The sequence below is a fragment of the Emydura macquarii genome, unplaced genomic scaffold (assembly GCF_026122565.2).
Source record: "Emydura macquarii macquarii isolate MOO-44397 ecotype Brisbane River unplaced genomic scaffold, CSIRO-AGI_Emac_v2 contig_2834, whole genome shotgun sequence".
NCBI classification, from domain to species: Eukaryota; Metazoa; Chordata; order Testudines; family Chelidae; genus Emydura; species Emydura macquarii.
Genome location: NW_027132971.1, coordinates 971,067 through 1,115,245, shown reverse-complemented (window position 1 = coordinate 1,115,245; position 144,179 = coordinate 971,067). Strand labels below are relative to the sequence as shown.

At 38.9% G+C, this 144,179-nt stretch overlaps 1 long non-coding RNA gene across 3 annotated transcripts; it reads right to left on the bottom strand.

Moving 5' to 3' along the window:
- Positions 1-40,537: 40,537 nt before the first annotated feature.
- LOC137166317 (uncharacterized) lies at positions 40,538-121,103 on the bottom strand. 3 transcript variants are annotated; one of them, XR_010923642.1, is made up of 3 exons: positions 120,969-121,103; positions 42,082-42,174; positions 40,538-40,640 (listed from the first exon to the last, which is right to left on the bottom strand). It is a non-coding gene; the product is annotated as an uncharacterized lncRNA (long non-coding RNA). The 3 variants fall into 3 exon arrangements; XR_010923641.1 differs by lacking the exon at positions 120,969-121,103 and adding an exon at positions 42,731-42,842; XR_010923643.1 differs by lacking the exon at positions 120,969-121,103 and adding an exon at positions 42,465-42,611.
- Between the last annotated feature and the right edge of the window lie 23,076 nt (positions 121,104-144,179).

Below are 144,179 nucleotides of genomic sequence, written 5' to 3'. Positions count from 1 at the left end.
ATTTAACTGCCACTTTAGGCACCTAAGTAGAAAATTTAGTTCCTCCAAACTCCTGCTCACCTACAGCAAAAGGTCCCTAGGTGCCTAGATTTTTTCTGGTGGTGGGCATAACCACAGCTGCACAAATCCTGATAGTGCTGAGTAGCTCAGAATTTACAGCTAGGTGGGAGTCTCTATTTAGGTGTTTCCCATCTGATTTTGGGGCATGTTGTGGTTGCGATGCTCTCTTTGAAGGGCAGGGCTCAGGCCACACCCTTCTACTTGGCATGTACTGCTGGCTAACTTAGAGGTCTCCCAGCTCAGTTTTCTGGCCTTTATGAATCCCATTCTTAGGCACCCAACTGTCTCCCATACAGGGAGTCTGGGTTTCTAACTCAGGTCTGAGGATTCCACTGGGTGGTAGAACATGTAAGTCACCTATGTGGATCCACTTTCAAGTTGGTAAACTTAGTTTTGGCAAGTATACAGTTAACCTGGATTTCTTACATTTATATAATATATTACCTTCTTCTCCTTTCATCTTCTTTTACTTTGTGCTTTCAGTTGTAAATTGATAGCACTTCTTCCTCTACTTTTTTTTCCTCCCCTTTGAATCTATGCCTTTTGGATGTCCCTGTAACATCTGTAATAAAGCCTATGAGTTTAGAATTCCATTTTAATAATCAGTGCCTGAAATAAAAGCTTTATAAAGCAATGTTTCTGAAAGTGAAAGACTGATTTTTCTAATATAGAGATCGCTACTAAATTCTACTGCAATGAGATTTTTCCTCCATCAGCAAAATTGATGATTCGATAGCTAAAGTTGTGATCAACGATAATAAATTGTATCTAGGATTTATATAGTACTTTTTCAGCCAGAGATCTGTAGCAGGTTTACAACGGTGGGTGCTTATGAGTCTTTGAACAATGTTGGTAAAGTTGTTTTCTCAAATTTCAGTGATCAAATAAAAAATCATGGTTCAGAACATTAAGGTCCCAGTTTAGGAAGCTTCTTAAGCATGTGCTAATGCCCATTGATTTACCTTCTCTAAGCCATTTAATATTATACATACACCTCTACCATGCCTTTTCTTCTAACTAAGTGATCCCAACCTTTTCCATAGCTCATCCCATGGAAATTTTTCCAAGCTTCATTTTTTTCTGGACCCTTTCTATTTTTGCTATTCTTTTTGTGAGATAGGATAACCAGAACTGAACTCAGAATTCCAGGTGAAGCATACCATTGACTTTTATAAATACATTATATTTTCAGTATTGTTTTACCCTGTTCTTTGTTCTTCCTAACATATTTGCTTGACCGCTGATCCACATTGAACAGATGTTCTTGATGAGCAGTCTACAGTGAGGCCCAGTTCTTTGCTGAGTAGTTAGATAATTTAGAATCCCAAAGAGTAGTTCAGCTTATTCCTTCCAGTGTCTATTAACAATGAATTGCAGCTGCCATTGTGCTGTGCTACTCCTTCCCTCATTTCTAAGGTTTCCCTGGCATTCCTTATTGTCTCCTCTAGCCAGTTCAGGGAAATCTGTGGTAAGCCCTTGGTTTTATGTGGTTTTCCTAATTTAAATTTAGCTTCCACTTGTTACACTTCTGTGTCATTGGTACCAACGTATACTCATGCAAGTTAGTTAACCTGAAGTTCATTTTTCCCCTCTTTAAATCAGAGAAGGAATGCCTAGATGTCTTCTGAAATCTACCATCTTACAGCAGGTAGGCAAGTCAAATGGTTCTCATTCTCTACATTCACAGATAACTATCTTGAGTCTTAACTAATTCTTTATACACAAACATACTGCAGTGAATGGAATAAATGATTTCATGAATGTTGCTGAAGAGTAAGCTCAAAATTTCCTGAGTGCAGTTATAATAGAGATCCATATTTTCTTTTACAATTTAAAATAATTTGTCTGATCATAGCTGTGTTTGGATATGTCATCCTATTACACACTGACATGTGACACTGCTCATAGATGCAATTAGGAACACGACACTCCATTTTAAATGATTTGGTCATTTAAGGTTTATTCAACAAGGGGCTGAACGTTTTCAATCTTCTCCAACAATGTATTTAACCATATGTGTAACTTTAAGCATGTGACCAAGTGGACTAACAGCATGTTTAATCTTCTGCACATACTTAAGTACTTTGCTGAATCATTTAAGCAAACCCAGAAAGCGTAATAAAAAGGAACAGCCCCTACTTTAATAGAAAGCATAATAGAAAAAGCTCTTTTTAATTGAGATTAATCTTTAAGAATTTCAAGAGTTAATTTTTACTAATTTATTTGTAAGATTCCCCCCCCCCCCACCACCACCACACAATACCTTTTTAGATTGTGTAGTCCTCCAATGCAAAGGTTGTTTTGTTTTGTTTTTTAATAAATAAACTTCCTGAGGTATCAGCTTACTTTAATGAAACAAACATAAAATATTAGTGTTTTTCCCCCCCAAAAGATCGACTAATGAACTCTGAGTGATTTAGAGTTTACTTGATAAGAGTTCAACCTTAGAGAATAAGTTGTGCCTAAATAAAAACTGTATCTAATTAAATATACATAATTTCATTCTTTCATTTTCTTTGGCAAAGTCTTGTAAGCCTTAATATTACTTTAATCAGTATATTCAAAATGAAGCAATAAAAATTGAAATTAGCTTTGAAAAATGGAAATTAAGCAAACACTTGCAAAGAATTGTGTTTTTTTGTCAGGTTGCCAAAGTAGAATTAGAAGTCCACTTTATGAAATTTATTAGAAAATTAGTAATTTACATGAAAGAGAAAATATGATTTTTTGCTGTTTTAATTATATGCCCAATTTGGTGCTATGACAGTAGTTTTTCTTGATTAAAATATTTAATGGGTACATTACACAGAAATATCTGGCATATTGACAACTTGAATAGTTGGCTGAACCAGCTACTGAGGCCACTATAGAACTCTGTCATGTTAATCCTGACTATTGGTTCTTCCTATTTGTACTGCATGTGAGAGAGCCGGTCATAATATATATACCACTTAAGACGTGATCACATTATATAAACATACAGTAATAAGGATTTATTATAGATATTAATAAACAATAAGGACCTTCATGAAGACATTTTATTTTAAAGAATTATTTGTTGGCATGAAATATTTTTGAACTCAGGCTGATTAGATTTTAAAAATTGTGGTTTCAGAGTTTTCTTTGACATAATGGCCTGAATTTTCAGAACAGTGTACCTGCAAAGACACTGTACACAGTTGCCAAGATTGCATGTAAAATCATGATAAATTGACACAAATTAGGCAGGCAATTGCAAGAACACTTCTGTGCACATGCTGTTCTGAAAAATCAAATGCCTTAGACTCCCTTTCAGCTTTTTGTACAAGTAGAACACTGACAATGTGTTTTTAGCCAGGATTCACTCTCATCTTCCTAGCTATTGGGCAGAAGTCCATATACCATTTAGCTGTCACCCTCTGATCCAGAAGTGAATGTGTTTTACTAAAATCTGTTCTGCTTTAGTGTCTCTGATTCACTTTTTAGGTCCAGCTGTTACCTACACAATATAACCATGTACACCAACAGAATACTAGATGTCAAAACGTTACATTTGGATATACCGTAGTTCTCTTTTTATTTAATGTGGAACTCTAAAGGCAAGCTAACAAGAAATCCTACCCAGTGAACCTTGGGACATATCTTGGGTGCTGGAATAAATAAAGTATAATTTAGTTCTAAGAGGATGTTCTGGATAACCCACTTCCCTAAAGACTTCATATTATAAATTAGAAGGGAAGTTCACCTATTTGCTAGGCTAGCTGAAGAGTCCCGAATGGGTGTTAACAGGAAGGCATAAAAGGCCGCTCAATATAATTTGATAAAAGACAAGCCTATTATATTCTGGTTAAAAAAAAAACCCTCAACTTCAAAACTATACAGAATAATATCTAGGTTGAAATCATCAGTTAAAAATGTATAAATAGACCTTTCACACTAAGGTTATTGTGTTATAATTTGAAATACATCTTATGGCCATCCCATACCATAGCCACCAACCAAAATTTAGTAATGATCCATCACGGTGGTGTCTTACCCAGCAGGTAAGAGTTGAGGGGTGTTACATCATGATAAAAAGATTATTTAACTATAGTCATGATAATACAACTGGTTTGGGTTTTTAAAAAAAGGGGAGGGGAGGGATTTTATTTAAACCAGAACAAACCAAACTGGATTTCACCTACCTACAATAACATTAAATAGATGAGGCATATATATATAATTTTTAAAAAGTTACAATAGTTTGAATATATACCCACATTAGTTACTTACACTTAGTAGTAAGTTAAATATAACCCTCTAAATAAATAAATAAAAATCTCTCTTTGTATGCAGAGGATATTGTCTTATAGGTTACTGAGTTCCTTCCCTCCCCCTCACCCCAAGTTCAAGGTTCCCTTTTCCCAAAGTAGCTCCCTGGGTAGTGTCTAGTGCCCAAGTAAGCATTTGAGACTCAAGCATCTCTCCGGCCTTCCTGAAGTGCTGGACTTGACTCCACTAATGCTTGCTTGCAGGAGTGCACACTAGACCAAGGCTCACAATCTGAAGGACCTTGAATATTCCTGTTCTGGATATCTGGAACAACATGAATCGATGACAGGAGACGACTGGCTCTGATGATAAGGAACAAACAGGCACAGATGCTCAGGAACACACCATCAAACATGAACTGACTTTTTGAGCCAGCTTTAAACTACCGGGACCCTCTTCTGCATGTCTTTTGATTCTGCTCAATCTATCTCTTCACATAATCTTCGTTTCTCTCAGTTCCAGTTTCCTTCCAGCTGCCCTCTTTCTCTCTCCATCTCTCTCAGGCTCCACACGTCTCTATTCTGCCCCCTTTTTTCCCCTCCAACTGTCACTTCCCCCTCACTCTGAGGGGAGAGGCCAGCTCCTCACTTTCTCAGAAGGAGGGACTACATCCTCTTCATAAAAAAATGGCCGTGCATTAATCCTGAACACACCCTACATCTTATCTCAATAGGTCAAATACCTTTATCATATTTATATTTGTATCACTACAACATATTTCATTGTTAAGAAGTGGATAGGACAAGATACACAATAAAAGAAATATGGAACAAATTGCTTCCTGAATCCAACAATCCCAGGATCAGTTTGCAGAAAGATGGGGCATTACTCAACATACCTTCTGTGCTCTTTGAATCATAAATAAATGGTTGATTGTAAAATGTATTGGCTGAGGCTGCTTGCCTATTGGCTATCCTCTTCCGCCCCCCCCCCCCCCCAACTAGTTAAGCAGGTGTTATGAGGATTCCACCTCCGTTTCCCTGTTGTTTGGCCAATCACTGTTTACTCTAGTGTCTAGTAGTACCTGGCTATGATTTCAGCTGTATTGTTAATAGTCTTTCCCCTCTCAGGGTGGTAAAGAACCTAGTGATGCTAGAGGCTAGCAACAGGTTGACAGTCTCTAGACTGTTGGAGTTGAGACTTCTTTTCTCTATAGGCTTCAATAACCTCTCTGCTGGTGTTGGTAGGGGAACTCAGGCCCATCAACTCTTATTTTCTAATGCAAGCACTCTTTACATAGCAGTTGGAACCAGTTTCTCACAATCACTACTTTTCCCTGGACTGTTTCCTACAACACTTTTGTAAGCTATTTTCCAGACTCTCACTATGATTCTCTTCTTCTATAGGACCAGCTACCAAAGCAGCTTTTCACCAGACTGTTGCTGAAGAATTCCAGCAATGGTTCCTCAGCCTTTCTGGAATTCACGCCTCCCTTTTGACTTGCAGCCTTTTTATCTCCCCAGCTGCTGCCAGGCTGACAATCATCCACAGCTGAGGGGGGCAAAAAGTCTCTCTCATAACCCTATAGCAATTGGTACAGCATGGGGTCAGACACCCTATGATGTATTTTACACACACACACACACACACACACACACACACACACACACACACACACACACACACACGCGTGCGCTTTCCAAATACATCTAAGAGTATATAATGAAGAGGTAGTCAGTCTAGAGTTGGTGCTTCTTGTAGGAATATAGCTAAGGCCAGATGAAGAAAGAAAGCCTCTTAAGGGTGGAACTGAGTTTTGATTAATCTCATGTAGCGGGAAGAGCAGTGGGATGGTTGACCAGGTGGGAATTTATCAGACATCTGGGGCATTGATTTCTAAGCTGGGGATCTTTTTTCCTTGAGGGTTCCCCTTCTGTGCTTTCTTGCTTGGGTTAGGAGAGAAAATATCAGAGTGCTAGTCCAGTGCTGTTGATGCTAAAATCATGTATGTTACAGTACCAACTGGATTCAGAGGAAAGATGCCTGGGAAGTCTTGTTCCTCTCTCACTTCCTTGTTCCATGATGTGATAACTCCACATGTACAAAGATTCTATTGGCCTTTTGGTTGTGGTAGTGCTTTGCAAATGCTTATGCAATTTGTTCTCTTAGATCACCCCTGTGGCCATGTCTACATTACAGATTTCTGCCAGAATATCTATGTCAGGAAAGGGCATGAACAGGTGATCTCTGGCTGACAGCTGTGCCCGCAAAGTTCCTTAGTGTAGATACAGTTAAATGAGCAAAATTGCACTTTGACTGGTACAGCTTGATTCACTTGTAGGGGATGGTTTTATTATAACAGTAGAAAGAGCAGGTTTGTAGTTGTTAGTATCTGATAGTAAATATTATCCCTTTTAGTTTTTTTCTTTCTGTGTATTTGATTCATTTGTATATTAACTATTCATTAGAACCTTTATAATCTTAACAAAGAGTATGTTCAATTCTAAGGAAAGAACCCCAGTCCTTGACAATTAAGTAACCCTAGTCAGGAATTCTATGTACAAGACTGTATTTAATAATCCTTGGCGTCTTTATGTCTATAAAACTCCAGATACTCTTGGATGTTCCCCTTAACATGCACTCACCCATTACATGCTTACATAAGCGTATACAAACCTGGGAAACTGATTCGGGATGGTTGTTACAACAGGGAAGAATGATTTAGGTGGAGGGGAGACCCACTGAAAGATTATCTTGAAGAATTTTTGATCTTCTCAGCTGTAAATAAATTTTGCCTTTACCCATAAATCAAGTAATCTGAGAATGTATAGAAAGGACATCAGAACATAGGTTTCTTTTGACAAAGATGGAAAAAAAACCCGTATATGATGACTGGTGCTGGAAGGGAATTAAAGTGCAGCATCCCCCACCAGATACAGTGAAGAAGAGACGCAGAGCCAGCAGTTTATCACATTAACGGGGTAATGTATCTATTCCTTCTGTGTTCTGTATAGTTCTTACTAATCTCTGACTGATAATCTTTGATTAAATAATACACTCAGGCTACAGATTCTAAAGTCAGAAGGGACGAACGTGATCATCTAGTCTGACCTCCTGCACAATGCAAGCCACAGAACCTAACCCACCAACTCCTGTAATAAACCTCTAACCTATGACTGAGTTATTAAAGTCCTCAAATCATGGTTTAAAGACTTTAAGGTACAGAGAATCCACCAGCAAGTGATCCATGCCCCAAGCTATAGAAGAAGGCAAAAAAGAGACTTTGCCAGTCTGTCCTGGGGGAAAATTCCTTCCTGACCCCAAATATGGCGATCAGTTAAACCCTGAACATGTGGGCAAGACTCACCAGCCAGACACCCAAGAAAGAATTATCTGTAGTAACTCAGAACCCACCCTATAAAACATCCCATCACAGGCCATTGGCATATCTACCATCAATAGTCAAAGATCAGTGAATTGCCAAACTAGACTGTCCCATTATACCATCCCCTTCATAAATTTAGCAAGCTCAGTTTTGAAGCCAGCTAGGTTTTTTGCCCCTACTGCTCCTCTTGGAAGGCTATTCCAGAACTTCACTCCCCTGATAGTTAGAAATCTGTGTCTAATTTCAAGTCTAAACTTCCTGAAGGCCAGTTAATATCCATTTGTTCTTGTGTCCACATTGGCGCTGAACTTAAATAATTCCTCTCCCTCCCTGGTATTTATCCTGTTGATGTATTTATAAAGCGAAATCATATCTTCCCTCAACCTTCTTTTGGTTAGGCTAAACAAGCCAAGCTCTTTTAATCTCCTCTCATAAGGCAAATTTTCCATTCCACGGATCATCCTAGTAGCACTTCTTCGCACCTGTTCCAATTTGAATTCATCTCTCTTAAACATGGGGGACCAGAACAGCACATATTATTCCAGATGACATATCACCAGCGCTTTGTATAATGGTACTACCACAGCCCTATCTCTACTGAAAATACCTCATCTGATGCATCCAAGAACTACATTAGCATTTTTCATGGCCACACCACATTGGCGTCTCATAGTCATCCTGTGATCAACCAATACGCACATATCCTTCTCCTCCTCTGTTTCTTCCAACTGATGTGTCCCCAGTTTATAGCAGAAATCATTAGTCCCTAAATGTATGACCTTGAACTTAACACTGTTAAATTTCATCCTATTTCTAGTATTCCAGTTTACAAGGTCATCCAGATCTTAGAATCATACAATCATAGAATATTAGAGTTGGAATGGACCTCAGGAGGTCATCCTGTTTGAGTCCATTGACCCCCAACTGCTCAAAGCAGGACTAACCTCAGCTTCCTGTTTGAAATGCCGATCCTTCTCTGTATTGACAATATCTCCCAACTTTGTGTCATCCACAAACTTTATTAGTAGATTCCACAATCTTTTTAAAGTGTTGTCCAAGGTCAAGTAATAAAATTTTTTTCAAGGTTAAATAAGTTATACCAGGATAACTTTTTTCCCCTTTCTTAAAAATGGGAACTATGTTAGCAATTCTCTAGTCATACAGCACAACAGAATCTGAGTTTACAGATTCATTAAAAATCCTTGCTAATAGACTTGCAATTTCATGTGCTAGTTCCTTTAATATTCTTGGATGGAGATTATCCGTCCCCCCCAATTTAATCCCATTAAACTGTTTGAGTTTGACTTTCACCTTGGATGTGGTAATTTCTACCTCATTCCCATTAGCCACACTATCACTATCCCCAAGTTCATCAGCCTCATTAAAAACAGCGGCAAAGTATTTGCTTAGATATTGGGCCATGCCTAGATTATCCTTAACCTCCATCCATCCTCAGTGCTTAGCAGTCCCCTTCTTCTTTCTTTGTTTTCTTCCTATTTATATTGCTATAGAACCTTTGACTATTGGTTTTAATTCCATTTGCAAGGTCCAACTCTACTTGGTTTTTGGCCTCTCTCACTTTCTCTCATTGGGTCAGTAACTATTTGGTGAAGGAATCCGTCAACTATCACACCCAGAAAGATCTGGGCTCTATTATTACTACTAGCACTTCCCAGTCTATATCTGGGAAGTTAAAGTCTCCCATAATCACACAGTTCCCAGTAGTATTTACTTTATTAAAAGCATTAAAGAGGTCTCTCTCCATGTCCAAATCAGATCCCAGTGGTCTGTAGTACACCCCAAGCACTATCCCAGGGGAAGTTCTAGCAGTTTTCTTCCCCAATTTGATTTTTATCCACACAGACTGTCTTATCAATTCCATTACTTCTAATTTCTTTACAATCTGCCTCATCATTGATATACAGTGCTACTCCACCTTCGCCTTTATTTCTGTCTTTCCTAAACAGCACAAACCCTTCAATACCTGTACACCAGTCATGACTACTATTCTACCATGTTTCTGTTATCCCTATAATATCTGGTTTCACTTCCTCTACCAGTAGCTCTAGTTCCTCCTTTCTGTTACCTAAGCTCCTCACACTGAAATACAAACATAATAATTTTTGCTGTTTGGCTTCGCTTATGTTACTTACCTGATTTGGCATAGTCATTCTACTGCCAGTGTCGTCTATTAGACTGGTATCTACACTACCCTTTCTCTTAATGTTCATTCTCCTACCCATTGCTGTGTCCTTCCTTACTTCATTTTCCTCCCTTAATGTTAAAATCAGGCATGGAGATTACCTGTGCATCTCCCAACCATCTCCACCCAACTCCCTAGTTTAAAGCTCTCTTAATCCATTATTCCAGCCTCCATCCTAGAAGTCCATTTCCCTCCATACTCTCAGGTGAAGTCCATCCCAAAAGAACAGTCTTCTGTCCATGAATGCCTACCAGTGACCATTTATCTGAAAGCCTTTCTTATAGCACCACTGCCTGAGCCATCTGTTGATCATCAGAATCTTGTCAAGCTTTTGTTGTCCTCCTCTAGAGACAGGCAGAATCCCATTGAAGATCACCTGAGCCTCGATTTCCTTAACAGTCTTCCCCAGCCTGGCATAGTCTCGTCTGATACTTCCAGCAAGAATCTAGCTATATCATTTGTACCCACATGAAGGACAATCAGTGGATTCTTTCCCACTCCCATTAGGATCCTCTTCAGCCTCAGATCCACATCCCTTACCATAGGCCTGTAACGGGAGCTGATCCGGAGAATAAAAGGGTGAACTGTCTTCTGGGTATTATCTGTTTTTCGCAGGAGGGAGTCCCCAATCACATAGACCTACCTTTTCCTGGTAACAATGCGATTCTCCATCTTATCCTCTTTTCTTTCTGGCCGCAAGTCATCTCGTCTACTATTCTCCTTACAATCCTCTGCAACCGTTCCTGTATCCTCCCAGGGCTCTTCTTTGCTGGTATCCCCATTAGCTCATCCACTCTATGTATAGCTGCTCTTCTCTTCTTCCTTGCCCTCCCACCTTCAGTAATCACCTGCTGTACCCCTTCTTCATTTTCCAACTCTGCAAAACTGTTTCTGAGCTCTATTTCTCCTTCACTATCTCGTCTTTTCCTCTGCCAGGTTCTTGCAGTCACGTGCTGGTCAATTTCCTGACTCAGCATTCTCCCCTCAGAGTTCTTTGGTCCTGCTTCCATCTGCAAGTCTGGGGTTTTCCCTTCAGCCTCCTCAATCCTTTGCTCCATCATCTGCTCAAACCCTCTTCTAAACTCAATCAGAGTTTCCACCTGCATCTCCAACCCTTGAATCTTCTCTTCCATCAACTCTATGAGGCGGCACTTCATACAAATGAAACTTTTTTGAGGTACCCCCTCCAGGATCATGTACATCCTGCAGCTTCTACCTCCAGTCATCTTCATTGTCTCTTCCATTGCTTGAATGACTACCACTGCTGCCTCTGTATCTGTCATAGCCTTTCCCCCTACTTCCTGTCAGTGAGAGACCCAAAACCAAAGAAGCCTACCAAAACACTTATTGAGCCTATTATTAGATGATCTTGAATCATCTTTAACTTCAGACATGCAACACAGTGTAGCTCCTCCTTGCTAGGAGCGCTTTACCAGTATAGTAAGCACGTCTAGAGTAGCCATAGCCTTGGTTTATCTCAGTGTTGCTCTTTTCCAGGTTTCTCTCTCCATGTATGATCTGTGTTTCAGATTATTTTTTCCAGATGTGCTGTCCTGCAGTTCTTCAAACTGAATATCGTTTGGGTATTCCCTTCCTACATTTCTAATCTCTCTAGGTTCCTTTGTATTATTTATCTATCTTCACTGGTGTCTGTAACTTTTCCCCTAAGTAAAGTAAGACTGGACTTAGCAATGATTCCTACAACACCCAACTAGCTACCAGTCATTGGTATCATTATCCTTTGTACACTGTAGCCTTTAGCTAGTTTTCTTTCCTCATGAAAGTGCTTACGTCCAAGCTAATATTTGAATCATTTCTGTATGTAGGAAACACTGCATCAAATAGCATATAAAAATCAATTTATATTACATCCACCACATTCCCTTCAGCAACTACTGTTATAATTCCATTTGATAAGAACAGGAGTTATATATATATATTCCAGCCGCATTTGGCTCTGAATGTGTTAGGATTTGCTGCGTTAGGATCAGGAAGGTGACATAGATCACTGACCTCGTCATGTGGAGCAGCAGTTAAATAGAACTGAGCTGATGCAGAAACCACTCCATTCAGATACTTTAGGCCTACTCCAGTGCTCTGACCCAAATAACCTGATCTGCAAATAGCAAATAACTTCTCCTGTGTTCTGAATCAAAAGCAGAAAATAAGCTATTTGGGTCAGAGCATGCAAAAAGCCTACCCAAGTGACTAGTCACTTCCAGACACTAGGGCTTGCATATCTTGTGGTTCCATTTAATTTGCAGTTTTCCCATAGCTCCAGCCCAATGTGTCAAACAGAGCTGAACATTACCTAAAGCCCCATTTGATTTTTAATATCCTACATTAATTTAAAAATATAAAATTGTATACAGCATTCTGTAAAATTAGCACACTCTTCTTTTACGGGTCAATGCATTGGGATAAAAGATAAAAATAAAATCAAGGGAGTCTCAGATTTATGCTGCAATTTCCACCCCCTGGATTTCTTTGATGTGTATTTCACTTAGGTTAATGACATTGTCTGCTTTCCCTTCCAAAGTTATCAAAAACAAACTAACTTTTCACTAAATCTACGACGCTTCTATTCTTTCCCGTATGTGACTTATCATCCCCAAATACAGAGGATTTTTGAAGCTATGCACATGGAATAGTATTTAGAATAAAGATCTCATGGGCATATTGCTACATTAGAATACAATTATTTATGAATTTCTTATTCATTAAGTTTCAAATTCTCAAGAAATATCAATATTAAATTTACATCCAGTGCCAAATATACAACTAGATGTATGCACTATTCCATAGTGAGGGGAATCAAAGTCAGGGGCAGGAAGAATGAAGTGTGTGTGTGTGTGGGGGGGGGTATATTCTGGTTCCACAGAAACTCAAAGATGAATACGGTAGTAAACTACATATATACATATAAACTACGTATATAAGCTAAACAGCCCTATTTGTATCTGTTTGTTTTAAATGGGAATTATTTACAGGACTAAAATTAGTGCTGATTTTCTCAAAGTATTTCAGTTCCTGAATGACGAAATTTGAACTTTCTACAATATTTCCGTTATTTTAGTTCTATAAATGGATTCATTATAAGAAGCAGTGAAAAATATAAATATTACTACTACTACAAATATAAATACATGGCTAATGCGAATGTGGCAAAGAGTGTAGCTTGTACAGCTTTTGAATTTTTTTTTTAACTGTAATTCAGAGTCTGTGCGAGGCCCTCCATGATACTTTAGTACATTGGAGCTGCAGGCTCTGTAAAGAGGGTCCCTGCACATCAGAAGAAGAGTGTTTAAATAACCTAACTTTGCTCAGAGGAAAGATCAGTTTGGAGTGGGAGTGGGGCATTGGAAAGAGGGTCACAGAATCTCTATATAAGCACATGGTGTGGAGGGGAAGAACAGCTTCACATGTGAAATGTGATGTACCCTGTTGAATAAATAGATTGCACTTCCTATATCCAACCACACTTTGCTGACATTACTATGGCCTTATGCAGATAAGATGGTTTATATCCTATAACTGACTAGATCTTGATCCCCATCATTACAGAATGTCATCTTCAAAACCCAGGAAACTTCATTTGTGCATCTGTTGGTTCCAAATAATTCAGTAGGGCAAGGTGAGGCTAAGACCAAAGCCCTTCTCATTCAAAGATGCTATTGGTTCCAGAGGACTGGGCTTCAAATGCATTGTTGATAAAATATACCTGAGGACTCTCCAGCAGGTGTAAGTGGATCTAAAGAATTTTGTTTGTTAGATCCCCGATCTCTCTCTTTTACAATAAAGGGTCAGCAATCCAAGAAATCTTCCTGCAAGAGGGTAATATAAAACCTCTTCCTATGTTCAGATGATGGCCAAAGGATAAAGTCTACACAGGCTTAATGGATCTGTATAGAATGACTTTGTCCAAAATATTTCAAGCAACTAACCTGCTGATCAGTGGCATATGTCTTATCACAAGAGGTGCAATACTTGAATGGATTTTTTCTCTAGATCTGCCATCTGGGGACAAAAACTAAAACTAAAAAGAGTTTAAGTTATGAATGGGTGCAAACATACTAACTACATAATTACCTTACATTTAATAAACATGTTTCAAGCAAGACCAAAAATACAGGTTGAGTGCTACCACAACCTACCACAATTATAGAGGAACTGAGAGTTGTTGTGTACACAGGCCTCCAAGCTGGTGTTTGTATTTGCTAACCTACATAAAATATTTAATTGTTTGGGATGCACTGCACAAGATTGCTTTAAAAGCTATTTGATATGTCACAACGAACTTCCATAGATCTCTTCTACCACTGATTTGATACAGCTGACATTTCATTATTTGCCTCTAATTAGTGACTCCGTGATACATTTGTGTAAGATGCCAATAAATCAATAGGAGCTGAAGATTATCAAGTATCTTTGGATTCTGAACTACAGTGTCCAGCTGGTGGGTCTTATATTGCCATATTTGGGGTCAGGAAGGAATTTTCCCCCAGATCAGATTGTCTGAGACCGTGGAGGTCACTTGCAGGTTTGAACTAGAGTAAATGGTGGATTATCTGGAACTTGAAGTATTTAAATCAAAATTTGAGGACTTCAGTAAATCAGCCAGAGGTTATAGGTCTATTAAAAGAAGTGAGTAGGTGAGTTCTGGTGCCTGTGACCTGTAGGAGGTCACACTAGGTGATCATGATGATCCCTTCTGGCCTTAAAGTCTATGTGTTATGTAAGGAAATTATATCCAGCTGTATTGTCTGAAGATGACTGCTGGAAATACAAGCGATGTCAGCAGATCATATGGGTGTACCAGCAAGCAAATGTGAATCTAGCAATAGAAGTTAATCAATACCATTAACAATTCTATTAAGTATCAAGCAGAGTTACCATTAAATGTGACAGATACTGAAATCACATGCAATCTTTGGGGACCATATTGTATTACACTTATTGATTGTTTATGTATGATTGTGTTCTACTCCAGGGCCGGGGTGGGGATCATAGTTTATACAGAATTACAAACAGTGGGAGCTAATTAAGGTGAATAACTTAGGGTATAAACACCTCCAGAGAGGTACCACTCCTTAGGGAAGCTAATATATACTGGTTTAACCGCCCCCCCTCCACCCAGAAACTAACAGAGCACTTTTTCTATAAAATGGACAGGCACTTCTGTCCAATTGGGGTGTGGCAGGGTGACACTTGCATAAGGGTTGGAAGGAATTTGATCCACTAAGGTCCCATAAGACTGATGTGTACCCTCAGATAAGCTTTTATCATGCATACAGTAACTTTCTTTTAAAAAAAGCTTTTGCTGTAATGTTTTTACCTTAAAAATAAATGTGCTTGCTTAGAAAGAGTAATGTGGTAACTTCCAGCTGCTGCTAATACACAGTTCATAACCCTCAGAGAGAAAGCAGACTGGCTTACAAGGGCTATAACATTAGAAGGCCAGTAAGTGAGCGGCCTTAATCTCCACCCCGGGTGAGAAAGGGGGTGACAAGGATTCCTACCCAGAGATAGGTGACAGCATGATATCTGACTGGGAATACCAGCAGTGCATCTTGAGGGGGATACAGGTACAGTTAACCTGACACTGGTACACTAAACATAATGCATTTTTCATTTTACTTAGAAAAAAGTCAATATTTAATAATGCTTAAATACTAATTAGGCAGGAAAGTATATACATTAATATTTTTCAATATGTGCCATGTGAGGGAATTAAGAGCAGTATGATTATCAGGTCTCGGTTCCAATTTGCATCTTCAACATTGTATTACCTTAGTTGTTTACATTTATATGTGTGTATGCATATGCATACATCTGTATTGATAAGAGGAGAAGATAATCATAGAAATGTAGGGACGGAAGGATTTGATGACCGCTCAATGTACCAGCCCCATGCACTAAGACAGGACAAAATGAACTGAGACCACCTTGACAGGTGATTGTCCAACCTCTTCTTAAAAACCATCAACCTTTCTTGGAAGCCTATTCCAAAACTTAAACTACCCTTATAGTTAGACATTTTCCTTAACTTAAAACTCTCTTATTGCATATTAAGCAGATTGCTTCTTGTCATACTTTCAGTGGACAATTGATCACCGTTCTCTTTATAACAGCCCCTAACATATATGAAGATTTATCAGCTCCCCTACTCCTCCCCCCCTCCCCATTCTTCTTTTCCCAGGACTAAAGATGGCCAATTTTTTCAATCTTTCCTCAGATGTCAGTTTTTCCTAAACCTCTTATTTTCGTTGCACTCCTCTGGGCTCATTCCAATTTATCCACATCTATCCTGACATATGGCACTCAGAAGTGGACAGAAGACCCCATCTGAGACCTCATCAGTGCCAAGAGTGGGACAGTTGCCTCCTGTGGCTTACGTATGACTAACCTGCTAATATCATTATACTGTGTACAAATTTTCACAAATGAATTACATCGCTGAGTCATTCAATTTGTGATCTACTATAACTCCCCCGATTCTTTTTAGCACTATTATCACTTAGCCAGTTATTCCCCATTTTGTAGTAGTGCATTTGAATTTTCCTTCCTAAGCAGGGTGCATAATGAACTTTATTTAATTTCATGTGGTCGATTTCAGACCAATTCTCTGAATTGTCAAAATCAGTTTGAATTCTAATCCTGTCCCCCAAAGTGCTTATAGCCCTTCCCAGTTTGGTGTTGTCTACAAATAGACACTCTCTGCTCCGTTATCCAAGTCATTAATGAAAATATTAAGTAATATTGGATCCAGGACTGACCCTGTAGGATCCCACTGGATGTGTCCTCCCAGTTTGACAGCAAGCCATTGGTAACTGAATACAGTCTTTTAACCAGTTTCACACACAAACACATAGTAATTTCATTTAGACCACATCTCTCTAGATTGCTTATGAGAATGTCATGTGGGACAGAGTCAAAAGCCTCACTAAAAATCAAAATATCACATCTACTGCTTCCCCCAATCCACTAGGCCAGTAACCCTGTCAAAGAAGGAAATTAGGTTCGCTTGGCATGATTTGTTCTTGACAAATCCATACTGGCTATGTTTTATAATCCTATTATCCTTTAAGTGCTTATAAATGGATTGTTTAATTTGTTCCAGTATCTTTCGAGGCATCTAAATTAGGCTGACTGGTATACAATTCCCCAGGTCTTCTTTGTTTGCCTTTGTCCTTCTCCAATCCTCTAGGACCTCACACATCATAGCAATTATCTTTGATAACTCATGTAACAGTTCCAAAATTAATTCTTTAAGTACCCAAGGATGAATCCTGCTGACCTGAATACATGTAACTTACCTAAATAGTTTTTAACCTGTTCTTTCCCTATGGTGGTTTGCATTCCTTCCCCTGGTTATTAATATTGTGTTGTATCTAGTCACAATTAATGTTTTTAGGGACGATTGAAGCAAAAGAGGCATGAATCCTACCTCAGTGCAGCTGACCAATTGAGGTCCCTCCCAGGTCTACGTTTCTATGATTTAAACACCTCAACCTTCTTGATGTTATTAGCATTCCTTCTCCCCATAAGTAGATGAACTGTACTTTTCTTCATTTTTCTCTTGCTTTTAATATATTTAAAGAATCTCTTTTTGTCTTATGTCCCCTGCTAGGTGTAACTCATTTTATGGCTTAGCCTTTCTGATGTTGGCCCTATGTCTCACACTATTCTTTTGTACTTTTCCTTAACTATTTGTCCATATTTCAACTTTTTGTATTTTCAGGTCATTAAAGAATTTCTGACAGAGCCATATTCACCTCTTCCTGTCTTTCCTTTTCATGGGGATAGCCTGCAGTTGTACCCTTAATATTATCTCCTCGAGCAACTGCCTGTTCTCCTGCACACCTTTATCCCTTACATTTTCTTCCCAGGGGACCTTACCTGATAGTTATGAGTTGGTTAAAATCTGCTTTTGTGAAGTCCACTGTCCTTATTATGCTGCTTTCACTCCTTTCTTCTCTTAGAATCATGAAATGATATAGTTCATAATTACTTTTACCCAAATTGCCTTTTATGTTCATATTTACAACAAATGATTCTGGTGGCCACAATCCAGTTTAAAATTGCTATATCCTGGTTTTGTTTTAAAAAATTGGAGAAAGAAAATGTTGCCCCCACCTGACTGTTGAAGTTAAGATTGTATAACAGGTTTTACAATAACCCCTTGTTTTCATTTACATACAATGTCCTGAAGTGTTCACTAAGATTTTGCTTCAGGAAAAGCATCACTATTCAAAACCGCATGTAAATATGTGCTTAATTTTAAGCATGTTTTGACATCCCATTAAAGTCATAATTATGTGCTATCCCTAACAGGAATGGACTTAAACATGTGTTAAGTGTTTTCATGACTAGAAGCCTTAACTGAATGCTTAACTGAAAATATCTGTTTAACTCCATTCCTGTTCAGCAACACTTACCCACAGCCTGTACATATGTGCTTGAGTGCTTTGCTAAATTGGCGCTGAAAGCTCTCTGCTTTGCCATCTAAGACCTTCCCCATTTCTGTTTATAACGTTCACCTCATCAACAAAATTGGGGTCATTATCTGTATTATTTGTAGTAGGACAGCACTCAGAGGCCACATCTGATCATTCTAGACACCGTGCAAAGAAGGACCAAGAGAGAATCTTCCTTGAAGAACTTTGGGCTGATTACACAAAGGTACCTTAGAGCCTACATCTACCAATTAGGTGCAAATGACATTCTCAAAGCCGCCTTTTGCCTAAACCTTTAGGTACCTACATTGCTTCAGAGGGCACATGCAAAGCCATCTAAGTCTGAGGTGGAGACCTCACTCAAGCCAAAGCCAAAGCCCCAGCGGAATTCTTGTATTTGGTATTCTACCACCTGTGTCCCCTAAAAAAGACAGCCAGGGGCAAGCAGGCTAGGAAGTGTAAGGGCAGCTTGAGTGCATGTCTCAAGAACACTCAATGGATGCCCTACCCTGCACTATCTAGGATGTGGAAGAGTTAGATTCAAATCTTTCTTTTGTCTGCTTTAGAATAGAGTGAGTTCCCTAACTCCCACGTTATTGGATATTCTGAGTGGATCTCACTCTTTCTTCTGAAGTTGTTTCAATTTGTATACATAAATGTTATTGAAGCAGGGACTTGAACCTGACTCTTCATCCCAAGAGGGTGTGCAAACAGTGAGGCTAGAGTCATTCTCCCTCTGGCCCCATAAATAGCGATTGGGCTATTGTCTATAATGGGATATGGGGCTCTGTAAGAAAGGACTGACTCAGGTCTGGCATCTATCTTGAGCAGATGAGTCACACCTACAAATCTTAAGCAGAAATAGAAATCTCTCTCTGTCCTGTTAGTCAGGTATCTAAAGCCCAGATCAATAACAGTTAGGGACATAAAGTACCTTTGTGAATCTAGGCCCTAAGCCTTGCCACTGCATATCAACTCTGGGGTAGGCAGCTTTCTGATCAGCTTGCTGGCTTCTGTGAATCCCATTCTTCGATATCTTCCTATCCCCAAATATTGTATGGAGATCCCAAGTACCTGTCTTGGGCCTGTGAATAACACTGGGTGACAGGTGTTAGGCTTTTGAAAAGCATCTAATTCCCATTGAGGCACTTAAGCATTGCAATGTTTAAAGTCCCTTTGTGAATCTAGGCCTATCTGCATCTTTAGCTGCCTAAATACCCTTGGAAGTTTGGCCCAGACAATTTAAGGGGAGGTTTTCAAAAGTATCAGATTCAACAGGACTTGAGCTCCTAACTCCATTAGGCACATCTAAAAAATTCTCAAATAATTTGCCCAAACTCACAGAGGATGTTCATGAAATAGGCGGGTACTGGAGACTCTATCCATTGCCTCTAAATTAGACTTCTGTACTTTATCAAACCCACGTTCACCCCGGCACTCCTGAAAAACACACACATTCTGCTAAATTTAAAACCAAAGAAAGATTTTCCAAAAGTTCATCCGATTTCAGAAATTTATCATCCTTTGGTTTGGGACTTTTGCCTAAATAAAAAGCTGTATAGGGACTGCAGGATTTGGCCTCACATCTGTTGCCATTTTTTCCAGTTTTTCTTGTCATGTAGAACATTTGCACAGATCTGATAATTATTCTCTTTCATGTTATGATTCAGTGAAATAACTTAATAGGCAAAATGGAAATGAACAAAAGTTAGATGAAGACTTAATTATCTGAGCAAATCTTCAATTTTTTGGGAAGACATTAATTAGCATTCAGTTTCAATAACCATTTAAGAGCTAAATATATTTGTAAAGAGTTTGCTCACTCTTTTTAATTGCTATGTGTACAACTACTATTAATTAGTTCTCCTTGTAGAGATAATGAAACCCCCAAATCAGCCACCTTTATCTAGACTGAGACGAAGACTAACTAGAGAGAAAAGAAAAGAAAAGAAAAATAATATCTGTTCGGCAGTTTTACAAAGAAATCACAATAAATTAGTTTCAAAGACAGACTTAGCATTTTTGGATGGGTCTGCAAAGTTTTTCTTCCTCCTCAGCATGAAACTGATTTATCACACTACTGTGACAGTCAGTTTGAGGATTTTATTGAGGATTAGCAGATCAGATATTGGTTGGATTACAAACAAGTTTACATAACAAGTTATTTGAAAAATTTTTGACCAGCTGTAATATTTTTAACTTGTGTTTCCCAAATCTATTTGTCAATTAAAAAATAGGTTTTCAACTAAATTTCCACAAAAAGTAAAGTGTCTAGTTTCAATAGAAAACCCTGAAAACCAAAATAGTTCAGTTTTTGGCACAAGTATTTGGATTCTGAAATGCCACCACACGCCTCATGAAAATTTAGTTGAGACACCTCCTGTCCCCATTTCCTTCCATGGGCCAGACTCCCCATTTGGACTACATCTTCCTGTACTATGGGTATTTGACTGCCATGACACATGATCTCCCCTTCCCGAAATGAAAGGCAACAATGCATCATGGGAGATGTATTCTAACTAAAATTTCATATGGAAAGGTGGGAGACAACCCATTTTTCCAACCAGATCTATTGAATCTTCTGATAGCAACAACTCTACCTGGTTGAATCTAGCTTCTTTTGGTAGTGACAAACTCTAAATGAACAACTCTCTCCTATATTTCATTACTAATCTCTTCAGCCTTCCACTCCCCGAGATAGTTATTAAACTTAGCTGACAAATGTATCAAATAAATAAAGTGTGTGTGGCCAGCTTTTTACAATATCTGAACATGTTTACTTTCTTCTGATGTTACCTTACTGATTTTAATTGTGAGGTCTACTTATAGATATCTACATTATATCAAAATATAAAGGCCTAATTCTACCCTCAGTAACATCAGTGTAAATCAGTTGTAACTGATAAATTAATTTAATTTACAAAAGTGTGAGATAAAAATTAAACACAAAATATTTATAAAGGGAGACTGATATGTCCATATATATAAGGGTATGAATTATGCACAATATATCTAGGTGTTTTTATTTCAAGAAATGGCTCCTAAATCTTGCCAGTTCTACTTAACCACTTTTGTACATTATCTATTCATTGCATATATTCCTTAAATGTTTATAATGTATATGCTGGGATTCATACTGCATGGTGTCTGATATTAAGTGGTTCATTAGAATCTGTCAGAGGTGCACAAATGCATTTGGGGATAAGTCAGAGATGCATATTACACTCCCTGATTTTCAAAAGATGCAAATATACAGTTACTGGAGGCAAACTCAAAATACATAATTTAAAAGTTGTGGATTCACCACACTCTTCTATTCATTTAACTGGTACTTATGATTATTATTCTTTAATGACTAAGCCTGAAATTATTTGAATTAAGTGTGAACTATTGGGACATTAGCAAATTAATATATTGTTCAGTGCACACTGTATAGATTTCATTTTAAGCTAGAGAAGCTATTGGGTACTACTGACTGACCACTTTATTTCATTTAGGAAAGTGATATTTTATTTTGATGTGTGGGAGTGTATATTCTATACAATTCATCTTTGCATGGACATATTACTGGCTTATGAAATTGGCTATACACATGTGAAGGAATGAAATTAGTTTTCCAGTATGGGTTTTTTGTTTATCATTTTTGCCAAAGCCATTGCACACTGTTTACAGCAGAAAGAGTCTGGAGACAGGAATAAATAGAAAAAGTATTGACGGTAAGAACCATTCTGACATAATAGGCCTGACACTCCCCTCCAGTAACAGAACCAGAGAGAAGCCTGATCAGACACATCTGTCCTCTGATACACTGGAAGGAGTGGGAGGGAAGCATATTGCTCTTGAGCCAACAAAATTTAGCTACCTAAATTCTGTGGTATTAGAACAGGAAGGGACATGTCTGGGAAAGGAACTGGAAGAGCAACTGCACTCTGCCCCCATCCAGGTCCAATAGATACTCTAGCAGACATTCACTAGTAAGTTCAGACTGCTGCACACAGCCATAACTGCTTAAGGCCTTTCAGTGAGACTTTGGCTGCACAAAAGGATTTAGGCATTGCAACACTGAGCATCTAGGCACTGAGGGAGTTTAGGTGCCTACAGGGTTTGGCAGGAGTTTTAGAATTGCAGTAGAGCCAAAACTGGTACCAAAAAGATACTTCGGCATTGCAACACCTAACCCTAGGCAGCCTGCCATCTAGTGGAATTGTCAGTCTCAATTTATGTGCTCCCACAAAATGCTCGAGGAGAATTAGGCACCTAACAAAGCCAGTAAATTGAGCAGGGAACCATCTGAGCTAACAAGGAATGACGTGCCAGGATGAATGGTGGGGAAAAGAGAGGGGATTAGGCATCTAAGCAGCTGACCTAGTGTGCCTGACTGATGAGCCAAAGTTAGGCATCTCCCTCGGCTTGAGTTAGGCTCTTAATCCAGGACAGCAATTTAGGTAGCTCATGCCCTAGCAGTTGTCTTCTATTTATGCCTTCCATTTCTCTGTTCCCGGCTGTCTTGAGTAGATACTATGCTGGACTGGTTGCATCTGGCCTTCCTGCCATGGGTTATGACAGGTATCAGGTCTTAGACATGCTCTGAGCATGCCTGCAGGATCAGACCTCACTAATAAGAGGTAGTCCCTTACTTAGTTAGAGAATTCCATTTCAGGATCTCTAGGGCATTCTCTTCAGCAAGATTTCCAAGTTACTCATTAGCTGCAGGATGACATCTATGCACAGGCTACTTTGAAGATGTAGAGAGGCAGAAAATTAGGTATATTGGAGACTTAGGAAACGAGGTTAGGATGCAGTGAGCAGCAGTTTTGAAGTGTCAGTAGCATCTAAATGGTAGATGTAGGTGCCTAAAGTGGCAGATAGATATCAGTATCTTTGAGGATCTGGGCCTAAGTCACTTTTTAAAAAGTCGTCTTCTTTGTCATATCTCCATTTGAGTCAAACTTAAAGTTTAGAAATAATCCTGAATGGAAAAGAAAAAAAAAATCTCATTTAGAATACTCTACAGTGATTTCAAAACTGTCCGATATAAATACAAAATTATTAAGAGTAAAGTATTAAACTTAATAGCAGTAAAAAGCAGAATACCACAGACACTGTGTTGAGACCAGCACAATTTAACTTCATTAATATTGGGAATATAATGTAGATTCTACATTAACCAACTAGTGCAGACATTTAGAAGAATTAGTGCTAAAATCAAAACAATGTGTTTATATGACAGAATTAGGAATTGCAATCCTGGGACATTGCAGAAGTGACATTTAAGAGTTGCCACAGTAACACTTACATCCAATACATCACATACAGTCAACTGAAATTCTAATTTGCAATTATAATTACCTCAACTGCATGTTCAGATTGAGTATCCGTGCACAAATAGCTAGCTAAACAAGTAATTGGCCATGCTCTCTGTTCCTTCATGATCTGTATATGTTATGTTGGAGTTCGAGTTCTGCATGTCAATTTTTGTATTAAGATTGCAGTGCCTTCTCCCATAGATCTAAAAAAAAAGATATCTGTCCCGGTTTTTTGAAAATTGAATTAGTTCTTGGATTGTCATTTTTTCCTGGAGATTTTGATCTTGTGCTACGCATTTACGTATTTCATGAAAATAGGACACAGCTATGTCTTAAAAGAGGAAGTGTAAAATAAGCGTGCTGTTTTGTCAATGAACTAGGCAGATTTCATGTAAAAGGTTCATCTAAAAACCTCAAATCATACTGTCTACTATCCAGAATAAAATGGAAATATCTACCTAGGGCAGAGAAAGAAAATATGGTTTGGATAATCCAGTATCATTAATTCAGAATAAAAAAAAAGAGTCAATTAGATCTTTCAAGCTCCTAGAGCTGCATAAATACTTTAATAAGCAATTTAATGTAATGATTTTTGCTCCTGTTTTCAATTCATCTGTGAACAGATAGTGATTTTCTTCAATTTATCCTTTTTCTGTAGTTCATTTGCCACTTCTGCATTATTTCCATCTTTAGAACTATTGTGAAGTTCAACAAAAACTGTCAAAAAAGTTCTTCATAAAAAACTTATATATGAGAAACAAGGCTTATCAAATCAAAGGCCCTAAATCCCCCTCAAAATCATATTTCTAAAGATCCAAAAAGGCATTTAAGGCTCTATATTTCAAAATTACCATAGATTATGTAATTTAGGAAAACTATTCCCACTAACAACAATTTTGTTCACAGTTTGTGATGGGGTACTACTTTAATTTTTAAATAAATTATTGAAATTATGGAGGCTTTGGTCATGATTTCATAGTTAAATTTTAAATATATAATAGGCATTTAAGCCGAGGAAGGGGGGACAGGGGAGAGTAGAACTTACCACCATTGGATCTGTTCTTTTCTAGATTCATTTGTGTAACCTCAATTAATTCCAATGCTAATTACACTTGTAAATGAAGAGAACAGCGTCCTAGTAAAATTGCTCATTGTAACTGAAAAAAAGAAAACTTCCTATTACTAAAGAATCTATTAAAAGAACAAAGGAATAGTCAAAATAGTAAATCTAATTTTCTCAAGTATTCATAATATATTTTTTATCTTTAGAATTTCCATCAGGAATCTTGAGTTCATGGATTTTAAGGCCAGAAGACACCATTATGATTATGTAGCCTGACCTCCTGTCCGAGTTAATCAAATATATATTAAAATTTAGCCAATTATGTAGAGAAAAATTATAACCAACCATTGGCATCTGAGGCTCAGAACAAATGGAGGGGATTTAGATAGTCATATCAGTTTTCTTCCTTCCATTCTTCCTGATTAGTCATTTTTCCCAAGTGAAAAACTAGCATGCAGAAAAATATTTAGTCTAGTGTTAAAGAGTGGTGGTGAAAAGAGGTAAGAAAAAAAGAGTGACCTCTTTTCTCCTCCCTTTTTAGAATAAAAAACCCACAAAAAAACATTTTATAGCAAAGGTCAGGGTGAAAGCAATTATTCTTCCTCTGTCACTCCTTCATTGGTTTCTCCTAGGCTCAGCTTCCACCCTTTAATTTAGTAATACCAACTGTCTCCCTATTCTGTTTTACTCATCCTGATTCCATTCCTCCCTCCAACACATACACTTGATAAATTCACATACATTTACCTTTGCCAGCTGACTGCATATCCCCTTAGACTCAAGCCTATCAATACAACCCATCTTTCTGCTGTATCAGAACATCCCCAAGTCTCTTCAGCTCCCCTCAACCCAACCCATCCCCCAGAAACAAACATACAGGACACCTACCCTGCAGTCCCTAGGTGGAGAACACCTACTCTCTCTTAACATCTTCCATCTGATGCTCCCTGAACTATCCTTCAATACATTGACACACACAATTTCTCCATGTTAATGAAACTTATCCAGAGGCTCAGAATTTTTCATTTTTCTACCTAGAAGCCACTATCCCAGGATCAAAAACACCCCTCAGTCAGAAACTTTCTACACAGGTCAGAAGACTTGAAACAAAAACAAACAAAAATGCAGCAAGCAACTTGTATTTGTGATCTGAACCATGCCCACAGTAGCTTGTGTACCTACTCGGTGCCTTCTCCCTCTGATTCCTGCAGTCTGTGTGTTGCAGGGCCAGAAGTCTCTCTGTGCAGTCAGACATACTGTAGCCTCAGAGGCCAGAGCAGCTCCAATCCCAGCAGGAGAACCCCTCTTGCAACAGGTGGTATTGCAACCTGCAATATCACAGCCACTCTACAAAGGTGTTGAATTTATTGATAGGAACTAGCCCCTAATGAACAACTGCCCTGGTATCAACCTGATGGCACAATGGAAAAGGTTATATACATTTGGTATCTAGGTAATCATCAGCCCATTCCACTAACACTCACTTGGGAAAAAGAAATTGCTCCTATGACAGACAGACAGCCCTGCTACTTATGTATTGAAATACTACGAACCAAGCATCTCATTGTACTCCACTCGCACAGAGCAAAATCAAGAGTTCCAACTAAGATGGTAAACAAGAGGCAGATACCAATTAGTTGTCCCATTAAAGCATTATAAATGGTGCGGGGGGAAGTCAAACATAATAAGGGCTTTGGCGATAACTTAGAACTCTAATTTAATCATAGGTCCTCTAGAAGAAAGGAAAGCCATACTTCTAGAATATATTACAAAACAAAAGCAAGGTTTTATTTTCACATTGGAGAAAGACATTTTCCCCCACAGTGACTTAGCTAGTAAGCATAAGAAAATTAAACTTTCCAGACCACACCACAAATTCCATCAAGCCAGATATCCTGCCTCTGGCAATATCCAGTACCTGCTATAAGATCAGCCTTTAGAAAAATGCACTTTAAATGATTTTGACCATCTCATATTTAAAGCAAGTAATTAGTGAGATGATCTTAATTAACAGGAGAAGAAGCTCCTTTCCCTCACAGAGTTCAGGCATTATGTCACATCAAAGCAGTCTTCATTGAAATGAAATACTTCTGTACCTGCTAGAAATAGACTCCCAATCTCCAACAAGACTATTTTAACAATGAGAGACTTTTAATGGTACATACTGGTGACAATGTATCTGTCCAAGCTATTACTAGTACAAGACAGTGCTAGAGATATGCATCCTCAAATGTGTGTCACTGGAAAGGGAAATGAGAGTACCTGTACGGAAAATGATACATTTGATCAGAGTAAGTATCCTCATAGGTTTGTCAGCAGCCCAGATATTGCCCTGAGGACAAGCTATAACAACCTCACCACTGGTATATATAATATGTAAAAAAAACTATGGCTGGCCAGCTGCTCCATAGCTCACATGTACATTTCTGGGTATTAACAAGAATGATGTGAGCCAGTCAGAACATGTGATAGAACGTCCTTCCTAATGAAAATAATTTGAAAGTCTGAGCATTAAAGAGGCTAGGTACAAAACGTGGCTCACAGATGAATGTGTATATATAATTGGCTTACATTTATTCTAAAATTGCCTCAGACAGACAACATTTAAAAGGCAACATACCAACGCAAGTGGAAGATGTTTATGCCATGCACAGGTTTAAAAAATAGTTATAGAATGAAGGTGTGTGTATAGAAGGATCTAAAGTGCACATAACACAGGCAAGGAAAATGTCCCTTTGGGTATTTGCCTAAATACTAGCTCAGGAAAAATATTTAAACTCATAATTCAAGCATCTTGCTCTCATGGGATCTCTTCCTCAGTGTTCACATTTACTGTTTCAAAATTCTTGGTTGATGTGAGAGTTACTGCATATAGCCAGATGTACAGACAAAAAGATTACACCTACACCTCCCATTTATCATGACTGATGTAATCATGCCGTACTTTCTCAAAAAGAAAAATGTTCGGTGAAAACTAGAGAGACACATGGTGACCAAGGTGATAATTTTTATAGGACCAACTTCTGTAGGTGAGAGAGACACAAGAATGTAAGCTCAAAATCTTATTTCTCTCATCAACTGAAGTTGGTCCCATACAAGTTATTTACTCACCCACCTTGTGTCTCTAATATGTAGGGGCCGACACGGCTACAAATACTTCAGCCATTGTTGTATGCAATCTGACATTTTCATCTTCAGGTACAAAAATACATGGCTTACCCCTCCCATTCATCAGATGGCTGAAATATGGTCTGGAAACATTACAGTAGTAAGTAAAATGGGTACATCCATTGTGCCCAGTGTAATTAAATAACTGCAGTAAGTCTGTCCATTATTTCACTGGACCAAAGAGTTACTATACTGAGAAAAACAAATATCCAGCTGTCTTTCACTATCTGAAGGAAAACAGAGCTCAACAGCCTGGGGAAACAGAAGATTAACAGTTTTGAGAGCAAGCAATGTCACATGGCACACACTCTCTTTACTATAGATTATTGTATTCCATACAATGTAACTTGAAATGGGTTTCATAGTGAAGCTGATTGGAAAATAGTTCCCCACATGGAAAAAAAAACAACAAAAACAAACATTTTTCATTGAAATTCTCATCAGATAATCTTGACTGTCAAAAAATTGAAAATCTAGTGATGAAAACGTCAGTTTCCAGCCAAACATTTGTTTATATTTGGCAGCATATAAGCATGTTTTCATCAGTCATGACAGATCAGAAGTATGTGTAAGCTTTTGTTGAAGGTTGGTTTTTTTTAAATATTATCCACACTTACATGGTTTTATACTCAATCATCAGAGTAAACATGAGGCTTGATTTATCCACAAAGTTACCTTCAGAGAGATATTTAAGTGGAGGAAATATTTGCCATATCTGTGTAGTTGTTGATTTTCAGCAGCTAGTTCAAGTCATACCTTTCTGAAATTTCAGCTTTTTGCAAGTAAATATTCCTTTCCTCCTCTGCTTTGCATACCTGGTGCCTCTTTTACCCACAAAGAAGTGTGACTATTGAAGCCTTCAGGAGTTCCATCTTCCCTCTTCTGCCCCTCCTGTGAGAATGCTGAGCAGAGAGATGCTCTGCAGGTTTCCAGCAGGGGACTGGGACTTCTTGGATCACCGTGAGAAAATCCAAAATCCTGCCACTGGCAAAACAATCACAAGAGTTCGCAATACTGGTTACTAGCTGATTCAACTGAGGACTGAATACTTAATGCTGTTAATTGGGGCAGGGAAGCATCTGAACAGTTCTGTTTTAAGAGTATGAATGTCCTGGTTGCTGTTTTAGATATCAAACAAACCATGTATCTCACAGGTAAGTGGGAATCAGAGAAGCATAGGAAAGTGCGGGTGAGTTAAGAACCTAAGGTAATCACTGCAAGCAAATATTAACTTCTAGATTACTAAATATGCCAATATATGTTGTCACAGAGGGAAGCTAATATTGAGTGAGTGATGTGACAACACCATGGAAGCATTGGATTTAATGTAATTTATCTTTGTGGGCTAGCTACAAATAATAAGAATAGAAAAAATAGAATGCCCATCCCTTTTAAAAACAGATCTACAGTTTTTGGTCTCTTCAGAGACAAGGCTTAATTTATGTTTGAATAGTAATGTACAGATACAAACAACAGCTCAGAAATAAAGGCAACGATAAGCACTGACCCCTTGGCCTGTCTTGGAAAGCCTCAGGTACAAAGTGAGATCAAGGCATCAGGCTCTCAGTCTCTTCTGAGCTCCCTTTTTCAACTGAGGAACTAAATGCCTACATAAAAGTGAGACTGGCAGAATTGAAATGAAATGCAAGATGGGATGGCAGGAGAGCAGAAAAGAGAAGGTCAACAGAATAATATACTAATAAACCATGAATTTGCAACATTTAATGTTACCCTGGTAATCTGTCAAACAAAGAATTTAAGTAGTTGCTGAGAGAAGGCGTCTGAATGGAAAGTGAACTCTGGAACTCCAGCAATATTTAAAAGAAAACAGGAAAAGAGAACCAGACGTGTCCTTTCAGGAGAGGAGATCTATAGGAGAGTAGGAATCGTGTGCAGCAGATGTCATTTCATTCCATTTGTAATACTTTCCAAATGAGCAATTTGTATTCAAATATAGACTATTCGAGCCAATAAACAACCAGTTCAGGCTTTGGTCTTCAAAAATATTGTAAAAGCATATCATCTACTAACTTTAGTCCCAAATTCATAATTTAAGATAGTTTAAAAACACAGAAGCAGGGACCCACAATTCTACAAAAACCTAGTATGGATACATTTATTTTCACTTAACAAAAATGAGTAGTAGGGAGAAGGGCTATCACATCCTAACAATAAAATGTTAGCCACAAAATTTTGTGGAATGTGTTAGATGTATTTTGCATAGACCCACTTCATATGCTTCTTTATACACTATTTAAAACAAAAAACAAAAAACCAAGCAATATTAAAATGTAGATTTATACACTTCAATGTTTATATCTAGAACAAATTAAAATACATTTATTTTCTTAAACTAACATGTTAATATGCAGATAATGATTTGTTTGTTTATTTTTAATCCAGTAGAACCTTTTTAGAATAACATCCTTCTGAAATGGGTGCCTTTCCCAACCTACTCTCAGGCACAGTCTATACACGATGTAGACTCCAAATATACTTTCTTCCTGAGATTGGTTTTTATTAGCACAGAAAATTCAGCTCCTATTTTCTCTCCAGGCTTGGATCTTTCCAGGGCTCCTCCGTCAGGACAGTTCAGTCTATACCCTAATTCTTTTCTTTAGAGAGCCTCTTCTATCTCCCTTACATCCAGATGGGATAACAAGCCACCTGCCTCAAAGAGTCAGCAAAATCTACTTAACTGTTTCTCAGTTAACAGAACCACCACCTGCTAATAGGATGGGATGTTTCAGGCAAACCCTGCCAACCCTTTTCAAATAAGAATTTCACTGTAAAAAGGACATTATATTAGCTACTATGGGGTTGACTTTGGTATGACAGATTTAAAAATGTCAGACTTTCTATTTATAAAGGGAGAGTAGGAAGGTTTGCTGTTCACTTCTCCCCAAAGTGGGGGACACTGATAGGGCCTACTCTCCAGCCTTGCAGTAATTTGGGTAACAGAATATTTTTCATATTCCCATATTACTTTTCATGAATAGAAAGGCAGGCCTACATACCTAAATATCTATCTTAGGTGCGTCTATGGCCCCCATTACCATAATATTTATACCTCAAAATCTTTAATCTGTATTGCACTTCCATACTTCACAGTGGTGCTATTATCCCCATGTTACAGATGGGGAACTGAGGCACAGAGAGACTAAGTGACTTGCCCAAGATTACATAAGAAGTTTGTGACAGAGCAGGGAATTGAACCTATGTCTCCCAAGTCCTAAGCTAATGCCCTAACCACTGGACTTCATTTTTCCCCAGATAAAATGTTAATGACCTTCCATTAGCAACAGTTAACTTTTTTTTAGTGTAACTATTATAAGCTAATTATCTTCTAAGGGAAAAATACTAAGTGGAGTGAAGCATCATTATAACTGGGACAGAAAGTGCATTGAAATACATTGAAGCGATTTGAGCCTTGAAATATAAATGGAGGTTCACCACATCTGAGCTCACTATACAAACGTCTCAGTATACCAGAATTTGAATGGGTCTTATTTTCTGTGCCTACATAAGTGATGCATTTGTTTGCACACAGTTGTGCATCTACTTAATATGTGCCCAACGGGATATGTTTACACAAAATTACCATGTAATGGTGAATGCAAAAATACCTGCCTACCTGGAAATCAACCCCTTTATATTTAACTAGGACAAAAATAAACTGGATTTAGAAGAGCTGTTTGATATTCTGTCATTTTTGTTGGACACTGTATACTGTGTATTGCTGACAACAGTTGATTCACTCTTGAGTTTGTCATGTAAAGGAATACATCAGTGAGAATCTACAATAGTTTTACCATGAAAGTGACTGAATGTTGTTTATAGAACATTTCGAACATTTCTCTCCATTTCGAATACTTACATTCCTGAGGGGTTTTTCCATGATAAAATACTCAACAAGCGCATGTGCACATGCACTCCCTTCTTCCGCCCCTCCCCTCCAAGTAGCACTCTCAAAAGCCTTCTATAATTTTTAGTTGGCCTACTTTAGAATAACCTGACAAAAAATATGGGCCTGAGTCTCAATTACAGAGAGGTCCCTTTACACTGCTGTGGCAAATTGCATGCAATTTATACCATTTGATAGAGTATTGGAACTGGATCTTGCTATAAAAAAGAATCAGGCCCAATATCCTAGGAGATGGAAAATCACTAAACACCAAACCACCCTCATGTTACCATGTTGAAAAAAATAAGTCTGCAGGGAGATGTTGAACCTTTTCTAACAACTAGAGGTGATAATAGGGTACTAGCAACTCCCTCATTCATGCATCAACAAACTGAAGGGAATTCAAAGCAATAATGATATTTTTTTTAAAAGATTAATGGGCTGAAGTACTGATATACAAAGGTTAAAAAGGATTAAACATGGATAGCTTGACTAACCAACGGTTAAGGGGGGGCAGAATATAACTACCTTACACAGGGTGAAAGTAAGCAAGAGTAAATTACAGGTACAAGGAAATGTATCTTGGAGTAGTAAGATTAACTGAGAAAAGGACAATATAGGCTGAATATGAAGAACTTCCTGTAAGTGAGAGATTTATCACACTGGAATGTTGAAAAGTGTCTTCAGAGTAATGTTGAAAATGCCTTTTCTCAAAATAATAGAACTGACAGAGACAAAGAAAAGGAGAAAGCATTCTAGGTAATAGTGCTGTATTTGCAATTCGCCCCTCCAGCCCTCGCCCCATTTCTAGGATTCTCTCCAAAGTCAATAAACACAAACATCTGAATAAAGTGAATAGGGCTATTAAATAGAGGGGATAAGGATTAAAGACAGGGAAATGTGATAAGAAAGAAAAACTTATCAAGCTTTAATATAACTAATTAAAAGAACAATTTTGGAGTAACAGCTAAGGTTTTCATCAATTTACAATGCACTCTCTCCACTCCATTGCTTGCTTTAAAATAAAAATAAATAAATGTAATGGTATTCGATTATTCTCTTGAATATTCTATTATTGTCTTAGATATGCAAACATATCACATTAAACTATTTTGAAAATAAAGAAAGAGAGATAGCATGTATTGGATTAATGTAGTACTTTTTAGATACTTTACAATCATGCCATTGTAAAGAACAGGAACATATATTATTGGTCACGTATATTGGGATGCAGGTTTACATTGTGATCTAGATGAGATGAACAGTTTGTAGAACAGAGGTCCCTGTCCTGAAATGTTTTCATTCTAATGGCCCAAGCAAGTACAAGAGAGCATGATACAAGCAACACAAGCAGAGACCACAAAGTCATTATAAACAAAAGGCTCCTGGTATTCAATAAAATAAAACCATGGTAAGTAAACACTGATGTGCCATTCTGTTCTGAGAAAGAACTGTAAAATATGCTGTCATTGGGTTTCATGTTGATTGTCCCTCAATGATTTCCAGATCAAGTGTGCTCAGTTTACAAAATATAAAAATATCTAGTGGAACTTGCAAAAGTTTTCAGCACTGGCCTAACTCTGCTCCCACTAGAGTCAACTCTACAATTCCCACTGACTTCAGTGGGAGAAAAATTATGCCATGCTGTTTCAGAAAATATGGGGGGGATTTTTCAAACTAAGATTAGGATTTAAAAGCAAATAAGGTTTGTTTCCATCTGGTGCATTATAAGAAGCAATAAAGGTTTTGCAGGCCAGATTAGTTCCTCTGTTACATCTGTGAACCGCCATTGTCTTCAATTGTCTACCGGAGAGACAATGTGCTTGTCCAGCAGTAAACAATTGGAATTCAGTTAATAAAATGACTCAGAGGATGGACAATAGCTAGGCAGAAGAGAACAGCAGGTGGTGCCAGCTGGACATGCAAACAACATCTAAGTTTAGAGCTATGGGTGTGAGTCCCAGCCCATGCAAACACTTGCACTAGCTCTCATCAGACAAGCACACAAAATAGTAGTGTAGCTGTAGTGCATGGGTAGTGGTGAATGGGGCGGCATGAACTGGCAGTGACAAGTACAGAATCACCTGAAGTCTGTGGCTACATATGTAGCATGGTTAGCCTGTGTTGCTTCTTGCTGATGCCCATACCACGCCAGCTACACTACTATTTTTAATGCACTAGCTTGGTGGCAGCTAGTGTAAGTACATCTATGCAAGCTGGGATTCTCACCCCCATCTTATGATGTAGATGTAGCCGCAGGGGCAAGTCCCATCGATCTATCTCCCGACCAATATCCAGCAGCCCCTCTATGGTAGGGAGGAGTGGCAATAGGACATTTGGGGTGTGAACTATCCATAAAGAGACCTCCTTCTTCTGTGAAAGGGAGGGAGCAGCAGTAACTGTCACGATAATCAGACAGGGAATGGACATGAGACCTTTGGATACTTTGGGCTAGATCCACAAAGGGATTTAGGCCCCTAATTGCTGCTTTAGGTGCTTAAATCCAAAATTTAGATCTTCAAAACCTCCAGTCAGTTGCTGATGAACCCTGTAGGCTCCTAAAGTCCCCAGGCACCTAAGTTTCTGTTGGCAAAGTTCCCTAGGTGCCTAAATTTATGCCATTGGATGCACAAAGTTAACTAAGTCCTAATGCCTAGATCACATCTAAACCACAGAAGCATCCTTAAATTAGTCCTTGCTCCATTTATCTTCCTGAGAGGCCCAATCCACTAGGTGTGCTCCTTGGCAGTAGCTATTGTCTAGTGTAGGTAGTTCCCTGCTCAGCATTCTGGCTTTTGTAAGTCCTATTTTTAAGTACCTAACTTTTTCCATGCAGGAACCTAAGTGGCACACTCCTAAAATGTAGGCACTGCAATGGTGAATCGAAGCTCCCTTTGAGGACCTAGCCCTTTGACTCACTAACTTAGGCACCCTCTGTTGACTGTTTCCTTCCCCCCTTTTGTTGTACCTTATGGGGGTGGGAAGATACATTGGGGCAGCATTGATTAGGGCATGTGGACAAAGGAAGGGCTGGAATGTGGCAAAATTAATGTCTAACTAGGGAGCAGAAGTGAAGAAGAAGCTGGAGGTGGAGGGTCAGGGTTCTGAAAGTACGCATATACATATATCATCTGTCCCTTAGCACAGAAAACTGGAGTAGAAAATAGTCATTCTTATTTGTTCTAAGGGTTAATTGCTTCCAAAAGCAAATGGGAACATTTAAAACCTGAAAGGCTGTTTCTGATGTTATTTTTAGCATATGCATGCTAGAAAGCAGACTAATAATTTACAACATAACCAGGCAGTATACAGCATGAAAGACAGGTTTGTAGACCATATTTCTCATGATAAAAGATTGTACAACATGAAGATGGCAGCAATTTCATAAAGGAAAAGCTGCTGAGGAAGGATTGTGCCTGAAAGGTAGAAAGGAGCTAGGGGGAAATCATTACAATCCAACAATTTCACATGGATCAATAGAAAATCCAGTGAAACCAGTAGTCCACAGATAATATTCCCATGTAAAATCCAGAGATTTTAGGGGGATTGAAAAATCTCATGCTGTGTCAAGGAAAATTGGAGGACTTATGTCCAAAACAGAAATACCTATCCACCCACACTGTAATTCAGGAGTCATCTCCATGCCAGTGACATGTAAGGCTCATTATGATTCTCAGTAAAAATAATTTTATGTTAAATTAGGACACCATCCCATCAACTAAAAAGCCTCCTCCTAGAGAGGTTATGAAATGCTGAGAGATTCAACCCAATATGAGCATCCTTTGAGACCAGATTTTAGGAGAGAAAGAAGGCCTTATAATTCTATAATTGTATCCTTATAACTAAATTCCTTTATCCTAAGTGAACAGGTTCTCTATACAAAATTCTACAAGTACTAAGTAACTGTGACTCCTGCTGACAAAGCTGTAATCTTGAAATACCTGCTTTTAAAGTTAAAGTAAAACTTTTCTTTAAATATATTGCTTTCTCCGGACAATCTCAGGTTGTTATAGATGGACATAGATCACCTGGATAATCAGACAATGGCCAAATTTTCCAACTAATTCAATCACAAAACTACACAGAGAATCCCTTGACTTTTATTATTACAAAGAGTTCAAACAAGATTAGTGCAGCAGTCCCTGTACTATTCCCAGCTCTAAAATTGGATGCAAGGATGCGTCTAAACGGCAATAAAAATCCTGTGGCACCAAGTTGCAGAGCTTGGATCAGATGACTTGGACTCTGTGGACTCAGTCTGTGTGGCTAACAATAGCAGCATAGAGGTGTGGCTTCAGGCCGGAACCCAGGCTCTGAGACCCTGGGAGGAGGGTTAGTTTCAGACCCTGGGCTGCAATTTGAATTCGAATGTGTACACTGCTGTTTTACAGCCCCATAGCCCAAGCCCTGCAAGCCTGAGTCAGCTGACATAGGCCAACTGCAGGTATTTTATTGCAGAGTAGACGTATCCTAATGATTCAAAGCAATTGGAGAACTCTACATGGGATTAGAGTTGCCACACACCAATTTTCTCCAACATTTATTAAAAAGAAATGATCAGAGGGGCAATATCTGTTGACTGAACTCACCAGAGTCATGAGGACTTCTAAATCAAAGACCTAGAAACTGTATGCTAATGAAAATGAGCAGGCAAAAAGAAAAATATTCTTCTAGCAGCTACAGAAAAGTGTTGGGATAGAATGGTGCCTATCAAAGACCAGTAATAAAGAAATGAAGCTGTGAGCCTTTGGGGCTCAGACCCAGACGAATAAGGGGTTTGTTACTGCCTGCCCTACTACTCTGAGTCACACCCTGTCTTCCATCACCCAGTTACTTTTTGCAGGGTGACCCAAACACCCTCCCAATCCCAAATTTCCACAAAACTGTCTGCCCTGTAGCCAAATGCTTACGTAAGTTATTGTTGTCACTGCTCCCTTAAACAGACAGTATCCAACTGAACTCGATACCAAGCAGGTTTCTCACCTATACTCAGTTCCCAGAGACTTCAGTGCTCTTGGTTAAAGAATAAAATGTTGTGATTTCAAGAGCTATGGCCCCCTTTAATTCCCTCAAGTGATAGATGTAAAAAATGGCCTTTTTTCTCTCCTTATATTTTCACAAATTTCACTGAGCCTGCTTCAAGAGGCAGAAAGACTTCCTGGGAGTGAATCTCCATCCCCCATCATGATTGTTAAGTAGTCATCTTTGCCCACTTGCTATCCTGATGGCTGTGTTTCCCTTGCATGTAAATATGATTTTCTGTCTTTAGTCACACCTTGATTAACTTACATCAGAAACACATTCAAGCAGGTGGAACCACATTGTTTTGTCTGGAATAGGCATGGCTTAGGCACTGCTTGCTAAATACATTTTAAGAACATATATTTGCAGCACATAGCTATAAAGTCCTTTGTAGATTTACCACACATACTTCATGCAAGATTAATGATCAGTGAGTTATTAATTTTCCAGTGATCTATTACAAGCCACTTTTTGGGTTTAAAGCATGACAACAGTGTGCCAGCTGGGATTGGGGGACTATTAGAGTTACAGAAGCACAAAAGACGGTGCATTATTTACCATGCGGTAACTAGACAGGAAGGACAATGAGAGTCCTGTAGCACAAGGAAAAAAACTTGCATCTGATGAAGTGGGTTGCAGCCCATGAAAGCTTATGCCTGCAGAAATTAAATGTGTTAGTTTTTAAAGTGCTACAGGACTCTTGTTGTTTTTGCTGTATACAGACTAACACGGCTACCTCTCTGGAACTAGACAGGAAGGGCAGGTCTATCTGAGACCTGTAAGTAACTTTCTTAGCCACTAGCCTATGTTCAACTTTCCTCTTCTAACAGCACTGATTGCTAAGAGAATTACAGAAACAGAAATTCTCTGTTTCTATGGTTACTGCACATTAGTTTGAATGAATTAGCTAGCCTGAAAAAAGTCTTTACAGTAGAGCATGAACTGGATGAATTTAAATATTTAGTCATACTTCTTAGAAAAATGTGGGTTCCTTATTGACCCACTCAGAATATAAATCCATATTTATACATTATTTTTTTCCACGGGTTCTGACTGAGCATCTACAGCTTTCATCGCAGTAACTTCTGAAAATCCACCTATCAATTTAGCCCCGTAACTATGGATTTTAGGTGCCTAACTTTTAGGTATCCACATGGACAAGTTGTAGTCAGTTATCTATATGCTTCCAACACCACTCAACTGTCCACATCTATTATTTATGTCAACATCAAGCCCTTAATTTTCAAACAGGTTTGCGCAAAAATACAGGTTCACCTATAATATGGTGTGCAAATGTCCCGCTGCATGCACTCAAATTGGAGTTGTGCACATACACTTTGACTTGCTAGATAAATATATTTTGTTTTCTATATTTCCATATAAACTTGTGAAGGAGACGTCACCTTGGTAATTTTATATAAAAAATGTTCCTACTGTAGATTACTGTGGTCTATAGATCTTTGTATTTGTTGCAAAATCACTTGTTCTCTTATTTTGATAAAATTGCAAATATCATGTTACGTACAGGTAGAGAAGCGCTAGTCACAATACACACCCTTAAACCCATTTGTCCATGAGTAACAAAGAAACACATACACGTCATAAAGAAATTCATGTTCAAGGGTATTTTCTTATGCATACATAGATACATTTCCTGCATAAATTGGCATGCTAAATCCTTAAATCTGCCTATGTCCGAGTAAAAAACAGATGACTAGCATACTAACTGATCTTTTAAAATAGGTTTAAATATATTTTATATCTGCAATACATCAAAAAAAATTAGTTTTATCTATATAGATTTTCTTGACTGCTAGTCCCTTTTCTCATTTACAATTTTTTATGGCTAGTTCAGGTATGGTAAATTTGACAAATTATTTTTTGGTTTGGGACCAAACTAAAACACTAGGCCAGAAGCCCCTCAAATTTCAAGGTACTTCAGATCCAGATCCCAACTTCACAGCTTGTTTAAATGACTGCAGCAAGCTAAGCTATTCAAAAATGGTCAAAGGTCAATTTTTTTTCCCAAAAAATTCAAGTTTCAAAATAATTTTCATAATGCGGACAAATGCATAATTTCTGATAATTTTCTTCTTTTATTTATTCAAAGCATTTCAGAATTTTTTAGGAAGTTTTTGGGTTTTTTTGGTCTCCCGCCCCACTTTTCTCTTCCATATAACCTCTTGTAATCACTGAAAAGCAGGAGGTGGCATAGGAAAATACTTAAAATAAAAAATAGAAAAAAATGAAAAAAAAATTGGGGGTTAGGTTTTATTAATATAATGAAAAACTCTGGAAATAATTATTTTTTTCTATGAACATTTCCACTGTTTTTTAAAGGCTTCTCACAAAAGTCATTTTGGTTGGAAAATTTCAACTAGTTTTGCTAACAGTATTCTTAGCCTGTATGATATACCCTAATTACTGGAATTAAAAAATTGACCACTACTCATGCTAATAGTTTCCATATTTCCCTTAAAAAAATAAAAGGTGATGCAGAAACAGGATGGGAGTCAAGAATAGATTTCTGTACTGAATGTCCCTAGTGAGCAGGCTGAGGGGGTGGGGGAATTAAATAGAGAAATAAGTTTTAAACTATTTTTTTAAAGTTATTTTCTCCCTCTGTGAAATACACTTCATGCTACCTGGTACACTAGCAATATCCCAGAAAATGCTCTAGTAGTGCTGATACAAGACGAGTGATGTACAAACAATGAGATATACCTATGCTTTGAGAATGTATATAGAGGGCTGGATTTACAATATAATGGGAACAAGGCGTATGTCAAAAGTTCTGTCTCAAAGTCATTCCATTGAGGTGCAGACAGGCACCTCACACAATGTTTCCTTTGGTGTAGAGGGGTAGCTTTCAAGTTGTACCAGGTACTTCTTATAAAGCTTGCTCCCTTCCAACAAGGAGTATAAAGCAGTTTCAACAAAAAAAAAAAAATGTTCCACAGCTGGGAGGGGCTTAGCACCCACCCACCCACGCACCAATGAGGACAAGCAATCTTTCAGACCCCAGAGGAGATCTTAGCTTCTACACTACTGTGTGGCTAAAGGCCAAGACTTAGTCCTGAGACCTTCAATAAAAGAAACAAAACTAGTCCATCTTCTCTTCTCTTCTCTAAGGGCACAGATTAGCAGTGTTCTTCAACTACTTTTCAGCATGTAACCCTGAGTTCTAGCTCTGCTTGTTTCAGAGTGCAGCCCAAACTGAGGCCTGGAAGCAGGCCTCACAAGCTACACAGATGTGGTGAGTTGGGGGTGATTGTGACCAGCAGAGTACTTCAGCACATGCTTAATTTTACATATGTGAGCAGTCTCTTTGGAGCCAATAGAAATAATCATATCCATAAGTATTTGCATAAGTGCTTGCAGGATTAAGGCCTTATTGAGAAAACTGCAATGAGATGTTGGAATAGTTAGTAACCAGATGGGAGATCTTACAAAGGGACATGTATGGAGAACGAGGGAGCCTTTTAGAATAACAGGTTCAATATGGCACTATGAAATTTATTCTAAAATGTATAGAATTGAATAAAGAATTACATCAATTTATTAAAAAAAAAAAAAAAATATGGAGATATTTTTGTATACTATTCAATAGTATGGTACAAAAAAAAAAAAAAAACCTAGCAGAACATTTATTTTCTTGCCCTGTTATAGTCTATAAGACTTTTCTATGAAGGCAAAAGGAGTTGATAAATTGCCCTAAAGTAGACTGCAGCATAAGTGGGGGCAATGAAGATTTGGAAAAAATGTGAACCAAGAGTCAGGGTAAGTGGACAAACCATTTATGAAGCAAAAGGTAGTAATATTTTCAGGAAAGACAGGATAAGGCTGCAAAAAAAAAAAAAAAAAGGTCAAAGTTGCATTCAAATTGTACTTTCATATCTGTAAAAATTCATGGTTGGGTAATTGCTTGAGGACCTATTAAAAATTTCTGAGAATCAAAGGAGAGTGATGTAGATATTTTGGGACAATATTAACAAGGTAAGAAAAGTTACAATTAAACTTTAACCATTTGATCTCAGTTTAAGTGAAATGCTCAGTTTATCTGAAAGTAGATATACAGTAATACACAAGATGCAGCTTCAGTGCATAAAAACACTGGACCAATCTCACTTCCACTCTCATATGGTATACACTAGTGCAGTACTTTGCTGAATCAGGGTCTAAGCACATACCCAACTTTAAATATGTGAATAATCAAACTGGCTTCAATGAACTACTCATAACTTAAAAGTGAGACAGGTGCCTAATTTCCTGGGGCCAAAATGGGCATTGGATCTGCTTATGTCAGGACTGAATTTGGTCCAAAGCATTCAGTGCCCCAAGTAATCAAAACCCTAACTACCACAATTTTGGCATTCCTCACCTCTCAATCAAGACTTTAGAGAGAAAAAAGATGGACTGTATTTGTATTAAAAACCTGAGTAATTAATCTGAGATTCATTTGAGAGTGCTAATATTATTGCTATAATCATGTAACTAGAAAAGATTCACTGATTATTTGCATGAAAGGCTACTGAAAGCTTTGGAAGAACTGGAATAAAAGACTTTTTTCAAAGCTTGTTTGACTCACCCCTAATGGCTTTTCTCATTCAGTATTTCCATAATTGGCTAACACAAACTACATTAAATACTTAACATAGGCCCTAAAACTAAATAATCTACATACTTCAATAAACTTAATGTTTTAGTAATATATGAAGTTTAAAGTAATAAATACATAAATATTGATTGATAAAATACAATAGTAGATGAAAATGTGCATAACTGAGCAATACAGGAATAAACAAAATTAGACAGGCTGGATTTGATTTGCAGAAAAAACAGAACCTAGATCACCTCAAATCAAAAGCAAATAAATTGGAGCCCCTAACTGTCACTGAAAGCCCTATCAAATCTCAAAGTAAGTTTACAAAGAAATCCCTTGGCCCATTTCAGAGAGCATTTGAAAGCATGTCCTAGTCTTGAAGATGTTCATTTGATTTTTCTAAACATAGGCAAACTTCCTGAAGTTTACACTTCAATTCCAACAACCAGAGGTTTAAGTTATAAATTACCTTCTGATTTTGTGCAGTTCTTCAGGAACTAGCATGCTGGAAAGGGCAGAGAGCACTATTTCGCCCCCACCACCTCTCCCCAAGCCAGAGGCTTTGTAAAATGTTTGATATGGTTCACATTGATCTATAACATGGCCAGACGGACAAATTCACCAAATTTAGTAATTTGTATTAGTAGCCAGCGGGAAGAAATCTCAGATTTAATTTCCTACCTGTTCAGGCAACATGTGCTATGTCAGCACATTATACTAATACTGCATGCTGTAGAGTAAATCTTGTTCCTGCGTCCACAGGTGCATGCTGTCCTATAGGCAACAAAAATGGAATAGTTCTATTGTGGGATAAGGAGTGCAGAAAGCATTCACAGAGGGACTTCTACATACTTTTGATCTATTTCCTAACATGTGCTGATCTGCAGTTTGTTTGCTTGGTTTGGGGGATTTTTTGGGTGATGGCAAACTGAAGAAGAGGTAGGAGCATGAGAGCTCTTCAAACCAAAGACTACAGGAGAAAGTGTACAGCAATCCACTGGTATTGTATGGATTGCTGAGGAGCACATTCCCTCCCTCATTGCATAAGAATTCCCTTTTCCTACCTCCCATTTATTTTGCCAGGTCTCACATTAAGCACTTAGGGACTGATCCTGTACCACTGAAGTGAATGGCATTTTCACCACTAATTTCAGTGAGAGCAAGATCAACCTTAATAGAACAATTTTCCTTTGAGGCTCTCAGAAAATGTTATAAACAATACTTAAACCTCATGACACCCTATAGACATGATTATACCCTTTTGGAGTCAAAAGCACTCATCTCCCTTTTGAAAAACTGACAAAATTGGGAGAGTTGTTGTCCATCTTACTTGTGACCAAGAAAGTATGTTTCAGTCAGCTGCAGGTCCTTATCCATGATATGAATTTTATATGCAGGTGTCTGGTTCCCAGGTGTGATTTTAATGAACAGCTAGAATCAACTGTGGGACCAGCTAATACCATTCCATAGCCAGCTGTTTTCATTCCTTACAGGTGATCATTATTCACAGGAGGCGAAGAAGGATTTAGAAACAGCAGAAGAGTTAATTTGATAATTAGAATAAAGAAGAATATTGAACACAGTAGGGTCCCTTTTCCCTGGTGTGGTGTTGGCTGGGTAAAAGATGCTTCTGCGGCAAATTTGGCAAGCAGTCACTAGACCTGCCAAGATCAATCAAACCAGGAAAGCAGTAAACTGGAAAACTTATATTTATATTAAATTGAAAGGGGTTATAGTGATTTCCCATGAGGGAACTAAGAATGCCTCCCCAGAACTGTGTCTAAAAGGATGAATAATGTCTGACTAGGACTCAGATATTTTGTGAAGGATCTCAAAGGTCCATTAATTCCTTTCTACTTGCCTATCTGGTGGGGGTGGGCATCCGAACAGATTGTAGCTGACCAACTGCACTGGAAGCCACCTTAGGGGATGACAGCAGAGGGTCTGTAACTTCATGGGGTTCCTGGCCACAGCATTGTTTGATTTGACATGTTTTACTGCACTTTAGACTGAAAGCTATAGGTCATGCTACTGCTGTGAAGTTACTAAAATGAACAATGCTGATGTACAGGAGGCGAGTATGATGGGACATCGGCTTACAATCAGGGTCCCTTTGGAAGTCTGAAGGTGTAGCGGAGGCATGGCCATCACACTCACCCTTAGGTTAGGTTTATAGTACACCACTAGCTATGGATGCCAGCTGAGATCAACAGTGGAGTAAGCCTGCCAGGTAGTTTGGGGTGGTTTCTCCAACCAGATAATAGTTTTTACATAAAATTGTAGTCTCCACATCTAGCTATATTATGATGTCTGCATATCACTGTTTTTGTGTCCACATCACATACAATATATATTATCCTGTAGTGTCATAGAGTGCACTGACTGTACATAAAAAGCTGAACAAAAGAGGTAGTTAAGAACATTGGTTTTATCATTAGAAAAGAGGCAAATGAGCAAAATATTTACATTCTAATATCTTTAACAAGATTTGCATGTCATTTACTCTGCAATTAACATCCAGAGGTCCCAGGTACTTTTGATCAGGAATCAAAAGAATTTCCTTATGCAGTATTTATAAGTAATTGATTTTCATGCTTCCTGCACTTATACACACTAAATTCAAAGACCTCTTCTTTATGGTATTCAAAGAAGGAGTCTAAACAGTGCTGAAGTTCAGAAGACAGCAATCTACTTTACTTAGGATCTGCTTTTCTGAAAGTTCTAAAAGAAATCTTATGATTGATATTAATTTTCAACACCACTGCATCAAAATCCAAGTTTGAGACTCTGACGCCTGAAATAATGGATAGTAGAAAATGTTTATTTCAGGCAATGAAGTTTTCATAAAAGTCAAGATTTTACGTTCATTACTTTGCTGACAAACAAACGTGGATATGAAAGGTTGCACAATAATAAGGAACTTATTGATAAAATAATTTGCCTACTTTATTGTTCATTTTAGTATTTGCACACCAGTAGTATGACCTATAGACTTCTGTCTAAAATGCAGTAAAAATGTGTCTGATTTAGGAAAGCATCTTATTCAGGAAAGTACCTAAGCATGTGCTTAAAGATACACCTGCATAAGTATCATTCAAGCTCACTGGATTTTACTATATGCTCAAGTGTAAGCACTTACTTACAAGCTTTCCTAAACAAGGATGGTTTTAGGGCATGCATTTACAGCTTTCCTATACTGAAAGTTCAAGATAAGTACACAAAAAGGTTGCAGAGGAGAGTGGAAGAAGAAAATGTGTACTTTGCTTCCACATTACAATATGCTAATGATTTATATGACTATGAATGCAGCCTGATAGCTGGTAGTGTAATCTAGACAAAATGTTGGCACAATCAAGAGATGTAACTGATGCTACAGAATTCTATGCTTTACATTGAGTAATTGAAGAATGTATCACAAAGAATGTATGTATCTTTTCTGGCATTAAATGAAGCAAATTACTAAATTGTCTATATTTTTTTCCTGTATTTTTATAAATCAAAGACTTATTCATAAAATTCAGTGAGATGCTTACAACTTCTTCTGAGCTTCAAATCCCATGGTAACAACGTCTAAGCAGATGGGTAAGGTATCAAGAAAAGATGGGAAAATAAAGAAGAAGGAAGAAAACAAAGAAGGGCAAGTGCATAGGCTGCCACTTAGGATTTCTCTTATATGAACATTCCAATTTACAATGTCCTTTCTTGTATTTTGTGGAAACATTTAGGAAAGAATGCCCCATGGGACCAAACCTGTATGCCTTTTACAAGGCAAATCTAACTGTACAGAGTTGTAAACAATTCTAAGCCTCCTGAGTTCATTCAGATAGGGAGGGTCTGTTATTTCATTTCATTCAAATAACCGACACAAAAGCCAGCTACAAAAGTTGAATTAGCAGCTAGTTATCTGTTATACTCTTCACAAAAACCAAATACTCTAAGATACAAGATTCTGGACTGTTTGGTACCAAATATTTTATGTATTACGTCAATCATAGTGACACTAATAAGGTATGTAACAGTAGGTCTTTGTTTTGGGGGCTTTTTTTTGTAAACTAGAAGAGACTATCTGAAAACTGTATCCTTGGGGGAATATTAACAGGAAGACTAGTGATTATACTAATGTGAGAAATAACCATGTTTATTAACCAACCAAAAATAGCCCATGGTTGAACTGAATTTACAATTTGGGGGAGTAAAGGAAGGCGACTTTTCATTTGGCTAACCATGTGCCAACCTGAAGTCTAAAAGATGTTCTGAGTGATGCCAGCTTCAGCAGTTCTGGCAGGGATTGCTGTGCCAACAGAGGATCAGACGGAGGAGTGTTTTTTATCTCCCCTTTAACAAGGATTCCACTGACAGATCATGGGAATCCTTAGGTGGTATAGTAGCCTATCATTTGTCATCCTATGTCAGATTACTCCTTGGCTGCCCCTCTAGAACAGCTTCACAGCTGCTTTACACTGCTGAGAGGAATTCTATTTTTAGTGAAGAATGAATGCCTCAAATTGATTCAAAGTATCATAATTTGCAATTCTGATTACACTGAACCTCCATGGTATGTGTCGTGAATTTGTTTCAGGGGAATAAATTATTTCACTCTATTTGTAAAATTAGGTATCTTCATAGATGAAAGTAAAACTAAAGTAGTAGTAGTGTGCATGTATAGTGCTTATAGTGAGCTTGGTTCTTCACAGACAAGTAAGTTTGATAGCAGTTGGACCAAATAATTCCCAAGAATGGAGGATCCACCATATAGACAGAAATACATTAGCAATTTAAAGTTGGGATTCAGCCCGTATTAGCTTGGTGATATTAGTAAGACTGTAATTATGTTTCTTTTCTATATTTTCTTCCATGTAGTTTGGAGGCTAGAAACCCACCATTTTCACAATGCCTTCACTCCTTTCTAATCAAAACCCACTCTTCTGAGGGGTTTATAAACTGGCTCTCTTCAGACAAGTTGATTCTAACAAAAACAAATAAAGCAGAACTGTTAAAATACGAGTATTACTAACTATCAGATCAAAAGCAAGCAAAGAATTTTATCCCTGACCCTTGTGCTTCCCTTCCATTAAGTACCACCTCTCTGTTTATCTTTTCCCAGCGTCAGATGTTAATTATGAACACTTTCTGACAGGGATCATGGATGAGCTGTCAGTACAGTATCTTGGGTATTTAGAGAGCTGTATTCACATAAAGATACCAAAACCCAGTATTCCTCCATCATTACCATCACTTAGGAGAATCTCACCCTGCACTGATTAAATTGAGGAGCACTTAGAAGCAGATAAAATTGCCATCCTAATGGAGGATTTTGCTTGTTTCTGTCTGAGCTCCAGAAAGGAGTATGTGCCCTTATTTTTTTCCTCTTTGATCATGTTATATTACCCACTGACCACCACCATCATCTATGTTAAGAAGTTGGAGATGAAATATGCTTTTCTTAATGCCATTCCCCTAATCTTCAGTCAACCTGGGCACTTTGTGTTTAACTCCTAGGAAGGTAACAGTCTGATGAACATGGAGATTTTATATTTTGCCACACCCCAACAGGAAGTATAAAGAACAAGAAAAAGCTTAAGAGGAGATTTTGGAGTGGATAGAGTCATACCTACTATGCCTGTATATATGCTAAGCTCTTTCTCCTTCCTTAAATGAGTGATCAAACTACATGGGGGTACCCTTTGCTCCCATTGATATATATATGGGAATTATGTGTGCATAAATTGAGAAAAGAACCAAAAGAGTTTTTAAATGCATTTTCCCATTGGAAAAAAAACCTTTTAGTGGATTTCAATTCACATTTAATTAATGTCTAAATTGTAGATGTTCATTGTTAAGAAAAAAAACAGGTAGATCCAGAATCATCCCAAATCCTATTTTACTTTTATGCAACTTCCTACATTGATAGTAGCTGGATTCTCAAACAACAAGCAAACAGAAGATTTTAAAGTTTAATAGTCTGCAAGGGGGGAAAGGAAGGAGGGCTGTAGAGTATTTCAACTCCTTTATCTGAATCATGGTTTTAAACTATTTTATAACTATTAAGAAATCTCAATACCTTAGTCAGTCCTCATGTTAGTACTTTATGGCCACAATTCATGTATTTCTCAGGGTTTTTTTGTTTGCTTGTTTTGTTTTTTGCTCAGTTGATTCAAAATATTTTAAATTGAAGAGTCAAAGACTTATTTTCAAGGAAATCTCTTATTCCTTTATACTGTGTTTGCAGAAAGGTTTAACTTTTTGAATAATAATAATTTTCAAATTGAAATCCTAGTCTCAAATACTCATAGCAGAACCATGGAGGACTCCAACAAGGTAAAATCACAACTCCTGAAAACACACATTGGAAGGATAAAACCCAAAGACACTAGACTCTGCTGCTGAATACTCAGCAATTTTAAAAACCATATCATTAGTTAAATGCCTAAATAGAGACTTTGGAACTTAACTTTAGACATCAGACAGATCCCTCAATTAACTTCAATAGACCTATTACAGTTTATATCAGCTGAAGACCTGCTCCAGGGAAGATCTTGGTTCTAATGTCCAGCATTCAAAATAACATATTAGAGGAGAAGTATTTTTCACTTGGACAGCTATATAAGTATAACATTTCTTTTAGAAAAGGATTTTTTTTTTTTTTTAGTTTTCAGATTTTTCACAGAAGTAATTAATACTGATTCTCCCACCCCCACATTTGTGAATACCATGAGCTGGTGGGGGCAAAGAGGAAAGATAAAAACTGAAAACCAACTCAATCATTTTTTGTTTCAATTTGTTATTAACATTATAATTTTGATATTTTCATGAAAAATTGAGGTTTTGTTTCCAGAAAATATACTTACTATTTTTGACTAGTTGTATAAATTCACACCAGTAACTAACTTTATTTAAAAACACATTACTCTGGTGTTAGTTATTGTTGATTGTATTTCTTTCATCAGGATCAAAACTAACTACATATGAATTTAAAGTTGCTATAGACAAATTAGATAGTTTCCTTTATATATTTCACTTTGCATGGTTCTTAGTCATACAATGCCTATTCACTGCTGTGGCAAATATGTGTTTACTGGGGAAGCTATGCTACTCTCAACTATTTAAGATGCTTGTATTGACAAGTGGTGTCAACATCAAAAGCTTTACTGATCCTAATCTGTCATTTTTTTATACAACAGGTTTTAGCATTGTATTAAACGGCTAGAAAATTTAATTTACACAGGACACAGCTGTTAACAGTAATAAATGGCATATTAAAGTTCTTTGGCATTTTCCTAACTTTGTTCATTATTCATTCAAACAGAACCCCTTTTGAGTAATACCCAGAAATGTATATGACAAATAATTATACCAACAACAACATTACAAAAGCATGATTTTATTATTTATTTACAATTATTTATTTGACTTCCTAATCATGTTCATTTTTACTTCTTTAAATACAGTTGGGGAATAGAAATTTTAATTACAAGTCAGTTATGGTGGAGAAAGTCTATTATATATTCTTTTGATGGAGGTGTCCTCTTTCCTCCACATTAGAATCAACATATTATGTATTGAATGGCACTTCCTAGGAAGCAAGAAGGTGATTGTCAATCACAAATATATAATAAAACAACTTCCTATAATACCTGTCTATTTTTTCTCTTTGTACTTCAAGTAATGAGCCACTGCCTGAACACACAATTCTATTCCTTCCAGTTCCTAATCCTGAGAAGCAAAAAAATAAAGGAAAAAGGAGTCTCCAAAAAGACAGTAAACAAATCTTTCCTTTTCTCAGCATCCTTTATCTATTCTTATTTCTCAGCCAGAGCAGCATCCTTTCTGAGGGTCTGTTTTTAAGGCTGAAAATACACATGCCTTCTCAGATAGAAGAGAATGGGGGATAAGATGAAATGTGCATAAGAACTGATGGAATAAGCATTTACTGGAATTCCTCTTGGTTCTTAGATCATCAAGGCTCCAGAACTATTGAGTAGCCCACAGGAAGTCTGGAAAGAAATACTTTAAAATTAAAAGCATAAGAACTGCTGAGAGAGGTATGAAGTGGATGATTTGCAAAAGGAAAAACATATTGATATTTCATGGATCCAGAAAATACCCAGGACTTCAATATAACAAGGTATTTATTTTGCCATAACAGAATAATGTGAAGAGTTTTGCTTCCAAAAGTAGAACCACCCGCGAGGCCTATATTTTTGGAGCTCTGCCTCCAGTTTCTTTAGTTCCATAAACCTGAAATATGTACCCACATGTAAGGACTTTCCAGAGACAACTGGACAATGATTATTTCATGGGTCAAAGAATTTCAAACTCAGCTACCCAGAGTGTTTAGCAAAATCCTGGTTTTAGAAAATGTATAATCTGTGGGAGGAGGCAAGATAGTAGGGAATGTGTGCATGAAATACAAAAGGAGAATAGAGAGTAGTTAGAAGTTGGAAATTTTCCCTTGAAATGCCTGACAATGAAGTTTGCACACAAAAAAGAAAGTTTTCATGGGTTTGATACAAATCTTAAAAAAAAAAAAAAAAAAAGAGAGATCTGACCCAAAACATTTTGTTTCAAGACTATTTAATATTAAGTTGCATCTGCCAATGGTGCTACAGAATTATAGTTCAGGTACCTCATCTCCATTCTTCCCTGGTTTGAGCTTCCTTACTGGACTAGATTCTCCCATGATATATGATGCTACACCATGGGAGTCACATGATTGCTGGTGCATCATGGGAGATGCAGTCTGGCCAGGAAGCTGAATCCCTTAGTAGAGAATGGGAGCATGAGGTACCACAGCATCATAAGAAAATGCAGTTAAATGCCAAATTGACTTAAAATTAAATGTTTTGATTCGGTTCAACAGACCAAAATGAAACATTTTGATTTGAGAACAGTGAAGTATTTTGTTTAAAATAAATAATGTAATTCACATGACACAAAAAATTGCTGCATTTTGTTTTTTTCGACTTATCTTTTGCAAAAACCATGTTGAAATATTAGCCTCTCTGATCGGACAAGAATTCTAAGTGGTGCGTTATCAGAGCATATAAACAGAGAAATTACAGAAAAATAAAACACTCGCTATAAGTTTGTAACTTAACACTACTATATTTCTTAGAATATAAAATGGTAACATACAGAACCCAAAAACAGAGACACAAAGCAGGATGTTCCCTAAAACAGGTAAATTCACCACACCTTACTCCAACTGACTGTCTGCAAATTGACTCTGCTATGCCCAGATCACACCACTTCCCTACAAAAGCACCCTTGCCTGTAAGCAGAACCAGGTTTTAAAGTGACATCTTGCAATTTTTACATTTTTCAATACCCCACTTTGTGCATGGGAAAAGAGTTCAGGGAGTAAAACAATTGGGCAAATGGGGTAAGTGACACTGATGCAACTCACTATTTACAGTATTGGCATAGTTGCATTACACCAGAGATTTGCATCAGTTTAGCTACTGTTGTATAGACAAGACCTTTAAGAATGGTGAGTGTGGGGGTGAGAGACTGAGCAATAGAGAGAAGGCAGGGGGGAAAGGATTTTGGGAAGAGAGGCAAGAGAATTAAAGCATGGAAAAGTTGAGGGATTAGGTCTTTAGATCGTATTTTTATATCTTTGTGAAGTGTACTCATGCTACAATGCTGTTCTGGGGCCTCAGGGGCTGAGGTATCAAAATCCCTCAAGTTTCAGGCAAAAGTTATTCTACTGAGTTTAAGATTGACTATATTCTCTGTCATAATCACAGTGATACTGTATTAGTCTGGTAGCACCATTACACTTAAAATTCTGTCACCATTCTCAATATAGTTTTTGAGTGGTTTATAATTCAGCTATTTTAAATCACATTAGGATGAGATTTGACAGTACTTCCCATCCTAGATGCATTTGTTCTTACAAAATTGCATTTAAATTATTTCTTTCACTTTTGAAGTTACAAAATAGCAAGAAATAAGTGTTTAGGAATTCTGGATGCTGTCCTGAGCCTCTCTCACTAAAACCTGTTTATTTTATAACACTGAAATGTTGCAGGCTGTTATTACATAAACTTTAAGGGCTAGATTCACAAGATGAAACTTAGGCTTTGCAATGCTGAGCTTTGCAAGTGCTTAACTTTTGGATACCTTGCTATCTAGTGGAATTCACAGCTTCACGTCTATACTGCTATTAAACACCTGAGGCTGGCCCATGTCAGCTGCCTCAGGCTTATGGGGCTTGGGCTATGCAGCTGTAAAACTGCAGTGTAGACATTTGGCTTTGGGCTGGGACCCTCTGCCCTTGAGAATTAACTGTCTAAATATGGGATTCTGAAAAGTCAGCAAACTGAGCAATCCAACAGGAAATGCCAAGGAGAGGGGTATGGCATAAGCCCTGCACATCAAAGGGAGTTAGGCACCTAACTTTGGGTTTGAGAGAGATGATTATCTCTGCTCAGGATTCAGTTGTGAACCCTCTCCTTCAGTTAGGCATCAAAGCCAGGTCAGTCCTTTCTCTCAAGAAGTGAGGAGGAGGTCACCTCTTCTACTAATTAACTCAGTGGTTGAAGCACTTACCTGGGACATGAGATACCTAGTGAGTATCTACCTTCTGCTGAAGTGGAGCAGAGACTTGAACCTAGGTCTCCCATCATCTTCCTAATCACAGGGCTGTATTATATTCTAGGGTGCATCGCAATCTCTCCTGTTGAAGCTGTTCTTTTTATAGGAAATACTTAAATTGTTATTGGAGCAGGCACTGCATTGCCAGCAGATCAAAGGAAGTGATTATTCTCCTCTATTCGGCACTGGTGAGGCCTCATTTGGAGTACTGTGTCCAGTTTTGGGCCCACTTTAGAAAGGGGACTAAATTGGAAAGAGTCCAGCAGAGAGCAACAAAAACAATTAGGGGGCTGGAGCACATGACTTATGAGGAGAGGCTGAGGGAACTAGGCTTGTTAATCTGCAGAAGAGAAGAATGAGGGGGGATTTGATAGCAACCTTCAACTACCTGAAGGTGGGTTCCAGGGAGGATGGAGCAAAACTGTTCTCAGTAGTAGTAGATGACAGAACTAGGAGCAATGGTCTCAAGTTGCAGTGTGGGATGTGTAAGTTGGATATTAGGAAAAACTTTTTCACTAGGAGTGTGGTGAAGCACTGAATCAGGTTACCTAGGGAGGTGGTGGAATCTCCATCCTTAGAAGTTTTTAAGGTGTGGCTTGACAAAACCCTGGCTGGGATGATTTAGTTGGAGTTGGTCCTGTTTTGAGCAGGGAGTTGGACTGGATGATCTCCTGAGATCCTTTCCAGTCCTAATCTTCTATGGTTCTATGACTGGAAAATAGGTCTCCTAGGTAAGATTGAGTCACTCATTCTCTCCGACCCACCACTACTGGTAATGTTTTATGGAGATCATGATCCCGTAGGCATGCCATTAGGCAGCCTATGAGCATTCCTAAATCGGGCCCTGCAGGAGAGATAGGCAGGTGATTTTTTTTTTTTTTTTTTGAAAATCCCACTGGGGCTTAGACACGAGTCAGGTGCTGAGCTACTTAGCAGTGTCAGAATTTAGGTCACTATGTGCATGTCTGCCAGCAGAAGTGTAGGCACCCAGTGAATTTTACATATGGATTCCTAGGTGCCTACGGACTTTAGGCACATACAGTGACAGGAAGCAATGGAATGTAGATTTAGTGAATTCCATTGGTGCCTAAATGTTGGTTTTAGGTATCCACAGTGACAGTTAGGCTCCTAAGTCCCCCATCTGAATCTTGTCTTAAGTATTAAAACCAAATCCAGACAAACAAAAAAATACAAATTCAATTTTGTTTGTGAAAAATGGCCAATCTGAATTTAAAATGAACTATTTTTCATAATATATTTATGTGATGGTTCTAAGTGTACCTGGATCGTGAGTCACCTTGTTACCCCCTGCCTCCAGCAGGAGGGAGACTTGCTTGCGCTTAACTGGATATCAGTTCCTGGACTTCACCAGCCTTAGCCACTCAAGCCATCTCCTCTGGGCTATGTCAGCCCCTTACTTTGTTTTTCAGGTTAACAGTTACTGCCCCCCTCCCCAGTCCTGAGCCCTTTTGAAGCATTCTTCTGTAGCGTTCAGCCTTCAGCCCCTTATCTACTGAACACCCATAATGCTATCAGGTCTGTTGGCCACAAGTGAATAGTGAATACACCAACTTGAATGATTCAACTCAGGATCAGCTCCTTGTACAATACCACAGCACTAAGATTTATTTCTAGTGAAAACAAGGATAAGTTTATTACCCAAGATTCTAGAGATAACGATTAAGGATAATGGAAACAAAAGGTTACGTACAAAACAAAATTATAAGATGCATTCTAGAAACTACACTTAGCTATTAAATAAAGTTTTTTTTATAATGATTCACAAACAAAACTGGACATTGAGTAATAAAAATCCTCTTACATTTAAGCAATAATGTTTTAGAACTCTTTCAAGCATACACTTATAGCACACACCTGTAATGCAGAGCAGAGAGACTTAAAGGTCTTTATGAAAAAGATCTCAAATTCAGTTGTCTGCCCCTATACCACAGCAACCCCAGCTAGCAAGAAGAGGGACTATCTAGAAATAAGTACCACTGGAGAGCACAACATGTGTGTGTGTGTTTGGGGGGGTTGTCCCAGAAATTCAACCACTGTGAACTCCCTTTTGCATATTCCTTACAAACACTGGAAAGCTTCCTTCTCTATATTAAAATAGATTTTGAAAACAGTACAGAAGGTGTCAAGCAGTCATAATCCCTAACTTCAATGGGTTTTGCATTAGGCCCTATATACTAATGTAAAGCAAGGTTAAGGATGAGAATGTTCAGAGGAATTTGGAAGTGGTCATTTTATGCTTGATGTGCTGCCAGGAATGCAAAAATTACCTTTCCCAAATTGTTCCATATTCATCTCATACCATAGTATTTCAGACTAATATTCTCTGATAAAATTTACTTAATATGGAAAAGTATATAATTCCCATTAACTCTTAATAATAAAGTTTCATTTTCTCTAACATTTTACCTTATATGGGGGGGGGGGGAAAGGAATTAAACTCAATCACTTTTCTAACTAGTTTGGCAAAAAAATCCTGAACATCTTATCTCAGTCATCTTCCCATCAAAAGTGAGTCTTAAGTGCTGACACAGTGCTGTACTCATGATAATGAGATTCATGCAATTTCTTTTCACTATGTTATAGCTTTTCATTTTGATCTGATATTACATACCACTTATCCCTATCAGTAGCACAGGCTATATCAGCATTTGTAGGAGTAGCATCATCATCTGGATGAATAAATTCTCTGCTTATTTATATTGTTTTCCTTTCCCAGAGGGATGAAGGGAGAAAACACTATCTGATGACCTCTACCCTTCTCGTTACATATACGCAGCTACTAAAAGGTTACATTTGGAGGCTGTATTAACAATGGGCTTGGGAAAGCATGGCAAAGAAGAAAATGCACCCCAGATATATACAGTAATAGCCAAATTAAGTATACTATCTGAGCTGAAAACAACCTAGACAGTTCTGAGATGAGACTTCTGAGATGAGGCATTGTCTGATAATCAATTTGTTTTACTGGCACCTCATTTCCTTTTCACCCCAGACATCTCATCCACCTGCTGCATTATCTCATAATATTATAAGTTTTTTAATGTGACTTGATTGGTGCTCCTAAGCACCAGTTTGTAAACAAATAAAAATAATAAACTGAAGAAAATGAAATGCAAAGCAGGGAACTACAGCAATTATTGCAACTCAAGTTTTCTCTTCTGGCTTTTCTGTTTATTTTGCATTTCTTTCTCTCACACACACACATTTTGAAGAAAGCCTATTTTTTACAGTATCAGTATTGTGAAGAATAATCGTTACAAAAATGGAAACATTCAACCCTTATTCCTTTCTGAGTTTTCAGTGCTCCAGTGAAAATGGAGCATTTTTGCATGGCATTTTTCATGCAAATAAAATTGTCAGAGTAGAGTGGGGATTTAAAAAAAAAACCCAATAAAGTAGTGCCCGTGGAAATTTTGAGGCAGCATTTTTGTCACATTTGGAGTTTTGAGCCTAGCAGCTTGGGATTTGTCATGTGGTTTAAGTTGGTTCTAGTTCCTGGTCAAAGTCTAATCCAGGGTCAGCACAAGCCATTTACTCTCAAAGAAAGAAGCTGTAGTCAAGTAATATCTAGTCAGAAAGAAGCATAATAGCCTTTCTTATTTTCCAATAAAACTGAATGAGTTCCTATGTTCTATAATAGTTTACTAGGGAATTTGTTCTATTCAGGTTTTGAGAATCTATTATCCTCCCATTGATTTTGATTATCTATACTTTTATGAGTGGCAGGTAGGCAGGCAGCACAAACTCTGAGGAAGAGGAAGGCTGGCACTCCTCACTGCTATTTTGCTTTGTTCAATATCCTTCCTGTCTCCATTTATAAATTAGGGAAGCGGTATAATTTCTCTCTCTTACATTTACATGCTAGATTCTTGGCTTTATTCTGATAGTGCAAGAGAGCCTTCTCATCCATCTTTGTGGGAATTCCCTGAACATAAGGAAACTGCCCTCTCCTGCACCTGACTTACCGTAGCAGAGAGCAAGGCCTGGGAAAAACTGGCATGGATTAGACACCTCTGTGCTGCAGCTATTCCTCATTAAAGGCATGGCCTCTTGGCACTTGGGTATAAGTTTGGTCAGCCTAAATGCATCCAGTGGCTAAACCAGCTCACAAAGGGGTCCATAAAATTGGGTATAAAGCTGCCTTTACCCTTTCCTTTCAGATCCACTGGCAAAACTAGCTTGGCCGGAGCCATGAATCAGGGGCCATACACCTTCATTACTTACAATTATACATACACTGCAATTAAAATCCTCTGATAATCTCTCCTGTTGTGCCTGTGCCACTATTACAGACCTAGCATGCATATTATCTGATCGGGGCCTGGCTCAGATAGGAATAAAGTTCATGCAAGCCTCTTCCTTGCTTATTTCTTCCTTGGAGGAAGAGCACGTAAACTGATTGGATATCAGTCTGCTTAACTGAGGCCAACACTCCTAAATTTAGGCACCTGCCTTAACAAATCCCTTCAGCAGAATGTCAAGAACTGACTTTAAAAAAATAGTGTTCGACATTATACTTAAACCCCAGAGTTAGCATACAGTTTTATATTGGTAGACAGCACCCGGAGAAAGAACACTGATCAGAGTTCTTTTCCATTTGATCGAGGCATCAAAGATATTAAACACACAATGAGGAGGTCACATGGCAGTACAAGCACCAAAGATGAAAGTCATTATACTTGTGGAAAACAGTAAGAGAAATTTCTCCAAGAGAAGCATCATTATTAGAAGACCAAGAAACCAGGTGGCTTCCTCATTGCTAGATATCTCCCAACTAGTCCGTTCTTCTTGTAGTCGCAAGAAATCAGCTTCAGAGAAGGTTGTGTGTTAACTGTCAAATTTAACTGAGAGCAGCAAGCAACCACATAAAAACAAAAGTTCTGGGAGCTAGAGTCTAAAGTGTAGGAGGTCTACTCAGAGGATGATGCAGTAGCTGAGGGTTTATCTGAGGAAGAGATAGTTGGTCTGGATGTAGAGGAGGATGTTGTTACAGAGTCGGTGAATTCTAATGAGACAGAAAAGGAGCAAGGAGAGCGATATGCAGAAATGCTATCTGGAATCTACGACTGACCCCTGGTTGCATCATGACCATGTAGGAGGAGCTCACAATATTGTTCTTTCCTCTGACTCGTAACTAAGCAATCCATCTGAAAGAGGAAGAGATGATATTGAGGGGTCACAAAAAGGCAGTGGGACCAATAATGCTTCTATTCATGCTATTGACAGGGGGGGCATGGATCAACGTTCACATCGTACTCCCTGTCAGTACCCATCCTGGGCTGGGGAAGCAAATGATCCAACCAGTGGACCAAATTTGATGATGCATCCTGGCCACATGCCATTTGAAGCACATGATGCATATGCTAAGAAGAAGATGCTATTGACAAACAATAAGAATCATCAGCATCAGTAGACAAAAGTCTTCGGGTTTCTAACTAGTGGTCATTCAGTGAAGTTATTTCCCCCGCTCAGTGATGCCATGGAAATACAACTGGAAAATTCTATGGTATTTTATATGATAGAGATTTAGCCCAGATATCAGTGTAAAATGGCTATGTCCTTGAGCTAAATTAAGAACTAGAGCTAGTCAGAACATATTTGTCAAAACCAAATCGGTTTTGACCAGGTTTTGTGGGTTCAGAGCTCTCAGGCCACTGGTCTAGATGTGGGAGACCCAGGTTCAAGCCCCATCTCTGCCTGTTTCAGAGCAGAGGATTCAGACTAAATCACTCTGAAGCAGGCAGCACAGAGGCTTAAACCTGGGTCTCCCCCAGCCTAGCCTCGCCCAGTGCCCCAAACAGGCTATGGAGTGAGAGTTATTCAAGCTGTCTCTCACCCCCAAATTGTAACAGTTTCCATGAAATATAATTTCATCCTCTAGATAGCTCTGTTAGGAATGGACATTCACCTGGGCAGAAGAATCAGGCCATGGAAAAGAAGCAGACCAGAATCTCAGAACACTGAGAAAGGGCACGAGACTACGGATGACAAAACAGAGTAGCAACTCTAGACATTTCACCAGTATGAAACTGAATGTCCCTATTAGATGAGCTACCAATTTCCTATCCCAGATGACCCTAGCAAATTACCACTTAGATGGTCCTGATGCTGCAGTAGCTAAGATGCTGTCAGTAGGGCTATGCCCCTTTGTGCTTCCTAATATATTTCATTAAGACCCAAAAAGGAGAGTGGGATTAGAAAACATTTTAGCAACAATTAAATTCATGTCAGGAAGATAGACTAAAGGGTGAAGTAATCTTAAACATACTCAAACTAAATTAGACTATAAGTTTAAGATGAACTGGTTGTCACAGCTCTAGTGGTGACACAGTTCATTCTGTTTAGATAATCAGAGTGCATAAAAAGTAGTAGCATAGAAAAGCTGTCTAAAAGTCAAGAATTAGAAGCACTAAGACAAATCAAATGCTAGTTGCAGTTTTTCATAATGCAATAAAATATTCATATTTATAAATCAGCATATGACTAACAATAGTGTAACTTTGGAACCATTTACCAGCTCAGGGAGCACATCACTAAAAACAGAATTACAAAGGCTATTAGTTATTTTTTTTAAAATGATTACTATAAGGCCATAAGAATATTTTATGATAATTTACGCAAAGTCATAGAACTATGAGAAACAGAATGTATTACTTTGGTTAACCATTTCACCGCAGCACTTCATTGTGGCCTGGTGAAATATTATTTCTGTGTATCAGCAACGTGCAACCATCCCCACTGTGAACTGCCTTGGATATGAATCAGTTAGGATGTTCATTTTGCCCAAAGTGATTAATAGTTGCAAATTTTGAAGCCTCCTGTACTTTTGAGTTCCCCTGACTGTGAAAATTTGTCCCAGAGTACAGTGGTGAGTATGGAAACAGGGAAAATTGAAGAGCTGGCCAAATGTTGTGACCTTGCTCTCAACTGAGGGCATCTGTCTGCTGACTATCAAGTTGGTGAATATCCTATTAGATGTATCATTGCTCTGGGAACCCAGAGGACAGTGACAAGAAGTGCCTTTCCCTTTTTTAAACCTGGATGGTCACCTTGTTATGGAGACAGAAGTCTCAGTTGTTGCAACATGAGGATGTTCAAAAGGAGAGCAAAGATTCCACTGAAAATCCAGGTGGTAGAAGCACAAGACAACCCACATCCTAGCTAAAAGAAACCAACCAAAAGCACCTTTCTTTGGTGCTCTATATGTTTAGAGAGTTTAAGGTTGTTGACCTCTAGTAGGCGTGAGTGTAAGCTATCCTTGGCTAGTACTTAATCTTACATGTACCTATATCTCTTCACTCTATACAGGAGTCTTGAGCCCCCCTTGCATTAATGTTCTCTTACACTCAAGAAAACAAGATAAAATGTGGTAAGGCTGAGTGACTATATGGGTGAAATATGGGTGAGTCTTAGGACACATGCATTTAAATGGTGCCCTTAATACACAGCTGTGGTATTCAGTTCCCTGCTCATGCCTAACTCCTGCTCCAAATGAGGTGTAAAATGGAGATCTCTGTGCTTCCTTTTCTGATCATCTTGTTTTATTTGCGCTTATAGGTGCAATGTACCACATCTGTAGTTTGCAAGATGAAACCCACTGTCGCATTCTGCAGTGTCATTTTCCAATGAAATTAAAAGGTTGAGTATCAGTGGACATGAGACAGTGGGATAGGGAAGTGGTAGGAAGCTAAACCCTATTGTTTGGGTCATTAAACTAGCTTGGACACAACTTTAAAAATTACATGGCAGAGAGCAACTTTACATTGACAAGGGGCTGGGCTAGATGACCAAATACATTTCTTTAATATACAATTTCCATGAGTTTTTGTCAATGTACCTTGAACAGGGAAAATCTGTATATGTTAAAATATGTAGACTAAGGACCTATGATTCTATGAAATGATGGAAAGTAGAAACTGTGGATGAGTATAGAAGAAGCAAGGATTAGAACACAGGTTCTTCCTCTCCAATCTGAGTACCCTAACAACTGGGCTATAGAGTAGTCTTCCATGGGTCTTTCTCATCACTCCTATTCAGGATGTTTTATATTGTACAAAATACTTGAATAGTCAGAGGGTCAGAGAGAGAATGAGAATGACTATAATTTGGTGGTTGGGTTAGATTCATTACACCTCTGTGGTTTACTTCAGGAGTTCCCAGTCAGGTCTCCAGCCATCACTTGTCTCTGGGGAGGAACCTTTGTCCCACTCCCCTCCCTCTGATGGAGTTTTAAGCCTGTACAGTGCCCTTCCTTATACTGTGATATCTCTGGCAAGTCAGAAGGCCAGCACCCTGTGCTTTGCTTTCTCTCCAAGGCCTACAAACAATGTACTGTCAGCAATTATGTGTTACCACACAGCTCTTTCTAAGCAAGCAAATTGCTTTTTAAGGCAAAACTACAGTGAAACATAATAAAAACAAACATTTAAACACACACTAAACATAAAAACGTCCATACTAGGTCAGACCAATGGTTTATCTAGCTCAGTATCCTGTCTTCCAACAGTGGCTGATGCCAGATGCTTTAGAGAGAATGAACAGAGCAGGGCAATTATTAATTGATCCATCCCTTGTTGTCTATCCCAGTTTTTGGCAGTCAGAGGCTTAAGGACATCCACAGCACTGGGCTGTGTCCCTCACCATCTTGACTAATAGCCCTTGATAGACCTATCCTCCATGAATGTATCTAATTATTTTTTGAACCAGTTATAGTTTTGACCTTAACAACAATCTGTAGCAACGCATTCCACAGGTTGACTATGAGTTGTGTAAAGAAGTACTTCCTTTTGTTTGTTTTAAACCTGCTGCCTATTATTTTCATTGGCTGACCCCCGGGTCTTGTGAAGGAGTAAACAACACTTCCCTATTCAGTATCTCCATACCATTCATGGTTGTATAGACTTTTATTATATCTCCCTTTAGTTATCTGTTTTCTAAGATGAACATTCCCAGTGTTTTTAATCTCTTCTCATATGGAAACTGTTCCATATCCCTAATTATTTTTGTTGCTCTTCTCTATAACTTTTCCAATTCTAGTATATGTTTTTTTTTGAGATGGGATGACCAGAACTTTACACAGTATTCAAGGGGCAGGTGTACCAGGAATTTATATGGTGGCATTATGATATTTTCTGTCTTATTATCTATCCCATTTCTAACAGTCCCTAACATTGTTATCTTTTTTGACTGTCGCTGCACATTGAGCAGATGTTTTCAGAGAACTATCCACAATGAATCCAAGATATCTTTTGTGAGTGGTAACACTAATTTAGACCACATCATTTTGTATGTATAGTTGAGATTATGTTTTCCAATTTGCATTAATTTGCATTTATCAGCATTGTAGGCCAAAGTCTTAAAGGATTGGAGATCCCCTGGATAGAAGGTGCTGTCTTTTTGCTGGATCAGAAAGAAGGCAAAGAATCAGTTAAATCTCATCCTTTTATATCAAAAGCTTTCTTTGTTTCCTATTCTCTGGAAAGCCCAACCTGAGCCAAAATACGCAAACCTCTCTGGACTTATTTAATCTCAGCGACTTCCTTTAATTACCCCACAGTGTTTTTTAGTTCCTGTAGGAGCTGTGATAACCCTTCCCACTGAAGTTGCATACAATCCCTGCCCACAGTGATAAATAAACAATGTAATATGATCCCCAAAGCAGTATGTATTGGGGAAATCCACCTTTGAAAGGGGAGACCAGGAGTTCAAGTCCCTACTACAGATTGAGATTCTCACCTGGCCTCCCACATCCCAGGTGAGTGCCCTAACGACTATATTAAAAGTTATGAAGAGGGCACTACCTCCTTAAGCCATTTTGGGAGCCTAACCCTTAATAATTCCCAGAAACAAAACATTTGAAGTCAAACAAAATATGTTTGACCCTAACTAGACTTTGAATTTGCTTTTTGCGGTGGGGGTGGAGAAAAAAGAAACACTCAGTGAACCAGTATGTAAGCCAGCTTTAGTGACAGGTAGCCTTGTCAAAATGCTATATTACAACTAGAAATGTTCTCCAGTGCTTAAGTTTTTCTAAACCTTTGTTTATGGATGGAATTTTTTTGAAGAAATACTCCATGAAATGCAGATACAGGATCACTGATTAAATATGAAAAGAACTTAGCTGGTAGTTTAAGTGGTAATTTCCTTTCAGCATTATTAAAAAATAGAGTTTTGAGTGAAAATGAATCTATTAGCTATAAATGTGTATAAATAAGTATTCAGAAGAAATGTGATTTAGTGTTTTTTTAAAAAGAAGTTGTAAATGTTAATTACATAATACCTATTTACAATTAAAATTATCGATGTGCTGTTGAGGTCAGTGACACTGGTACTGGAATTGGATTTCATAGAGAGGGTAGAAATAAGTGAAACTAAAATGAAGTTTTTTATAAAAAAAGCTACAGCTCTCATTCTCTGATGGTCATAGCTACAGATTTTAAATAAACTGCTCCAAAATATCCAGGTAATCGGGTATAAATATATTCATTTTGTGCAGAAGAGTCAAATGGGCAGTAAATGCTTTAAAAATAGCTGTTTTTCTTATCATTAATTCAAAATGTGTCTGACACTATAGAGATGATGAGAATATTTTTTGGTGAAATTTGTATTTAGTGGAACTTTTTCCTTTCAAAACTCCTATTAGGTCCAGGACCTTCAGTGACTTCTCTCTAATTCTGTTTTTAAGTCTGGCTAGAGTTTCTACTTTGTATCATTTTATTTCCAATGAAGTTAATCAAACTGAAATAGCTTATGTTCCATTTGAGTGCATATATTTGCACATACCTAATTTATGCATTCAGATTCACAGTGTGCATACATAAATCAGTCAGTTGCATGAACACATAGCCTGTTGGGTGTTATGTGTACATGCAGATACCTTATCTGTATGTGTGCATTGGCTGTTTGTTTATTAGCCATATGCAAATGTACACAACTGTGCATGCCTAACTTTGAAAATGTGGCCTTTAAGTGGTTATAAAATTTTAATAAAAACTAGCAATTTTCAACCTCAGTAACAGGTTTTGTAGGATACCTTTTGAAAAGAGGTAACAAGATATTTTTGAGAATGACCTTAGAAAAAAAAGACAGAAAGCTGGCCATTTACTTTATCTACCTCGTCCTGCTTTGATGTTTAGTGCAATTGTTAAATTGTTGCATAAGCGTGCAGATTTAAACAAGACTTTCTTTTCCTGCTATATTTCCTATTGCTGTTATTTTCACAAAGTCCTGTAGTGTTGTTTTTAGTCTGTCTTTCGGGGATATTTTTTATTTTGAAGAAAAGATCCTTTATAACCACTGCTGTGAAAAATCCATTACATGGCACAGAAATGATCAGCATGGTGCTGAATTCTGACTGAGAGCTGAAGGTCCAAACTAGCACTGTTCCAAAAGATCAATGGGACTCACTTTGAATGGTAAGTATTTTAACTGTCTCGATTCACCACTATAGAAAAAGAAAAGATCAAATGGTGGATTCTAATTCAGAGCTGTATGTCTGTTTATTTCTGCCCTTCTGACACATTTTTAAAATGGAGCTTGGAAATTACATAAGAGTCCAAAAAAGAAGTACACAAGCAGCTGATATCTGTATTGTTTACATAAGCTGTAGTCTATTTGGGTCAAAGAAATGTTTAACTGCAAAGGTAATTAACCATTAGAATGACATAGCAAGGGATGAAGCAGATCTATCATTTGAAGTTTAAAAGAAAAGAAGATTTGTTATCTTTCTAAAATAAATGCTCCAGTTCAAACACAAGATATGGGCTTTATGTGAGAATCAGTAGGTAAAATTCCATGGCCTGATATGGGACTTTCCCTTCTTGCCTTAAAGAAAAAAAGAAAACCTGCTTTTTCAGCCAGTGTATCTGAGCTATCTGAATAACTAATGAAGACCATTGCTATCATTCAAAGAATCAAAGTTTGTTTCAGTTGTAAGAATAAAAACATGTACATTTCAGTTTTTAACCTTTTACTTCTATAAGTCACTATAATAAATAATGCAGTTGGTTTTTGTTGGTGGTGGTGATGATTTGCCCTCCCCCGCCTTGTATGGCAACATACCTATTCCAGAAGTTAGTGTCCACTTTTCACTTATCCCAAATATAAACCACTTTTTGGCTCACACATTATATACTTGGATAAAAGCTAAAGACAATTAAAAAATTAGACTCTGAAAATTAATATATCAGAAAATATCACTACAGGTAAAAAAGGCATGTAGGCAGGTCAGAATTTTGATTATGAGATAATAGCAATGTGAAAACCAAAGGAGGGTAAGAACTTTCTCAAGTAGTGTAGGATCACATTATTAGGCAGTTTGTGAAATAAACTTCATGATCACAGACATTTCAAGTAAAAAGTCTAGCACAAGCAGTTTAACTAAGCAGAAGCTAGAATATAGTTGTTACTAGTGCTGGGTGAACCATTTCAGGCCAAATATGTGAAATTATCCTGAATCCCTGAACTATAATGAAAATAAGTTTTGTCTGCAGGATTGAATAAGTTAGCTTCTCCTGCAATTATGAGGCCTAGCAATTATTGTGTAATGGTACAGAACCACAGAAAGTGTCACTTTCTTCAAACATTGAGCAAGGACCTTCATTAGAATAAGGAAAACAGTATTATTCCTAAAGTTTATTATCTCTGCTTCATTTTACATCTTCTGACTAGTACCTTCCCAAGCCCGTCTTGTTTATATTTCTTGCACTGAATTAAATAAACAGTACATATTTACTGACCCTGTCCACAGCTTTCTTATACTACTTATAAAAGAATGTCCTTTCATTTCCTGAATTTTTCCAAACCAGCTAAAATAGATGTAACTTTTTTTCCTTCCTGCTAATAATGTGGACAACTACATGAATAGAATCCATCTGAGATACATCTTTTATTTAATGAGAAACTCATAACCTCTGGTATTCTTTCATTATCAGGGTTCATCAGCCCTAATCACTTTGAATCCCAAAACCCTAATGGCATAGGCTAACAAGAGTAAAATGATTTGCTTAGGGGAAAGTCCTTCTAGGAATACGTCTGATTGTCAATATTGAAAAGATAATCAAATAATCTATTATCCCTCAGAGATTTATATTTTAATTTAACCAGGCTAATTAGACATACAGCTCTAAGGATCTGCAAATACCTTTAATGCTCTTGGTAGTAGAAATCTGACTGAAAATAAAGCCGTGACATTAGTTTGTTATCAAGTTAGATATTCTCCTTGTCTTCTAAATACTTAATGATAAAAAAATTCAAGTCCTTAGAGGAAGTTTCATCTTTTAGCTCTCTAAAAAGAAGGTTACAATAACTATCTCATTAGGTCTCTTAGAAGATAATTTGATACAGTTGGAGAGTTGTATCATAATTTCATTTATAAATATCAAAGATTAGGATGCTGTGGTAAGAAGTGTAGCAATGGGTTAAAAAAAACATGCTACTGAGAAAACAAGTACTCTGGTGGGTAGACTGTTTAGGACACCTATTACTAAATAGGCTCGATGAAAAACTGATTATAATCGTCATGTGTCATCTCTAGCTTGTTGGTTGTCCATTTGAATATCTGCAGGTGATGTAAGTAGATTTAAGTCAGTTCTACCCATTCTGATTTTCATTAATTTGTTATTAAAAATTTATTACTTTTATTAATTTATTATAGAAAATTGTTGGCATATTTTACGTGGATTTTTCATGGATTGTGGATGATGCATTTACTTTCTATTCCTTATTACCACTGTATAACTGGTCACCTTTGTCACTTGTTTCTGTCCCTGAGTAGGAGTAACTCTAATAAAGAGTAGAAAGACTTGTCCAAGTTATTGAGTCTTGGGGGGGGGGGGTACATTTATAAAGCAAAACCAAGATAGACTAGCAGGAGATGATATTTTTTAAGGACATTTTAAACCTTTTTTTCTTTCCAAAACCACTTGACTCAGGCCTTGTCTGAGACATCATTACTAGAAAATCATAACAGGCTGGTGTCAGATTTAAAATTAGTGTTCTTTTATCACAGTCACACAGAGTAATTGTGATAGTGAATATACTGTCAGCTCTGAATGTTGCAGCCAAATCATGGCCTGACTGTAGGGGAGCATGGTGCAAGAATATAGATGCACAGAGGAATTTGGGCAATGCTTTTAGGGAAGGGAGAAATGAGGTTTGTATTAGAAGGGGATGGAGTGGAAGAACAGAGGAGAGAGCAATTGCACTATGACAAGTCAACTGTGGCTCATCAGAGCAGATCTATAAGTCCATGCAGGTCCATGAAGCCCAAGCTTCATTATACTAGTATATGCTCCTTCTACATATCATTGCTCCTCCTCTTCCCTGTTTTATGCTCCCCAATTTGTTCTTAATGTACTTTCCCCTACATGTCTATTCACTGTCAGATCCCCTTCTCAGTCCCTGAGTTCTGAAAAGAGCTGGTAAGTCAAGTAGACAGCAACATAAAACATTCCAAGAAATCTGTTACCAACAGCCCAAGCATTCAGATATCACAGAATATGCTTCAAGGAGAAAGTCTGGTATACACACCTAGACACACATAAATCCACCTTCACCAAACAAGGACATTCCACCAGAGAAATAGATTGCATCATGGGCCACCTAAATATTTTCAAAGAATCTGCTTTAATATGGGGAGGCGGAAAGGCACTATAACCACACATCCGTAGTTGTCAGCTACCAACCCATACTGGAACCCACATGGGGTATCATCAAACAGTTAGAACCCATACTCAATAAGTCCCACATTCTGAAAGAAATTTTTCCCAAACCCCCTCTTGTGGCCTTCAAACAACCTCCCAACCTTACCAAGCTCATCACAAGAATATCAAAATGCCATACTAGTCAGGCAAATGGTCCATCTAGCTCAGTATTCTGTCTTCCATCGGTGGCCAATGCCACGTGCTTCTGAAGGAATTAACAGAACAGGACATTAATCAAGTGATTCATCCCCTGTTGTCCACTCCCATCTTCTGGCAGTCAGAGATTAGGGACACTCAGAGCATGGGGGCTGAGCCCCTGATTGTCTTGGCTAATAAGCATTGATGGACCTATCTTCTCTGAACGTATCTAATTCTTTTTTGAACCATGTGTGACGGGGCCAGCCCTGACGGTTATAGAAAGGTGCTAGAAGGCATATACATCAGCCCCAGGTTTACCAAATCCTTGTTCCCTGGGTAACACAGCCAGGGTTACTCCAGGTTAATTGGATCACCTGAAACCAATTAAGGAGCTTGCCACAGCAGGTAAAAGCCTCTGTTTCAGGCAGGCAGGAGCAGCTGAGAGGGAGTTGAGTGGAGTAGGGTGGAGTAGAGCTTCTACAAGGTGTGGAGCTAGGGTGGTGTTGCAATAGCAACCAGCCCCGGGAGTTAAGGAGAAGCCAGTCCAGGCAAGGCCGGGGGATGCTGGCCCCAGAAGCCTGAAGGAGGACCAAAAGCAGCGGGAGGCCGCAGACAGGCGACCCAGGGAAGGTAGTAGCCCATGGACTAAGCTGTTTGAGGCTACTCCTCGCAGGGTCCCTGGGTCGGGGCCCGGAGTAGAGGGCGGGACAAGGCCCCCCCCCCCCCCCCCCCCCGCTCCCGCTCAGCCACACACCGGCATAGCCGAAGGGAGCGCAGACCCACAGGGCCAAACAGGCCCACCTCGCCACACCTGGTGGGAGTGGGATTTGTGCGCAGCAGTTAGAGAGAGAGAGAAAATAACCCCCCTCTCATAATGAAGGATGTAGTCAAGGCACTCATGCAAGCCACGGCAGCCCAGCAGGAGGCCACCAGGGCTCAGATAGCCACGCAGCAGGAATCAATTCAGCTCCAGCAAGAGACCAATCAGTTGCTGATCAGCCAGGCCAACCAGGACTGGGCCCTCTTGCGAGAAGTGGTGGCCCGCCTGAAGACCCTGACCTACCACACTCCTGGGCTGGATGGGATGCAAACACTACGGGCCACTAGCTATCTGCAGAAGATGACTGCGGAGGATGATGTGGAGGTGTACCTCTTCACCTTTGAGAGGGTTGCCACATGTGAGGCTTGGCCCCAGGTCCCGTGTGCTGGTATTCTCATCCCCTTTTTGTATGGAGAAGCCCAGAAGACCTATTATGACCTGCCTGAAGTAGCTGCAGCAGACTACCACCAGTTAAAAACAGAGATCCTGGCTAGGGTGGGAGTAACGACGGCGGTGCAGGCCCAGAGATATCATGACTGGAGGTACCAGGAGGGCAAGGCTCTGCAATCACAACTATTCGATCTTGCCCATCTCGCACAGAAGTGGCTGCAGCCGGAGATCCACCGGCCAGAGAAGGTCCTTGAGATTCTCGTTATTGACCAGTACATGAGGGGGCTACCGCCAGACCTCTGCGCTTGGATAGGCCAGAATGACCCGTCTTCCTACGACAAACTAATTGCCCTAGTAGAGAGATGGGTAATGGCCAAGGGGCTTACCCTACCCGCCAGAGAGGACTTGCCCCGGGTCAAAAGGCCTATCCCAGTTCCTGGGATCCGGACACCCGAGAACCCGGGGAAGACCGGGCAGAAGATGAGGGAAAAGGAGGGCCCACTGGAGGCCCCCAAAGGATGAGGTGACATGGGCAGGGATTACAGGGTCAGACCCCTTAGCCCAAAGGATAAAGGGGTGCCTAGGGCCTCATACTGATGTTATGCATGTGGGGAGTGGGGACACATAGCTGCCCAATGCCCCCAACGTGGAGGAACCCATGCAATGTAACCTAGGGACCTGGGCAGATTCCTGCAGCCTAATCCACCTTGTGGGGGTTGCCCTAACCCCACATAGGTACACGAGGCCTACGAAGCTAAACAGAGTCAAGACCCTGGCACTGGTGGACTCCGAGAGCGCCATTACACTTATTTCTGGGAAATTTGTAAAGCGCAGCCAATTGACACAGGCTAAGCGCACAGGGGTAACTTGTGTCCATGGGGCCATTAGTTATTATCCAACCGTCCCAGTGGATATCGAAGTTCCGGGAGGTGTCACCAGGATTCCAGCAGGAGTGGTTCCTAGGCTTCCGTATCCGGTACTCATAGGAAGAGACTTCCCAGGATTTGGAACCTTACTTCCCCTGGAGGAGTCGGGGGAAGGGGAGGACCATGAAGCTAATCTAGTCTCCCCAGATGCCCCCCCCCCTCCCCCCTGATGTTCTCAGAGATTGCCCAGGATCTATTCCCAGCCCCAGGGAAGGGCCGAAAGACCAGGGTCGAAAGGAGGGCAGCTAAGGCGTTGGGTACAAGGATCTTGACCGAGGGTTCAAAGCCAGCCATGGTAGGCAGAGAGACCCAGGCCGCAGCTAGAGAAGCTGCCCTGAGAGAGGAAGGGCCCGAAGCGGACCCCGAATCAAATCGCACCGAACCAGAAGCAGATGTGGAAATGGGTCCCTTGGAGCTTGGACAGCCCGTATCGGCACGAGAAAGCTTCAGCTGAGACAAGGCCAAAAACCCAAGATACGTCAATGCCAGAAGGGACATGGCAGAGGTAGATGGAGTGCCTGTGGAGGGCAAAACTCGGGGTCCAGGGCCGTATTTTATGATAAAGGGGGATCTGCTGTATTAGGCTCCGGAGATGAACAGAGAGAAGGTGCTCCAGCTCCTGGTGCCCCAGAAGCACCAAACAGCTGTGCTGAGCTTGGCCCACAGCCTTCTCTTTGGAGGGCACTTGGGGTAGAAAAAACCCTGGCTCGAATCTTAAGGAGGTTCTTTTGGCCGGGCATACATGAGGAGGTTCGGTGCTACTGTGCCACCTGCCCCGAATGCCAGCTACACAGCCCCCAGCCTCACTTAAGGGCCCCTTTAGTGTCCTTCCCCATCATTGAAATCCCGTTTGAATGGATTGCCATGGATCTAGTGGGTCCCTTGGAGAAAACGACCCGAGGCCACTAACACATACTCATCATCCTCGACTGCGCCACCAGGTACCCGGAAGCTGTCCCCTTGCAGAATACCACCTCTAAGGTCATTGCGACCAAACTAGTGAAGATTTTCACCCGGGTGGGGCTACCCAAGGAAATATTAACAGACCAAGGGACCCAATTCATATCAAAACTGATGAAGGACTTGTGCACTTTCCTACATGTGCGAGCCCTATGGACTTCTGTCTACCACCCTCAGACTGACGGCCTTGTAGAAAGGTTCAATAGGACCCTCAAGGCCATGATAAAAAAGGTGGTAAGCCAAGATGGAAAGGAGTGGGATGTCTTGTTGCCATACCTTATGTTTGCCATCTGGGAGGTTCCCCAGACCTCCGCGGGTTCCCCCCCTTTGAACTACTATACAGATGTCACCCTCGGGGCATCTTGGACATAGCCAGGGAAATTTGGGAGGAGGAGCCCACACCAGGGAAGAACGTAATTGATCATGTGCTCCAAATGAAGGACCAGATAGCCCGAGTCACCCCATTGTACGGGAACATTTGGAAAAAGCCCAGTGGGCCCAGCACTGTATAATCGTCAAGTCACAGTGCGACGATTTCATCCAGGGACAAGGTAATGATACTAGTCCCCACCGCCGAAAGCAAGCTGTTGGCCCAGTGGTAGGGGCCCTACGAAGTGGTCGAGCCCATAGGGGAGACCAACTATAAGGTACGGCAACCAGGGCGTCACAAGTAAGAACAGATCTATCACATCAACTTATTAAGGCCCGGGAAGTATGTGTGGCCTTAACCCAGGACGTAGAACTCCTTGAACAAATGAAGATATCCCCGGACCTAACACCAAACCAGAAGGCTGAGGCGTCCAAAATGGTAGCCCAAAACTGGGATGTCTTCACAACTAGGCCAGGACAAACAACGGAGGTTGTTCATGACATTATCACAAACCCCGGAGCCAGGGTTACGATGAGGGCCTACCGAATACCTGAGGCCAAGAGAGAGGAAATTAGGGCTGAGGTCAGGAAAATGTTGGAGTTGGGGAGCATAGACGAATCCCATAGTCAGTGGTCTAGCCCAATCGTGCTAGTGCCTAAGCCTGATGGCACTATGAAGTTCTGCAACGACTTTCGCCGGCTAAACGAGGTTTCTCAGTTCGACGCTTATCCCATGCCCCGTATAGATGAGCTCATGGATCGAATGGGCAATGCTCGGTTCTTAACTACCCTTGATTTGACCAAGGGATATTGGCAGGTCCCTCTTGCCAAAGAGGCAAAGGAAAAGACTGCGTTCTGTACACCACAGGGGTTGTTCCAGTATACTGTCCTCCCCTTTGGACTACATGCGGCCCCAGCTACCTTCCAGTGTCTAATGGATAAGCTGCTGCATATCTGGACGACAGTCATTCACATCCCAGACTGGGAAACCCACCTGAGGAAGCTTGAAGGGATATTGAACACCCTGAGGCAGGCTGGCCTCACCGCAAATCCCATCAAGTGTGCCATAGATCTAGCTGAGGCTAGATATCTCGGATACATCGTAGGGAGGAGCGTGGTAAGACCCCAACTAAACAAGCTGGAGGCTATCCAGGATTGGCCCCGGCTTAACCGGAAGAAGCAGGTCTGAGCGTTTTTAGGTGTGGTGGAGTACTACCGGTGATTCATCCCACATTTGGCCTCCAGAGCAAGCCCCTGACGGACCTGATAAAGGCCTGGGGCCCAGATATGGTACAATGGACCACTGTAGCAGAAGAAGCCTTTACAGACTTACGGTCGGCCCTCTGCAGTGACTCCATACTCCTTGCCCCCGACTTTAGAAAAGAATTCATCCTGCAGACCAATGCGTCCGAGGTGGGATTGGGTGCAGTCCTATCGCAGATGGCGGGAGACGAGGAACACCCAGTAATGTACCTCAGCAGGAAACTCCTCCTGAGGGAACAGAAGTATGCAGTTGTAGAAAAGGAGTGCCTCACTGTCAAGTGGGCTATGGAAGCGCTCCGCTACTACCTGCTGGGGCGCCACTTTACCCTCATGACGGATCATGCTCCCCTCCAGTGGATTCACCACAACAGGGAGAAAAATGCACGGGTAACCAGGTGGTTCTTGTCCCTCCAACCTTTCCAGTTCACCATGCAACACTAGGCGGGCAGTAACCACGGGAATGCCGATGGTCTGCCCCAGATTCATTGTATGACGTCTCAAGTTGCCCAACCCGGTGGGTTTGAGCAGGGGGGGAGGATCTGTGACGGGGCCAGTCCTGACGGCTATAGGAGGATGCTAGAAGGCTTATATATCAGCCCCAGGTTTACCAAATCCCTGTTCCCTGGGTAACACAGCCAGGGTTACTCCAGGTTAATTGAGTCACCTGAAACCAATTAAGGAGCTTGCCACAGCAGGTAAAAGCCTCTGTTTCAGGCAGGCAGGGGCAGCTGAGAGGGAGTTGAGTGGAGTAGGGTGGAGTAGAGCTGCTACAAGGCATGGTGCTAGTGGAGGAGCAGAGCAGAGATGCTACAAGGCTTGGAGCTAGGCTGGGTGTTGCGACAGCACCCAGCCCTGGGAGTTAAGGAGAAGCCCATCCAGGCAACGCCGGGGGACGCTGGCCTCAAAAGCCTGAAGGAGGACCAAAAGTGGGGCGGGGGGCCCGCGGACAGGCGACCCAGGGAAGGTAGTAGCCCATGGACTAAGCTGTTTGAGGCTACTCCTCGCAGGGTCCCTGGGTCGGGGCCCGGAGTAGAGGGCGGGATCAGGCCCCCCTTGCTCCCACTCAGCCACACACCAGCATAGCCGAAGGGAGCGCAGACCCATGGGGCCAAACAGGCCCACCTCGCCACACCAGTTATAGTTTTAGCCTTCACAACATCCCTGGCAATAAGTTCCACAGGTTGACTGTGCATTGTGTGACAAAGTACTTCCTTTAGTTGTTTGAAACTAGCTGCCTATTAATATTATTGGGTGACCCCTGGTGCTTGTTTTATGTGAAGGAGTAAATAATGCTTCCCTATTCACTTTCTCTCCCTCGTTCATGATTTTATAAACCTCTATTATAGCCCCTCCTAGTCATCTCTTTTCCAAGCTGAACTGTCCCAGTCTTTTTAATCAGCAGAAGCAAGCTCCCCACCAACTCAAAGTGGCACAAGTCCCTACCATAACAACAGATGTAAAATCTGTAGACACATATCCATTTCTTTGACAATCAACACCCCCTTCACACCTTTCAAGATCCAGGAGTACTATAAATGCCTATCACAACATGTGGTTTATCTTATCCAGTGCACTGAATGCCCCAGTAACAACTATGTACGTGAAACAAGGGAGTCATTATGCTCTTAAGTCAACTCACACAGAAAAATAATAAAAGACAGAAAATTATACCAGCTGTGGGTCAACATCTTTCACAAAATGATCACTCCATAGCTGACCTTTCAGTCCTTGTCCTTAAAGGAAACCTGCACAACATCTTCAAAAGACAAGCCTGGGAGCTTAAATTCATAATCTTGCTAGACACTAAAATCATAGTCTTAATAAAAGACACTGGATTTACGTTTTATTACAACAATTTGTAATCCACTGTTCCCCGACCCCCTTTTTTGTTTTGTCCTATGACTGCATAAGGTGTTAACCAGTCACTTCACCTTGAATGATCGTTTGGAATGTGTGTTAACTACTTACGATAAATCTGTTCCACCTTGAATTTAGCTGTGACACTCAGGATACCTTTCCCAGACATCATGGAGAGCTCTGTGATTCTCGAAAGCTTGTCTCTTTCATCAGTAGATGTTTGTCCAATAAAACATATTACCTCAGCCATGTCTCAGATCAGTTGGCTAGCTTCTTTTTATGTTGCTGAGTAGGCACATTTTTTAAATATAACATATCTCCTGAATAAAGGCAACAATTTTTAAGCCTTTTATTTTAAAGTTTTCAGTAGTGATCTATATCCAAAATATTGTCAGAATGTGTGGGTGGGTTGGGGGGACAGGGAGGATTTGAGTTTTGTGTGGACTGTGTGTTTAGTTAGAGAAACATGAAGGAGTGTAAAGGAAACAATGCAACATTTCAAAAACAAGCTATGTAAAATGTTTCTTTTGCAAAAATCAGTAAAAATGCTTTACTAAAAATTGAGATAGAAAATTCTGTTGTACCATACTGGAGACAGTAAAGTGTGAAATGGAATTTTAATTTTGTTTAAACAAGGCAAATCTTATTCCAGACTTTACTGTGGAGTCATAGTTAATGACTCCATAATACAACACTGCTCTGTAGCCATATGTATAGATCTAAACATAGGAGATTAGGACTAAATCCAAATTTCATACTACTAATATATTTTCAAGTGGTAATTTTAATTGTATTTTTAACTGAAATACTTTAAGGACTTATTCAATTTATTATTATGCACAAAAATTTGCCATCCAGATGTAGAGTTAAAGAAGAAAGGAAAAATATTTATCTATTATTCAATTCTATGAGTACCTCTGAGGAAAATGAAGAAAATCTTACCTGGTTCTTTCATCTTCTTTGTCTCAGGAGAAAATGTTGAAAAATCTTGTTTCTAAAAATAATGGCCTGAAGAAAGGCCAGCCATGGAATTTGATAATTCTCATTCTCTGACTCTTAATTATTAATATTTAAAATTCTTATTCCAGTAACCCAGAGAGGCCCCTATATATATTTCAGATAAAGGGTTGTCTTCTTTTTGGCATTTCTCTTTGCCATCCTGCTTAATACTTTTTTACATCCATGACCAACCCAACTAACATAAAGTAAGATTTTGAGTGTATCATCTTTTAATTTTGGTGATATCTAAAGCTGGGTTCACAGTAGGAGAACAAGTATTTAAATACTATTTGCTAAATCTGAACCATGATTTCTCTGATACCCTTTTTATTTAATTTTCATGAACATTCATACCACTGTGTTTTGTTTAGCCAAATGTTTGGGAAGATGTTTTCATGTCAATGGGTATTGAGGATACAAATTAGTATATTTGCATAAGAGGAGTGTTCATTATATTATACAAACAGAAAGCAGAAACCATGTCATATGACTCAACTGCTCACTCACACAGCTCAAATAGCAAATTCTGAACATCAGATAATCAGATAATTAGGGCCCGAATTTAGCAAAGCATTTAAGCATGTTCTTACCTCCCATTGATTTTAAAGTTAAGTATGTACTTAAGCATTTCGATGATGGGGATAAATTAAGGAATATGCTTATTTGAAGTTAAGCATCTGCTTAAATTCTTTACTGAGTCATAAAAACTATTTGTCAAACAATTACAAATAAACTAACTTGTACATATATTGACCAGCTTGTAGACAGTTTGTAAACACAACAAAAAGGGCCAAATCTGAAATAGTTTTTCCAGCTCTACTGATGACCATTTTGCATGTCAAGAAATGTAAGTCTCCTCTTTAGATGATAGCAGCCGCCTCTGAAACTGATGTCTTCTCCTGCATAATAAATAAGCAAACAGGTGGTGATCATGGATTGAGTGCCTGTCACTCTAGCCATTAGTGTCACCTTCAACCATCAAATGAGCACATATCATCTTTACTTGATCATGACCGTTCACAAAACATGAGATCAAATAGTGCTTTTGCAACTAAGTCTTCCATGCCAAGCATGGATGCCGAGCGACTCTGCTGACCTTTTTATGCAATAAATAACACCCCAAAGGTTGGGATATCTTTAATCTGAAACTTTAAAAATATCTCTAGCATGGCAGTAATTAATTACATTTTTTTTAAATTTAGCAGGAAAAAAAAAGGCAGGGGGGGGGATGATATTAGAAGGAAGCGTACTATGATGAGGGACCAGAGTGATGATTAATGTGCTGTTGAGGCATTGTAAGTAAATGAACTGTCTAATGCCCAGCAACTGAAGCAGTGAAAATAATAGTATAAAAGCATAGCAAATTTTGTAGGTGTAATTGAAATTCTGAAAATCATCTTAAAAGTCTCTCATTATGACTGCACATCAGACATTTTTCAAGTGCTGTTTAATCTTACTATTTTTATTAGGTGTCCCTTAATATAATATTACTTTATAAAAGTCCATTTTCTCCTTTTATTTCCCCAGGTGTGGGAATGTACTTTGACATATTCATCATAGCTTTGATTATATATTATAGGTTAGGTTTAGTTCTTGGTTTTATTCCACACTGTGGATGTTTGGGTGAAATTCATTCCTTTTACCATCTGCATAAATGGGTGATATGCAGTGAATTAAACAAGATTTGGGGCTAGGCAAGGTGCAGCTTTATCTAAAATACTATTGCTTGTCATCTTTATGCAGTGAACAATGGCTTAGAGACAGGGAGGGGAAAAGCCACCATGGTTGGAGAAGCTGGGTAACACAGATTCAATGGGGCAGAAGGAAAAGGAGAGGAAGTAGGAGAGAATCAGTTAAGGTGATAATGGGACCTTCAGAAGTAAGATGCCACCTGAGGGTGCCAGAAGGATTGGGAAAAGTCCTGATGTTCCCTCCTTGAACACACCAGAGATGGAGCCTGTCGGGGGAGGAGTTGTTATTGGGGAGAGGCTTGCAGCGTCTCCTATGGGTCTGTATAGTTCAGATAAGCATCCAAATTTGTCTTGCATCCTCCTACTCCAACCTCTTGTTTTCATAGTTGTGGTTACAAGCATGGGAGTGCATTTTTGTTGAATTTGAAATGTTTTTTCTCTTAATCCTCTCTTTTGTTACTTTCAGTTCCAACACACTAGTACATTTCTGTGAACCCAAAATTTGGTTTTTGGTTCCTCATAAGATTTGAATACAAGAGAATAGGACATCATCGAGTGTAAATCAGCATAACTTCATTAACATCAATACAGCAATGCTAATTTACATTAGTTGAGGATCTGGCACACCAAATCCATATTCATTTAACCCCCAAACTTCTAGACTTTTTAAGCCATGTAAACCAGTTCTGACCACAAAAGAGGGGAAAAAATTGCCAGTCCTTTCTGAACCTAACTTGGAAAGGTTCACAAAACTCTAATCTATAATCTATGTACTTGAAGTAATATGAAAGGGTGAGTACCACAGTGGCTACACCACAGAACTCTGGTCAGTTTCATCACTGCCATTCAGTGATGGACAGCAGGAAACAGACAAAAATCAGCAATTTCAGTCTGCAGCTGCCAAGGCTTCCTGGGTTCCTAGCTCTGGCACAGCCTGCCATGTCAGGGATTCCAGGGAGCATATTTCATTTTTAAAAGAGCACATTGGGTGCTGCTTAAATGAAATATTACAGAATTTCAGTTATACAAAAAATTTCAGGTTTTTGGCTTTTCATCCCAGTTCAGGACAAAAAATATTTCTGAAAACTCAAAATTTTTCACAAAGATAAAATTCAGCTTCCCAGTCATCTCTGAATATAAACTGCATCAGCAGACTGACTTGCTAACTTTTCTGTCATTCATTACAGCACTTAATTCTCAGGCGATGACTTTCTCATTCCCTCAGTCTGATTTAGGAGGAAAACTGCTTACATATAAGCTGGTTCATGGCAAATCAAAGAATTGTCTTAACTATTCCAGAGTTGCAAAGTGAGCTATAGCTGACACAGATGCTCTGGAGAAATTTCTAATTCAGAAAATTCAATTAGAACATTAGGGACTTTTACTACTGTTTTTGAAAAGAAGGATCCCAACGGGTTTTAAAAGATTCCCTGAAATGACATGCATGACAAATTTAATTTTGACACTATTCAGATTTCAGAATATTTTAAAAATTCATCTTTACAAGGTAGAATTTCTGAAAATGTAAATATTTATCTTGATCAGTAACAATACTTGCATGGCCATTATGTTCATAACTTTTTTGTTGTCTAGGGACTGATGTTAGGAAAAAGAGTGCCTGGAACAACACAACAACACCACACAGATCTGAAGATGCATAACTAGTTTTAGCTAGGTAATGCAACTACACCATTAGGAGTCACATTCAAAAGACAAAACTCTGAGCTATGCAGAGCTGTGGAAGTATGGAATATCACAGGAGGAACTGAGAATCTCATAAGCTGAGCATCAGATCCAAACATCCATTCTCTCAGTGAAATTCATCTCCACATATAGGAGACTTGTAAGGGCCTCAGACAGAAAAAAAAATACAGTAATTTTGTTGTGAAAAGAGAGAAGGGTTCAGAGGAAGCATGCAGAGGGAATCTGCAATATTAGTGTATGACAGAGCTAGGCTCTTCTTCTGTGGCTGCAGGGATGGGAAAGAGAAAGGACAAAAAACCCAGTGGCTTATTTTCCTTTAACGTTTTAACCAACATCAATATTAAATCAAATGGAACACATTTAATGATTATAACGATCACAAAAGGCAGACGATAGCTTTTCTCTGATTGCCTGCCTTAGCTGGGTAGCACACTGCAAAAGTCATAAAAGTCATTTGTATCAACTCATTAACATGTCACCTCATTTCATAGCCATGCTAGATAAGTAGCAATAAGCTCTGGGTTAGCAGTCCACATTGTTATCTTTAGTATGACTTCTAATAGCACTCAGCCGTCAAAGATTACCCTAGACATTTATTGAGATTTAGGAGGGGCAGTCTTCTACTGATTTAGCACACGTTCCTTAGAAAGTTCTCTCATTTATTCTAGAACAGAGGTATAAAGCTAATTTTATGAATAGTACTCATGAATTATTTTCTTCATGTAGGATACCATAATGCTCCCAGTAGAATGCTCTTCTTGCACTTTAATTCAAGGTAATGATGTTGTTGCATCTTATACTGGCACTTAAAATGCAGTTTAATGCCACATCAACAGTCAAAACTCCTGTGTGATTTCCAAAGGCATTAAATTATCTGAAAACCCGAGCTGAGAAATGAGCAGCTTTGATGTATTAAAACTTTTCTGTTTTTTTCCCCCCCTCAGGATTACTGGATGAACAAGGCATTAGCCTTCTTAGTATACATATGAGAAAATCCATTTGTACAGAAATCTATTCATAGCTTGATAAGAGGTCTGAGTAGGCACAGCTATGGGTGCACTTCTATAGTAACTTCATTAAATATCTTTATAAAATATGCCTCCATAATCACCTATACGAATTAGAACACAAATTTCCCTTATTTTCAGCTAGTAACTCTGATAAGATGCAATTAGGATGGCTTTTTCCCTTTGTTTTTCTTTAAGATGAATGTTTTACTGTACAAATGTAATCTAGTCATGATTAATATTCCATGAAATTTACCATGGGACTGATTCATAGATTCCAAGGCCAGAAGGGACCATTGTGATCATCTAGTCTGACCTCTTGTATAACACAGGCCATAGAACTTCCCCCCAAAATAATTCACAGATCATATATTTTAGAAAAAAATCTAATCTTGATTTAGAAATTGTCAGTGAAGATCCACCATGACCCTTGGTAAATTGTTCCAGTGGTTAATGACTAATTTAATGCACATTCAAGCCAATGGGAGTCTTTTTACTGATTTCAATGGGCCTTGTATGAGGTCCCATATTAAATCAAATCCTAATATCCCTTATTTATTTATTTTTTCCTTCGGAACTAATTCAGCCAAAACACCCTATGACTTTGCGGGGAATTTTACCTGAATGGGGGACTGAATAGAAATTGAGCATTAACCTCAGTTCTAGATCCTGAATTGTGGCCAATATATGCCTGGTGCATCTGGGGTATGGTACAAGAGAGAGCAGAAATATAATGGCAAAGATGATTGTAACCCATGTCTGCATCATGTCCCCAACCTTGGCGCTGTCCAAAGGTATAGTTTAGAGCTGCCTCAGAGAAACTGGAGTGAAGAAAAGATAGAAGTCAATCATTATGCATGTGCTTATTTTTTAGCAGGGCATGAGGGATTTGGTGGCAAAACAGTTCTCAGGCTGGGGGCGAGGAAGGGGAGTTAAAAAGTTAAATGCAGGCTGGATTCTGTTTTCAATAACTTCAGTTTAGCCATAATGGGATTCTAAATAATAAATGGGAGTGGAGCCTTTGATTTTGTGAAAAATAAATAATAATCAACCTAGAATCTTGTATGAATTTCCCCTAATACTTTCCAGTTTTGTGATATTTATAGGAAAAAAAAGTGTTAATAGATGGAGTCCTGTAGTTTGCTTTACCCTGGAGAAACTTAAGCAATGTGTTATCTCTGTCTTTCTGGAAGTAAATTAAATATTTTCAGTGCTAGAGAAATTGTTATTTTGAGTTCTTTGTTATTTCCAACAATTCACCAGCCAGTTCACATAATTTATTTACCAGAACAAAGCATATACTGTATCAAATGGTTGATTTAGGATCATTTTATTTTATGTTACTGAACATAAATAATATGGCTTCAAATGTAATCCAATGCTTTTACTACATAATAAAGAAGTTATAATATATTAATCATGCTTTGATGATTAGGTCATAAATAAGGATGTCATTTCTGCTCAAATTTAGAAGGGACTAATCTGCAATACCCCTTTAGAAGATGGTCAGGTCTGATGGTGGTCACATGAGCGGTCAGTGGCATGGTTCCACCTACTCCCTTCCTGGGGACAAGATCACAGAATCATAGATTCATGGACTAAGACCAAAGGAACCACTATAATTTAGTCTGACCTCCTGCATACACAGGCATAGATTTCCCCCACCACCACCTCTCCAATAAGCAGGATTAAACAAGTATTTTAGAAAGATATCTAATCTTCTTTTAAAAACTCCAAGCAATGATGAGTCCAACACCTCCCTGGTAATCTGTTCCAATGTTTAATTACCTACACTGCTAGGAGATTGCATCTTATTTCAAGGCTAAATTTGGCTAATTTCAATTTCCAGCCATTGGGTCTAGTTATACCTATACACAGTGAACAAATCACGTTCTCTTCAATAAACTGAATAAATTGAGCTACTAAAGCCGAGATCATAAGGCTCATTTTCCAGTCTATGGATCATGTGGAGAGCATCTCAGGAATAATCTATACCTTTTATTTGACTCCATTTAGATGGACCACACAAGAGAAGGGAAGTGCCTCTCTTGTGGCTGTGATGACAGAGCCACAATTTTGCCATTACTGGGGATTCCCACTAATGCCAAGAAATCTTTAAGCATAGGGAAAGTAAAGTGACTAAGTCCTAATTCTACTGAGAATTCTACTGATTCTATTTTTCATACAATAATCTAGAATCCCAGAAACTTTTTTTGGTACACATGAACTGACAGTTTTTTCTCGTCAAAATATTTGTATTTGGGGGGGGAGGGGTGTTAAAATGACTACAGAATATTTGTTCAAGACATATTGCTATATTAGCATTGCTCTGTTTATCAGAAACAAACAGTCCAGAGAAAAATGTTTTAGTTTGATGAACACTGGTATAAAGAGAAAAGTTGAATGAATGCAGATATCATTAAAAATGTGCTTTTTTAAGTGTTAATGGCACTTGTTCAGACTTTCATTATAAACTCATTCAAAATGCTAAGCCAGTGGAATAAACCTGCATTTTGAGAAATTTGTGTTGCAATTGAGTGAGACGTTAACAGTAATGCCACCAGCAAATATTTCAGAACATAAAACATACCTTTGTATTCTGTATGATTACTTCCCAAATCTTAAAAATGTTGCCACAAATGTGTAAGGAGAAGGGTTCATTTTGAATAATTCATTTTTTAAGTTATCTGGTTTCAGGAGTTAATATGTAAGTCTTAATAATTTCCTGTCCAAATACAAAGGACAAGTGGATTTAAATCAGGGGATTTTAAGTTCTCACAGTCTCTGAGAAGAACACCAGGAAGCAATGGAATGTGGGCCAACTATAATTCATGGCTGGCTTCATGTGCATTCGTGATACAGGTGGAAGTACATGATTTCCTCAGCACAGAGTGCAGACTGATTGCAGTGCTTTCTGCTATATATTGATGCATGCTCGGACATGACTCTGCTGATGCACAAGAGTACATTACAACGATCAGTCATCTATCACAGGAGTGACAGAAACTGTAGGATGAGAAATCTTAGCCAGCTAGGTTGAAATTCAATGGAACAAGCATATTTGCCTTCTCTCCATTCTCCCTTCTGATGCCACTTCTCTCACCCCACCAAAAGATTTTATATCTGGAAAGGAAAGTTCAGCCTTTACTCACGCTGCCGTTTCTTAGTCTATGAGTAACCCTATTTAAAATAACTGTACTCACATAAAAGGTGCTATTCAGCATTAGTTCTTAATTATATTGGAACAACTTCTGCCTTTCTTACTCTTTTCTCAACTAATTTAACATAACACAGAAACTGTTGCTGGCTGAAGAAGAGATTTGACTGTAAAGAAGATGCAATAATAATCATCTATAAAACATAGCTGGAAAGACATTTTCTAATACAAATGAGTCAAAACATCCTGGCTTATGTCAAAAATATAGGAACCAAGCTACAGTAGCACATTGTGGGCCAGATCATGACTTTCATTACGTGGCTTTACTGTGGGCGTGAAAGGGATTACAGAGACAAAGGGAGTAAGGAGCTATCCCCCCTCTTGCATAGTCTATGTAGGAGCTGTCCACAGTTACATCCCAGATCTTGAGGATACCAAGATACTTCCCATCTCCTTCCACACCAAGGTCTCACTAGAACGGGGGGTGAGGAACAGTCAGAATCATGCTTCTGCTCTCCCTGCATCCCACACACACCAGCCAGCAGCACTGTCTGGATTCCTGAGGCGTGGCAGGCTGCGGGGGGAGAGAGGGAAATTCTGCTCTACATACTACTAGGAAGATTCAGGAGATGTGAGCTAGATCCTCAGTTGGTGTAAACTGGTGTAGCCCCAGTGAAATCAATGGATCTCTATGCCAAATCACACCAGATGACAATCTGAGCCATTATATCTTTCCAAGGCAGAATGTCTCCTGATGCTTCATCTAGGTGGATGGAGCTACCCTGGCCACAAAATGAGGCTGTAGTGAAATGCTGTAGCCCAGGGAAAAAGTTCACTACTTCAAATAAGATTTCATCATTTTCCTTTAGTAAAATGATAATGTGTGGCTTATGTGACTTATTTTTGAAACAAACATGCAGAGGCATTCTACGTGGCTGCTGTGAGGGGCTTTTGAAGGTAAAAAATGCATCATTTTGGACACAAGGCCTGTTTAGGATTGGTCACTGTGTCCAGTAATTAATAAAAGGAAGGTAGAGATGAAGTATTAAAAATTAAATTAAAACAAAATCTAACAAGACCTATGGATCCATGGTGTAAGATAAATGTTTGAGAGTTGTTAAAGACCTGGCTGGCTATTGATGGCTACAGGGAACACATACAAAAGCAATAAAAGGAGATACAGATGCACTGAACTCCTGTCCATTTTCTGTCAGCCAAAAACATTAACTTCCCCTGTTAATGATTTTAATTCACTCTGCAAGAAAACATATAGACTTCACTAAAATCAAGACAGCTTGGTCTATACTTCAGAGCACTGAGAGGGTTAAAGAAGCTGACAGCAGTGAGCCTGGATATATAGCAAACACATTTTGCGGCTGAAAACTTTGTCTTTAGCTGAACGTGTTTTAAATGACTGGACTAATGTGGTTGTGCCTTTCTGTGTGAATCACGATTACATATCTCTGTGCATGACCCTTAGTAGCATAAGTAAAAGGTACGTTTTATAAGCGATTCATGCATCCTAAAGAATTAACACTTCAGACTTTGTGTCATCAGTACTCACTGTCTTAAAAGATAAAACAAAGGTAGTAACTGATCTACATTCAAGGGTGCATTATAGAGTGCTTCGATATTTTGAAAGATTACCCTGCATAAAAAATACATAAAAATAGTTTAAGTACTTTGCACAAAAGACATCTTTCCTGACTATAGTTCTTTGAGATGCAGAATACAGCAACCATTCTGAGGCAAGGAAGCTGAGTGAACACCTCTATCAACATGGTCAAAGAGCTGAGCATTACTCACTCAGAAGCAAAGGCAATCTCCATCAAACATTCGAGCAAGGCCTATGTCGGTCTTAACACCAAATGAACCTTGAAAAACTAAATCCAATTATTTATTTATAGAACCTCCAACATATGTCAATCAAAGTAAAGGATAAATGAAGAATACTAACTCCAGGAGTTTTTGGCAGGCAGTGTCTCTGAACTCCATAACACTTTGATATAAGAAGTTACAGTATAACTAAAAAATCCTGTACCTACTTCCTGCTTATTAACACTTCCTACCAAATGTGCTTCCCATCCAGAACAGAGCAATAACATTTTCACCTAATGAAAAAGATGTCAATGTTTCAGTTCTTATTAGGTTGCTCAAGCTGAAGAAATGTGCTACACTAGTATGAACGAATTCTGACTATTGAAAAATAACTTACTTTTCCTGCAAGCTTCCAAATTTCATAAAATAAGAACGTATATATATTAAATATAAAATGAATAATACACTGAAGAAGTGAAAACTTGGAAAAACATCAAATGGCAAATATGATAGTTATTATTCTCTATGGATTTATCCTTCCAGTTTGTGAGTGTCTTTTAGGAAGAGCTGAACACCTTCAACACTAATTGACTTCTCAAGCTCTTAAGAGATGCTCAACATTGAGCTCCAAGTCACAAACTTATAGGAAGAAGTTAATAGGAGTCAGTGAAAATTAGAATAAAAAAAAAGTTGGGCAAAAATCAAAGATCTGTTAAAATTGTGGCAGTGAGGGAATCCTTTTCACTGCATTCTTCAGTTGACCAGCTGACCTTTCTGAAAAAGGTATTGATAATTTCCCTCAAGAGTTGACCCAGTTGCTCTTTGCAGACATCACTAGCAGAGAGGGACAAGAATCTGTTTCAGAAGTAGTGGAATGGAACTCTCCCAGAGCTTTCATGTATGGGATGGGGCAGAAGTTCAGTCAAGGTTGATGGTGAAAAACCCTTCCCTCCTTCCTCAGGCTGCTTGATACTAGCCCCTACATTTCCTTCCTCTTTCCAGCACGGGAAATGGCATCTGAAAGCTCAAGGTGAACCCCCCACCTTCTACTACTAACGATGCTGTAAGCCCCTACTTCCAGCATTGATATCCATGTGGTAAAACCCTTCTTACTACAGTTTCATACCTATAGGTTCTGGTTGGAAAACGCACATACTCATCCCCTGAAAAATGTTGTCTTTTTAGGAAAAAAATTAATTGAAAACTGAACATTTTCAGACCCAAACAAATTTTGAAAAGTTTCTTGGTTTTTGATGAAAAAGCCAAAACTTTCTTGATTTGTTTAAAAACAAACAAACAAAAAAAGGTCCAACTTTCTGTTAAACAGTTTCACAGAATAAAATTGATCAGTCCTAAATCTGGTGCTCCCCGCTCCCCCCATTTCTTCATATGCAGATGAGGATGATTATTATTTTTTAAATCATTAATTGGCTGTATATTTAGCTCATGCATCTCAAGCAGTCCATCTTGGAATGAATGTTAGTATTTTATGTAATACATTTAAATTTGTGTGTGCCTTAACTAAAAAAGGCACTAGTTTTCTGTTCCTTCCCTTGAAGATCATTTGGATTTAAGTTTACAGTATAGGCCTCTTCTGTATCTGAGGCTGGATGGCAGCGGAACTTGGGAGGAGGGGAAGCTTGCTTTGGGCTACTTCTCCATTTTGTTGTACTGAGCAACCACTGGGGTCACAGCTGAGCCAGTACTAGGGCATAAGTGGCATTCAGTCAGGTCTGGCCGATGCAGAGTGTCTTGAGTGTGTCATCTGAAATTAGATTATGGATAATGGTGGCAGCAGAGCTGGAATTAATGCACTATCAAGTACAACATACTGAAAGGCCAAAGGAGAATAGTTTAGTGCTCAATGACAATAATGTTTTCAGTCTTCGTTATCTTAGGCTTCTAGTTTCACTTCTGAAGTTGCTTAGAAAGCTTTTATAACAGCACAAAATTTCAAATAATTTTAAAAAACAAAAAAAAAATCCCTTCAATGAACACATTATCCTATAGGATATCTAGCAGCTATGGAATCTCTGCTTCTAGAGGTAGGTTGAGTATTTTGGAGCACTTGCAGGCACTTCAAAAGTCTAGACGTTTCAGTATTCATCTGTTGTATTTGCCAACTAGTAGCAAAACACTACTGTCGATTTACAGTTGGTTGAATTTCTGATCTTATGTCAGGGATATTTGTGTTTGGCTGGTGCTACATAGAACTCATCTTCAGGTCTGGAGAAGTAAGGTTGTAAGTTTTGCTAATGTTTGCAACTTTTACAAGCAAACCTGGCTCAATTTGAGACTAAGGCCATGTCTACACTAATGAGCTTACAGCGGCACATAATAAAATACAGTGAAACCACCTTCACGAGCAGGTGTTTTTTTCACACCCCTGAGCGACATACTTTTCCCCAAATAAGTGGCAGTGTAGGCATGGCCTTAAGCAGGGCTGATTTATTGTTTTCCTTTCAAACAATGAGAAATTACTTTTGCATGGCATGGCACAAAAACAGGTGAAACACAATCAGTTCAGCTAAGTTTTTTTTTAATTGGTTTGAACACAAAACTCAATGCAAAACCTCTGCTTTGCAAACACACTTGAATTGAAAGCAAAGATAAACTAAATCCTCTGAATTTTAACAGCCAAGATTCACATAAATCTGGATAAATGCCTCCACAATATGATTGCCTGACAGTGAGAAATATTAATACATAAGGTTGTGGCTTCTGACTATTGTGTAAGGATACATTTCAACAAACGTCTTTGTGTTTGTGTGTGTTTTGGTCCTGTTACTGTTTACAGAACCACCCTGAACTAGCTAGCTAGATAATTGAAATTTTTACTTATTGCAGAGGCTGAAGCAAGATCAGCTGTAGTAAAGTGATTTTCTGTGTCTTGTTTTAGTTAAGAACTCCTGGATTTTTCAGCTATATGGTATTTTTTATACACTGTGTGTCACAAAAAGTAACCATGTATTATTATAAACTAAATCCTGACATCCAGAGACATCACAGGGCAGTTTAGCTCCACTATAATAGAGGAACCATTTTGTATGTGATTTCTCATCTATATTTCAGATGATAAGATAATCAGGAAGAGTCTGATACTATCCCCTGAAGAAGCAACAAAAGAACAGATATATTTGTGTTGCAAAGATTGCAGCAGATGTGAGAAGTTGTACAAATATGCTTGCTATTCTAAACTCATGGTCTTCCATAGAGCCTGCACTGTTCGTAGAATCATAGAAGGTTAGGGTTGGAAGGGACCTCAGGCGGTCATCTAGTCCAACCCCCTGCTCAAAGCAGAACCAATCCCAACTAAAACATCCCAGCCAGGGTTTTGTCAAGCCGGACCTTAAAAACCTTTAAGGATGGAGATTCCATCATGTCCCTAGAAAACCCATTCCAGTGCTTCACCACCCTCCTAGTGAAAAAGCTTTTCCTAATATCTAACCTAGATCTCCCCCACTGCAACTTGGGACCATTGCTCCTTGTTCTGTCATCTGCCACCACAGAGAACAGCCAAGCTCCATCCTCTTTGTAACCCCCCGTCAGATAATTGAAGACCGCTATCAAACCCACCCTCATTCTTCTCTTCTGAAGGCTAAACAAGCCTAGTTCCCTCAGCCTCTCCTTATAAGAAATGTGCTCCAGCCCCCTAATCATTTTTGTTGCTCTCTGCTAGACTCTTTCCAATTTATCCACATCCTTTCTGTAGTGGGGGCCCAAAGCTGGACACAGTACTCCAAATGAGGCCTCACCAGTGCCGAATAGAGGGGAATAATCACTTCCCTCGATCTCCTACTAATGCAGCCCAATATGCCATTAGCCTTCTTGGCAATAAGAGCACACTGTTCACTCATGTCCAGCTTCTTGTCCACTATAACTACCAGGTCCTTTTCTGCTGAACTGCTGTCTAGCCAGTCAGTTCTCTGTCTGTAGCAGTGCATGGGATTCTTCAATCCTAAGTGCAGGACTCTGCACTTGTCCTTTTTGAACCTCATCAGATTTCTTTTGGCCCAATCCTCCAATTTTTCAAAGTCATTCTATATCCTATCCCTACCCTCCAGCGTATCTCCAGCTCCAGATTAGACTACACTAAGTGACTTGTCAAAGAACACACAGGAAGTCTGTAGCACAGCTGAGAACACGTCCTGGTTCAAATGAGTCCCAGGCTACTACTCTAACCATCCTTCCTCTTGTGGTAGAGACCATTACCAGATATAGCACATGTATTTCCCCTTAAAGCAAATGTATTAATGAAAAGGGATGTTTTGCTTTCAAAGATCAGAGAGGTGTGGGATTTTTGTCTTTTTGCTTTAAATTTTGCAGAATGAATATAGAGGGATCCCAGATATATAAAACACTATATATAACATATATATATAACATAACATATATAACACTATATAACACTATATCTGCACTCCTCTTTAGGAGGCAGAAAGGTTTCAGATTAAAAGGGTGCCGTATCTGAAATATCTGTTTTGTTTTGTTTTTGTGAAGCAAAACTCCCAAGCAGTCTCAGTTTTGCCTGCTACCATTTGCACACATGAAAATTCAATAGAAGTGGGCAAAACAGATTTGATTTTGCAAAATCTCACTTTTTTTTTGGTCGATTGGGATTTAAGGATTACATAGAAATTGCCTTTGTGCATATTATTCTGATATTCTTATGTAAAAAGATATTCTGCTGCACTCTTGCATTCGTTAGAAGTGCAGTGTGCAAAGAGGACTATGAGTTTCGAATAGAAAGTATATGTACACCTCATATTTGCTACAATCTTTGCAACACAGTTGGATATACATTTGTTAATTACCTTCCTTGCTAAACATTTTGCAAACAAATTACAGCTAGGTCCCTGATCTGATTGTACTGGTATCACAGATGGGTCTTTATTCAATCCTAAAATGATACAAATAATTTTGACACAAATAATGTCCTAGAGTTATTGATATAGTACCAGATAACAAACAGGCAGAAAAAAGAATAATTCCTTATATTTACCAAAATAACCTCTCATTTTTAAATTTATCACTGTCTGAATAATACTAGTCTACAATAAGCCCCTCTTTAGTGGGTTCAAATTCTCAGACACTAGTTGCCATAGCCTTATAAATTGTTTACTCTATGTAGAGCCTTACTTATAGAGTCTCTAAGGATGATGCATAAGTACTCACAGAGTACAAGAATTGTAAATCATCACTTTACAGGAACTGCAGATGAAGCTGCCAGGCCAAAAGCAGACAGATAAATAAATAAATACATAATTAAAGTATTAAAAAAGTGTTTTCTTGAAAATTTAGCTAGCTCACACAGACATTCTCCAGGGAAACAAGAGAGAGAGGGCCAAATTTATTCCTGGCAGAATTGCATTAAAGTAAATGGCATAAGGTCAACCTACTGGACCAATGAGTTACATCAGTTGTATATGAAATAACTGCACTGATGTCATAGGGTTAATTAAAAAACTGATCTCCTCATCCCCTCTGCATATACATATTTTAAAAATAAGTTAACTGTTTAACCAGCCCACTGCCACCAAACCCTTGTATATAATATAGTGTAGCCTTGTGGTAGCATCAGCCTCTGTCAGCTGTGCAACATCATCCAGCTATTTGATCTTTGCAAGAGAAAATAGAGGGAGAAAAAAAAAAACCAAAACAAATTAAAGACTTCAATCCACTGCATCCCTAGGTAAATTATTCCAGTAGTTGATTACCCTCACCATTAAAAATGTGCACCTAATTTCTAGTTTGAATGTATCTATCTTCAGCTTCCACACACTGGATTTTGTTTTGCCTTTGTCTTTACATATTTTCCACATTCACCCAAACATAATGCACACAAGGGAATTGGCACGTGCACAAGCTATTGAAAATTTGGTCCATATTAAGAACTTTGATTTTGAGAGAGAGGAAGGAGTGAAAACTCCAACAGAAGCAGACTTCAGAAGCCATTTGCCAATTAGGGGCCAAGAGGTAAATGTGCAATAGCACCACTGAAACCAAGGAAGATATTCCAGATTTGCACCTGCAGAATTTGGTCTATATCATTGAAATGGTTTTGCTCAAATGTGGAGGTGAGCAGTGACCAAACGTAAAATTTGCCAGTTCAAATTCCAGGCACTTCTGTGCCTCTTTGTGAGCTTCTTGGGCTGAGGAGCCACATAATATTGACACCTCTCTCTCTCTGTATTCATTTATCAACCTGGCTCATACAATGCATTTTAACTTAGTTTTCACCCTTCATTCATGCTGTCTATGCCAAAGGCCCTCTCGATAGTTGCTGAGAGGTTTCACAAGCAGCCTCCACACATAGCATTCTTCTATTTGAGAAATGACAGGGAAGACCATTGCACACCTCTAAAACGATTTGTGTAGGTTTACAATTTTGTTGCCTTGCTCTTTTATTTATTTATTTTTGGGGGGGAGGGGTAACCTTGAGACATATGAATTTGGAGCTACATATAGTGGATGCATCTTGGTTAGGAACACATGACCTTTGGCAAATTCAGCAGGATTAAGTGAACCAATTTGGGGAGTGCTGAGGAAAGATCATGGGTAAAGATGGCAATGAAAATGAAATGTTCTCTTTTTTAGTGGACACCTTTTCATTTCTTAATCTAGAATATTTTTTGAAAACTATGTTCTACCTTTGTATTATACTAAATCTTGGCATAGATTTGTTATTCAGTCTTAGATGGATTTTCTAATTTAGGGCCAGATTCTGACACTTTTGCTCCCTTTGCTCTCAGTGGAATACTTTCCCATTAATTGGCAAACATCCCATTAATTTCAATGTGTAAAGCACTATTCTCCATGGGGGAAAGGTAGTGTCAGGATCTAGATCTTAGATTATAATATTTTCAGGGCAGGGACTGCCTTTGATTTTATATCTGTCCAGGACCCAAAATAAGACTTTTATCAAGATTGGGGCTTTTACTATAAAACAAATAAATAATCTTTTGCCCATTGTGACTTTACAGTACAGAGCACATTTTCCTATTTTTAAATACAGCTGTCATTTAACTATGTTGTGGATTTCTTTAAGAAAAGCTCTGTTTACTTCGCTAGTGCACAGTGTGTCTCCAGTTGACCCTTTCTTTGAAATTCTTTGATTAATATGCACAAACATACAGTGAAAAGTAAGCCAAAGTACTAACAGCTTGCAGTTTATATGGAAAGACTCAGACACTATGGTCACCTTAAAGTGTAGGTGCAGTTGTTAACGGAAATACCATACAAAAATAATACATTAATTTTATGACTTTTTATTTGGAGATTTCCCCTCTGCCCCAAGATCTGTACCCAGTATAGTTATAGAATCCTCTTGTCCTTCGGGAGATTACATGCCATGTACCGTGAATAACGCTTAAAAACAGAGATTATGCAGGGGGGAAAAACATCCTTCTTGAAGGACTGATGAAACATTAAGGCTCCAGTATTGTATGTTGAAAATCCAGGTGTTATTCTCTGCTGCATATGGATATATTTCTATTACAAATAATTTTATTTCTAAGCTATTGAACACATCACAATCTTTTAATACTTGCAGGTTATTTCTAGCATCACAATAGAATAGAATTGATGTTACATATTGGTTATTGATTTTAGTTATCATTGGAATAAACTAGCTGGATGACTCTAATGAGGTACCAAATTATCTGCCTGATTCTCCACTCTCAATGGTTTCATAGCAGTAGAACTCCACCAGGCCAGATCCTTGATGCTCCTTTCCAGTCGCTTCATGCTACTCTGGCAAACAAACAAACTGCTGGAAAGCTACTCTAATGGAGAAGCTCAGGATTCCACTGATGCAAAGGAACCATTGGGTGGCATAAAGCCAACAATCAGTTCTATTCCACCTACTCTTTGCCATGGGACATAGGGACAGAAAGAGTGGGAGAAACATGGCATCAACAGTTAATAGGAGGGTTCTTTAGAGGACCATTACTGTTAGCCTGGGGCTGCTATCAATTATGCTTTCGCCAAGACTGGGAAACAGAATTGTGACTTACACCCACTTTCTATCGACCTTCTAGATGCTAAGCAGAGGGCACCTTGGCAGTACCCAGAGATCCAGTCTATTTGTTTGAATGGAATTACTCCTAATTTGCACCATATCATATTGAATGTTAGCTACAGCTGGAGATGTTTAAAGTTTTCTGGGGGGAAAAAATCCCTTTTTCCCCCCATTTTCATCCCCCAGAAAGGGAAGAAGAGGAGGAGAGGGGGCAAGAAATGGAGAGAGAAAAATCTATACATTTAAAAACCAAAAACTTTCTATAAAAAATGTCCATTAAAAAAACAGAATTGATTTGAAACCTTTGGAACAAAGTGATTTCTAATTTTTTGAAGGGAAGATTCTTTATAATCTTTTGTGTTGGCTGTACATTGCCCACCCCACCCAAAGGAGAACATCAGCAGGTATTCTTCAGGGAGCAACGAAGATGCCTAGACATTCCTAGCTGTGCTGGTGGGAGTAATTTGCTACACTCCTTTAGCAAGAGGAAAGCATCACTTATAGGGGGGCACAACAGCTTCACCTACTTCCCTCCCACAGAAGAGTTGCTCAGTAAGGGGCCACTTGGAGAGGGTCAAAGGCTCCTAGGAAGTGCACAGGCTGCTATCCAGCCCTTCCTTGGGCCACCACAGGATTCTTTACACCATTCCCAACTATTGTATGGCCACCTAAAATGGGATGTAGCCTATATGAGTGAGTACTACAAGAACCGGACATCACTTTTCAGAAATCTATACACAGTAATTCCATGAACTATAGCAGTGGACACCATATTGGACACCATATTCATACACTAAATTAATACTGCAGTCTCCAAGACCAGATTCAGCATGAAAGAGTCATAAACACAGTATGGTTCATATATGTAGTAAGTATAATGAATGTCAGCTACTTTCATGCAATATAGGATACTCTGCAAAAGATTTCAGTCATTGATGTGGAAAAAAACAGGAGATTTTGCTTAAATATGCCTTGAGTGCAGAAATCAGGTACATGAATTACTGCCCCTTGGTATTAACTATCCTCAGTGTAGATAACTGCAGTTCACCTTAACCTGCTCATAAAATACTTTGCTATCTTGACATTTGAACCCGTGGAGAAAAGACACACTCCAGTAAGCTGATGCTCAATACTTGTTTAGTTGTGTCAATCCTGACTGAATCTATTTACCTTCAATGTTTTCAGAGTGCACTGCTTACAAAATCATCGGTGCTTTGTGACTTGTTTGAAGAAAGCAATCCGTGTGCTTTGCTTAATACACTGGTGACACTTATATACCTGCAGAGTTTTTGGTTGTGGAATCTGAGACCGCTAATGGTCCTTTTTACTGATTTAAGTGTACAAATTGTTAATGTCACTGATCTTGAAAGGCCAGTCTAGGGGATTCCATAATCTGGATGCTATTAAAGTGTATGGAAACATTCTGACACACCATAAAGAAAATATGACAGCTGTGCTTGAATGTGTAGATAAGGCTGTTCTGAAAAGGAATGTTTTTAGGAACCATGCTAAATAGATAAAGCTTTCTTGTTTGAGACGTGACCTAAGAAAAGGGCATAACCCTTGACCAGAAGTAAGATGGTAGCAGTCATACAGGCACCCAAACCAGCATATATGACCACTTCACATTATTTTGGTCAATGTAACTCATGGTCAATGTAACCCATGGTAATCACATTTATTCCAAATTAGGAAACATTTGTGGATCCCAGCAGATCTGCAGCCACTATTACTGGATATATATGCACTAATACTGTTCAATCTAGATTTAAATGTGCTAAGGTCAATACCTATTGCCCACCTTATTTGATTTTATTTTGCTTAGACATTGGTTTACAACATTTTTTAAACCATCACATCATATTACAACAAAACCTTCTATCTAGCTACAAACTGAACAGGGAACCAGCTATCTAACAAAAAATGATGAATGATCACAACTCCCTAGACTGGTTTGTGATCACTTTGGGAGTCAACTTCCAGACTGAGAACACATGGCTTAGAATCATAACAACAGCTACTTATGCACACCCACAATGAATGAAGTCAAGTCTGAAAGAACAGTTTCAAATATGTTAAGTGACGCTTAATTCATATACGGAATACTATAACTAATGTACATGCCCACTGAAAATAGTGTGTCCATACTTGTGTTCTCTTAATATTCAAGGCAACAATGTTTCCTTACCACCTACACATGTTTCTCAGTGAAATGAAGTTTTACCTAGTTGCCATAGCATTTGAATATGAACGCTTGGTCCTGCCTCTGCACAGGGGCTGGACATAATGACCTCTCAAGGCCCTGTCAAATCCTACATTTCTGTGATTCTACAATTCTATGAAGAGCAGCTGATTGGGCCAGAGACTGAAGTATGTGACAAAAGAATGTAAATGCATTTATTTTCTTCAATGTATTCATGTTATGCTTGCTCTGTCGTGTTGTAACATAGAAAAAACACTGAGTAATTCATACCTACACTTTTGCTTTTGACACCTGGAAACAGTTTAATATTCTCAGAGTTTAATAATGTTATAATAGATTCTATCTTTTCTGCTAAGCAATGTAAATATTTTAGAAAAAGGGAAATATGTGGTGATGGGAGTACAGCTACCTGGCATTGGAACATGTGTCACAGTTACTAGGCAAACTGAACATCCCACTGTACCCTGGCTCTTTGAGTGCTCCCCCTTTCCAGGTCTCTGGCCTGGAGCTGTCTCCTGACTCAGGGTGGAATCGTGATTCTCCCACTTTCTGACTGGGCCATGCTAATAGCAGCAATAGTCTTAGCAGATTTGTCGTACTCAGACCCTGCAGTTCTGTTCCCTCTGGGAGCAATGACCTAAACCTGGTCATTAGAGACCAAACAGTCTTCTTCAAGCAAATGATTATTTATTAAATCAAAAGTAATTTAGAGAAAATGTATCTTAAAATAAACTAGCCTACCTGCATACCTGCCTTTCCTGCATTCCCTGGATCTGGTCTAAGTCCTCCAGACGCCTCCTCAGAGCCTGTCAGATTGTCTGCCTCTCAGAGCTCACTGACAATTGAACTCCCTTCTTTTGAGAAGCACTTTCATAATTTTTTACTGTCCATTTGCTCTCTTATTCTCAACCTGGTAAACAGCTAGGCCTATTCAGGCTGGAAATAGCTCAGTGTCTTATAACTGCCATCTAAAGCATTTGATTGGAGGTTACTTTTCTGGGGAGCCATTGTGATGCCTTCCTGTTCATTCTCTCCACAGCCCCCTATTAAGCTAGATCAATACAGGTATAAAGTCATAGAATTCAAGGCCAGAAAAGATCACCAGATCTAGTTTGATCTCCTGTACATCACAGGACATCCACACCACTCACCTACCCACACTAAACCAAAAAACCTGAATTAGACAAAAGTATTACAGCCCTCAGGAGACTAAACTATTGTGTGCCAAAGACAGAACAGGAGGGACTGAAGAGTACCTTTCCCTGCAATGGCAAGGAACTGATTAACTGAGAAATACCCAGATGATCCTGGCAAGTGATCTGCATCCCACTTCCTCCCAAAGATCACTGTCAATCATATCTGAGGAAAAAAATTCCTTTATTATTCCACATATGGTGATCACTTAGACCTGAATATGTGAGCAAGAACCAGCCAGTCAAGCATCTTAGAAAGAGAACAATGAGTACCATCTCAGAGCCCTGGCCTATGCCATTCAGTGTCCCATCTCCAGCTGTGGTCATTTCTGATGTTTCAGAGGAAGAAAACAAAAATGAAAAACCCAGAATACATGGGGGAGAAAAATCTCTTCTTGACCCCTGCAGGTGACCAGCTGAAACCCTGAAGCATGGATTTTAGGAACATAAGACATGAACTGGAAGGGACCCCCAGGTCTGCCAAGCCCTGTCCACCCATATACACATTCATACACAGCAGTCTTTTAGTACAATAAACAAAACTTCCCTTCACTAACCGGGTCACATATAGTATTAATGAAATGGTTACATCTCAGTAGTCTTAGATTATTGCACAGAATCTCCTAAAGTATTCATATTACATTACACATCAGTTCTACTTCCATCAGATCATACTTATATGATGCTAAATAAATGTGGGTCCTTTATAATAAGTGTATTATAAATGGTTTATAAAGCATTCATACATTTTAATAGACGTTACAAGCATGTTACTACCTGAGTAGTGTGTACGATAGATGGTTATACGCCATAGTTATACATTTTTTGGACATTAACAATGGGTTAGCCATTTCTTAAAACATCTATTAATCATTTATTAACATATTCTAAACCATTTATAAATGTGCCCTTAATATGAAATATGCAAATGTGACTGACTGGAGTATAATCCTGCTTTTTGCCATTAGAAGTTCCTAGAGTAAGCTTTCTAGCTGCATCCTGCTGTTCCATTGTTCCAGTTGTAGCATATGGCACCACTGCTCACTGTACTGCCAAAGCTAGATCTGCAAGACGCTGAGCAACTGCTGGGAGAAATAGAATGCACTCATCTCCCATTTAAGCCAATGGGAGTTGATAGTGCTTGGCCCCTTGCACAGCTGGGTCCAGGATTAGGAAGACAAAGGGGTTCACTGCATTGTCAGTGATAATACTCAAAAGACAGGGGACTGGAAGATTCAGGGGATTCACAGTGGTACTGTATCGCATATGCCATGCTAAAGGGTTTTCAAAGAATAGCTTTTCTGCTTTTCATCTTTCATTAATCCTGATGGGGCAAGAAAAAAACAAAACCCAAAAACACTTAGTCTGTTTCTCATCCTGCATCAAGTGTAGAGCAAAATCATACTTTTAAAGTCAACAGTGTCCCTGTAAAGCCAGAGTACATGAGAGGAGATTCAGACCTATTGACTTTCCTGTGTTTAGATACTTGCCTGTTGATGGTTACTAGGCAACACAGATCTCATCCAGCCCCACCTCTGATTCTTCCTCAACAGATGTAACTGATTTTCATTTCTCTGCTTCTGAATCGATATCATCCACCAAGCAACTTTTATTTTCAAAACAGAAAACAAAAGTGATCATTCCTGACAAACATGCAAAACCGGCTTTTCAAATTCCTGCCCAACGAATATGCAAACTTTATCCCACAGTTTACAGCACATTTCCTTTTCAGCCTCTAGCAGGAATAAAAGTCCTTGCAATTTCTTTATGCACATAGAAGCAGAGCCTGTCATCCTTACCTAAGGCACACTCATGCAAAACCGACAACATAAATGAGAGTATTGTCTGTGTAAATCTTCAGTCAGGACTACAGGACTTAGCCCACTGAATAGTAGACAGAGAAAGAATGAAATAGAGTGCCTGATTCACTACTGTGTTACTCTACTTTTGGACTGATATAACTTCAGTGCAATTATAACACTGTGAAATTGGAGTAACATTATGGTGAATTAGGTCCAGAATTCAGCTCTGGATCTCAGAAAACACTTAAAAGTTTCAATGTGTTGATGTGATTTGGTTTGTTATGAAGATACATCAGTGGAGGTTTTTAAAAAAACAGGTTGGACAAACACCTTTCAGGGATGGTCTACGTTTACTTGTTCCAGTCACATTGCAAGGGACTGGACTTGACTTCTTAAGGTCCTTTCCAGCCCTTGATTTCTATGATTCCATTTGCAACATTAAGATCCAGATTCAGTGTTCAACAACCCCATAGTTTAGGGTTGCTCTGATGTGGGCCATATCTAATAAGATGTGATATTCATTCACACTTACATTCCTCTGGGCACTATATAGAGACTTAAGTGTCCTTCTACATGAAAACAGAACCTGATCTGTAGGTGTGAAAACAGGCAATGGCTACCACATGATGATACAGGACTATAGAGGCATGCTAGTTAGAAACTTGGCATGTGAAGTATAATGCTTCAGTGTACTGTCAGGAAAGCAAATACAACTGAAAAAAAAAAACCACACAAAAAGAAAAATGTTGGAAATTTGCTTTTTTTTCTGCCACCTGTTTGTTTCCTGGGGGGCTCCAAATTGAACCCTTTATTGCTTTTTTCTAAACCACCTTGGAACTGACAGAGGTGCAAGTTGTGAACCACAGCTTGCATGCTGTGTTACAGAATGGCAGAGCTCAATAAAAACAATTATTTCCACGTTTATATCTCATCTATAATTAAACCTGTGAAAGAGTTTTAATTTCTTGTGGAATTATCCAGTGAAATATCATACTTCAGAGGGGAAAAAGATAATTGTTTTTGATCAAAAATGTGTTTTTATTTTACATGTTGGATGATTCATATATGTATCAGGAGCTTGTTTGAAACTGGTGCCCTTCTCATCACTCAGAATTAATATGTCTGCTTAACAGGCACTATTCAATTATTTCTATTTTTTTCTCATAAAGAAATGATAAAATATTAATCCTTTTGCAGCTTGAGATGCCACAAGTAAACATTGTCTTTTTATTACTGTGTAAATACTTTGCAGATGTGTAGTAGCAAAGGATTATTAATGTATGTTGTAAGAGATTCATAAGATTACCTTGACTAATTTTTGTCATGTGTGACATAAACCAAATTCTCTCTTACTTTTGTTTTCTCCATACCAGTGATTATTAAATAATCTATAACAATGCACGAATCACTTTTGTTCCTTTACAAATTGGACATCAATTTATTCTTTTGTTGGGGATATAAACTCAGCAAATGAATATTTTGGAAAAGGAAAAAAAAAAATCTGTCCAAATCGTTGCAGCACTTCTCTGCATAGTGACAGAACCATGGAGCCCCAGTGGAGTTGGAATCTCATCTGTGAGACAGCAGAGAGGAAGATGATTCTGACATTTAGACCTCTCATAACCAGTCTAAGCTAAATGGTACATCATTACTGAATTTAATTCTTTCACTCTGCTCTCGTGTTCCTGCAAACATCTGGAATATTCATTTCACAGAAAATTAATATTTCCACAGTTCTACAGAGGGAATACATCTTTACATTTTTCTCTACTCAGTATTCAGGCATATGTTCACTTGGACTAAATACTAGATAATGAAAATACTGAATAAATATTTATAGGAATTTAGGAAAGAGTTATGATACAAGGAAACTATTTCACTATTTATCTGGCACAGTTTGAAATGATTAGGAGTGTCAGGAGTACAAGATCAAAAATGCTGCAGTTGTCTCTTACATGAATGGGGAGATATGGATTTCAGGCATTTTCAAATACTTCTAAAACTGTACCAACTTGTTGCTCAAGTTTTGGCATGGAGAAAAACTCAGTTTTATGCGTGCAAATAGAACTTTCAACCACTAACATAGTACCCAATTAGTGTACCCAAAACTGTCTGTACATACAAATCAAAATGTTAGCATAAACAAAATTGTTGCTATATTTTCATGAGTACTAGCAATGGAAATGTACGTGTGGCCATCTTGGAAACAACAGTACCATGTGACTGAAATGATCAGCAGAGCATGAAAAGCAAATACTCAAAGCAATAGTTTGTGAGCATTCCACAGTCTAACAACTTGTTTATCAAACATATGTTAAATGATTTGACACACCAAAATGTAGTAAAATTCTCAGCATCCATTGTGAATAGTTTATCCAGTTCTCAACTCTGTAATAGTTGCTGTGCTTTGCATAATTTGTAATTATTCACATAATCTTTTTAGGGAACAAAAATAAAGATTTTGTGAGCCAAATTATGTCTCTAGTAATACCTGTGCAACCTCCATTGTCTTCACATTTTGTTTTAAGTTACACTTCTGTAACTCCACTTTCTTAAATAGGGCTTCACAAATACAGCTGAGGGCAGAATTATTTCTTGTAGTTGGAATTTATTTTGAAATTCAGAGCCAGATTTGCTGGTATGCTCCAGTTGCTTTTTACTGCTTCAGCAATGCAAAGCAGCCATAAACCTGGCATAACTAGCTGGTTAAGATGGTTTTACAGCTGTTATGCATCTCCAGGGAAACATGAAGCAGCAAATCTGTGCCTCTGTTTAAAGTATATGAGAAGGAATAGAACCCAGCTCACTCTTTTCCAAGCTGTGTTGACTCCCTGGGCTAACAGGAGAAAATATAGTAAATCTTATTTTAGTCACTACAGCAAAATGATGGGATTGATTCTCATGTACACTGAGGCCTCTTTATACTGCTCGGGCAATGTAAAGAGACTATACAGAGGGAGTAATGGCTTTATAAATGGGTCTTAAATTGGGGGGAATGCAATTTACTCCAACTTTTGTTTAAAGCCAACTTTTAAATGTTTAAAATCCAGCCAAAAGAGTCAGATTAAAGGTATGGTTTGTTTTCTAAAAAAAATTAAAATAAAATAAAATACAAAAGCACATATTGTTTAACTTAATGTAGCATACAATACAATCTTTCTCTCATTTTATAAAGGTCATCTAAGTATCATCAGACTGTATTAAATTATAATTGCTACCAGTTTTTTATTGTCACAGTTAGTTGGAAAATTGTAATTTTTTTTCTGATAAAAACATTTGAGGGGAGGGGGGAGAGACAATTTTTTTTTATTTGCTGAGTGCTGATAGAAGTTTGCCACTGTATGGAACAAAGAAGAGACATGGGCCTAAGAAGGTCTATGTAGCTATGGAAATATAGAGGAGATGTAACTATTCCATTTTCTGTGCACTGCACATTTTAATATAAAGGGCAAAGCTCCTTTCATGTAAAGAGATATGCCACATTGAAGACAGCTATACTATAGCTCAATATTTACTTAAGTATCTATGTTACACTCTAGTGTCCTGTCCTGCCCTGGGCTCATGCAGCTAACGTAGATTAGTAAAGCAATACACACACTGCAAGTCAAAAAATGAAAATATCACAGGTCTGTTCAGTATGGGATTTTTTGCTGTGGATGAAAACATCAAATTTAGAGGTGTACATTGATACATTTTTTGCTGTAAAGACAACACAGATATACTTGAGAAGATCAAGCAAAGCTGAAATTAAGGGAGAAAGGAAGAGATGTTTTTAAATCTCTCCTTTCCATTTTACTTCATAGTTTTATCTGCTGCATCTGCAAATTAATAACATTTTATTCTTCAAACCTTTCTGATATATCCCGTCAAATTATTTAGCCTCATTTTTTTTCATTGTGCCTACATTTATTTGCAATAATAATTAATAAATATGAATATAAAACCTGAATTATGAGTGGTAAACTTTAACTATTTGGAGTCAGGGTTTTATTTTTTTTCCTATGGTACTCATAACAGCATACATTATTCAATTATGAATTATCTTCATTGATCATATTGAATTTCATGTGCAGTCTGCAGGGCTTACCTCAGCCTTCATTTGTTATTCATTTTCTGAGCCTTCATTAGAAGGAACTCTTTGAAATAGTAGAACTTAATAACATCACAGGGTATTTGTTGTAAAAGTAACCAATACAGAATAGCCACCACTATGACAGATCTTCTCTAAAACAAATGTTTACTGAATTATTAGTACCAAGGGCTGTATTCAAACAACAAAAAAATTAGAGTTCTGGCCTTTAGCCACTGACATTTTCCCCTCTCTAAACAGCCATTATGTAGCAGTGTTAATGTTATGGACAACCATTTGTTCATTATTAACTGTAACTAACTGACAATATTGTATTGGACACTTAAAGTTCAGAGATGAATGTGTGCTGTAAACTGATGTTGCTCTTGAGATTTAAGATATAAAACTAGCCAGCTGCATGCCACAATATTATATTGTTAAATCAGTTTATTGTTCAAGACACCTTAGATATAACAGTTGCCTTGCGTTTGTCACTCAGGTTGCCCATCATAAAGCTGGCTACAAGGATGAATCATTGCAAAATTAACAACCTCCTCCTCCCCACCCCACATACACAGTCTCTCTTAGCTACACTCAGGTAATCATCAGTTCCAGAGCATTAGAGGGTCTTTTACTTCACACCTTGTTAGCCCGATTTTGATATCCAGGCAATTGCTAACCAACAAAAAAGTCTCTCTTTCCCTGCCCAGATTTGGAAAGCTAAGTGATGCTTCAATGGAGGACTAGATGGCTGAGAATGAACAGCAGAGTCTTTAGTTTCAGATCCAGGTTGTTGAGTGGCTTTAGGATTTTGAGGGCCCTCAAGAGGATTGTCCTTTGGGACCCCATTGATTAGTTAGGCAGACACACTCACAGGTAATAGATAAAATTTTCACAAGCACCAATGTCACTTAGAAGCCCAGGTCCCATTTTCAAAAAAGTCACTTAGCACCAGATTCTGAAGGGTATTTTGGTACCCTAAAGATGAAGACCTAATGGGATTTTAAAAAGCACCTAGGCACCAACTCCCAGTAGCCCTTAGGATCCCAAGTCCTACTGAAAGTTAATGGCTCTTAAATCACCTATGAGCTTTGAAAAAATGTTACCCAACATTTTCCTTACATCTTTCAAACAAAAACCGTTTTTAAGCTTCTCCCTGCTCTGTCACTCCACTAATATTTAGTATCCAACAAGGCATGAGTGACACCTTTCTACTAACACACTATAATGTATGAATACAAAGAATACCTAAAGTACTCCAGTCCCTTCCAGAGACAAGGAATAACAATAAACAATATCATAACAGGCCCCATCCACAATATCTCCTTCAATAAATTTCTCCCAATTTCTCATCCTTTCCCATCTTGTTTCTCAGCTAAAGACCAAACGCAGTTAGAAACTGAATCAATGCTATTAGACAGTGAGAGACATGACAGAAGAGTAATAGTCAATCTGGGTCAGTCTCCCAGATTTTGCAGGATTCAAAAGACAACTATAGTTATTATTTATTGAATGTTGTTACCATTATATTACCTTTCAGATGCCTGTGTAAAATGAGTTAATTTTAGTCCATTGCTTGCAGGCAGAAGTACACCTCCCAAAAAAATGGAGACCACAGTTACCACCCTTCTTCAGATCTGGGAAAGGTACTCAGGGTCACAGCTAAATACAAGATGGAACAGATTGTTAAGTATAAAGAGTTCACATATGTTGCAAGAAACCTTCAAGGTGAAGTGGGCAGTTAATATCTCTGCAGTTATAGGACAAAGAAGAGTTAGAGGGTTACAGATTGTTATAATGAGTCATAAATCCACTGTCTTTACTGAGTCCATGTTTTTCAGTTTCTAGCAAAGTTATTAATTTAAAATCCCATGCTCATCTTTTGACTGTGTTGTGAAAGTTTCTTTTGAGAATGAGGACTGAGAGGTCCGACATAGAAAGATCATTTTGTGAAAAGTGTTCATCCACAAGTTATAAGGTGTTTCTGTCTATTATCATTTTTCTGTGGTTCATTTGGGAGTGTAGTGATTGTCTGCCTTCACCCACATAAATTGTCATTGGAGCATTTAATGCACTGGATGAGATCTCCCCATGCTGCTCTGACAGGCATATATAGGACGCAGGGATCTTGAAAAGAGTTGTGGGGGTATTGATCATTTCAGCACTGGAGATATGGCTGCAGCTTTTGCATCAGTCATGGCAGGATCTGGTGCCACTTTGAGTTGGTGGGTACTAGTAATGGGGAGCTTGCTTCTGAGGATGATCTTGGCAAGGTTGGAGAGTTGTTTGAAGGGCAGAAGAGGGGGCTCAGGAATGATTTCTTTCAGGATGTGGTCCCCATCAAGTATGGGTTGTAATTGTTTAATGACACTCTGTATGGGTTCTAGTGTGTGGCATTAGGTGACAACTAGGGGTGTGCAGTGAGTGTTTTTCCCCCTGCCTGTACTGAAGCAGGTCTCTCATGGTATTTTGTTGGCCTGTTCCATGAGGCAATCTAGTGGAGGCTCTTTGTTTTGCATAGTCATAAAAAGGTAGAGACTTTCAAATCAGGTGGTCTGAATAATTTGCATCTGAGAGTCAATCTTCAGTGATTGGAATTTCTACTTTCCTGTAGGGTCTTCTTCCACTCAAATGTTGATTCCAGCCCGGTCCAGTGATGGCTCATTCAAATACCCTCAAGCAGCTAGAGGACCCAGACACCTCATGCCTTTCCTCTGTTCAGGCTGAAATATTTTAACCCTTCTTCTCCCAATGGGCAGCAACACCAAGGCAAACACGTCAACGGGCGTGAATATTCATGAAAATATTCAAGAAAATTTCTACTTCTGTCACAATATGACTTGATTGAAGCTGATAAATATCTGCTTGGAGAACAGAAATTTGGTAATAGATTTATTTTCCACCTAGCAGATAAAGGTATAACAAGATCAAAAGGCTGGAAGTTGAAGCTAGGCAAATATAGACTCAAATTAGACTTAGTCTTTAAGGCCAGAAGGGACCATCATGATCATCTAGTCTGACCTCCTGCACATTGCAGGCCACAGAACCTTGTGAGACCCCACCAGAAACAAACCCTCAATGTAAACCCCCATTTACAGTTAGAGACGTATCAGTTAGCCAGTTTTTAATCCATTTAATGTGTGCCATGTTAATTCTTAATCAAAATGTTGTGTAGTACCATGTCCCAGCAACATTAGAATACCACAATGAGAGTGGATAAATTGCTGATATTGTTCCATACACAGTAGAAAGAAAGACAAGACACAAGGAATATGGTTTAGCTAGGCTGCAAATGTTTTGTTTTTTTTAAACAGTGAGGGCGATTAGAACAATTAGTCATTGAAACAAACTACCAAGGGAAATGGTGTATTTTTCATCTCTACGTTTTCAGATCAAGACTGGATACCTTTCTGGAAGATATGCTTTAGCCAAATACAAAATTATTGGGCTTAATACAAGAGTAACGAAGTGAATGTCTATGGCCCATGTTATATAGGAGGTCTGACTAAATGAACTAATAATTCCTTCTAGCCTTAAAGTCTACTAAACTGGAAACTATTTGGCAATAACTAGTTAGCACAAGTTATGCTTCCCTTTTAATCCATACAACCTGGTGGAGATCTCATGTCAGCACCTCAATCCACTAGCCAGGTGCTGGGACCCCATTGATCTCCCACCATATGAAGGTTAATGGAAGGGGCAAAGAGAGGGTTGTCTTCTCACCCTACCAGATTCTAGTTACCCAACCCTATTCTTCTACTTCACTTCCGATTCCAGTTTAACAGGAAATGGGACTCCCTATTGAACAAATACCTGCACTTGTCAAATTGTGACAACGTGTTTTACAACATAACCTATCTACTCTGGCCTTGGTTCCTGAAAGGAAAATGCAAAATGCCACACACCCAAGTCAATTGTTCAGTGAAGGGTAAATTCCTTTCTTGCTCCAAATAGGTGAATAGCATGCTGCCTACAGCAAAATCCCAAAAGCTGGCCCTACTCTAATCCTAAGGGTGGTTGAGGGAGATTTTCATCCCAGCACAGAATGGTGTTCTTGGACAAGGACAAGGCTTTATAAGTCTGGGGTGCCCTGAAACCAATAGGCTTATGCTAGACCCTTCTATCCAACCAATCTGCCGCAAAGACTCCCCTGCTCCTCCCTTCAAACGCTTGGGGGGGGGGGGGGCATGCGGCAACACAAAGGGATTTTCTGTTTCCCCTGCTGTCTCAGACAAAATCCCATCCTTTCTCTGACTCTGGAGGTTGGGGCACTAGCTTTCATTAAAAACCTTACAACATCCTGTGTATGGCATGTATTAATTAAAAACAAGACCGGAATGTGAATACTTTTGTTTGTCCTAATCTTACATGTCTGAAGTAGAAGTGATTAAAATATAGCATAGTAATCAAATGTTTGTATAGGAGTCAGTTTGGAATCATGGTCATGAGAGGATGACATGGTATGTTAGAAAGAAGCAGCAGCTTCCACCATGATTGTTTTTCCATGTTATTGGCTTAACCCCCCCCCCAGTATTAATATTTTTTTCTGAATTCACCAAAGACACAGTAATATGGCTTTATGTACTGAAGGAGTACATAATACTGTACACAATAGCAATCAATTTGATTAGAAGAAGCATAAATTCCAGAAAGTATTTGGATTTTAAAAAGCTGAATATTAACAAACAAAAATAATCACTATTCCTGTTTAATCACCAGGGAACAATGCAAAATACAATGTAAATTTGTTCTTTAACAGGCAAACTTATTTTACACTTCTGCATGGTTTAAACCCTGGGCACCTTTTTTGTTTGTTTGTTTGGAAATAAAGCACTGCATGCACGCAATTGTGTTGACCACAGTTTTTAAAAAGGACAACCCAAGTAAAGAAAATAATTTTTTTTAGGAGCTATACATTTTATTTTGCTTTGCTGAATCAGATGAATACTAAATTTCTCATTATAAAGGCTGACTTTTCTTTTATGCAAGTTAGAAAAGAAAAATATAATTCTAATAATGACCACTACATCAAGCTGCATGATACAGTAAAGAAAGGAACATTTGTGGTTATTTGTTATATAGGCTGATAAATTTACATATTTGGTATAACTTCCTGCTTATCAACATCTGGAAAGATGTTAATATCTAGCACTTACACTCAAGGTCTGTATAAAATTTAATTTTCCAAATACCATTGAGAGTCTGATAAATATCAGCACATTTTACTGATGAAGAAAGAGACACACAAGTTAAGGCCCCAAGGTCAATATCTTCAAAACTGATGCCTGAAGTTAGGCACCAAAATCCATACCAAGGCACCTAAAGTAAAGTGGTCAGATTTTCAGAGGTGCCAGTCATCCCAAACGTCATTCAGAATTGCGAGCATTTAGCATCTCTGAAAAATCAAGCCATTCATATATGAGTACCTAAATATCTATTTAGTTGTGTAGTCAGGGGTAGCACAGGCAATAGTTTAAGCCAGCTGCCCACCTATATACCCAGGGTGTCTATGCAGCTTCATACTCAGGCAGCTAGCCCAAGATGCTGCCCATGCTATCCCCAGCTGCACTGCTATTTTTAGCACACTAGCTCCAGCAGAGCTAGCAAGTGTCTGTCTACCTGAGCTGGAAAGCATGCTCTCAGCTGTAGAGTAGATATACCTTAAATGATTTGCCCAAGGCCACACTGTGAGACGTTGGAAGAGCTGACAGTTGTTGTGGGATGGGGCCAGGTTCAACCCTCACCTCCATAAATCCTCTCCTTCCCAGGGGTTCATTCACTCCACCACTGTGTCTCAATAAACTTGATGTTATTGGGGTTAAATATTTTAAATTTTTAGTTAAAATTAAAAAAGATCACAAATATTCTGGTCTCTTGGGTATCTGCTCAGTGAGGCTCAGGTGAATAGACATTAAGGATTATTGATAGAATATATACCTAATTTAATATGCATATTACTTTCTAATTAGCCTTTTAAATAAAACTGCTCCAAATTTTTGGTTAGTAAATCCATCTGAAAGTGCTTTTAACCTGTGCAAAGTACAGATAGGGAACTATATTTTAAAATAAAAGTTGCCAATTTAAATTGGCATTTTTTAATAACGTTCAACTATATTCTATCTTGCTTCAGTAACAGTTTAGTCTCTGACCCTGAGTTCCTATATTGCTGCTACTGAAAACTCTGCCACCTTTTAGCAAAAATGCCATTCAGCAGCAGTAGGCTCAATATTATCAATTTTAACTAAAATCTTCATTTTCCGATGCATCACACAGTGTGTACATGGAAAAAAGCAAAAATAGGCATTTAAAAACAATATTTCAGGGGTTTTACAATCTAGTGGGTAAATACATTTCTATTGGCTTGTGTTTTATAGATGTCATTCTTCCCAGATGTAAACTGACAGATTTTAGATGACTTTTTTAAAATTTTAGCTTTTATTGTTCATTGTACCTGGCTGCCACAAGTGTACTAAAATTTAAAAGTGCAATTTTTATCCAAAAAATTAAATTTTCAGCAATATAACTATCTCAGTCATTTTAAACTTTGTTACATATATTAAAATGTATGTTTTCTGCTTTCAAATGATGCCAGATGGAAACCCAGGAGGCTTACTTCCTTTGTTTCTCCACAGAACAGGCCCAGCACAGAGGGGCAGCTAGTTGCACGCTATTCACACCGCCCCACTAATATATCTACTCTTATACTGGAAGGTACCTCTGATTAAATTAGTAAGCCACACATCCAGCCCTATCATTGATTTCTTTGATGAGACCACCAAAGAGGGTCTGAATTAGTACTAACTGCATTGAGGTGCTCTGTAATTTGGTCACCTTTTTACTAGGAAATGGACTGAGACCATCAAACTCACTTCACGTAGACTATTTAATAGCTATCATATGGCAACACAATTATAAAATCACTACAGACCTACAGAGAGATTTTCAGCAGCATCTAAATGATTTAGGAACACAAGTTCCATTGAAGTCCAAATGTGTTAAAAAGGGAGAAAAATATTCTCTCATCTATTTTAGTTATATAGCAATCTTAGATAACACTGCAATGGGAAGTACATCATTTTCATATGGAAATATGATCTTCAGGTTGATATTATACAAAGCACTTGATTTCTTGAAGACATTTTTGCCTCACTAATGCTTTAACTATGCCATTACCAATGGCATGGATATGCTAATAAGGTATTTCTTTAATGATTTAATCCATCCAAAAATACATTTAAAAAAGTTACCCAACATATGCCTGGAACAGGCATGTTCATGGATACCCTTCAACCAAATATGTCCTGGGCCTTTCAGTAACTGGCTAGAAGCAAACCCATTTCATTGTTGACTTAATGATGAGACAAACAATCAAACCAAGAACGAAATTTTAAGTCTATTCATATTAGTCCCTATGTTCAGTACTTTAACGTAGGCATTTGTATGCCAGCAGACAGCATCAAAGTGGCAGAAATATTCAGTATGAATGAAGACTGTCTCACCAAATGAATAAAATGGATTATTATTAAATGTGGAGCCAGCTGTGCACTTTGTTTTTATTATTCTCAGAAGAAACATTTATTTATTCAGAGTGAAATTCACCCAGGTGTGAAAGGCCTACACAGGTCAACCCTCAGTTGAGGAAGAATTAAGGAAGAGAGGAGGAGGAGGGGCAAAAAGTACAAGAGAAACAACCTACTTAAGTTTAAGACAACAAACTCTAGAAGGGCAGAAAAATTAATAACAATTTTAAAACACAAAATTGTCAGGGAATGCAAGAATTAAAGGCCCAGATCCTAAACTGCTTGACAGCAGCTTAGGGAAAGCAAGAAGAAAAAGGGAATTTTAAGCCATCTTTATGTTATCACAATCCATGCAACAGCCAAGGACTGAGCAGCCCCTAGTACCACTTAGAACAGTCTGTGAGCCGCTCTAAGTTAAGCAAACTTATTACTTCCCATTAGTGCACTCTAGCCATACCACCTCCAGCTCCCAGCATAGCTCCTAAGAAGGGAATCTCCAACTTCCCATTTAGGGCACATTTAATGCTTTTTTTCACCATTGGAAGAGCCATGATCTGGTATGGTTCTCTTATTAATATAAGCTAATTTACACAGGTAATTCCCACTAGAGCTAAAGAGTTAATCTTCAAAGAGAATGTCTATACTGATGGCCACAAAGTCTCCACTGTCAGATCGACCCATCTGGATCGATTGAGCAGTCAGTGAAGACACGCTCAATCGATCCAGAAGTCAACGCTGGTAAACCACCCCTTCAAGTGGCGTAGTGCTGCATCAATGGGAATGTGGTTCCTGTCTGCATAGTGCAGTGAAGATGCTGTGCAGAAGGGAAGCACAGCAGTCCACAGGAGTTATGCAAGCTACTCTGTGTAGCTTGCATAACTCCCGTCGACTACCGTCAAATCGCCAGGTAAGTGTACACCAGGGCTTAGAAACAAATTAAGAAAAAAATGGTCCCTTCTTACTTAACTGCTGTTCTAATCAGTCATACATGCTTAGAAATAAGTTATAACCTTTTGTTATTGTCAGCACTGCTAATGCAGTACAGAAATAGAAGGAGTGTGAGTATCTTGTGTATCATTATCAGAGTTCTTAACTAAGTTCCAACCACACGAGTGCAGTATTTGATGGAGGAGATCTAAGTGGGTAGGTCAAGCTATTTAACAAAGGAGAAACCAGAGCAGAGCAGAAGGCTGAAACCAGGAAAAAGAGACATAGGAAGGAAGAAGGACGGATGAAGGATGAAAAACTTTGAGGAAGGGAAATACAAAAAGTAAAACTTAATCAGAAGAGAAACAGATATTGGGGTGGATAGATAAAAGGAAAAAGAAAAACAAAAAAGCACAAAAGACATTTAGTAACAATTGTGATCTGTTGTAAAGAAAATTAGATCTCAATTCTAGAAAGATACATGTATGTGTTTAGCTTATTTACATAAGGTTATATGATTGGGGGAAGGGATACAATGGGGGAACCCAAATATGGATGGGAAATGGGCATTGGATCTCAGTGTTCCTACCATGGAGAATGAAATAGGGTACTTTGGGTTCTTCTATTATTTTATCAGAATTTTACCATTGTCGATATTCTGTGAATATTTTACATGCTTCATGGGAAACATGTAAGGACAGTTAGACCTGAAAGAAATGTAAATTTAAAGGAATTTCAGCAGAACACAATTTGCCATTGGTAAGTTTGTTTAGGACAGAATCTCAGAAAAGTGCGAGTAGGGTTACTCTTTTTAATCATTTTAAATGCTCAGTTTTGAAATAATTTTGAGTGTTTTAAAATGAAGGGAATAGCACCCATGATTTCTTGAGATACTATTTCCCTAAACCTCTTGTTTGTTTATTTTCACTCCCTACTCTTTCTTGTTTGGCTAGTAACCCATGAAATAAAGAGTAGTCTAAGTTGTACATTTGAACAGCACCACAATGTAAGATTAGATCATGCAGTAGTTAATCAGGAATAGGGTATTCTATTTTAAAGTAGGAGATCCAGAGGCATCTTTACAAATTTCTGGAAATAGTTTAATGTGTTTTCTTTTATGTTTTCTCTTTTTTGCTCCTCTTCACTTGTTTTACCACAGTCTTCTGCTCTCTCTGTTATTCTCTCCCTTGTAAACATGTTGGGCATATGTCTTTGTAGTAAGTGCATTATTGGGACAGAATATGAAATATCTTATTAAAAGTATTGTCCTGTATTTTTGCTTGGAATGATGCAGCACTGCTTTGTTTTTGAGAAAAAATACTTCTTATACTTTCTAAATGCTAAAAAAGTCTTTCATTATTCTCTACCCATCATTACTTCAGAGATCTATCTTACCTCCATTACTAGGCAGAACTCCATTACTAAGGCCATGCCTATATGGACAGTGCTACAGTGGTGCAGCTGTACTGATACAGGTGTGCTGCTGCAGCTCATCTGGTGAAGACACTCTCTGCCAACAGAAGAGCTCTCCTGCCGACATAGCACTGTGTACACAACTGCTTATGTTGCTCAAGGAGGTGGAATATTCACACCCTTGAGCAATATAAGCTGTTATGTAGACATAGTGTAAGTTAATGAATGTATTATAAGATACAATTTTAAATGACTCTAAAAATGCAGTTTTATCAGTATTTCTCTTTTTCTTCAATCATTAAATACTATGCTGTATCTGAGGTATAAAGTGTGTTTTATTTTAGGATTATATAGACTAAAATATTAAACTAAAATACGTACATTTGACTTGTTTATTAAAACCCCTATTACCTATAACTTCTTTAATATTGTCTTATTACTTAATTATGTGATGTGCTATTTTTTGCATTTCATAAATGACATTCAAATGGGCAGCCTGTCATTGTGCCATTAGATTTATGCTTTGATTAGAAAACATGAGCTCATTAGTTAGATTTTTCTCCTGTCTATGTGTGCTTATCATCTCTTTGAAGAATGCCAGCACTTGAAATTAGTCAATGTTCCTCTTCCCCCCAACTTCAGTGTGTTTCACCTCTGGACTTTACATAAAATTAGTGATATACAAGAGATTAGAGGGGAAAATTATAATTAAGACTTTGAGAAGTAGGGTCTGTTTTCTGTAACAAGTGGCTAAATGTCAAAAAATTGATGGCATGTTAAAATAAAACTGCCTCAATCCAAGAAATCAGTTTCCTTTATTTAGTCTGATTCTGTACAGCTAAAATTTTCATTTTATAAGCTTGTTTTCTAAAAAGCTCTTTTTTTAAATGTTCAGTTATTCAAGTGTCATGATGGCAAAACACTATTTATAGGGATATTCGACGGCCAATTGATTTTATTTCGATTTTTCAAATACAAAAAAGGCACACATCAAAATGATCTGGAAACTTTGCCATCACCTAAAATTACATACAACATGGCACAATACAACAAGACTCCCTGGTAAAGTTCAAACCCAAGCAAATATCAAGACATAATCAGATGATAGGCATGCCAATACACTTCTATTTAACCACCTTAGATGCTACCCCAGTGTAGTCCCACCTTTTGCAAACAACCCAGTAAGAAGATGGGCCTCGTGGTATGTTCGGAAGGTCAACCATATATTTTGGATCAAAGCAGAGAGTGAAATCCAAATTCAAAGGTCTCTCAGGAAGAATGCCCTGTGTGCAGTTGTCTCTCTCTCTCTATAGGGGGGGCGCGGTTTCCAACTCAAAGACTTCTGCTGAATAAAACTGTCACAATATGAAGAAAGCCAGTCTCTCAAGCAGGCAGGTCTCTAACCATACAAATCTTTATAGCTCAAAACTAACATTAAAAATTCTATCTCCAAGAGCCAATTGGCCACCATTGCTGATTACAAAGCACAAGTATCATGTATCCATTACAAAGCACACCATTTCTGTATTAGTTTCAGGTTCCTAATAGACTAAAGACTGAAGATGCTGCTCTATGTACAGCATGTTACAACAGTCCAATCTTGAAGTGACAAAAGCATGAATCTGCATCTAAAAGAAAGGTCCATATGTCACACTGTCTGAAGTGACTCACAACAGTGAGTGCCAACATCATGGCAGACTGTCAAGAAGCAGGGCAGAGACCCCAAACTGGTTGCATGTTCTATAATTAGATTTCAATCAACTCAGTAACAAGTGTGAACTCCAAAAACACTATAACACTCTTACCATGGAATCACAGACAGTCCCCTTGGGCATTCCAGTCTGTCTTGCCACCCAGGCAAGCTGCACTTAGCATTAGATGGTTGCTATACATCAAAGATTACAAAATATTCAAGTTGTTTCCTGTCCTAAGAGACCAGTCTCTTACATCATGTCAATTTGTACCTTAGATCTCACACCAAAGACAATGTTTGTAACCCATCCTATAGTAAACTACCTAAGGATTTATTAATTAAAAAAAGAAGAGTTATTACAAGGTTAAAGCAGGCAAGCATATATATATGCACGCGTCATCGTCTATGGTTTCAAAAGGTGGCAGAGTTGTAGCAAACTGTCAGCTCTGAATGTCTTTTAGGGCTAAACCAGTGTGACCCTGGGGATCTCGCCTTCTGTTTCAAAGCTCCAGCCCTATGAGAATCCAAGCAGCAAAACATGAAACATTTTCTTGTCAGCTATTTTAATTTTCTTCTTCCAGAATTCAAGATGATGCCTAGATTATGAATGGTTATTCCCAAAGGTGAGCACACACTCTCTCTCAAGCTTGGTCATTACTTCCAATTGTTTCTCCCCCCTCATTGACAATCATTTAAACTGCTGGTACACTGCCACTGATTATCATGTTTGTGTCATTCTCTCCTTGTACTTCTCCAATCTGTGTGTATTTTTCTGTTTTCCCTTGTCTTATACTTAGACTGCAAGCTTCTTGGAACTGGGATCATCGTTTTGATGCGTTTTTGTACAGCACCTAGCACAGTGGGGTTCTGGTCCATGACTGGTGCTCCTAGGTGCTTGTCATTAGGAGTTGGCTGTGTGTGTGTTTCCCCAGTGTGTATGCTGTCCCAGCTTTGTGCAGATAGCCGATAAAGCCAACCACAATTGGATTACCCAATAAGACAAGAGATTTGTTTTAGTAATGAAGGCACCAGGCCAGATTTATTGCCAACAAGGCATGGTTAAAATCACCCTATATGTGTTCTGAGTACACTTAATACATGCATGCCTATGAAAATGGACTGGCTCAGTAAACAGCAGAACTTTCCATTCCTTCACTCAGCTAGACAAAGATGCTTCCTTGGAGACCATTTTTTATATACGGACACAAACAAGTTGCGTATTGCCCTTCTGACATGTGTAGCTGCCATCCTCTGACATGGTAAGATACCACCCTTTGAGTTGCACAGGATGATCCGATCAAAAAAATCTCTATTTAATATTTTGGGTTTTTATTACATTGTTATTCTGGCCTTTGAGAGAGATTAGTGTGTCCTCATTATTTTTGAGGAGTAAACTTGTACCATTCCTGGTATTGGGATGTTTTAGTATCAGCTTTTTAAAATCTGCTTGCTGAGTATTTTGTGCCTAGCACTTCTTTAAAAATGTGTGGTTTTTTGCAATACCAGCTCTGTTCTTACCAGCTTCTGTAAACTTGCATGCAGGTTCACAGCCTGCTAACTTTGCTTTATAACAACAAGGCCTGACTATTACTTCAACTCAAGCCTCAGGCCGCATACCTGGTCTGTTATACTAGGCCTCACTTTCTGACTTTCTAGTACAGTGTTATAGAAACGCAAATATTATTATATCACCTCATTTTATCAGGATTGAAATTTAGCCAACTCACTCTCATCCATAACACAATGTCCATCAGATACTGGTTCGGGTGTTTAGTTGATCTTGCTGGATCATTTGAGATACAGATGTAATGCTGAATGTGATCAGCAACCTATGCCTCTCTCACTCAATTCCACTCCCAACTCCAAAGTAGCCCTGTACATACATTGACCAAAGACGCTAGTGCCCAAAATGAGATGTGAAACTGGGTCAGGCAGTTAGATCATATGCCAGTCAAAAAAACAGAAGCAAAATAAAAACCCTCTCACACAGTCACCTACATAAAACCAACTCAACAATTTGGGACTCTTCCTCCTTCCCATAGCCTCTCTGCTCCCTACCTTTTCCCAGCTCATCAGGTCACAGACTTTCCCACTCATCTGCCATGACCAGATCACAGTCTCCTTCCTTACACTACTCAACCTTGTCATTGGGTCACAGGCTCCCATGCTTCCTCCTTTTCAACCCCCCACACCAAGCCCCTATCTGCTGCCTCCTTAAAAAATCAGGCTGGCCAGCACCCTCTGCCTCTGTTTTCCTTCCACTTGGATCCTTGGTGGTACTCCTGAGCAGGGCCAAACAAACACAGTCTGGGGCCCTACACACAGCAAAACATTGGAACCCCTCTGGCTATACCCTTCTTGTGGGCCTGTCCTAGCACCATGGATCTGCAACCAATTTGGGAATGATGGTGGCATTAAAGGAAGGTCCTTCCCTTCCAAAAAGCCAGAGGCAGTCACATGGATCCCTCTGACCCATCCTATGTGTAGCGTTTGGGTCCACTCTCCTTTGCCACCAGCAAACCCAGAAAGGCAGAGTAAGCAGCATAGGACGAGGAAAGGCAGTACTTCAGAAACCAGCTTGGGTGGGCTGGGCCCACTACTCTTTTCTGCCAATATCCTCTCCTCAGGTGGCAGGCAGTTGGTGTTTGCGTTAACACCAATGAGATGCCTGGGGCAGTACATAGATCTTAGTGCTATTGTTGCAGGCTGTCTACAGAATCCAGAAGTCATCACTGTCTTGATTATGCTCAAGTCACATTTTCAAATTTATCTTCCCAACCTTGAAGAGCAGAAGCTTACTTTTATTTATACACACAATATATATAATAAGGGAAGACATTGATTTAATCATGACTTCAGGAGCCATCACTCCTGGCATGCATCTGTAGTGATTATGCTTAATCTGGCCCTGATGAAACTGTTCAGACTCTTGGGGGGCAAATTTTACTTAGACCCCAAAAGGACTGAGAAGGCACTCTGCAGTGCTGCTTCATTGATGTGGCTACTACCCATGCTTTACTTTAATCAACTGTTGTTTTCTTCTTTTTGCTGCTGGCAGGGGGTAGGTGGAGGAAAGAAGAGAGAGAATGATGCATCTGCCACAAAAGTTTGTTTGCTTAAAGAAAGACAGAAGAATAGATTTAGGTGGTGGGACATAGCCCCATTAACATTCACTGTCAGTTGCCACTGCATACAAAACAAGAGTGATGGAATGATGTAACTGTGTTACACTGTATGAGCGTTGTCTCAAGCTCAATGGGCAGTTTCCCAACTCAACTCAACCTTCTGGATTCTACTAACCAGGAAAGAATGGAGCAACTCAAAAATCAGTCCTATCAACTCCTGCATACAACAGCAGGTGTCAGCAACACCTCATGATCAATGATATGCAAGCCTCCTGACAGATCTAATAGCTTCAGGATAGACATCAGATCAATATCCATTTCTAGGAGGAGATCGTCAGCCAAAGTTAAGTGTGGTTTCTGTATCACACTCATATCTGTAACCAGATTTGCCTGTGTCCAGGGTAAAGGATAGCTGAAGCAAATATATACTGTAAGAAGTGTCTTTCCACAACTTTCTCTGCCACCTTATCCAAAAAGGGAAGAGTGATGATAGATCGATAATTGGATAGATTGTCAATGTCAAGTGATAATATCTTGAACAAAGAGGGAATATGAGCTTCCTTCAAAGCATTTTTGTGATATAGGTGTTGACCCATACGTTCTTTGATCTAGTTAATAAAACGAAACTAAACCAGTGTACAACTCAGCTGAACTGGAGAATCAGAAAAGGTTAAGTGAAGCCTACATATAAATATGCAGCGTTTGCCCATTAGCTTTTATTACTAATACATTTTTGTAACCCTAATATTTAAAATAATTCTTTCACCTAAGAAAGCAAAGGAAATGGCAGGGATTCAAAATACAAGAAAGAAAGGAGGAAAAAAAACCAAACAAGGTCTGACAAAGCCACTTTCACAGCAACTTGTCAATGACAATTAAAATCTAATTATGCCTGATAGCAGGGACCTTTCTTACTAAAGGTTTTTGGAGACGACTTAGCTTGCATCATAAACATCAGTTCAAATAGCTTCAGTACATATTCTGTGGGCACTAACAAGATATAGATTATTCACAGTCATAATGAAGAATGGGAATTGAGTGTAAATGACTGACAACCCACAGAGAAATTGAAGCCAAAACATAGTGTAAATAAAGCAGTAATCCAAATTCTGTCTTCATTTACACCCTGAGCAGCCTCCCTCAAGTCAATAGCAGCAAAAGGCAGGGGAACAAACTAGCTCATAGTCCCAGGCTTTTATTATTATTTGTTTGTTGTATTTTTGGAAGGCTAATGGGATTGGTCCTAAGTAATACATACCACACCCTAACTGGCTATTATTAAAATCTTGAAAATTGACATTTGGTGTCATGTGGTACAAAGGTTTTATTCCTATTTGTTTAAGATGAAGCACACAACTAATTTGTGGTTACCATATTTTCATTATGGCACTTTTTACGGGGAAAAAAAAAAAGTAGTTTAGAAATAATTCAGAGTTGTGGGTTTTAATTTTATATATATATTACACACACACAAACACACAAGTCTAGGTTGCCTTAGTATAATATTGAGCTGTGGCATGAAACCAAAATTTGCAACAATACTAGATCCATTTTGGTTTTCTGATGGTTTGAAAGACAGTGGGCCTAAAACCATTAGCAGTACTGAATGTTTGACTATCCTGTAGCTGAGTCAAATGTGATTTTAGGGGCCACATTTAAAAAAAAAAAAAAAAAAGATTAGCACTAAGATCTTGGAATTAAAAATGGTCCTAGCTGAGGTGAATTGGACGAGAGTACAGGGGAAGCAAAGACGTAACATAAATGCAATTTATCGTACAGTTCCACAGTTTAACAATATATACACAATATAAATATGTTTTTCCTCATTTAAATAAAACAAAGAAATAATAATAGCAGCTGAAACTTACAGTGACGGAGTTTAGCTATCCTGGATGGATTTATTTATTTATTTGTTTAATCAATCTTGGGTATGCTATCCAAAGACCACAGAGATGGGCCCATTAGAAATTCATAGATACACTCAATATACATCATATGCACACGTTTTCTCTTTTGTAAATTACTACTTCATATGTGCTGTTCTGAAAAATGTGGCTATATAGTGTTAATTTTAGTGCAAAGGAAATTAATTTAAAACAACATGATTACCAGATATATAATTCTATTTACTTTGATGTAAATTAGGATAATTTGGATCATAGGAGCACTATGATCTGCCCCATTGAAAGTAAAGGGGGCATAACCAATGCATAGGTATACTCATTGCAAATACTGTCTTTTTAGTTATCAGCAATAGTCAGCATATTAATTTTGCCAGTATTGCCTAGCTAATTGCATTTAAGTGCTAGCTACGGTTTAGTTGGTTTCTATTCCTCTTCCCTTCTATCCTCTACGAAAGGGTGATTTGCTGATGGGTATATTAGCTATGACTCCAATAGTTTTATTGAAGATGAGCACAATATCAGTTCTGACCATTTTCAGCAAACATAAGGTTACATGTATGATGTTTTTGTTTTGTTTTTTAAAAACAGCAAGATTTTTAAAAGTACATACAATTTATAAAAATCAAAAGGAAAGAAGAATAATGAAGTGTGATATTATAATTGATATGAGGCTACTCTACAATGAACTTTCATCAAGGTCAAGTCCAGATTTCAGGACATCATCCTACATTCTAAGTTCCCGTTGACTTTACTTGTGCCGGATGAATATATTTGTATATTCATCCGGCCAAATTCAGACATGGTGTCACTCTTCACCTGCTTAATGTGAATCACTCCTCTATTTTTTGTTTATGTCTTCATAAAAGACACCTTCATCTGTCACAAGCTGCTCAATTTCACACCAGTCACATACCACTATTTTATTTTTATAGTTATATTTTTTTAAAAAACAAACAACAAAAAACCCACACAAAACTTCTCTATGCATACACACACATGCACACTTTGAATAGGACAACAGACAATGAGTCTAGGAACTTTAGGATAACACTTACTTCTGAGAGATTATCCATGATCACCCCATGTCAGAACTAGAAAGAACTAGTGAATTATACCATGATTCAGATCTGCTCCATTTGGCATTTCCAATGGCAAAGATTAATTTAAGATTCAAGTCCCCAAAGCAAAATTCCAAATACTAAAATATTTGTACCACTTAACTTTTATTACTCATGTAGTGCACATCACTAATGGCTGTGATAAAATGTTACACTTGCTGTCAGTAAGTATGTGCATCATCCACTCACTTCTGTTTCACAAATGCATTCATCTTGTAGATACTCAAATACAGGCAAATATTTGGAAGTCAGAAGAATGGGATTCTACCCCCTTCAAGAATTTTACATTTTCTGTATAATAATTTATTATTACCAGCCCAATCATCTTTAATTTGAGGATCCAAATAGTATTTTTAGAAAATATTAACTAAAATGTGTGCCCACAGAGATTTTCTAAGCATTAATAAGAGATGTCAGACACTAAGTCCTCCAAAGACTGAAGAATTAGCTACTAGAACTGGAACTGAAGGTTTTAACTGACTCTAAACATATACCCTAAAATGAGTGTGTTGATTTATGTATCTTCCATTCCAAACAATGTCTTCTCACTTAGTGAAACAGTAAACATCTTTCTCTCACTGAGTTCTATACTAATTTTAACTAAAACCTTAACATTTCTTAATCTATTTCTTTTCTTTTACTAGAACAACTACCTATAACTAAGAGGAAAAAGTGATTATTTTGTAGGCAGAACATTAATGGTCTGATCATTTTGAATAAGGGATTAGTATCACTAAAAACAATAATCATAACTACTTGTTTGCTTTGTAATAATACATTCTTTCTATTTCTTGAGTTTTAGTTCATAAACAAAGATAGCTGTTGATAAAAATATCTCCTCACCTGCAAAGATTAACTTCTCTAATACACATGGTCCACTATCACTTTCAAACATTTGCTCATTCTGAACTTGAACTGCATATGTTATAAGGTTCTGAAATGTTTACAATATTTTTATTGATTTTTGATTCATTATCAGAATTGAACAGCACATGGATAGCATGAGTCCTCCATCAGATTTACTTGTTTTTCTATATTCTTTAGGTGACCTCATCTACATCCATTTTAGCTCCTATAACTATACTGATGCCTTTGAAAGCCAACTGTCTACAAAGTCCCCTCTCCAGTCTCCAGCCACATATCACCAACTATTTCTCCTGCATCCACTTCTATACATCTAGATCCCCATAAACATCTTAAACTCAATATATCAAAAAACACACTTCCTATCCTTCCTCTCCACTTTCTTTTCTGCCACTGATAACTAAGGGATCTTCTGTTATAATCACGGTAACAATCATCTTCAACTCTCCATCCTCCTTTCCTTGTATCCTGACTCTTGCAAAGTCCTGCTATCACTTCCTACATATTATCAATAAAATCCATTCCTTACTCTCCATCTCAACTGATAAAAGTCTTATCCATACCTCAGTTGTTTTTCACTTCTCTTCTCCGCTCTCTCTGCTTTTCCCTATAATATAGTAAACCTAAAAGTCACCCTTCTTCCTTTATTACCACTGCAAGAACATCAGTTTCTTTCTCAAATCCCTTCATTAGTTTCAGCCCCTGAGATTAAAACTCACCTTCAAAACCCTGCATAATCTTATTCATGTCAACTGCTCATCTGTTTTCTCCTTACTATTTACCCTCTGACTTCCTGAGCTTTCCTCAGTCCCTTCTCCTTATTACTTCCTTTTCCCTCTTTTCCTTCTATAGGCCTGTGACATTGGCCTCTAGGGAAGCCATGCTGAGATTGCTTAATTAGGTCAAAACTGCAAAAAAATGTGGCATGCAACCCTCAATACTGGTGACTACTTCTAAAAATTAGTGTCACCAAGCCAGGATCAAACAGCTTCTAATAATCTCATTGGTTATCCAGAAGTCAAAATGTGTCTAATGGTCATTCTGCGGGCACCCCTGACTCAGTTTCCCCTCTTTTACAGGCTCTCTATTAAATGATAACAATTCTTCTCTGCATCAGCAACACTCCAACTTAAGCCTGGACACAATCAATTGCAAAATAGAGTTCTCAAATTTCCACTATGTCCATATTCTCAGTATTTCCTACTGGGGATCTCCCAGGCCTTCCTTGCATGGACCCTGTTCCCTGCTGGTACCTACTCACTCCCAGCAGTCTCTATAGTCTCTCTCAATTCCCACCTGATAATCCAGTGATCCCTACTGGTGTCTACTGTCTCCTAGCAGCCATTCCCTGCCTCTCATTGCAGCTTCACTCTTGTTGTCTTTCTTCCCAGCTTCCTGCTGCTCTTAACAGAGGAATTAGCAACTCCTTGCCCAGCTGGTTCTACTAATTAAACCCTACATCTCATGCCAGGTGTGAGGGGCAGAGCTAGCCAGCTCCAGACTTCTGGCATTTAACAGGGGCAGGCCATACCATTACAAAGGAGTTAGCATGACCCTTCATTGGTTTGTGTCTAATGTTTCCAAATCAGCTTGAATCTGAAATGTTGTTTGTGTGTTTTGTTTGAGACAGGTTGTAAACTCTACAGGAAGGGACCATATCTTAGTCTTTGTTTTGTAAAGTGCCATTTACATTTAAAGTATTAGAGAAATATGCCAGATAAATAAATTCTAATTCATGTTCAAGTCTAAATCTAAACATTTCCCACCAAACCATTGAAATCCAGAGTTATAGGGAGTTGCTTATTACTATCCCTGATTTTGGCTTTCAAACAAACAAGCAAACAAAAAATCATGAAGGTGAATACTTTTGGGGGTCTCTCACAACTATTTTCCCCTTACATTTTCATTCAGTTTATCAGGCAATTTTTACTAAATAGCAAATTACAATATTTCATATATGCAGCTTGCTTAAGTATTAGGAAGTCAGAGTTTTCTTTAAAACATGTAGAACAGAATAGGAGGTCATGTTTTCAGAGGTGGGATGGGATGTTTCAAATTATCTGCATGCAGTTCAACTCTGCAGATAGCTAACCATCCATAAGCCACTAGTGCACATCTTCTATTCCAAAATAGAATAGGATGGTAATTGGATTCAAAGGTCAGCTGTTACAGGGTGCTGCATAACACTGTCACTTATGATACCTCTTAGGCGTGGGCACCTCTGAATTAATGATATTTTTTATTATCTCTCTGTTGAATTCTCCTCTGCATTTGGGGCTATATTAATCCACCTGAACCCATTTTAGTTCTTACCTGGGAAGCAGCCATTCGGCTAAAATCACAGCCTGTCATTTTGATCAAAATGAGATCTGAAACTAGGTCCCAGAAATAAAAACAGAATGAACAAAATGGCTCACCACTCTCTGTCTGGAAAATAACCTATCATAATTCTAATCCCTTTTTTAGTACTCCAGTTTGTTTAGCAGCTCTGCAGAAAATACAGCTTTCTCAGTCCCATTGCATGAACCAAATGCTAAGCATTCTGCATGCATGAATGCAAAGAGTAAAAACAAGTTTCTCCAGAGATGATATTTAGGAGCAGCTTTTCTTCCTTTAAATAGCATGAGTCAAATTGCCTCTTTATTTTCCTATACCAGCCAGTCTGGCATTCCTTATTAAAGACACTACAGCATTACGCATTGTAGCACTATGGTACGGTTGTTATGGATCATTCATGTAAGATACTGTAATTGTTTATAAAGGATTAAAATAAAATCACATGGAGCATTTCCTGGTGATATTTCATTAGGAGTCTGGTGAGTCAACAAAAATTGGGTTTCAAATAGTGAGGGGCAAAGTTAAACAGATGCACGAACTGGATAACCATAAAACACATGGGGAATATATTCAAAATATAAACAGCTAGAATTAAATGTCATGTGTTGCATCTATGTCCAAGTGGAAGGGACAAACATGTGGCTCTTTTCCTAAAAGGAATTTATGTTTTCAGAAGTTGTCTTCTAGATTATTTGTATTAAACTTTTCCTGTTGTAGCAACAGTTAAAGTCCTCAATGCGGTAGGCTCTCCGTTGTATAAGAATGTAGTATATGGCTGCCCTTTCCCCAAGGAGTGTCTCAGCACTGCAAATGCATAACAAAATAAACACAAATAAAATTAATGACTATGATAAATTGGGTTACTCTCTATGGAAGTCACTAGTTAGCCATTTAATTAATTGCCCAGTTTGCACATTCAAATACAGTAAATGTCCATTTGATTTCAAGTGTCCTTTTGTGCATGTGCTTTTGGGTACTGCCAGGGAGCTCTGACTTTATGAAATCACTGTTTCTCATCATCTTTAAAGTGGAAGCTGAATAACAGGGAGATGACTGATAGAAAAGAGTTAAAGTAAAAAAGTGAGATCAATCCTCTTTATGTATTCGTCCTTTTTAATTTTTTTTTTTTTTTTTTTGCTCCTGCGGGGTGTCAGTTTGAAAATCTTGAATTGGAGCAGCACAGACACTAAAAGAACAGGGCTGGTCATGGGGGCACGTGTGCAGAGAATTCACCTTTGGAGCCAACTTCCAGGGGGGTGCCATTCTGCTGTATTTTGGGAGTTGTATTAGGGGAGGGAGGCGGAGGAGTAGATCACAAAAAATGTTTTCTGCCTGTGTTGGCAAAACAGCTTGGGCTGCTCCTGTTAAAAGTATCCCCATGGTGTTTCTCCACGTTTCAACCTTGCTTTTGAGGGTACACCTCTAGGGAAGAGGGAGAAACAGTTTCCATGTGTATTCTGCCTTTAACTCATTTTTCAAAAATACATCCAGAAAATTGATAGAGCAAGCTTTAAAAATCCAAAAAAACAAATACCACAAGGGCATGGGAGGGGGGGAGGGGGGGAGAGGCGGAGGGAGTAGCAACTAGAGCTGGTCAAAGGGAAGAGAGAAAATTCAGCACAGTTTTCTGTGGACTTTTTCCTCCCATCTCTTAATTAGTTTTAATAGCAACTCAAAACTAGTCCTGATCTAGGCCTGGTCTACACTGGCCGGCAAATTCGGTGGCAATTGACGGGAGTTACGCAAACTATGTAAAATAGCTTGCATAACTTATGTCAACTTCCTAACTTCTCTATGCTGCGTCGATGGGAAATGTGTACCCGTCGACTCAGCGCTACGCTTTTTCTGGAGGTGGTTTTAATAGATTGACTTCCAGATCGATTGAGCGTGTCTTCACTGCTGCTCAATCGAACAGGATAATTCGATCTGATGGTGGTGAATTTGCCGCTGTCAGTGTAGACATAGCCTCAGTGTCGATTTTTTAACTGATAACCAATACTGAATAGTTTTGCATCCAGTTGTCAGTCCCCTATGCTGTACAGTTAAGATGAGAGAAGGAAAGTGTAGCTGATTCAGTCACAAGTGAGCATTGGGCTTCTCAGAGCTTTTTCTTGTCTTGTTTAGTGTTATAATGTTAACATAACCAGAGCATATATTTAGTGAGAACTCTTTAGTTACACCTGGATCTGAGTCTTAAAAAAAAAAAAAATAGAATACTGATATCTGATCCTGGATTTCAACATCATCATAAAGAAATTCAAATATGTGCAGTAGCTTATCTCAGTAAGTCTCTTATTCAGATAATATCTTTGATAGAATCAAATTAATGAACTCCTGTGTGGCCTTAAAGTCAACAACCGCAGCATGCCTTCCATGATGATGTATTCTGAGTCTTATTGATTAGCCTTCTTAGAGTGAATATGTGAGGCTCTTTTTCTGCATGGTTACCTATTTTATACAGGTGTATCATTGTGCTTTTGGGAAACCCATACCATATTGGAGGAGTGAATAGTATGGCAAAAGTTATCAAAAAGCCAAACAAAAAACACTTAGCATCTGCACACATTATGATCAATGCATAATGGGACATGGGTTCATTAAAGATTATCCATTTAATTTCTCTGATAATGTAGCATTGTTCCCTATACTATTGTATATTTCATAGTGTAATAGCTAAGATAATTATAAAAATCCTAAGAGACAGGGATATGGCTAGTTGCTTTGGGAGACTATTCCAAAGCCTAATATGTCTTACTGACATGATTTCCCCGCCCCCTTTTTCCTTTCTTAATTTCACTCAGTCTCTTGTAGTTATGTAGTCTAGTTCCACACTAAACTCCTCTCTGTTCTTGGTGATTTCTCCCTTTTAATATTTGTAGCTTGTTATTACATTTTCCTTTATTTGACATTTGGCCAACCTGTACAAAGTTAGACTCTGATCCCACCCAGTGAGTTCCATCCTACAAGTAGTTCCAATGTTCATGCAGATGAGTTTCCATGCCCACAGTGAGTTCACTGCAGGATCAGGACTCAGCAGTCTTCAGAGTTCCATATTTGGATGACTTGCATAGCAAGAGGGAATATTTTGTTTACCGCTCAACCACTTCATCCCTTCACAATTTTTGGATGAACACCATCTGGCCCTGGAATAGCTGTTTATTTTATTCTGTTGGTTCCACTGAGATAAAGAAAGCTTTTAATTTCTTTGCAATGTTCTTATCCTTCTTAATTACTCTCTTATCTCTCCAATAGAGAATTTTTGCTTCTGATATATTAAAGATAAATTGCTCTTCAAAATTTCACTTACTACACGATTTCCATTTTACATTTAACTGCTGAGAGTTTATGTTCCTTTCTACGTGCACTAGGTGGCTGTTCTTTCAATTTCTGAAGGAGAAGTTTGGCTGAATATCTTTTTGTACCTTGCCGTTTAATCAGTGTTTTCCCCCTTCCTTTCAGCTTCGTTTTTGATGTATAAATACTGTCAGAATAGTACAAACACATAACAAAAAGTTGGTGCATGTGTCTAACTGCTTACAGTCTAAGTGGCTCAACTATAGTTACTTTGTGAACAAACTCCTTTGTATTACGTAGGGCTGATTGAGAAAAAAACATTTCCTTTTATACACTGTTAAGAACTACCTTTATTCCAACGTGTAGTTATTTAAGGAGTCAAGAAATTGCTTCTCTCACCCTTGTCCTGATGTTACAGAAGGAACTTGATGGGTTTATGGGCCTTCTAAAACATTCATAGTGTGGCTTGCATCTCTTTCACACAAACGGAGAGACGTTGAAAAACATTCTCAGAGATTCCATGGCCAGATAATCAAAATGTCCCTGTGAAAAATGCAGGACATGGTTTCCCCTCTGTTTTAAAAGCAAAGGCAGAGATATACAAACCCAAGGGATATCAGTTGTTGTTTTAAGCATTTCAGAGTACTTATTGTGTCTTTGGCATATTATGGATGAGGTTATATTTTTTAAAATTAGTGCCATACACATTAATTGCCCCTCTCCCAGTTAATTGTCCTAGAGTAAGGTTGATAGATATAGCATCCTTATTTAGATAGAGAAGTACTCACTACTGTGATTAAGACACCTTATTTTAATCAAAACCTAGTGCACCGCATTTTCCTTTACTTCATTAATGAAAGCTGGATTGTTTCCAGCTGGCTCCCTTAGTTCACATTTCACTACGTTCAGGTGCAGCGTTATCCACTTATTCTGTCAAGCTGCTTCCTCAGTACACAGGATTGTCACAGATTTCTTTTTTCAGTCAGCTTTTAAGGAGTACAGTCACTTTAGGAGATGTTAAAAAAGTGGCAGGTATCCAGAGCAGTGATTCTCAGCCTGCAGTTCAATCAGCACACAGCTGCAGACCATGTGACATCATCAGGGCCATACAGGTAGTGTAGATATATTGTGTGGATGCAGCCCATGTAACAGAAAGAGAGCTGCATGTGTGTCCCACAATGGTAAATAGGTTGAGAACCACTGAAGCAGAGAGTTTCTCATTTCTTCGTTAAATCAATGTAAGGTCTAACTGAAATACAATGATGTCTTTCATACATTATATCATATTTTTAATAAAAGTGACTTCACAGGGCAGCAAAAAGTAAATTATCCAACAAAGCACTCACACACTAGCTGACAGCAATGGGCATACCTACATCCACTTCCTCAGAAACATTCCCCTGCCCAGACCTATCCCCCTGGTTGAGAACTCTCCTCAGTTCTGAAACCATTTCCACCCAACACAACCAAGTCCCCAAAGCTCAGAATACTCCTCCCAATCACACATTGAAGAAAAACTCTACTAACATTCCTGGGAATCTAAAGGTGTTATTTTTAATAGCAAAGGACAGCCATATAAATATAACAAAAAGATACTGAAGCATTATGGAGGTGATGTTACCTCTTTTAATGGTGAGAGTAGTATCTCCAGCTTAAGGGAAAAAAAGTTGAGAGGCTTCAGAAAAAAAAATGATAAGAAAGTTCAGTGTCCTGGAACATACTGCTTACACTTGGGGAATTAAGGCTATGAAGCCATTTCACTTATCAAAGTGAAGGTAAAGAAACAACTTGATTGCAGTTGATGCATACACTTGAGAAGAGACAAAAGAAACTTTTAATATAATATAACACACAAAGTCATAACATAATCCAATGGCTGTAAGTTGAAAATATACTATTTCTACTGCAAGTAAGGTGCACATTTTTTAACCATGAGGTTAATTAGCCACTGGAACAATTTAACTAGAGATGAGGTGAGTCTCCCATCACCTGAAGTCTTTATTTAAAGATGGATTTCTTTCTAAAAGACATGCCCTAGTTCAGTCAGAAGTTATGGACTTGCGGCAGGAATCATTAAAAGTGAAATGCTGTGACCTGTGTTATGCAGGAGGTCAGACTAGATGTTCTTGTTTGTCCTTGTTGACCTTTAAAATCTATGAAAAAAAATTAACATAATGGATATTACATTGAAATAAAATATGTTCCTTTCTTCATGCCAGAAAGTAATATATGTCATGGAAAGCTGATGTAATGTGATTAGATGACTAAAACCCAGTCATCTGTGATCCAAATACTCCCACTCAGCTGCCACCTAAACCTGTGGGTACCTAAACTCACTTGGCAGCTAAGTTTTCAGGGTGAAAGTCCCATAAGCGTCTATGTTCCTGCCTCCGTGTATGCATCCTGCTGCCTCACTTTAAGCTTCTGAACAGTTATATCCTGCCTAAGACTCAGAACGCTCCATGAATCAAAGGAAGATAAGCACTCTTCTGCCTATCTCACCCTTGGAGTCCAATCCGGTAGGCATGCTCTGAGGCTACCTACCGGATCAGATTACATTCAGCATCCAGGTAGAGGAGGAGATGATGGTGGTGGTAACGGTGTCCACCTTGCAACTTTTAGCCTGCAGTTACAGTCAACTGGGATGTGGGAGAATCAGGTTCTGGCTGAGGGGGAGAAAGGGTTAGAAGAGAGTTTTCCCACCACTCAGAGAGTGATCTAATAATTGAGATATGGTATATTTTGATGATTTCCTCAATCTCTCCTTTGAATCTGTTGTATTATGTTATTTTTAAATAAGACTTCTAAAAACATCACTTACAACTATATGTTTACATCAGTAAATCAGGAGTCAAAACATTTACATCAGTAAATTAGGGCAAAACAGACACTTGATGGTGTCCCAGTTCCAAAGTCTGATGCCTTCAGGCCTCCTCAACCCTCCTGCCTCCTGCCTCCACTTAGGTCTTACGCCTCTAGCTGTCACCTTTCTTGGGACAGTCATAAAATTCTCTCTCTCTGGGCTGAGAATATAGTCTGCAATTCTCCTCTTACAAATCACTAGCAACATTTTTGCCTGTCTAACTTTAGTTCAGCACCTCGTTCTACCTCTACAATATTACTAGAACAGTAAAATGTGTGTATTTTTTCCACAACGAGAACACTGTAAATCTTTGTCAGTGTGTCTCTGGCACAAACCACAATACTACTGTGCTAATTTGGTGACTTTAGAGCAGGGTAGCAAAGTGCTATTTTCCCACCATTTTGATGCAATACAGTCAGATGCCCACAATAAAGTGAGAGAAGAGTTCCTGGTATGGGAACAATGTGGCAAATCCACTGCTTGTATAAGTGGGTACAAAACTATGGAATTACACTTGTTTATGCCAGTGGTGATTTTGACCTTAGTGGGTCTTACGTTAGTGTGAGCTTAACAACATTACAATAATATTTACAATGAACATTGTGCCTGAAAAGAGAAAGAACTATATGTTGGCCCTATAACCTTCCAGACTATTTAAATATTTGTTTACTGCTCATTATAACCTCTTGACATACTTATAATAGATTGCAAGTTAATAAATCACTAATTAAAAGAAGATCAAGAAATTCTAATGCTGCAGTGAAAGCCTCTCATTTTAAAGAAAACGTTCAATCTTAGACATGCATAAATTACAAACCTCTGGCTCATCATCAATGGAACTGAAAATTATTAACATCATTCTCAGATGAAAATGTAGTTCAGTATTAGTTTCCTAGGTGACATTTATCAATTGTATAACATAATGTCTTGGAGCTATAGTCATGGACAGGAACCCAATTTGTTAAGTGCTGTACAAACACACACATGTGCAATGGTTCCTGCACCAAAGAGCTTACAATTGAAGTATTAATTGTACTCTGAAGCACTTTGTTTGAAGCTTCACAAAGTGCCTGCTACAATATACATGGCAGAACATTAGAGGATCCATAGAAGTTCAGATGATGGGGACAATAAATAAATAATAATAATGATAACTAGCTCTTATATAGCATTTTTCCTCCATAGATCTCTAAATGCTTTAGAAAGGACGTCAGTCTCATTATCCCTATTTCCAATCAATTCAGTGTCACACACAAAGCAATCTGAGTAACCATTTGGATTTTAGATAACTTGAAAGAGTGGAGCTTTACATCATATACAATCATGGGAATGGAAACCTTCTAACCATTTTCATATTTTGGGGCATGTACACCATAAAAAAGAAATGTACATTTTCTTAAACACCATTCTCAGTTTGGGTGTCCCAGAGATTTAGAGGGTACCATGCACCACCTTGGGTAAAACTTGACAATTTGAGGCCATTTTCACCTGCATCATATTAACAGTTTGATTCTAACTATGCAAAAAAAAAAAAAAAATCTACCTTGAAACTTTTTGAAAAAATGACTACATTTTTAGGTCTATATCTTCAGAACCCTTCGCTCAATGATTTGACGTTTGGATCAGTATCCCTCCCCTAATCCCTCCTGACGCTCACCAAATTTCAAAGGAATCTGATGAAGCATGTCATTTTGTAAGGACTTTGAAAGGTCAATCTTTAAGTAGAAGTTGTGATGCGACCTTAACTACAGTGGCTCTGTTGCACTATTTGTACTGCACTCGTGCCCAGAGGCCCCAATCAAGATTAATACCTGATTGTGTTAGGCATTGTACAAGCACATAGGAATTGATCCTGCAAGGTGCTGAACACCCTTAATCCCATTAAAGACAGTGAAATATTAGGAAGCTAAGCACTTTTCATGACTGAGGCCATTGTGAATGGAAGTTCTTACCCTGAAGTTCTTACAAAAGTCAGGCAAAGGGTGAGAAGACAAAGAGGGGGACAGGGACAACGAGTGATTTACCCAACCTGTGACAGAAACAAGATTAGAATGCAGGCCTCTTGAAGTTTAGATCAGAACTTTACCCATTGGACCATACTGTTTCTTTTATATGGTGGTTGTATAACAAAATTGATATCTGTACAATTCAAGACATGAGCATAACTTTGAAGCATAGATTCCCTCAATAATAAATTAGCATAATCTTTGTGCTGGTCCCACAGTCTGAAAGTGGTAGAGTCATAAAGAGGACTGTTACTGTCAACAGTTATTTTTTCCATTTAAACAAGCAGGCACTGATATTTATCATTTCACTGATTGTATATAGCTACAATGTTTCACTGTGGCTAGGTAAAGATGTGGGTATCAAAGTATCCACCTACTAAGTTAGGAAGCATCAGAGACATACAGTACGTTAAAGATAGGAGATTTTTATAATGACACACTCCATGTCCTAAATTTACTAAGTCTCATGCATATTCTTGCAAGAATCTAAGTAGCACATGCACAAATTTACCCAAATCACAAGTACGAATTGCACATATCTCTGTGTGCAGAACCACAAACCACACTCCATCTTCTTGAAATAAAATATAATTAATATTTTATTCCAAGCGGTTATGTACTTTATTCCAAACATATTCATGAAACATGTTTTATTAGCTACAATTTTGCAAATTGATTTTTTTTTTTTTTACTGATTTATGAAGGTGTATTATATGATGCAGGTTTGTGTGAAATATTGTCAGGAACAGTCTGTATTAAAGAAAGTTTTTGCCAAAGTGTTGAATATAGTTATGCCAACCTAACCCCAGGTGTAGATACTGCTAGGTCAACAGATGAATTCTTCCTCTGCTGCATGGAGAGGTGGATTATCTACACTGACAAAAAAATCCCTTTCTTTGCTCTAGGAAGGATCTACAATACAGCACTACAGTGGCATAGCTGCAGAGCCATAGCTGTGCTGCTATAGTGTCAATAGTGTAGATATGGTCACAATATGTACAACATAAAAGATTTCATGATGTCCAGAATTACATGGTTATTGAATTGTCTTTTTTCTTTGAAATGACAACTCCATGTGGTGGGTTTTTTTTGTTTTTTTTTTAAATACACTATCTATTCATGTATGTTTTAGTTCAGCACTTTTGAGCAGCAAGGCTTTTTTCAGTTTCATTTCCCAGGAAAATTATCAAATCCCAGACAGTTTAATTTGGAGTTAGAACCCAGAATTCAAAAAGCAAAATGGCTCCAACTATTGTGTTTAGCTATTTTTCTTAGCTCAAAGCCAGGTAACACCATAAAGTTTTGCATATTCTCCATAAATCAGACCAACTTCACATGAAAGGCTTGAGAACAGTGGATAATATTTTGGCAAAATTGTCCCAACCTTTGAGTTTGTAACATAACCAGATATTAGGTAAGATTCATTGGCTATTTTCATCATAAAGGTTTTACACTTCTTCATGGCCTTTGAGCCATGGAATCCTTCAGCTAACTCCCAAATATATGGGCCCTTTTTCTTCCACCACAGCATATGGTTTAATCCCACTGAAGTTGATGAGATGGTGTGAGTTACTAGCATCTTATGGCAGGAGAATAAGAACCTTAAATGCTGAGAATGACATATCACCATGCTGGTAGCTCAGTCATATCCCATATGCTGATACTGAGAGATAGCTGACAGTTATTACAGGACATCAGTTACTGTCATCCAGTCATGTGCATAAACACACGTGGGTTCATTTCAGATTTCCTGTCCTACTAGTAAATGCACTCATTAATTTTTCCTTATTTAAAGCAGTACCCTCCCTTTAGAAGTCCTAATTACCCTAATTCTAGTTGACAAAAATTATCAGCACAGATTACAATGATGAAATATACAGTGGGCACCACCATGATTCAAGTATGCAGGGCCATCAATAGACTTCTTCTACTAGGCTAGTGACTTTGGGAAATGTGCAGGACATAGTGGACGGGTTTGCCATGATGGGGTTCCCAAACTGCAGTGGGGGGGAGCATTGATGGGACACAAATCCCTATTTTAGCGCCTGCCCACCTAGCAACCGAGTATATAACCCTCAAGGGGTACTTTTCTATGGTCCTGCAGGGGCTTGTGGATCACAGGGGTCGTTTCACCGACATCTATGTGGGGTGGTCTGGGAAGATGCATGATGCGCACGTATTTTGGAATTCAGGGCTGCTCTCTAATATGTAGGTGGGCACTTTCTTCCCAGACAAAAAAAATTCAAATTGGGGGTGCGGAAATGCCCATACTGATCCTGGGGGATCCTGCTTACCCCTTGCTCCCTTGACTAATGAAGCCGTCACCGGTCACCTTGACAGTGACAAGAAGTGTTTTGATAAGAGGTTAAGCAATTGCAGAACGGTTGTAGAATGTGCCTTTGGGCATTTAAAGAGTAGATGGAGGAGTCTCCTCACTAGGCTGGACATGAGTGAGAAGAACCTCCCTTCTGTGATATCTGCTTGCTGTGTTCTTCATAATGTGTGTGAAGCGAAGGGTGAGAGGTTTCCACAGGGTTGGGCTGTGGAGGCAGAAAGACTGGCCACCAGTTGTGAACAGCCAGATGCCAGCACTACACTGAGAGCTAACCGCGGAGCACTTTGCATTTGGGAAGCTTTGAAAACCAGGCTCTGCAATGAGATACAGGACTGATTTCTGTTCCTGTATGTTGTTTGCCTTTGATGAAAACCACAACCCCAATCAATATCTGTACCCACCAAATCCCTCCAGAACAAGATATTATTTAATAAAGAAACATGTTGAGATGATGCTTAAATTTATTTATGAACATTCAAGTCATGGAGGAAGGGGGGGTGTTCATTCACTGTCTCAAGGGGTAGGATGATAGCTTGCTGGCCAGCTGTCAGCGTGGCCACTGCTGCTTTCTGCTCGCCTCCACCGGGGTAGAGGTGAGCATGTACTGCAGCCTAACCAGTCTCCTCAGAGACAAGCTGGGGGCGGGGGAGGGGGCGGGCATCAAAGCCCTCTGTTGAGGAGCATTATGGAGGGGCTGCAGCGTGACTCTGTCCTGCCTCTGCTCCTCCTGAAGCTCCACAAGCTGCCGCAGCATGTCTGCCTGGTCCCGCATGATTCACAGCATCTCCTGTGTGGTACTGCGATCATACTCCATCATTTCTCTGCGAGTCTCCCTGTCCATGTCCATATTCTGGGACAAGGTGAGCTGCCACTCTCTTTGCTCTGTCTCTGCGGCTGCTGAGGCGTTCATGAGCTCGCAAAACATGTCATCTCTTGGGTTTTGTTTTTTTTCCCCCTTTTTCTAATCTGTGATAGTCTTTCTGCAGCATTTCTTGAGGGTGGGGCCAAGGCCGAGGTGTCTACAGAATGAAAAAAAAAAAATAATAATAACAAGGTAGCCACTATTAGCATAGTGAAGAAAATGATACAACTGCAACAACGTAGAAGATAATCCCCTGAAACAATGTAGACAATAATCCTCATGCAGTGCACAGGGCAAACACAGAGCTTCATCCCATTCCTGACGTCCCAGAAGGGTTACAGAGAGGATCTGAGGACAGCGTGGTGGGGGAGAAGTCTCTGCTGGTATTTTAAACCTTTACAGAGAGGAACTGCAGAGAGCGTGGCGGGGGGAGTCTCTGCAGGTATTTTAAACATGTGCAGTGTGCCCTTACAGAGAGGCAATGTGGACAGTTGCGGGGGGGGGGAGGGGGAGGGAGTCTCTGTTTAAAACACAGATTTGTTGGACACAGTGGGGTACCAGCAGTGTTCCACCATGATGCAGGGTCCCTTGATTGCAGCGAAGTATCCTACCGTGGAGGGAAGAACAAGGCAGCCCTCCCCTGAAAACTTTTGCAAAAGATAACAGATTACATACATGAAAGTTTCCGTGAGATATCAACTGATGACAAACATAGCATTGCTCATCACATAAATAAACTGTTCCCTGGGTAACCCCCCAGTACAGTCACCGAAATGCCTGAAATCCCCTTCGGGCCCCCCCACCCCAATGTAAAAGGACAGAACTGCTAAGAACTGCTAAGAAGATGTGCCTTCCACGGGATCATTAGTGCTGTCCTGTGTGCTGCTGGACTGCTCTGCGGTCAGGAATATGTCCTGACTTTCAGGGAGAACAGACACCCTGCTCTCCTGCACCCTGCTCTCCTCAGCCTCCTCCTCCTCCTTGTCCACGAAGTCCTCATCATTGTCCATGGACTGTGACCTAGTGGAAGTATTGATGCTGCGGGGTGGCACCGTGGTGGGATAGCCACCAAGAATTGCATGCACCTCATCATAAAAGCAGCATGTTTTGGGTGAGGAGCCAGAACGGCTGTTAGCTTCCCTGGCTTTCTGATCATAGAATCATAGAATATTAGAGTTGGAAGGGACCTCAGGAGGTCATCTAGTCCAACCCCCTGCTCAAAGCAGGACTAACCTCAGCTATATCATCCCAGCCAGGGCTTTGTCAAGCCTCAGCTTAAAAACCTCTAAGGATGGAGATTCCACCACCTCCCTAGGTAACCCATTCCAGTGCTTCACCACCCTCCTAGTAAAAAACTTTTTCCTAATGTCCAACCTAGACCTCCCGCCCTGCAACTTGAGACCGTTGCTCCTTGTTCTGTCATCTGCCACCACCGAGAACAGCCTAGCCCCATCCTCCCTGGAACCCCCTTTCAGGTAGTTAAAGGCCGCTATCAAATCCCCCCTCACTCTTCTCTTTTGAAGACTAAACAAGCCCAGTTCCCTCAGCCTCTCCTCATAAGTCCTGTGCTCCAGCCCCCTAATCATTTTGGTTGCCCTCCGCTGCACTCTCTCTAACTTGTCCATATCCTTTTTGTAGTGGGGGGCCCAAAACTGGACACAATATTCTAAATGCGGCCTCACCAATGCCGAATAGAGGGGAATAATCACTTCCCGTGACCTGCTGGCAATGCCCCTCCTAATGCAGCCCAATATGCCATTAGCCTTCTTGACAACCAGGGCACACTGCTGACTCATATCCAGCTTTTTATCCACCGTTACCCCAAGGTCCTTTTCTGCAGAGCTGCTGCCCAGCTCGTCGGTCCCCAGTCTATAGCTGTGCATGGGATTCTTCCTTCCTAAGTGGAGGACTCTGCACTTGTCCTTGTTGAACCTCATTAGATTTCTTTTGGCCCAATCCTCCAGTTTGGTTAGGTCACTCTGTATCCTATCCCTACCCTCCAGGGTATCTACCACTCCCCCCAGCTTAGTGTCGTCCGCAAACTTGCTGAGGGTGCAATCTACCCCATCCTCCAGATCATTAATAAAGATGTTGAACAAAACTGGCCCCAGGACCGACCCCTGGGGAACTCCGCTTGTGACTGGTTGCCAGCTAGACATGGAGCCATTGATCACTACTCGTTGAGCCCTATGCTCTAGCCAGTTCTCTATCCATTTTATAGTCCATTCATCCAACCCATACTTCTTTAACTTGCTGATAAGAATACCGTGAGAGACCGTATCAAAAGCTTTGCTAAAGTCAAAGTATATCACATCCACCGCCTTCCCTACATCCACAGAGCCACTCACCTCATCATAGAAAGCAATCAGGTTGGTCAGGCATGACTTTCCCTTAGTGAATCCGTGTTGACTGTTCCTGATCACCTTCCTCTTCTCCAAGTGCCTTAAAATGGATTCCTTGAGGTCCTGCTCCATGATTTTTCCAGGGATTGAGGTGAGGCTGACCGGTCTGTAGTTCCCTGGATCCTCTTTCCTCCCATTTTTGAAGATGGGCACTATATTTGCTTTTTTCCAGTCCTCAGGGACCTCCCCCTGTTGACACGAGCTTTCAAAGATAATAGCCAATGGCTCTGAAATCACCTCAGCCAACTCCCTCAGCACCCTCGGGTGCATTGAATCCGGCCCCATGGACTTGTGAATGTCCAATCCTTCTAAATAGTCTTGGACCCGTTCCTTCCGCACTGCGGGATGTTTGCCTCCTTCCCATTCTGTGCCACCCAGTGCAGCAGTCTGAGAGCTGATCTTGTCTGTGAAGACAGAGGCAAAAAAGGCATTGAGTACCTCAGCTTTCTCCACATCCTCCGTCACTAGGTTGCCTCCCTCATTCTCTAAGGGGCCCACACTTTCTCTAATCTTCCTCTTGTTGGCAACATGCCTGTAGAAACCCTTCTTGTTCCCCTTCACGTCCCTTGCTGATATGACTGACGCAGCTCCTTGATCTTCACACGGCACTGCTGAGCATCCCTCTTGTGTCCCTTCTCCAGCATGCCCTGGGATATCTTCCCATAAATGTCCAGATTCCTTTTGCTGGCTCTGAGCTGAGCCTGAACGGACTCCTCTCCTCACAGACCAATGAGATCTAAGACCTCTGGTTGACTCCATGCTGGAGCACGTTTGGGCTTTGCAGTAGCCATGCGGAGAACAGTGACAAAGCTCTCTCCACGCTGACAGCACAGGAAATGAAAATTCAAATCTTCCCAGGGCTTGAGGGGAGGAGACTTTTCCTGGTAGCGTGACCACTGAGCAGCACAGCATGACCGTCCAGAGTGGTCAAAACAGAGCATTGTGGGATACCTCCTGGAGGCCAATAAATTTGATTCAAATGAAGTTGTGTCTACACTGACACTAAATCAAATGAACGAATTCGATTTAGGTGCTACACTGCTTGCAGAGGTGGTCTTATTAAGTCGATTTTCGAGGCGACTTAATTCAAATTAACAGTGGTGCAAGTGTAGACACAGGTGTACGTAGGTCGAGGTAAAGTCACCAGTGTAGACCAGGGCTCAGTCTTATGTCACTATTACTTGATTATCTTTTTTTTTTCTAGAATACATTTTTGCAGTTAATCAAGGATTAGAACTAACATTCTAAAGAATTTTACATTTCATTGAACGTTTCATATGTTAATTGGTGGGATTTCTCAATTACAGGGTAGAAAAAACGTGCTTAAAAAAAGGAAACTGTAAGAGACAAAAGCAAATCTTTATTTTGGAAATATAGAAACAAAAACAAACAAAAAACAGTCAAAATATTTTCCACAGTCCTTATGTTGAATAAATTATTTTCCATAGAAAAACAGAGATGATGAAAAATCCCATTAAATCAAATCAGGTTTGTATTTTTTTTTTCCTTTGACCAAACAGGACAACCTTTTTTAATCCATTGCTGGTTTCTTGAGTTATCTTGATGATTCCCCTTTTAGCATGGACATTTTCCTACATACTTACAAGTATATTGCTTCTGTGGCCTTAAACAAATCTCTTCGACCACCTTCAACTTGTATAGTTCCCTGTTCCCCAAATAAAAACCACTGAGAAAAGCAGTATAGAAAAAAAAGGATAAAATTATTTATAATAAGGGGAAAAAAACTATGGTGCTTTTCCTGCTGTGGTCAAGGCCATGAACGCTCATACAAATAAATTATTCTCTCTGCACAATGATTTTTTTCCCCTCTAGATTTTACCATTAGTATTATATTCAGCAAAGCTGTGAATCACAAGAGTTCATAGCTTTTTGGGATATTTTTCTGAACAATGATGGTGAACCATTTTAACCTCAGAGAAATACTATAAAAAAATCTGAAAATGGGGCTATTTCAGATATAAATGTATCAGAAGCTGTGTGCTTAATATTTGCATTCTTGCATAAGGATTTTTTTTTAACTTCCACATATTGAATGAAAAGAAAAAAATCAATTATGCTTTTGGATACGTTACTGAAGCTATGAAATACAATTTTTAAAAGCATGTAAGTGACAGCAAGTGCCCAGGTCCCATTTTCAAAAGTGACTTTGGCATCGAGAACTAGATTTCTTTTTAAATGATTTAGGTACCTAAATATGCAGATTGACCCTTAGATGCTTTTAAAAACCCTACTAGGTGCCTAGTTACATATTTAGGCCCCTAAATACTTTACAAAATCTGGCCTTTAGGAGCTTAAGTCTTACTGAAAGATAATGCTACTTAGGGTCCTAAAGCCACTTAGGTGCTTTGAAAACATTTACCTTAAGTTTACTACTTAATTTCCCTCCCTCTTTCTTTAAAAGCTCAGATTCACACATCCCTCCCTTTTTTGGCATTTTGCTTTGACCCTTACAGGCCTTTTACTCTTTTCAGGCAAAAATTAAAAAAAAAATGAATTATGATCCTGTCTATAGAAATTTTTCAGTTTTGGTCTTCACATTTTCTTTTTTTTGTCACCGTCATAGAGCTTATTTCTTTGTATGTGACTTTATTTGGTTTTTAAGAAATAGAATAGAATAGAAATGGAATCACTGGTGCAAATATTTTATAACAGATAATTCCTCCAATTAGAACGCAAGGGTCCTAATTTTGACACATCACCTCTAACTCAGTTGTGAATTCTTAGCACTAATGAAAATCAGTAGGTTTCTAAAGGTGGGCACCTAAAAAATGAGGAACTGAAACATTTGAAACCACGTTTGAAATGTATTTAAATTGTACTTAAAAAGACTGCAGAACACTGATGAAACAAGCTAGATGTAGAATACAGACTGACTTGAAATTTGAATACATTGGTACAGTTATGAAGGAACTAAATAGTTTAAAAAACTAAAGTGCAGAGACACATTTTCAATAGACGTCTCAACCTGACATTTAATTTTGGGCTTCCATTCCATATAACCACTTGACTTTCAGATACAACCTGGTAGTTGAGGTTCTAAATGCTAGCATTTGCATCCTTTGATGCCCTCAATTGACTGGAGATGCAAAATTAGAGGCCCTATTTGAAACTGTCCTTAGAATTTTATTGTTGTATACAGTGTTGTTGTACCCATGTTGGTCCCAGGGCATTAGAGACACAAGGTGGGTGAGGTAAGTGATGTTTTGACCAATATGGCTACAACAACACTTCTCTCACCCACCTTGTCTCCCTAGAATTTTAAACCTTCTTGTTACGGTGTAGAAATGGTAAACATAACAGAATAGTAATGAAATAATAACAATTAACAAAGTCAGCTGTGTAGCAATGTTTCCTAACAGACTGTAAAGGCTCGATCTATGAATAGAAAAGGATATCCAGAAAATACAGAAAAATCTAGATGTGAAATGATTAGGACATATACAAGAAGTTAGGCTGATGGCATTCACTGTTATATATTTACAAGTTTTATGAAGGTTAAACAGTCAATAGCAACATGATCCAGAGATGAGAGATGAAGAACTTTTTGAGACAAACAATGTATTGGAAGGGCTTGGATGCAAATAGAATTAGAAAAATGGTGTGAAAACTGGTAATTAGATAAGGATCAATGGAAAGATTTTGTTTTAGTAGGCAGCACCACAGTATGCTTGAATACAAAGTGAAAGATCACTGCAATCAGTGATTAATAACAGCAGTTATAAAGTTTAGGTACTCTAGGTAAAGAAAAGGTTATGACAGAATCAAGACTGAATAGTGTCAGAAAGGCATCTAGGCAGCAGTTCAGTAGTCCATCAGCAAAGAATTTAGACAAATGCTTAACAGTAGACATACGTTTTAGTCCCAATAACCTCAAATGACCATAAAGGAAGAGGCAAAAGGACTGAGGATAAGAAAAAGAGAAGTTTCAGAGTTTTCATTAGAAAAAATTGCAAAGCCTATCCATTTTGTTTGGCAGCAAACAAATACAAATTATGATATGCTCATTAGCTGGGCACATTGATATGTACACTAAGATTGAAGACATGGGAGAAGAAACTTTGAGTAGAGATTTTAAGTCATTTAGTGTTGTGGCTTCAGATATCAGACACATAAATGGGCTGATTTTATTAGTATCAGACACAAAAAAGGGCTTTTTTTTTTTAGGCATTTATGTACATCCATGTCTATTTTAGTATGGTATGGATAAGAAGTGGTGCTACATGAGTACAAAAATCAGGCATAAAAGTGTGCTTACACATATACACAGATTTTGAGCCTCGGCTCTATGAAAATCAAGTATTATTTTGTGGATGGCAAAATATTCTTATAAACTAATGATCTCAGTTGAAAAGTTTAGAGACCTGAAGCAGGTCTGGACTTCCAGTCCTTTTCTCTGAAGTTCAGATGACATACTGTAATGACAGTCGTGGCCCCTGGAGCCACTGTTAGAGAAAATTTTTCCCCAACTCCACAGGGGGACTACAAATGCCATCAAGAGATACTGCAGGATGAGACTAGCCATAGGGACCCACTGAAATCCCACCAAAAGCAGCAGACCCCTGCTCACAGGGGCGACAAGACAGCCTGGTTCTAAATAAAATACCTAGTATTTTAATTTTCATAAGTTACTTGTGCAGTAATTGTACTTTTCAGTCTTTTTCTTTCTTTTTAACAAAATAGATAGAACTATATATTTAGAACTTGACGATCTTTGCAGCAGTATACATTGTGCCTATTAAATCCCACCTTCACTCATGACTTGATTAATAATGTGCCTGCCTATTCCTTGGGCTGCACAGTTACCTAGCTTTCAAGCACAACAAACTGTCTGTGCCTTCTTAACCATTTGTCCCTCAGGCAAATGAGCCAGGGCTATATAACACCCTTCATCTATGTGCATAATTCCCACTGATGTTCACTACCGCAAAAAGATTTATGATCAAAAGCACAATGACATTTGAAGTTAAGACTGACATAATCCTTGTACCGAGATAGAAGAGAGAAGATAGGAATTGTCACAATGGATCAGAGCAGTGGTTCATCTTGGCTAACATTCTCTCTCTATCAGTGGCTGGAACAAGATGCTTCAGTGGAAGGTGTAAGAAATCCCATACTGAGTAATTATGCAACATAGTGATAGTCTTCATAATTCCCTAGTGACTAGAGGTTTATCATCACCCCCTTTAAAACTGTGTCAGATTTAACTGTTGATGTCCTCATTAGCCGTATCTACCCCTTTCTGACTGACACCAAGCGCTTGGCTTCAGCAACATCTGACAGCACATGGCTCAAACCTGGGACGCCACCCAAGTTAGTATTTTGAATGAGAATGAGTTAGGAGGGGCGTTCATAATCAAAACCAGTTGTGTTATAATAATCGTATGTATTAGACAAGGGACAGTTTCAGATATTTTGCAGTGAACCTAGAGTTTACATCAAAGCCCTGCATTTTACCTGATCAGTTCATTGCTCTGATGTAGCTCTGTCACGGCAAGAGAAATATTATTGACATGCTGTGCACACCAGTTTTGAATCTGATGTTTTTATATGTATATTTAAGCCTTCACTGCTGCCAGGCACAGCAGCATACTAATATCTGTATGACTGAAGAACTCCTTTTCGCTTTCTAAAATGTTCATCCTTACTCATGCTTTAAAGATTTAATGATACAACACTTCAGCTCAGAACAGAATCCCAAATAGACTTATCTCTGCTTTTTTGCTCTTCTGTCTGACTGATAACATATATCTGAAATTTTCTGCTCCAAAATCTGACTCAAAATTTTAACTTGGAGCTAAGTTACCATATTTATTCTGCTATGACTTTTTTAACTCTTTATCTTTCAGGGTTAAAGTCGCCTCAAAGGTAGTCTTAAGTGGTATATAAGTACTGTATAAGTCTTGGTCTAGGCCTTTACACCGGGACAAAATTATCCAATATCAGTAAGGGTGACAGAATTGGACCCTTAGGATACAAGGCATGAAGTGCTGAACAACTATGAACCCTGATCCTATTGGCTTCATTGGGGCCAGGATTTCACACAAAAAGTGGAAATTTACGTCATTCCAACTCTTACACATGACACAGGATTGGCTCTGGTCCTGCATTGCTGTCTACTGCCTTCAGCAATCATCACCAGATTAAGTTTTCACTATCCTAGTCATCATACTGGAGAAGTCATAGATTTTACAATGTCCTGAACTCTAACGGTTTACTTTTACAGTAGCATTAAAACAACCAGCTAATATTTCAATTTTTTCTTTTTGCCTCCTCACACCCTGTCTCTAAATACACCCAATTTACGTGAAAACATTCTTTGCAGAATTTACCCTGAAGGGCTGTCTTTCAAAAGCTATGCTTGAATGCAATATTTTTGGTCCACTTTAAACCCAAAAATAACATTTTAAAGGCAATTTTAGTGCAGCCACATGATAGAACGTCCCCAAATGGTGTCTGATCTTTTGCACCATTAATTATGTTTTCTACAATATTTCTCAGAAGTTGATGACTTCCTCTAAAAATTGTCCTTGATAGTAGGTATTGCTAATAAACTCACCAATGGGTTTTACTTTCTCAACTGTTACATAGGTCTTCAACAGATTAAAAAAAATAATCTCTCCATGTGTTCATTATCAACTTCAGTTTGGAAAGGAAGCTGTCAACCTTCACCATTATACTAGAGGGTCTTCTTCCTTTATTTTCGCCCTTGTTTTCTAAAGCTTCTGATCATGAGCTATAAAAATGTTCTCCCAATCCTTACTTTGTCTTCAGACAGCCTTTTTTTGTAAGAGAGTCTCATATTTGCCTTCTTATCAAACTTTGTAGTCTGCAGGTAGGGTGTCTCTACTATTCCAGTGCTGCTTTCTATTTTGTTTGGATTAAATTCTCCCTTTGATTTACATTCTTTAGAGTTATTGTCTTCTTCACCTCCTCAGTTCATCATACTATTCTATCCTTTTTATCTTCTCCCTCCTATGACTTTTCCCAGTCCTTTGAAGTCCTCTAATTTTGTCTCAGCCCTTCAAGTCGTACTGCTACATTTTAAAATAATTTTGCTAACTGCAGTCTGATCATTCTTTGAAGATTTGCTTCTAAGCCACTTGTCAGAAATTCTAATTTGAGATAACCCAGAAAAAAAGGATCTACCATATCAGTGGAGTGATGCCATGTCATTCATTTTTCTGATAGCTATTTAGGAAGTCCTGCCCTCTGTGGTGATGTGGGAATGTTCTTAGTGACTACTGTGTGTGCCTCAGTTTTCCCTATGTATCATTCAAGTATTTAGGTGTTGGGTTAAAGGTGTGTGATCTTTGAAGTGACCACTAGAAGCAGCTGTGGCTAACTCTAGCTCCCTATGCACAGACGATAATGGGAACCCATCTCCTGCAAGGAGCCAATTGGATGTGTTGGAGAGAGAGGGGAGGTCAGGTGACCTTCTTGGCCGGGAAAGTAACAAAAGATGGAGAGGAGACACAGGGGGCATGTTGAAGCTGGGCAACTAGAAGGGATCAGTCCCCTCTGGGAGATCCCAGGAGAAGAGTGTACGAATGGGGGCTTTGGAACTCCCCAAGCTGGTCTTTGCTGTAATGTCCTGATTTCAGTGCTAACAATGTCTGTTCTACATTGTGTTCCCAGAGACTAATAAACCCCTCTGATTTCAAAGCTGGCTAAGATTCTATTCTGACTGCAGATGGGCTGCATGGCCCCTTTGGGTGTATGTAGGGTTTCCTCAGGCATCCCATGCAAATGCACTCACTGCAAGAAGCTCACAGTGGAACAGGGTGCTGAACGCTTGGCGGTCGGACCTAGGAGGTGCTGAAGCCCTAGAGTGAGTCATCCCTAAGGGGAGACCACTTCACTAGTGTCCTGACTGGCTTCATCAGAACAGTTCCTGAACATCATCCCAATAGATCTGTGACACTGTAGGACGGGCTTCCGTCCGGTCTAGTCCAGGTGGCTCTTCCTCGGGCCCAGGCTCAGAGGAAGGGCACTGCACCTTCCTATATCAATGGGGAATGTTAGTGTTAGGAGTCTTTCGCCCCGGCCCTCAGGCAGGGCGGGCGAGCAAGGAGTCAACAATGGGGAGGGTAGGTGTTAGCAAAGTCCATTCAGTCAGAGTAATGAATAGAGTACTGAACTGAGTTAGAGTACTCTAACTGAATGAACTTTGCTAACACCTACCCTCCCCATTGTTGTTCCTTACCCTTGGATGTATATATATACCCCCCCATCTGATTTCTATTTCTTGCATCTGACGAAATGGGTTACAGCCCACGAAAGCTTATGCCTGCAGAAATTAAATTTGTTAGTCTTTAAAGTGCTACAGAACTCTCGTTGGTTTTACTGTGTGCTAAGACTGTCTTCACTGCAAGATTGTTCATTTACCA